The 125415-nt window shown below is 39.5% G+C and overlaps 6 protein-coding genes across 7 annotated transcripts in view; 3 read left to right on the plus strand and 3 right to left on the minus strand.

Moving 5' to 3' along the window:
- Positions 1 to 5807, plus strand: part of crabp2a (cellular retinoic acid binding protein 2, a) — a 7158-nt gene extending 1351 nt beyond the window's left edge. Inside the window, exons 2-5 of one of the 2 annotated variants that reach the window (XM_079836431.1) lie at positions 2474 to 2652; positions 2969 to 3085; positions 3194 to 3751; positions 5614 to 5807. In XM_079836431.1, the coding sequence (XP_079692557.1) occupies positions 2474 to 2652; positions 2969 to 3085; positions 3194 to 3244 (347 nt within the window). In that variant the 3' untranslated portion in view covers positions 3245 to 3751; positions 5614 to 5807. Of the gene's footprint in view, positions 1 to 2473; positions 2653 to 2968; positions 3086 to 3193; positions 3796 to 5613 lie in introns of both variants that reach the window. The other variant, XM_079836432.1, reaches the window with a different exon arrangement.
- Positions 5808 to 21388: 15581 nt separating this feature from the next.
- itga10 (integrin, alpha 10) lies at positions 21389 to 79489 on the plus strand. Its single transcript, XM_079836944.1, has 31 exons — positions 21389 to 21748; positions 22056 to 22295; positions 33652 to 33763; positions 33985 to 34094; positions 34194 to 34282; positions 38759 to 38873; positions 38968 to 39095; positions 48217 to 48365; positions 55023 to 55173; positions 60803 to 60968; positions 65250 to 65323; positions 65425 to 65569; positions 65701 to 65849; positions 66650 to 66793; positions 67117 to 67320; positions 68001 to 68131; positions 68309 to 68475; positions 68616 to 68758; positions 68947 to 69057; positions 69197 to 69282; positions 69498 to 69639; positions 70674 to 70766; positions 70865 to 70941; positions 71324 to 71413; positions 72222 to 72306; positions 72389 to 72502; positions 72591 to 72698; positions 73980 to 74093; positions 74252 to 74347; positions 78153 to 78266; positions 78419 to 79489. Exons 2-31 carry the CDS (start codon positions 22244 to 22246, stop codon positions 78473 to 78475), a joined length of 3516 nt encoding a protein of 1171 aa, XP_079693070.1. The 5' UTR covers positions 21389 to 21748; positions 22056 to 22243; the 3' UTR covers positions 78476 to 79489.
- Positions 79349 to 90972, minus strand: polr3c (polymerase (RNA) III (DNA directed) polypeptide C). Its single transcript, XM_079836945.1, has 15 exons — positions 90842 to 90972; positions 87533 to 87679; positions 87158 to 87422; positions 86093 to 86296; positions 85066 to 85148; positions 84873 to 84974; positions 84590 to 84682; positions 84406 to 84486; positions 84263 to 84314; positions 83633 to 83693; positions 83408 to 83558; positions 80279 to 80380; positions 80150 to 80199; positions 79911 to 80060; positions 79349 to 79807 (listed from the first exon to the last, which is right to left on the minus strand). The coding sequence occupies exons 2-15, from the start codon at positions 87677 to 87679 to the stop codon at positions 79726 to 79728; spliced, it is 1623 nt and encodes a 540-aa protein (XP_079693071.1). The 5' UTR covers positions 90842 to 90972; the 3' UTR covers positions 79349 to 79725.
- A 466-nt stretch (positions 90973 to 91438) lies between these two features.
- On the plus strand, positions 91439 to 105887 carry rnf115a (ring finger protein 115a). The gene is made up of 9 exons (XM_079837331.1): positions 91439 to 91576; positions 92607 to 92665; positions 95976 to 96030; positions 96169 to 96452; positions 98863 to 98931; positions 99207 to 99279; positions 101460 to 101553; positions 101808 to 101923; positions 104856 to 105887. Exons 1-9 carry the CDS (start codon positions 91448 to 91450, stop codon positions 104973 to 104975), a joined length of 999 nt encoding a protein of 332 aa, XP_079693457.1. The 5' UTR covers positions 91439 to 91447; the 3' UTR covers positions 104976 to 105887.
- On the minus strand, positions 105799 to 113427 carry gba1 (glucosylceramidase beta 1). The gene is made up of 10 exons (XM_079837330.1): positions 113105 to 113427; positions 112815 to 113009; positions 111581 to 111727; positions 111358 to 111491; positions 109341 to 109513; positions 109000 to 109237; positions 108700 to 108924; positions 106866 to 107029; positions 106380 to 106496; positions 105799 to 106277 (listed from the first exon to the last, which is right to left on the minus strand). The coding sequence occupies exons 1-10, from the start codon at positions 113154 to 113156 to the stop codon at positions 106172 to 106174; spliced, it is 1551 nt and encodes a 516-aa protein (XP_079693456.1). The 5' UTR covers positions 113157 to 113427; the 3' UTR covers positions 105799 to 106171.
- Positions 113428 to 113613: 186 nt separating this feature from the next.
- Positions 113614 to 121667, minus strand: dap3 (death associated protein 3). Its single transcript, XM_079838052.1, has 13 exons — positions 121506 to 121667; positions 121159 to 121200; positions 120922 to 121047; positions 119767 to 119868; positions 119539 to 119647; positions 119354 to 119446; positions 119145 to 119275; positions 116237 to 116317; positions 115899 to 116072; positions 115725 to 115784; positions 114931 to 115020; positions 114556 to 114673; positions 113614 to 113783 (listed from the first exon to the last, which is right to left on the minus strand). Exons 2-13 carry the CDS (start codon positions 121195 to 121197, stop codon positions 113698 to 113700), a joined length of 1209 nt encoding a protein of 402 aa, XP_079694178.1. The 5' UTR covers positions 121198 to 121200; positions 121506 to 121667; the 3' UTR covers positions 113614 to 113697.
- Between the last annotated feature and the right edge of the window lie 3748 nt (positions 121668 to 125415).

The raw sequence follows: 125415 nt of genomic DNA on the forward strand, positions 1-125415 counted from the left end.
TTTTAATGTTTTTCACTGACACACAAGCACATTCATATAACGCTTAAATTTACACGCACTAAAATTCTCTTCCCCACACAAATATTCCTGGGCACAGCTGGGCCCGACCTGTCGCCACACCCTGTCGTCCACATCTCCTGTCCTCATCTCCATCCCTCTATTCTGAAATGCTTCCTTTGACCTTTAACCTATGACACTGACCCTGACCGTCTGACTGCTCGGTTAGTTATGGGGTTTGAAACAGGGCTTGAAATCAGTCTACTCAGGTTTAGATTATGTTTTCTTGTGTTTATCACACAAATTGTATGTGTGTGTGTGTGTGTGTGTGTGTGTGTGTGTGTGTGTGTGTGTGTGTGTGTGTGTGTGTGTGTGTGTGTGTGTGTGTGTGTGTGTGTGTGTGTGTGTGTGTGTGTGTGTGTGCGAATGGATTATGCTAAAAGTCATTGGAGTAATTGACTATTTGTCTCCGCGTCTCTGCCTGAATGTGTGTCTGAATTTTGGCCTCCCTCTTGTCTGCCTTCATGTGTATATATTTACCCTTGGTGACAGGTGGGAATGTGTGTGAGGTGAGTAGTGTGAAATTCTACTCGATGCACAGAGGCGCGCGCACACACACGTACACAGAGACTGGCCTCTTTATATCTAGCTGTCTTTTTCCACACTTGAATACCCTTTTCTATGTCTCTGTTGTCGTTCTTGCTCCTTTTTCTTCTCTTGTCAGTAATCTTGCCCTCCCTCAACTGTGCCATGTTTTTTTTCATTGTTGCCTCTGCCCTTACCTACTTCCACACTGCGCTCTATCCATTTCCTGTCAGGAAGGTTTAATAGATTACAGCATCCCCTGTGGCTGGTTGAATAACTTCCCCCTCTCAATGCGTTCACCCACCTACACACACACACACACACACACACACACACACACACACACACACACACACACACACACACACACACACACACACACACACACACACACACACACACACACACACACACACACGTTTCATTCACTATCTTTGTGGGGACTCTCCATAGACGTAATGGTTTTTATACTGTACAAACTGTATATTCTATCCTCTTACACTAAACCTACCCATCACACAAAACTTTCTGCATTTTTACATTTTCAAAAAAACGAATTCTGTATGATTCATAAGCTTGTTTCCTCATGGGGACCTCAATTTAGTCCCCATGAGTCAGTGTGCATTCAGGATGAAGTCCCCACCCAGGATAGAAAAACATGAACACACACACATGGCAAGACTCCATTTGAAACTCAGTATTTAAACTGTAAAGGCTTTGTCTATAAAGGCTGGTTCATATAGAGTGAACATTCTCAAACAAAACTTAACAAACAATTGTTTTTTGTTTTGTTTTAAACTATCAATCTGATACTGGAGGAATAAGCTAATTAATTATACTCTTATTAAACCATCTTATATCTTAGTTATAGTTTCTTTAAAGGGATAGTTCACCCAAAAATGAATATTCTATCATCATTTACTCACCCTCAAGTTGTTCCAAACCTGTATTAATGTCTTTCTTCTGCTGAACACACACACACACACAAAAATATATTTGGAAGAATATGGGTAAACAAATAGTTGATGGGCCCCATTGACTTCCATAGTATGGACAAAAAATCAATGGGGCCTATCAACTGTTTGGTTACAGACATTCTTCAAAATATCTTTTTTTGTGTGTGTGTTCAGCAGAAGAAAGACTTTCATACAGGTTTGGAACAACTTGAGGGTGAGTAAAAATCATTTTTGGGTGAACTGTCCCTTTAATATTGGCTGTACCAATAAATGTTACCTTTTGGTAAGTTTTTTAAGAATAGAACCCAACAAAAATTTTTTTTGCCAAATTAATTGTATTGTTGGCATGATATTTATCAATCAAACGCATTCTCAAGTGATAAATATGCAGGAAAAACAACTATGAATATTTAATTATAACGAAAATATTATTAATAATAATAATAATATTATTATTAAATAAATAGTATACATATTAATATAAATTATATGTTTTTTATTGTAATCTGACAATTATTGCGTTATTTCGTCGGTTCTGGATATTGGTGACTAATTAAATTGGTATATTAATGTAACATTTGAATATTTATTATATTTGTTGTGATTACAGAATATCAGGCAATCTCTAGCGTGTGTTAACATCATTGAAAGACAATGTACTGATAGCATGTGTGCACTACCATGCTTTTTATGTCCTTTTTTTTTTGTGCGCTTCAGCTTGTCAAATTGCTTTCCCACTAAGCGGGATTATATCAGGTGATGTCATCAGACATTGTCGGCAAAGAGCGCAGATGTGTGGAGCACAGCCAGTCTTACAGTAATAAACCTCACTCTAAAAAACTCTATAAATGAAGAATTTCCCATAAGTTGCATGGTCGCCAGAGTACTCACTGTTCTTCGAGAGGCTGTCCTGATGGGCATGTGTGTTTTGTCAGGTGTGAACGTGATGCTGCGTAAGATTGCGGTCGCAGCAGCGTCCAAACCATCCGTGGAGATTACGCAGGATGGAGAGACACTATCAATCAAGACCTCCACCTCTGTGAGGACCACCCATGTCACCTTCACAGTTGGACAGGAGTTTAATGAGGCCACTGTGGATGGACGTCCCTGCACGGTAGATACACACCCATATAAAAACACTTCAAACGCCATCCTACATTTGTCAATTTTTCTTTCCCAAAACATTCAAAAGAGCACGATGAAATGTCAGTGTTTGTAATGTGATGTGGACTCAATCACACCCTCCGACCTCCGTCTCAGAGGAGCTATCAAACTGGATACACACCCTTTCCTGCAGCCTCCATCTCTGGAACTCACATTCTCATGGGCGCTGATCTCACTCTTTCTGTCTCTCTTTTACAGTCACACAGTAAAACAGACCAAAGAAAAGACTCTGCCTTTACATATTTGTCTGTCTCGGTTTCTCTCAGAGCTTTCCTCGCTGGGAAACAGACAGCAAGATTAGCTGTGAACAGACTTTGCAGAAGGGCGAGGGTCCAAAAACCTCATGGACCAGGGAGATAACCAATGACGGCGAACTGATTCTGGTAAGATTCATTCCTGTTCTCGTGTGTTATCCTTATGAATCTTACATACACATTTGTCTTTGATCATATTTTTTTTTTTCATATCACTTTGTCCTGCTTTTTTTGCAGACCATGACCGCAGACGATGTGGTGTGCACAAGAGTTTATATCAGAGAGTGAAAGTATGAGGAAAAAGGAAGAAGATCCATCTAGATCACTCTCTTTCCTCGTTAACCACATTGACTGTGATTTTATATCATCCATTTCCTTTCTTCCTCATCTCTTCTTTTAATGCTTTTTTGTTGACAGTGTATTTGAATAATGCATTACAGAGCCATGCAAATTATTCATGTGAGGTTCCAGAAATCCAAGCAAAGATTTGTTTTAACTGGGCCCTGATTGGTCATTTAACAAATACATCATTTGGGCTCAAAAGCACTTTTGAGAGTTGGTCTCCACATTGATGAAGACCTAGAAAACTAAAGCTTGGAAATCAGCCTTTGGTAAGACAGTCCGTTATCACCACTGTAAAAATCTCAGAAAAGGTGCAGTCACATTTATCGTAGATCGCAGAACTTTCACAGCGTTAACCAACAGAAAGGTGTGAAAGTCGCTACACTAATGACAATAGACAATGGACTTTTTTTCCTGCAAAATTTCGTGAATGTAACCGCACCTTAAGAATACGTCAATGTACAATATGCCTTCGGAACATGTAGTTTAGTCCATCAGTTTTTTTATTTTCACAGTTGACCCTTTGCTAAGCTCAGTCTTAAAATGTTACTGACCAATCTTACCTTAGCAACTGTTGCAGTCCTCCATTTTCTCAGACAGGCTTTTGCTCTCTAAAGGCCAGTTCACACCAAGGATGATAACTAAAGAATTAAAGAATAGCAGAGTTCACACCACACACAGTTATAACGATAACGGCACAGATAAACGATATCGTTGGAATCACCTTGACAGCCAATCAGAATCCATCCTGCTGTAACGAGCTCGAGCATTTAAAGAGACAGGCATGAACACGTGTGGACGCTAATAGTTATCTTTAGTTATCGTTCTTGGTGGGAACGGGCCTTAAAAGGATAGTTCACTCAAAAATGAAAATTAGCCCATAATTTACTCACCCTCAAATCATCCTAGGTGTATATGTATATGAGTTATATTACATAAATCCAGGCTAATCCAAGCATTAGGATTGGATTTATAGTTGCTCTGTTTTTGAAGTCCATAAAAAGTGCATCTGCCCATCAAATAATGTGCTCCACGCGGCTCTGGGGTGTTAATAAAGGCCTTCTGAAGCGAATCGATGCGTTTGTGTAAGAAAAATATCCATATTTAAAACTTTATAAAGTAAACTTTCGGCCGACCGCCTTCCCTGTTCAATATATGGAAAAATTGTTGAAAGTCCCCCTGCCGATCGAAAGACTAACGCGACCAGGTACGCTCAACATGACGTCACGTACGCATCTTGAGTTTCACTTTCAACATTCAACACTTTTCCACAGAAGGTGGTCAGCCGAAAGTTTACTTGATAAAGTTTTAAATATGGATATTTTTCTTACACAAACGCATCGATTCGCTTCAGAAGGCCTTTATTAACACCCCGGAGCCGCGTGGAGCACGTTATTTGACAGACAGATGCACTTTTTATGGACTTCAAAAACAGAGCAACTATAAATCCAATTCTAATGCTTGGATTAGCCTGGACTTTTGTAATGTAACTCCGATTTTATTCGTCTGAAAGAAGAATGTCATATACACCTAGGATGACTTGAGGGTGAGTAAATTATGGGCTAATTTTCATTTTTGGGTGAACTATCCCTTTAAAGGTGCACTGTGTAAATTTGAGCGTCATCTAGTGGTGAGGTTGCGAAATGCAACCGCTCACTACTCCCTTTCGAAGCACATAGAGAAGCTACGGTGGCCAACACAGGACAATGATGTCATCTGAGACAGCAGAGAGTGACTAGCGCTCTGTAGAGAAGTTTGTCCATTTAGGGCTACTGTAGAAACATGATGGCGCAAAATGGTGACTTCACTGTTAGGGGACCCGCGGTGTATGTAGATAGAAACGGCTCATTCTAAGGTAATAAAAACATAACGGTTCATTATGTAAGGTCTTTATACACCACTGAAAACATAATAATGTGTATTATATTGCATTTCTGTCAATAGATCATCATAAATACTACACACTGCACCTTTAACTCTATGCGGAATCTGTGTATTTGGATAGCTTTTAAATACGTTGTTATGGTTTAATTCAGTTCATTGGGAGAAGTGTTTGCCTTCATTCTGAATTGCTGTTGCCAAAGTTCAAACATTACAGCATAATTTAACAATTTGTTAAAAGAAAAATGGCTGATTAAATGCTTTTCAACTTCAATTCATTCCAGCTCATGTAGGGACAATATCCCCTCAATATTTTAACTTTTTATGAGCACATTTTTGCCGTTCATGGAAATCTCGAATTCATTCCTATGTGACGTTCTGTAAATCTTGTCTGAATCCGCAACAGTTCCAAAGTGGGCCGGAGCTAAGCAAAGGGTCAATTGTGATTAGAAACCCCTGAATCTCCAATCAGGCTTCTCTTTTCAGCTTTAATTTTTGTATATATTTTAATAAAACCTGAATCTGAAGTTTCATCCAAACTCTCTTTTTATTATGTTTTCTTTATATAAACAATATCAGCCATCTTTACTTATTTCTATGCATGGACAATAAAGGTTACTGCCAAGAGTATGTGTTTTTCTGTCATTCAGTGGCATTTATCCACACAGAAGCTGGTGGTTCCATGATGTCAATGCAACGAATGTCATTTTTTTTTCTTTCAAAATAAGAAGAAATTAAAGAAATCACCTTGACCTTTATAACAAACCCACGCTCTTTCTCACTCTCTTTTCTCACTCAGACATACTAGTGGGTTCACATCTTTTTTTAGTATTCATGCCAGCTGGCTGTAACTAGAATAACTTGTCTGTCCCTCTCCACCCCTCCGTCTCTCCCTGATTTTTCCATCTCAGTGTTTCTTTCTCATCACTATCACTCTGTCTCTGGTTCCTGTCTTTCAGCTCTCCGTTTTGCCAGACCCTACACTTTTAATTCACTAGTCCCTGTTCAAATGAATGGAATGTAAATGTATGGTAATGTAAAAATGGATGGAAAACACCCACAAAAGATCAAAGAAATGTCCCCAGTAATCTGATCTTCCACTCAAAACATTAACATTTCCATTGCCATGTCAAAAGCATACAGATGAGTCAACCGAGGGTCATTTATTGGACACTAAATTAGCCAATGGGATAAATCTGTAAAATAAAATAGATCCAGGCAAAGAAGCCATTCTGAGCAGGAAATGCCAGTCGGATTACAAGGTGAAGATGATTAACGGCAGATGTGCTTAACAAGGAGCAGGATAATAAGAAGGAAATGGAAACTCAGGGCCAAATCATTAAATGAGTACCAACATACACCCATATATACTGTACATACATCTATAATGCACAGAAAACCCATCTAGGACAGTTAAGAACAGAAAAATAGAGATTAATACACATAATCAAGTGTATCCACACTTACAAAGAAAAACAAAGGTAGGAATGGAGGTGATGGTGGAATGTGGAGAGGTTTAGGGGTGATGCCTGCAGCTGTACTTGGTTACTGTGTGACCCCAATAAAACCAACCCCTCTCTACCTCCTGCCCCTATAAAAGACCCCAAATAACTGGCTCTCCTTCCTCCTTTATTACCCCCTGGGGCAGTAAAAGGCAGCTGTCTTTCTCCCCTCGAAAACCACCCGCACATTTGCACATATATGAAACCAAACATGCACATTCTTTAGAACCTTCACATGTGCCATCAAACACTTTGGCCACTGTGAGCACAGACCATAAAACCGCACACATACACACACTCACACACTCACACATGCGAGTGCCCACAATGGGCCCTAATGTGCCAGAAACACTTGCATATTTGGTCATTAACTTCAAAGAAAAACAAGCGGATAGTCTAACAACTCATAAATACACACGCACACACACACACACACACACACACACACACACACACACACACACACACACACACACACACACACACACACACACACACACACACACACACACACATATGCTGATTTTGCCCAGCTATGCGCAGGGCAGGTAAATCTGGAATGACAATCACCTCCCAACATCTATTCTGTTTGCTCTGAATTTGGCTGGCAGGCAATTTGATAAGCAACCACACACACACACACTTGAGCACAAAGTCACTGTTGCAATTACAAACGTGAAAATGACATCCAACATAACTCAATAGTGAAGTGATTAATTTCAAAGACATCCAAGGGCAGACTTCCAATTCTAGACTCTGGATGCATCTTTTTTTTTTACTTTCAAAATTACAACATTCAGCAAGTTCTCGAGACATTTCACAATTTTCATATTTTGCAAGTACAGTCAGAAACACAGCAGTAACCTCTAGTCCAGTAGTCAGGGCACTGACTACTGGACTAGACTTTTCTCACCTGGGCTGGGCTTATTTTTTGTGTTTTGTTTATTATAACGAAAAAGTAAAATTTTTGTGCAAATCTTTTGTGTGCAAATATTTCTTTGGCCTCACCAAAATTGAAATAATAAGCCTCAGGCTGATGTAAAAATGCAAATTCACGCATGTACAGTAAAGGGCTTAGCTCAACCAAACCTTTCAGCTGCTGCCGTTCTGGATACTGGAAGAATAGGACACAGGAGAAAAAAGTTTAACACTTACTTCACCGATAAAAACTAAAAATCTAAAGTCATTTTTGCTTTTGGTTTAACTGGATCATCGAAGGTTAGCAGCAAGACATTGGTCAATAAAGGTAGATTAAATTCATAAAATATTTGTTTTATTTAATATTTAATTATTGGAGGTTTGCATAGTATTCTGATTTTGCATTTCACTGATTTTATTGATTTTGAGGAGTACCGAATATTGTGCAAGTGAGATGAATAAATGCTCACATTTAGTCTGGAACGACAATAAAATGATTGCACACAACGCCTTTGCACTTGCTCTCGATTTTTCTCAACATGGGGACCAGAGAGCTGTCAGTCAAATAAATGTGAAAAAGAAAATCAGATATTTTGTTGTAAATTTGAAAAGTAATGTGTTACTTGAAAAAGTAATCTGATTACGTAAGTTAATTGTAAGTTAATGCGTTACCCCCAACACTGAGCATTGGTGATAGTGACATTGTACAAGGAGGATGTAGTGAAGTCACCATCAGTGCGTAGTGAGCCAGTGTCCTTACCTTGCCTGAATTAGTGTTCACAACATACTTGATTAACAACCTAGGTAGGAGCCGAATGAGATGCACCATATGAAAAGCTATAAAATAAAATAAAAAAGTTAAATGTCAAAAATAAATATTTTGTGTGTGTGTGTGTTTTTTAACATTTACAACTGTGGTGTCATTTCCACCAAACTGAACAATTTTGAAATATTTTGAATACTTTGCTAAGCTTAATTTTCATCAGCCATTAGTTCAGTCTTGACTCTAGAGTCTCACATGATCATTCGTAAATCATTCTAATATGTAGATCTGGTGTTCAAGAAACATTCTAATAATCTTGTTCAAATCAGGGTTGATTTTAAAAAGAACAGTAGCTATTTGAAATAGTCTTTACTTTAAAAGTCTTTACTGTCACTTTAATCAATGTATTGATTAATGTATTTATCCTTGCTGAATAAAAGCATTAGTTTTTTTAACCCTCTGCTGCTCTTCGGTCATTCCTGACCGGAAAATGTTCTGTTTTGAATTTTTTTAAATCACAGCTTCATCGGAATGATGTGAAACTTGGTGACTTTTCTAGCATTAAGTATGTAAACACACAAAAAAATTGAGGTCATGATTCGAGCATGCTAATTGGTCGTAAAAAAAAAGTAACGTTCATTGTCTTCGGTCATAAATGACCGACCATAGGAAATGAATGGGAAATCGTCAAAAACACAAAAATTCTCTGAATATTTGTGTGTACAATCTACAAATCGGCCACAATGCAGAAAAAAAGTACACAGCAGTAAAGGGGAGACACTGTAAAACATCAGTTTGATAGACACATCCACTCACACACACACACACACACACATGCACACTTATACACACACACCTATGAAAAACTTAACCTATGAACCACATTTGGAATTTTTAAAAATCACAGCTTCATCAGAATGATATGAGACTTGGTGAATTCTCTAGCATTATGTAAACACACAAAAAAATTGAAGCCAAAAAAATACTCCCACTTGTGCTCTTCGGTCAAAAATGACCACGTTAGGAAATTAATGGGAAATCTGCAAAAACACAAATTCACAGAAAAAAATCTATATTTCTAACAAAAAACTTTTTTATAAATATTCTTTGAGATTTTTTAAATATATATTCAAATCCATCAAAAAACAAAAATCATTAAATGTGTTCAAAAGAGAACTAGGGAATTCTCAAACCTCTCCATAGAGACCTCTAGTGGTTACACACATGGTTGCATGATTTCTTAAATAATTCCAAAAGAGGGGCTAATCTGCCTTCAAAAAAAAAAATATATTTTGAAGGCCTAGTCTCTATTTTATCCTGAAATACTGCAATAATAAAAACAAAATTACAAAAAAAAAAAAAGAAATGTATAATTTTTAATGGCAAAAATAGACCATAATTATTGCATAAATATAAAAAAAATACCATCAAATCATCTCAAAATACAAAATTAAAAAGAAAAAATATTATTGAAGAAAAATAAATTGCATTGGTTTTACTGGGGTGGAGGAAGTTAAATTTTAGGTGTCCAGGGAAGACAACCAATGCAACCCCTAAACGAAGAGCACCAGAGGGTTAAAACAATAATAAATACATAAAAACTTACTGATTCCAAACTCAAACAGTATTAAGCCTATATATATTTTCATAGAAAAATCCCATAAGCAACAGCGATGTTGTTAGTAACCACTCTTTAAAACTAATTTCTCATATATTTTAATGGAAGAATGTGAGGGGAAAAAATGTGTGTGTGGCATAGACAAACCATGGGATGTGAGCTTGTGATACTCAATCTATGAACTGGCTGTCATACAATGTCAGATCTTAATCTCAGTTGCTGAAAGATAACAGATATATCAGATCCATGTTAAATCTGACAGCACTGTGTGATTTGGATCAGCTTTATGCATGTAAATAAAATGGACAGAGAGTTGATAATATGTTGTGCCCTACAGCAAAGACTGCACAGGACATTGTGAAAGATTTATGATCTGTGTGTGTGTATGGTTGTTTGCTGGCAAAAACAATTTGTCAAGGACACTGAGCGGCAACAGAGAGGGAAACTGAAGCGGAGGGTGTGTGTGCAGAAACTGTGTGGGCACAGAGTTTTCCAAGTATGACATGTACAAGCGTGTGTGTGTTAAACAGTTAACAGTGAGAAACAGCCCACAGACAACACACTCAAAAAGGCCCTGTGGGCATAATGCAAAGCATTATGGGTCAAACCAACTACTGTCACCTTACAGCTGATTGGTGGATCACATGCAGCTGGCCCTGATCCATGAACCTTGAGGGCAGTCTGTGAGATAATTATGTACACTCACACACACACACACACACACACACACACACACACACACACACACACACACACACACACACACACACACACACACACACACACACACACACACACACACACACACACACACACACACACACATGACAAATATGTTTTTCACACCCATCACTCCACGCATTTGCGTGCACACTACCAAAGAGGCAATTCATACACAACTACGCTTGGGGATTTACTTCCAGCAGAAAAAGACAAACAGTCTGAAACATTTCTCACAGTGGTGCTGACTCAAAGTGAGCTGGCGGTGAAGATTCCAAGATTCCAGACGTGCGGAAAGAGTGAGTCCCGCACTGAGGTGTGGAGAGCAGAATCACACGGAAACAGTCACATCTCATGGACAGGCTTATAGGTCAACTGTCAGTTAAAAGGAATATTCTGGGTTGAAGTTTAGTTCAATCGACAGCATTTCTGGCATAATGTTGATGTTGAAGCTTCACATTTCTGCATTTAAATCCTAATATAAACCTAACTTTTAAATGAAGTAAAATAATTGAAAGTGAGGGGAAACTCACATTACGAAATAAATGTTTTTCTCCAAAACACGTTGGAAGTATCTCTGAAGTATATTCCCATTAATATTTGCATTTTTTAGCACACCAGTAACTAGGAACATGAAATTGTCTAGCTATGACATCTTGTTTCACAGGAGTATAAATATAAGGAAACACAAAGGCCAAATTCCCTTAATATTACATCAGAATTAGTAAAACCACAGAATATAGTTCTGATGTGCAGCAAAAGATTGTTGAGCTTCACAAAATAGAAAGTGAATGTAAGAAAATAGCTAAAGCATTGAAAATCCCCATTTCCACCATCAGGACAATAATTAAGAAGTTCCAATCAACTAAAGATGTTATAAATCTGCCTGGAATAGGACGTGTGTCTATATTGTCCTAATGCACGGTGAGGAGGAGAGTTTCAGTGGCCAAAGATTCTCCAAGGATCACAGATGGAGAATTGCAGAGATTTGTGGGGTCAGAAAGCCTTAAAAAAAAAAAAAAAAAAATCAAACTTCATCACCACATGTTGTGTGGGAGAGATTCAAGATAAATCCTCCTCGCTCATCCCAAAACAAATTTCAGCATTTTCAGTTGTCAGACACAACTGTAAATTAAAACGGGACCTGGTTCTGTGGTCAGATGAAACTGTAAAAACAACTTTTTAGCAGCAAACACACCATAGGGGTTTGGTGCAAACAGGGATAAAAAGTACCCTAAGTCCACGTTTAAAAATACAGCTGGATCTTTAATGTTGTGGGCCTGTGTTTTTGCTGGAGGTCCTGGACATCTTGTTCAGATACATGGTTTCATGGATTCTAGCAAATACCAACAGAAATAAAAACCTGACGGCTTCTGCTAGAAATCTTATAATGGGCCGTCGTTGAATCTTTCCTCAGGACAACGATCCAAAACAAACATCAAAATCAACACACAAATGTGTCACTGAACACAAAATGAACCTTCTGCCATGGTCGTCCCAGTCCGCTGACCTGAACCCTAAAGAAAATGAGTGGTGAACTGAAGAGAAGAAGCACCAACATGGATCTGGGGATCTGAAGGATCTGGAGAGATTCTGTACGGAGGAAGGGTCTCTGATCTCTTGTCAGGTGTTCTCCAAACTCATCAGGCATTATAGAACAAGACTCAGAGCTGTTATCTTGGGAAAAGGAGGTTGCAAAAACTATTTAATAAATGGGTGCCAATAACTATGGCCGACGTGTTTTGGAGAAAAGCATTTATTTTATAATGTGATTTACCCCCCACTTCCAATTCTTTTACTTCAATGAGAGGTTGGGTTTTTGCTAATTTTTTGAATGATCGATCAAAAGGAAAAACAATGCAGATTAATTTTTACAGCCATCTAAGATCATATTTACTAGGGGTGCCAACACTTTTGGCCATGACTGTATATATCCCTATTCACTTCCATTGCAAGTGTCTCACTGATAACCTCTTTTGTATTGCTTTTTAAAGAAACACATAGATAAGTCAAAATTACTTTTCATATAATCAACATTATGCTGCAAATGCTGTCGACTGCTTAAGTTGTATTGAACCCAAAATATTTATTTAGTCCTCTGGCTCGTATGGATATAAAGAGATTGGGGACATGTGCGTCAGTTTTGGCAAAGTGTCCCTTTTGCAAAAGAATTTAAAGAGAGCATACTCCGAAAATAGGATCAGATCCCTTGCAGTATTTGCAGCGAGAATAACGTATAAGGAAAATTACAGATGCCCGAAAGGGTAGATGACATCAGCAGACATTACCAACTGATCACAGCATTGACCCCAGTGACTCACTGTGGTTTTTATAGGGTAAGATATCATTACATGGAGCTTGACGCATGAAGGGGGAGAGTGCAGGCAATAATAAGGTGACATTTAGGCAACGTTCACACACTCAGCATTTGATTGACACCAATTTTGAATTTAACGAAAAAAGTTTTGTTCTCGCAATGGAAACACGACATGATTCTCAAACTAAGTTGAGGCACAGGGACGCGAGCCAATAAAGTTGTGCAGGTACGACTTCACTTTGGAAACGAGTTTTAGCACTTTCAGTTCCATCGTCCCAAGGTCAATGGTTTTTTAATAGGCTTTTGGCTAAATGGCTGAAATAAGGTCTGTGGTGAATACAAGCCTAAGACACTTTCACGCTTTATATTCTACGACAAAATACATCAGTATTGCCCCACTTGTGATTTTTTGAAGCTTGTCTTGAAAAAGGCAGTTGCCAACAAGTGGCAGGTATAAGCTCAGTCCGCTTTTACAGCCTTGTTATGCTTATAATCGTGCTTTTATAAACTATTCTAACTCAAATGGTCCAGGAAAATGTTTTTAGATAAAAACTGAAAGAGTTGTCAGAAGCTTAGTGGTGGTGATGTTGAAGTTGAGCGACTGTGGTGTAGTCCGTTTATAGACTACTTTTAAATTCATAAAAGTTGTGTTCGTCTGTGAAAATGATCTAGATGGACAAAATGTATCATAAACTTTTTTTGGTCACAGAGCTTGTTTTTTGCGATAATCCAAAAGCCTATGGAAAAATACTATTGGGTTTTTGTCAAGGGAACCAGTGTGATGCTAACTGCTGGTTGGCCTACAAAGTGCACCACATACCTAGACTGGGTAAACCCATCCTGATCTGCCGGCGATTTGATTTCGCCCTGCAACTCAGTCTGGAAACCTGTACATTTATTTCTACTGCTTCTGTTACACTTTTGCGGGAACCAATCACAGACTGGCTTAAAGAAGCGATGGATCGCCGTTGCCCGTTGATCACACCTCTTGTGGTCTGATTGGTTGAAGGACTATCCAATTGTGTACAGAGTCATTTAATTTATGCTCGTATATCACGCCTCTTGTGCAGTAGAAAATACATAGCAGACTCCCCAGACCAATGTTCAATCTTAAATTGAGCTTGGTCTGGATAGCCAGACAACCATATACCTGCACCACTCTTAACAGACAGTGGCGTTTATAGAGTGCAACAGTGCCCGTCCTGTTTATCAGCAGCGCTGGTTCCGTAAGTATTTTTTTCCCCATAATTTTTTCCCAAAGGGATTTTAAAATAGTCTTCAAAAGCCAAGCCAATTAGCTACTAGGTTAATCACAACACTACAGACTTCAGACAAAAAGACAAAGGTACAAGACAAGCATTGCAAACAGCATTATCGTATGAATATGTTGAATATGTATAAAACACAATATTTTAAGTTTATTGCAAAATATGCATAAATATACAAACATTTCAGTATTTTGAGAGCGTAATGAGATCGGTTCACAGTGCTTCATGAGAGTGGGCGGGACTAAAGAGCTATTTTGGAGTGTGTTGCTTCTTTCGACTCTGTGATTGGTGTATTTTTCTGGACAGCATCATGGGTAATGTAGTTTTCACCAGGAATTCCGCTGTTAAACTGTTAATGGTTCAGGCTGATGGCTTCAGCAGAAGCAAATATCATGGATTAACAATCCCATAACTCACAGTAGGTCTGTTTTTAAAGGTTTATAAGTTATCATTCAAAATCTATAATCCTTATGGGGAAAAGGAATGGAGTTCCCTTTCAGTCGGTCACGTTGGACGTACGTTGGACGTACCGACGAATTGGGATCACTTCTGGGAGCCCTATCAGCTTCGAGCTATATAGAACCGGCCAATGAACAATTGGCGTGCGAGATTTGCATCTCGCGCTCCGCTCCGCACCGCGGGTATAAACAGGAAGCGAGAGCGAATGCACGCTGTCATTCACTTCGGAGCCCGAACGGCGTATGAAGAGGACTCTCATCAATGAGTTTAAAGCTGCTATCAGCAACAATTATTATAGAAGACCGGAGATCGGGGAGAACGCGTGTTGGAGAGACGGCACATGTCAGCGGGATCGCGGTGCTCACTGCTGCTCTATTAAGAGAAAAACTGCTGTTTTTTGTTGGTTCAGTGAGGGCGTTTTTCCAGTTCTGACTACAGGCACGGGCTGCACTAAACCCTGTGCGCTGTCGCGTTTCCCCCTGAGTGCTTCAGCACAGAGAGCGTTTCCTCTAAAAGAGTACACGGGTGATGCTGCGTCTTTTTCAAGATGTCATTCCACCCATTCGTTTCTGGATGCGGTCGTTCCCTGGCGCCTACTGACGGTCACAATCGCTGTCTCACGTGTTTGGGCAAACAGCACGCTGAGGTGGCGTTTGTGGATAGTTCATGTTCCCACTGTGGGAACATAACTATCTCGGAACTAAGATCGAGACTCACCTACCTTCGGGAAGGCGGAGTCCCCTTACCCATCCCACAATCTAGTTCTATTCCTAACCAGAATAGACCTACTTCTTCGGATGGCCAGGGTGATCTGAGGATTACGTTTAGGGCACACCCGCCGAGTCAACCTCCACAGGCCCCTATTCCCTCTCAAGTTCCGCAGCCCGTAGAGCTTCCGAGAGAACCCGCTGGCCCCTCCCACGGGAGGCCGGCGGTGACTTTTGGGGCTCCAGCAGACGAGCAGATGTCGATCGCTGCATCGGAGGGGGAGTTTCAGTCCTCGGAGGATGAAGGTTCGGCTGTACTGCCACCCTCTGGGAGAGTGGCAACGGCCGTATCGGACCCCGAGATGGCTGCTATGCTTTCCCGGGCCGCAGAACCGGACTTGGTTCCCGGAACTAGTGCTCATCGCAACAGCACCTCCATGGCCCATTCCTCTGAGGAAGGACCTCCTGACTCAGAGACGGGGCACCCTATGACACCCGCGTCCGGACCTATGGAAACTCCATGTTTGGTCCCTGGACGGGATGCGGAGGTTCTAGGTTGCCTACCGCAAGCGGTAGTCGACACCATCGCTTCCGCTAGAGCCCCCTCTACGAGGCGCCTCTATGAGTTGAAGTGGAACCTGTTCGTCGATTGGTGCTCTTCTCGCCGAGAAGACCCCCGAAGATGTTCGATCAGGTCCGTGCTTTCCTTTCTACAAGAAGGGTTGGAGCGAAGGCTGTCTCCCTCCACCCTCAAAGTCTATGTTGCCGCTATCGCCGCTAATCATGATCTAGTAGATGAAAAATCTTTAGGTAAGCACGATCTGATCGTCAGGTTCCTGAGAGGAACGAGGAGACTAAATCCACCTCGCCCTCCCTCTATACCCTCTTGGGACTTGTCTCTGGTGCTAACCGCACTGCAGAGGGCGCCCTTTGAGCCTTAGCAGTCAGCAGAGTTAAAGATCTTGTCTTTAAAGACAATACTCCTGACTGCGTTGGCCTCCATCAAGAGGGTCGGGGACCTGCAGGCATTTTTGGTCGACGAATCGTGCCTGGAATTCGGGCCCGGTAACTCTCATGTGATCATGAGACCCCGGCCTGGATATGTGCCCAAGGTTCCCTCTACTCCCTTCCGGGACCAAGTGGTGAGCCTGCAAGCACTGCCTTCAGAGGAGGCAGACCCAGCCCTAGCTTTTCTCTGTCCCGTCCGTGCTCTCCGGACTTACGTGGATAGAATGCAAAGCTTCAGGACCTCAGAGCAGCTCTTCGTCTGTTACGGAGGACAGCAGAAGGGAAAGGCTATCTCCAAGCATAGGATGGCCCACTGGATAGTGGATGCCATCGTCTTGGCGTATGAATCCCAAGACGTGCCCTGCCCGCTCGGGTTAAGAGCCCACTCCACTAGGGGTGTTGCTTCTTCCTGGGCGCTGGCTCGTGGTGCCTCGCTGACAGATATTCCCAGAGCTGCGGGCTGGGCAACACCTAACACGTTCGCTAGATTCTATAGCCTCCGTGTAGAGCCGGTATCTTCCTGTGTGCTCACTTCCCATAGTCAGTAACACCGAAGTGCCCGTTCTTGTGTCGGCTTGCTGCGCCATTCCCCTCCATATGGACCGGATGCTAACAGCTCCAGTTGAGTTCCCCAGAGTGGCGAACCCTGTTGAGTCCTTCGTTACCCTCGGCAGTCGGATGTGGCGGAGCGTCTGACGCCAGGTCTAACACTTGTATGCATTGGTGGAACGGGTGTTAGGCTGGGTTCCATATGTTGTGACCCCCACGGCGGTCCCATGTGCGTATTCTTCCACGGTACAGCTCCCTACGGCGAGCCCTTGTCTTTCCCGTCTCAGGAAGGTGTTGTCCTCGCCTCTAATTGGCCGGGGCCACCCCTGGGACTTCCGTATGTTGTGCTGCCCACGGCCAGCCCATACGTCTATTCTCCACATGGTAACTCCCTCTGGGCATGATGTGGCTTCCGCAGCAGCCTTCGTCGGCACGCTTTCCCAGCGTTATCCAATAAAGGTCTGCTGAAAGGGTCTTGCGGAACAGCAGCTTTTTGACTCTCCCTGCGTTAATTTCCCTGCCCGCTAACAGACAGGGTCTGAGGGGCTCATCGCTGGGCGCTGGAAGTGGTAGTAACTATGGCGTTTTCCAAAGGGATCCCAATTCGTCGGTACGTCCGACGTACGTTGAACGTGACCGACTGAAAGGGAACGTCTCGGTTACGTATGGTAACCCTCGTTCCCTGAAGGAGGGAACGGAGACGTACGTCCCGTCGCCACAGTTGCTGTACCATCACTGCATGGCCGAGTCACTAAGTTCGGCTCCTCAGTGAAAAACAGCGTGCATTCGCTCTCGCTTCCTGTTTATACCCACGGTGCGGGGCGGAGCGCGAGATGCAAATCTCGCACGCCAATTGTTCATTGGCCAGAAGTGATCCCAATTCGTCGGTACGTCCGACGTACGTCTCCCTTCCCTCCTTCAGGGAACGAGGGTTACCATACGTATGTTATGTTACATATATAAAATGTTTTTACCTCCTGGAATCCAACTGTTGTACTCTATACCATTTGAGTCATGCGTAAACTACAAAAACTGACATGAACAACAATAAAATGTGTCACACTTGAAAACACGCAACACACACAAAGCTAGTTGTCAATTAAGGTTGTGTTCAAACAGCAGGGGTTCGCCGTAAATATGGTTGCGAGTCCTACAAATTCAAACTGTACGTGAACTTAAAGTCGGCATGAAAATTAAGTTGCAGTAGCGTTCCCTACATGTTCCAAGTGAAACGGCTTCTCAAACAAGAAAAAAATGTTCGGCGGTAATTGATTGGATCATTGGATTGTTGTAGTTTCCTTTTGCTGTGATCTCATGTAATTGACTGGTTGTCCCACCCTCACACCGAAAAACACATCATCAAAGAAGAGAAGAGATTGCAGGACGGAGGGGAAGTATTTTGAATAAAGCTTATGAGGGAACATGAATTAAATGAAAAATAATAGCACTGATAGTTCATAATAAATACTGCAATATTACATTAAATAAACATAAATGGTCAATTTTGATTTCATGGTGACTTTAATTGTATTAAGCACAGAAATATAGGACTGACAACTGTATTCTGCTGATGCTTGATCATGGCTTTTTTTCTATATCTTTTTTCCTCACATGCACACCCATCCATCATCACTCACATACTGTACTGAATGGAGTCCCAGGTTTCATGCAATGCTGTATTGTACCATATCTGTGGGAAGCCACATTGCTAGTAACAGCAGGCATCTGGCGGGGTCAGGTGACTGCTGAGTTTTGATTAGTTCAGACTGAGAACTGAGGCAGAAGACAAGAAACGGTCAAAATATGTTCCTTATAGAGTATGTTTTGGCCTCAATGCTCCCTCTTTAATGGTAAGAGTGTGTACTTGGAGATGGTGAACACCCTGTTTAGTTTTTTTTATTACATAAGTGTGAGTCAGAAGGCAAATCCTGCTAGTCCAGTTAATAACATTTGATTTGAATTGTAGCTTTTGCATGTACATGACTAGTGTTTGTGGGTATCTGTGTCCATGGTGGTGCGGTGACATCACTTTTGTTTTAAGACCAGATTCCTTTCCCCAAAATGTGACAGTATTACAAATATAAATTTTGAATGCAATTAGCCTATCTTTTCTCCCCAAATATAGGAATTTCACATTAATTACAAGCTGTTTGCATGAACGCTTCTCTCTCTCTCTCTCTCTCTCTCTCTCTCTCTCTCTCTCTCTCTCTCTCTCTCTCTGTGTGTGTGTGTGTGTGTGTGTGGGTGTGTGAGTGAGTGAGAGGATAATAACAGGGGAACATTTAACTCCCACATAACTGTAACCTGTGTGTCATTTTTTAACGTGACAGATTATCACACCCCCACAGGTGAATTACATAATTATCTGCGGTTACAAATATTTAGATTTGATGTGAAACTTAACACCCTTGGTAACGCTCCATGCAAAAAGTAGACAAACAACAATGTTGATAATCAAAAAAGACTGAAGAAGTAAATCACCTGTGGGCTCAGAATGAAAACTAGTAGCGAAATAGCACCATCTTGAGGATTCTTGCTGAAAATGTTAGAAGAAACCAAATGGTTTCAAATGTGTTACTCTTTCGCCATCTGCTGGATGAATATTGCAGGTGCATGACTGGAATTCTATTCATAGGCCTTAAAGGGATAGTTCACCCAGAAATGAAAATGACCCCATGATTTACTCACTCACAAGTGTATATGGCATTCTTCTTTCAGATAAATACAATCGTTGTTGTAAAATGTCCTGGCTCTTCCAAGCTTTATAATGGCTGTAAATAGCAGCCCAAAAATTGAAGCCCAAAAAAGTGTATGCATCCATTATAAAGGTAATCCACACTCCGGGGGGTTATTAAAGGCCTTCTGAAGCGAAGCGATTGCATTTGTGTAAGAAAAATATCCATATTTAACATGTTATAAAGTAAATTTCTGGTGGACCACCTTCCGTATTCAACTTACAAAAAAAAAAAAAAAAACGTAATGACGTCGGACGTAGAGTAAGCATTTTGAACTTCGTGAGGCGTTACACTTTCATCGTAAGTTGAATACGGAAGGCAGTCTACCGGAAGCTAGTTATTTTACTTTATAAAGTTTTAAATATGGATCTTTTTCTTACAAAAACCTATCGATTCACTTCAGAAGGCCTTTATTAACCCCATGCGCCATATGGATTTTTTAATGGCTGGATGCACATTCACTGGCCATTCACTGCCATTATAAAGCTTAGATTAGCCAGGACATTTTTTAACATAACTCCGATTGTATTCGTCTGATAGAAGAATGTCATATACACAGGATGGCCTGAGGATGAATAAATTATGGGGTAATTTTCATTTTTGGGTGAACTATCCCTTTAAGGCCATAAGGTAACAGGCAAAAAAAGCTAATAATAATGTTGTTTACCATTTTTGGCATGAAATAAACATTCAAGTTGTTAGTCAATAACTGCACCTGAAGTGTTTCTGTTTACAAAGCAGACAACATTGTCAGTGAATAGCCTAAAGTTGAAATATGACACATGAAGTGTGAAGAAAAAAAAGAAAAAACAAGTTTTCAAAAAGGTCAGATTTTGCTGTGCATTTATTTTTCAATTAAGCTTTAATTTTGTCTAGATATGCAAAACATTTTGAAAATATTGTGCATGTTTAGGAGGCATAAAATGAAATTGTAAATTTTTTTAAATGTGGTAAAACAGTGCGATGGAAATTTGGTGATGGAGAGGAGCGAACAGGCAAAGTTAATAACCCTGGATAACAGGAAAACAGAAATAAGATACAATTGTTGTGTTTTCCATCATATCTCCTACTCAGGCAAAGCTAAATGAGTTTTCTGGGTTGTGGTGAACCCAGACATGACCCAAGGCACAACAATGTTTTGACAAAGTCTTAACATAACAGAGTTGATAATATCTGTGGCATGACTGTGGCCAAAGAAAAAAATCAACCAAATCTTGCTTTTTTAAATAGAAGGGTAAGTCTGTTTTTCATGCCTCTGATGCTCTTTTAATGCGTATTGATGCGTTGGATAAGAAAATTTATGACAACATAATTCTGTCATAAAAACAAAGGTTTATCTAAAGGGAAATGCAAACTAATTGGTCTTAACCAGAATTTACATGGAGTTGGCAAATCCATAATATATTTGTTATTCGATTCACTCCGGTTGGAAACTAATACTATTTTCTTTTCCCCTCAAATCATTCCAACAAAACCACACCAGCTTCACGTACGGTGAGTAAAATAAAGTTATACAGTGTGTGTGTGTGTGTGTGTGTGTGTGTTTGAGAGAGAGAGAGAGAGAGAGAGAGAGAGAGAGAGAGAGAGAGAGAGAGAGAGAGAGAGAGGATTGTGGGCCAGGCTCAAAAAAAGGGTCCAGTTGACTGAGGGAGACTTGCTGCAGAATCAAGGCGCTCTTTCATTTTTCTAGTAGGCTATATTTTAGTTACACGGTCGAAGGGAAGCAGCTACGAAGGCAAAAAATAAATTTCACCTCAGGAAAATAATATTTATGATAATTTCCATATTTCATATGTAAAGGATAAAGGCTTCTCTAACAACATTGTGAGAAAATACCTGGATATAATATTTTTGTCAGTTGTTTTTGTGAATGTATTTATTTTGGGAACCGCTCGTTTGCCAGAGCTGGACTTAACTCAAGCGCGCGCTTTTTTACCGTCAGCAGGTGTTGGAGCCGCGCAAACCTGGATTTTGAATAATCGTTGTTTATGTGGGGAACAAGACGGTAAGTTAACCTACGTTTTTAATATGTCAGTTTATAAAGTTGTTATTACCATTAAACGTCGTCTTTAACCAAAAAGCCTGTCGTGACTTACCCAAGTTGTTCCAAACAGTCTTATTTTCTTAAGTGGGACACACAAGGAGAATTTGTGAATTTTATGTCCCCGAAGTTTGCTATTTATTTATCATTTATAATTATTAGAAACTTATGAGCGAAATGGTCAAACATGTATTTTTTAATACTTGTTTGAGCCAAAGAGTAAAAAGTTGCGACAAGGCCAGAATACTACAGTAATGTCTTTCATGCGCAGGGAATGTGAGAGCGGCGCGTGTGCTACAGTACTGCACTATGAGCGCGTGAGTTATGCCACTGGAGAGGAAGCACATCTCCACCTGAGAGAACACGCGCTGCTTACGTGCGCGCGCTGTATTTACAATCCCCGCTGACCATTCCAAATTGAAGAAAGGAGAAAAAGAGACCGATTCACATAACTGGCAAATGGAGATCCACAAGTACCTGCTATTTTTAAAGATCACCGTTCTTCTCAAAGGTGAGTTTAACCATCCTGGGCACGTGTTTATTTGCATTGATTTGTGCTGTATAGGCCTACTCTGTGTACTCTCAGTCACGTGATGTTCATTGTCAAATAATTTAGGCTATTAAATCATTTAAAACCAGTAAATAATGCTTTAAGTTAAAGCATTTGAAGCTGCCATGTGTAAGATCCCTGCACTTACAAGACAGGACTTATCTTGTAACCCAAGCTGTTGACTGTGACTCCAAGGACGTTATTTGTTCAGCTAAAGTCTTACTAAAACAAAGGTTCTACCACAGATTAATGTTATATAGAGTATTTATTAAATTAAAGTGTAAAGCATGAACATGCTTTATCAAATCACAACAGCATCACTTTGCTTGCATTATAGAGTTATATTCTCTATTAACCGATTTCATCAAGACATCAAAAGATCAAACTATGGAGGTTATGAGGTAGACTTTTGTTTAAATTCACTGAAAGAAACTAAGATTTTAGATAAAGTAGCCTACTTAGCATGGCACAATTAGGTCACATATCTGGACAAATTACTGTAAACGCTACAACTGCTTTATGGACCACAACAGATGCAGTTGAAGTATTTCCAGACTGTAGTTAAATGTAATGCTACCACTAGCCGTATTGTGTGCATGACATGTTTATATACATGTTGTTACCTAGACTGCATACTGTAGGTGTTGGTGTCTGTTTTTGTGCATATATGCTGCTGTGGCTGCTGCTGATAGATTCTGCAGATGCTCAGTGATGCTCTTGTGTTTAGCTATGTTCTTCTGTGCTTTAGATAGAGAACACAGGTGTGGACTCTGGGAATTCCACCCCCCTTTTACCCCCTCTATTTCTCCCTGCATTTCTCACTCTCAACCCACACACACATACCCTCTTTTGGAGAGTTGATTGAGACATTACATGAAAAATACGGACAACAAGGCAGAAAACAGTTGACAAGATATCCACTGAATTTTTTTTTTCTGTTTGGAAAGAAGTATGAAAAAGCAGTGTATATCCTTACACTGAAAGTGAGTATGAATGTTTGTCTGCATGGACATTTCATTGACCCAAAAACAGCTGACAGAAACGAGAGAGGAGAGAGAAAAGAGACTAGGAATAACTAAACTGCACAACTTCACCGTTTAAATGAACGTGGATAAAATAGTTTTCCCATTTCAGTGGGTTTCTTAGTAACATGTTCTCTTTCAGTAATGTGTCCCATATGTGTTCACATATTACTCATACTGGCATGGCTGAACTGTACATTTGCATTTCTAATAAGACCCATTCAATGTGACAGTGGTGGGTGAGAATGCCTATTTTTGTGTGTAAGGAGTGAGAGAATATAGGCTGCTTTTCCAGACTATTCACCACCAAGCTACATAAATGTTTACAGTTGTCATGACAGGGCCCTGGAGGCATGGACCAAGAAAACCCACAGAGCTGTGACAGAGGACCAAAGATACTTTAGATCTCTTTCATACACAGAAACAAACATTAAAGAGTGAGAGAAAAACAAGTGAGAATGAGAAGCGGGGAGTGTTTGCAGAGTGTTTTTGTATGAAGATACTTTTGAAGAGATAAATGACCCCCAAAAGTCACTTTTGGACACTTAAGTCGCACGTAAACATGTCTGAATATCATTGGATCTGATGCTTATGCTATCTGATGCTAAGTCAGTTCACCTCAAGTTCACACAAGTGTCCTGCAGAGTAAACCACAGGTGTAGTTCATCACATTAACTGTGGACATGTTCAACTAACACAGTGGTTCTCAACCTTTGACTTGAAGGCTGCCCACTGTCCAACACAATATTTTAAGACCCAGTATTCTAAGATATTTCCTATGCTATTTCTGCTGCAATTACGACACTGCTGCTTGTTTTCTATCTGTCACTTCGACGTGGTGTTGATGACTCACACTAGGGGTCATACTTGGAAGCCCCAATCACCTCTTTTTGAGAAAAGGCCAAAGAGAACTGGCTAAAGGGGGGTGGTGTGCATCCACTCATTCAGATTTGTTCTTCGGAGCAAAGTGTCACAAGCTCATGCCATTCACTTCGATTGACAGATTCGGCACAGTTCAGCAGTCTTTCTCCATTCCTCACACAGATATTTCCATGTATTTCCATCTGCGTGTTTCTGAGTGCAGTTGTTATATCTCTTGTCCTCGGACAGCCATGATCTCGGTCTCACGTGTTTGGGTCACACCTATGATGAGACAGCGTTCATGGATGTTTCATGTCCTCACTGCGAGAACATGACCATGGCAATGTTGGTTTTGACTGTCTTTTCTAGTAAAAGGAGTGACCTCAGCTGCCCCTTGTCCCGCTCTGTCTTCAATGCACAATGCTGCGGCAGCTAGGGCGAACTGAGGGTAACAATGGGAGCATTTCTGCTGGATAAATCCCCATGGAGCTCCTATTCCTCATCTTGAATTTTGTGCTCGCTGGAGTTCCCAGATGAGTTTGACGTTGCGTCACATAGTGCACCGTATTTCTCATTCGGGGCTCCAGATGAGGATTAATTATTAATTTTAGCATTGTGGGGTAGGCTGATGCCTTCCGATGCTGAGGACTCCCACCTTCGGGTGTGGTAACTCTGTGTTCGCAGTTGGATGATTAGTATCTAAACATGGAAGGTGACATATAGTCGCTCCCGGCCCCAGTGCCTTTCTTCCCAAAAGTGCACGAAGAGCTGGCGAAGGTTCCTCAGGTGGAGCATGGGATTACGGTGCATTTACACCCGTCCAGGGCCAATACATTTACTTAATCTCTGATGCTGGACAGGCTGCATCTACCTTGCATTCCATGGCCATCCTGCAGGTCAATCAGGCCAAGGCAGTTAAGGATCTGCATGAGGGGACGATTGCTTTCTTGATGCCCCCATTTCGCAGGGTAGCCTACGGGGACACTTCGATCAAGGACTTTGCCTAGCAGTTCTCATCAGTAAAGAAGCAGACGAAGGCCATTTAACACATCAGCCTGCGGCTGCCACGCCTGCTCTGCCACAGACCGAGCCTACAGCCTGCCGCTTATCCAGCTCTTGGAAACTTGAATTTCTACGGGCAGGGGATTCCCTAGAACAAGTGTCCAGGTGTGTTATTGTCACAACAGACTGGCTGGGGGGCAGTGTGCAACGGGCAAACAGCATTGGGCTCCTGGATAGGATCTCGACTACAGTGGCACATCAACGGCCTGGATTTGCTAGCAATATTGCTGGTCCTGCTGAGGTTTCGACCGTTGTTCCAAGGAAATTTTACGCTCACGACGCATCACAAATCTCCTCCTCTCAGCCATGACTGAAGTCGCTGCGGGCCACTCTCATCCCAGTCGAACTCACTGCTGTCCCCCTACAATTTGAAGGGGTATGTGGCTGCCACGGCAAATCGCAATGAAGTGGATGGTAAGTCTTTAGGGAAGCACGACCTGATCATCAGGATCCTCAGAGGTGCCAGGAGGTTACATTATCCTAGGCCACGCCTTATCCCCCATTGAGACCTCTCTGTAGTCTTGCTGGACTTACAGAGAGCTCTCCTGACCTCGCTCACCTCCATCAAGTATGGTCGGGGCACTGCAGGATTTCTCTGTCAGCAAAACGTGCTTTGATTTCATTCCGGCATCCTGAGATCCCGGCTGGGCTACATGCCCAAAGTTCCCACTACCCCTTTTAGGGACCAAATGATAAGTCACTTTGACCACGTCAAAGTGACTGACAGATAGGGAACATCTCAGTTACTATTGTAATCTCCGTTCCCAGTCCTCCTGTCACAGCGCTGAACTGCCCGCTGAAATGGCTGGGACACTGTCTTGGCTCCTCAGCACAAACTTAAATAAGTGGATACATGCCACCTCCTTTTATACCCGTATGTCCGGGGGAGTGGCACATGCAAATTCCACTTGCCAATTCTCATTAGTCTATTCAAAAAGTATCAGAGGTGATTGAGGCTCCTAAGTATGACAACCTAGTGTCAGTCATCACACAACACAACATCTCGTTGCCTCCATCAGGGAATGGCTGTTACAGTAGTATCTGAGACTTTCTTATTTTTATTAACAAAAGATGGGAGTGTTTATACAAGCATTTTGTGATTGCAGAAATAGCAAGATGCTGATTCAGTATGTTGCATATATCTGTGGCCTCTTTGAAGGTTTACTGGAGCTCCCCAATACCCCAATGAAAAGAATCTGAAAAGAAAAAGAATAGTGACTAGTGAGCATAACTACAACAGCGGAAAAAGTGCAAAACAGGGATAAGGAGAAATACGAGCACAAGAGAATTGTGGGAAGGCAAGCTTAAGGTTAAGTTTTGTGAACATTTGGGTTGAAAAAAAAAAGAATGTTTTACAGAGCGTGTCCCATTTCTTCTTTGATCCATATGGATCCCCCTCCATGTTCTTGTTCCACTGGAAAGAGAGAGAGGATGAGAGACTGAAAGAGAGAAATGCAGGCACCCTATTTGAGGTCTGTGGGGTTTGGTTCTCTGCCTGCCCCCTTTCTGAAAGCCTCCCCCTCTACTTTTTGGGTAAACAATCCTAAGAAATCCACAAGCACAACTTCACCCATAGTGAATGAGACCTCAGTGTACGTGTGGGTTAAAACCGTATCACACAAAACAGAAAAGTCCCCTCAGATATTGGTATTATGCTCGGAGTGTGATTGACTGGTAATCTTTGTTTCACACATCTGTTTTGGTCAATCGGGTTGTTTTGAATTACATTTACCATGAGTTACAAATCCACCGGTGAACTTTCCCTTCAGCCTCCCTCTCTCTCTCTCAGTCATATAAAAGCCAGGTCTGTATGTCATAACAGGGAACCACTATGTTCAGTAGTTATTGCAACCGACGCCCTTCCCTCTTTTCCCTTCTCTCTTTTTCTTTGGCCTTTTCCTGTCTGTCTCTCCATCCATCCAGTTCATTCATCAACTGTAGCTGTTCTTTAATGCTCTTACTCTCCAGCATCTTTGTCACTTGAGATGTCAATATGAATCTTTCTTGAGCTTTATTTGTACATATATTTATCAACTTTGCATTTTGGCCTCAGCAAAGATAATTCTTTACAGTTTTTCTCCATTGGTTTGGCTAATTTCTTGAAACAGAAATTACATTCTGAAAATTGAAAGATCATTTGGCAAAACAGTCTTACAGTTCAGCACAACACTATAGCTCACTTGCAAAAGCTAATATTTCTCCCAAAACTGTTCACTCATGCTTCAGAACTAAATTCCTTTCCCATATAAATAGTCAGTGCCACGAAAATGGCAAAGATCCTTCTCAATTGCTTTGGCTCATTTCTTGAAACAGACCGCACATTCTCAGCACTCTTGGTGCTTTTGCCAAAATAACGTGGATGGTTCGGCACAACACCATGGTTCACCATGGTTCACCTGCAAACGCTCATACCCCTCTCAAAACAGTTCACTCATGTGTCAAAACTAAATTTCCTTCTCATTTAAACAGTCAGTGCCCCCAAAATGCTTCGTCCCTTTGGCATTGTGTAAACACTGCAAGTCAAAATGTTTAGATGTTTTGTCACTATGGCAGAGGACCACTGAAATATCCCTCATGTCCACCTTTCAGTCTTAGCCCAGTTCTTCATTTTTGTCTAGCTAACAGAATACAATTGTGTATAAAACTGAAAAAAATAAATAGGATTTTAGGGTAAGAGTAGCCTCCAAGGTTTGACATCACACATTGCACTCATACTGCCAAGGAAATTGTAACCATTATCATTCACACACATAAAGTAACTTCCATACATCAGAGTAAAAAGAAAATGTATACAGCATAATTTACTGTAATATAACACACAAACAAAAAAACAATGAAAATTACCGTCCCCACCCTCCTGGCCATCCACACGCTGCTATTCTCAATCTTACTGTAAACACTTGTAATATTGTAAAAATTTCTACTTTTCTAATTATATAATCTGGGTTGGATTTTTTTCAGAGATATTGTTAGAGTAAAGTATATGAATATATTGACCAAACAGTATACACAAGACCAGTACTGCATATTGATGAAAATATTTACAGTTTTTCTCAGTCGCTTTGGTACATTTCTCGAATTATCCTCGACATTTGCAAAACAGTAACACCGCATTCACACGGGGCGTCGGCGTCAACGCTGCTCGTTTACTTTGAATGGGTGACGTCATGTGTTGACGAACTGAATTGTGGGTTCCGTGGCGTCGCTTCACTCGCGTTGCAAGCGGCAAAAGTTGAAGATTTCTCAAGACTATACAATGCGGCGTAAGTATATTTCTCAAAACAATTCGTACAAATAGCAAAACACCATGGATTACCTGCAAAAGCCAGTCTCTTGCTCAAAATCCTTAGTTCATCTCTCAAAAGTAAATATCTGTGTCAATGAACATGTCAGTGCCATCAGAATGACAAGTCCTTGTGTCATTGTGTATGAATAAGACAGTCAAATTGCTTAGTCATGTTGTCAATATAACTCTACTCTGGAGGGATGTTCTGATGTAAATATGGCTAAAATTTTGATGACAATTACTGTAAATTGTAGGTTACACCTTAGTGGATGTGGGAGTTTGAATGCAAGAGACTGGACAAGATTCACATTTATGCTTTTACTGTTTGTACTGTAATTACAACAGCACTGCATAGCACAAAGAGAAAAAAGAAAAGAAAAACAAAAGTAGAAATGTGAACGTCTAATGGAAGTGTTTAGAAATATGCTTGACATTTTATTTCAACTTGTTCAACCATTTTGCATGTAAAGACTTATGCTATGAACTAATGCCTAAATGTTGTGGGGGGTAAGACTATTCAACAGAGACCCATTATAATACATTTTGATCAACATGACATAAGCAACTGATAATGTAGGAAACAGCAGAGAATTGTACATAATCATTTGCATGGATGTACACAAGCATTTGCAACTTGTTCAAAGAAATGAGAAACTGCTTTTTTGATGTGCACAAGTGACACAATGATGTGAAGACTGAACAGGTAGCTTTGAGAATTGCAATTCTGATCTGAGAAATGTACCAAAGCGACTGAGAAAAACTGTATTTCTCTCCACATTTGTAAAATCATTCGATTCATTCATGCATTTTCAAAGGTTTGTTTTTTATATCTGCTGAGGTTGGGCTGAAGTCTCTGTCCAGCCTCTCTCAATGTCAAGTCTCAATCTCAAATCTCAAATGCCACCTCCTACTCCAGGTCTACCTCTTCCCCTTCCCCTCTCTTCCCATCTCTACCCTTCTCATCCTCCCTTCCCCTCTCATCCCCTCTCTACCCCTCTTCCTCCACGGGCTCCCCCTCTCATCCTCACTCTTCCTCTTCCTCAAGCAGGCAGTTGCCCTTGTTCATTTACTTGGCCAGGTGCCTCCATGTTCAGAAATTGTACTGGTCCTGCATGGTCAAGCTCTTTACATATTTGTTTGGCAGCATTCACAGTCATGGACAGCACCTGTCAGGTAACTAAACATACCGTTTGATTGGTCATCTGAGATGTGTGAAAGTCCTCCTTCATTAGTCAAGTTCTAGTTTCACCTGACTGTCAATTGCTTTAATAAATGTATCAAATTTTCCAAGGGATTCATATATGGTATTCATGGTATTATGTTCTTGACTAATTTTGACAATTGAACAGACTATTGTGCATGTGATGACTTATACAATGAAATGACGCTGATACGTTTTGGAGCGAACGACCATTAGACTGAGAATCAAACAATCAGTTTAGATCAACAAGATCTATTCACTTGGAAATTGTGCTAAATGTAGGCTACATGTACTTAATCATTTGCAAAGCTGTACTGAGACATTGAGAGATGTACTTAGACATTTGCAATTTGATGAAATTACTGAGAAATGCTATTCTGTTGTGAACAATTGCCAAGTGGTTTGGAGATTTATCCATGTTGTTTTGAGAATGTAATTTCTGTTTCAAGAAATGAGCCAAACCAATGGAGAAAAACTGTAATTTATTTAAGATTTGTGTGTAGAAATTTGAAAAAAGGAAGTGAAAGAACTTCACAAAGCAGTCTAAAACCCTTACAATTTACAATATACTATACATGTCATTCTAGTAGAAACTATGGTTACCATGGTAAAGTTTTGTATTAGATTTAGAAGTGTGCTATAATGAGGAATGTTGTAATATAAAATTATATTATGACCAGAATGGTGAATGTGATTTCACCAAGTAGAACATGTACCTGGATCAACAACTTTAATGATCCTGCACTACATAACAATCAACCAATCAGATTTGAGGGATTGGTTTACCGTTAATGTTAAGTTTGAAGGGGTGGTAAAACACATTCTTTCGAAGGCTTGATTGCGTTTGTGGGGTGCACTGTAACGTGTTCATGCTTCGTTTGAAAAAAATTGCATTATTTTTCATATATTTTACATATATTCTACACTGCTCTGTCCCTCCTTGTATAAACGGTCTGATGGTTTCCGGGTTGTATGAAGCCAGTCCCTCAAAAATATGCAGTGGGCTCAGATTGGTTAGCTGGCCCAGTGTGTTGTGATTCGCTAACCGCCTAGTGCAGGTTTGTCGGAAACGTCACGCCCCTTACCTTTACCGGTAGACTGTGCTTTGGGTAGTATTAGAAACAATGGCGTCTATAAAACCATACCAATTTGAGCCTGAATCAGACCCAGAACATTTTATTGAAGATGATCGAGCAGAACCTGTTCCACCTGTTCAGTCCTCAAGAGTAAAGACTGCAGATCTATAGTGATCGCTACTGAATGGCACTGTTACTTTTGTATTTTTAGAACGATTATAGCCAAATATCTGTCGCAAGAACTATTTACCCAAAACGAACACTAAACATTGGCTTTACTAGTAGCCAAATCAAACACAGAACCATGTTTAGCATGCCCGTAGATAAACAATACATAAAAGCTCTAATCAAAGAATAATTTATCTTATTCTTGTCTGTGTTTGTCGGATAACGTTAAGTATGAATGAGCATTTAACAAACTGGTTTGCAGAGCCAAACAGCGTTGTCATCTGTGTACTTCCTTACTACAACGTACAATTAACAATATGAACTATTACAGGAAAACACATCGACGAAAAATAAATCATACTTACAGGTTGTGGCCCGTAAACAGCTTCTGTTTTTAAATCCATCTTTCAGGACAAGCCGTTGTGCGGATCCTGCATTGAACTCGCGAAGATTGTGGAAGCTTTCCTCCTTGAAATGTGCAGTGGGAACCGCACGCGCCCGTTGTGCATTCATACTGGCATTGTTTGTCTCGCTCAGCTGAACCGCGGCTCGTGTATTGCAAATACAGACGAATATTGTCCATTATGTCACATTTCCCGGTCTTCTCCTCCGACCCCTGTCTGTCTCGTACTTTGATTTATGATGGGCAGCATATATCTGCTGCAAATGCGACCTGTTCCCCTCTGTATCATACACACATGCATATAACATGTTGTATGTTAAACGCACTGCAACGCACCCCCGTCCCTAGGAAGGCTGAACAAAGTGGTCCTGCAATCCGGATGAAAATAAGTCGTCGGCATTGCGGCAATGACACTCCAGCCTACTAACTATACCACAACAACTTCCCCACAGCGATACAAAATAGCCTCGCCCTCCCTTATTTAATATTCTCGGAGGAGGGGTTTATGTAAATATCGGGGCTGGTGATGTCAGCAACCCTGGAGGAATGTCTAGTAGTCCCTACTGGCCGTTTGCTGTAGTCCTTAGAAATTGATTTCTTTAAAAGCAAATATCTCCCTTTGCTTTAAGCTTTGAACGCTGTAACTTTGCAGATGTTATTTATGCTCAAACAGCAACATTACACGCTAGCTAAAGTTAGAAAAGTGAAATCGTGGTTTAACACCCCTTTAAGATTACAACACGGGTTAGGGGCTTCTGCACCATTCTTATTCACCTATCATATCCTACTGATTTTAGCAATAACGAATAACTTATGTACTGTACTAGTAGTTTGCTAATGAAATACTTTAAAGCTAGCCATTTTTGTAGTTTATGAAAGTACACTTTGAAGTATACAACTAGTAAAAGAACAGAGCCTTTGCTTTTAAACACCAACAACAAAATTCTACGCAGTCTGTTTTTATCAAAAAGCTGAGAAAATCACGTTTTTATCAAAGACTACGTCTGGATGGGATTCAGAACTGTGATCAAAACATAGATGGAGTAGACCGTGCCCATCAACATCCCCAAAGCTTCACACTCCTATACTTTATCCTGGGGCGACATTACATTCGGTAACGTGATTTGATTAATATGCCGTTTAATGTTTGATCATCATGTTATTTTACATGTGCAGCAATGCTTCTATTGCTTGTTTCTGCTACTTCTTCGCATGTGTTTTGATCTGGAGATTCTGTACTTTTTCAGAAGTTGCATAATAGCGCAACTCTGTCGTCATTATGTTAAGGCCGCCCACCGACTCTATACACAATGTGATTGGCCTAACCAGAGTTTGGTTTTTCCAGCTCGCAAGCCAACGGAGAGTTGCTAGACGCCCTGGCTGCAAATTATATTTGCTGCCACTAGGGTGTGTCTACATTTCTAGGCTCCACTACTACCAGTGGACTACACAAAAATTCACATAGATTCACAAATAGAATTAGAAACATATCTGTTTTCTTTATAAATCAATATTTTCAAACTGTGTAAGTTTATAAGACAGTAAGATCTATGTAAAACTATGTATTTAATAGGCTACTCAATCAAAAGAGTAAAGAGACAAGACAAGTATACTTAGAATACTTAATTATACTTTTAAGTATATCTGGATAAAAAGAGTACAAGTATAGGCCAAATATACATTTCTGCCAGTAAAAGTCAGGTATACTTATGTGTAATTTTAAGTATATTTCTGAGAAGTACATAAAAGTTAGACTGAAGGTATACTTTCTTATTTTAAAAGAAGAATACTAATAGCACACTTGAATACACTTTTTTGTAATGATTTCTTATAGATTTTTATTTCAAATAAATGCTGTTCCTCTTAACTTTCTATTCATCAAAGAATCCTAAAAAAAACAACAGTGTTTGTAGTGTATTTTCTGTTCCCATTGTTTCTGGTGTTTCTTTCCTGTATTTAGTTTCTGTTTTCCCTTGTTTCCATAGTTGCCCTTGTCATAGTGATTGATTACTCTCACCTGTGCCTTGTTAGCCTCTTGTTTTCCTGTGTATACATAGTGTTTTGGTTATCTTATATTTACTACTGCATGTATACTTTTACTATGTAGTCCATCTATTTATCGAATGCATAATCTTTTAGGAGTGAAGATGACTATATAGATTATATAATATTTACTACTATATAGCGTACTATACTATATATTCTACTAGTAAAACTCAATCTTGCTCTCTCTTTTAGGGTTGTGTGAGTGTTTCAATATTGATGTGAAAAGACCACGGATCTTCAGTGGCCCTGAAGATGCTCTGTTCGGCTTCTCTGTGCTACAGCACGAGGACAATGGAGAAAAATCGTGAGTACTTTTCTGCATTTTTTTAGTTTTTAACTCACATTTAGAGGTTCTTGATGATAAAGTACTAGGTTCCATTATACAGTATTAAAATACCATCAGGCGATCACAAACTATAACAAAACAAGCGTATACATGCATAATGTTCTGCTGCTCTTTTAAGGTCTCCTTTGTAACGGTTATTTTGACATTGTATTCTGATTGACTCATTGTTTTATGAACAGAATTCTGGTTGGTGCTCCATGGGATGGACCACAAAATAACAGGAAGGGAGATATTTACAAGTGCATTGTGGGAGATGAGATAAATTCCAATTGCTCAAAAGTTAACCTAGGTATTGGTTTAACTCTCTGGCTATCAGAATTTACTTCAATAGCAGTGTTGTGCGTTGAGTACTAGTTTACAACATGTTTTTGTGTTATTCTGTGTATAGGTGAAAATGCATTTCAGAACGTGTCTCGAAATCTTAAAAACTCTCATTTGGGGATGACGCTGACCCCTGCTGCTTCAGATCGCTTCCTGGTGAGATTATATTTGAAACTCTGTAGACGTTATTTAAAGTACAAAAACATCTCATGTTTGAGCACTGACATCACATGTTTATGTTTTTATATATATGTGAGTAGGCATGAGTGTGTACATATTTGTGGTATGGTTATGTAGAATGAGTGGTTCTAAAATCCCCTTCTCTGTCTCACTCAGCCACCACCATCTGCTATGACCACCATATCTGTGCATGTGACCACCTGCAAAACAGTGACCACTATTAAATGACACATTATAGAGTCAGTTTTGTCTATATATGGGTCTTCTTAAAGAGACAATTCACACAAAAAATTTAAATTCGGTCATCATTTACTCACCCTCGTTTCATTCCAAACCATACGACTTTCTTTTTTTCTGTGGTGTGCATTAGAAATTTAGCTAAATGTATTCAGTTGCCGAGTTCCATGCATTTACAAAGAATTGGGGCTGGAGCTTTTAATCTTCAGAAAAACATAGCGTGATAAAAGTATTATAAAAGTGTCCATACAACTTCTGTGCTATAATACATGTCTTCTGAAGCCAGGATTAAAGATTTTTCGTGAGAAATTTATGTCAATACTCACTGATAATCTTCTCCTCTATTATTTGTTAAAGGGATAGTTCACCCAAAAATGAAAACTGTCATCTTTTACTCACCCTCATGTCATTCCAAACCCATAACACTTCCGTTAATCTTTCGAAAGGCACAAATTAAGATATTTTTAATATTCTTTAATAATTTTTTCATCCATTTATTGAAAGTCCATGTGACCAAAAACTTAAACAAAAAGTGCCAAAAAAAAGAAATTTTACAAGTAATCGAAATGAATTGAGGGGTTTAATCCAAAACTTCTGGAGACACCCAAGTGCTTTATATGATGAACAGATTTAATTTGATTAAAGGTTGGGTAAGTGGTATTTCAGAACTGCTTTAGAAAAGTGTCTCGTGCCGAGTACCAAAACAAACTTATAGCCAATCAGCAGTAAGGGGCGTGTCTACTAATGACGAGGAGAAGAGAGCGCTCATTGCACGTTATTATTCAAAAGACACGACACAAGACATTTGCCGAGCAACGACAGAAAGAGAGAGATGGCAGATAAAAAACAAATGTGGAAGGTGTCTGTGGAATAAAAGAAGGCTTACGGTTAGGCAAGAAGTAGGACCGTGTAAATATCGGATCAGCTTTCCAGCGCCGGAGAGAGCCGAGGTTGCTTTATTTCTTCTCGATAGACGAGTAACATTGATTTTGTTTTGTTTCGCAGAACTAATATATGCTGGCTTTTGCTTGAATATGCTCATGTGTCATGTTTGCTTGCTTGTCCATTTGCCATTGTGTCGTTCACTTCAGCTATGATAATTACCCATTCATTTCCATGCCGTTTAAGCCTGGGGCGTCTAAACCTTCTCCACTGTCTGTTTCAAGCGTCGGCTCCCAAAGTCTGTCCAAATCAAAATAGAGGCGTGTTTGTTTTGGTGATTTGAAATCAATATCGGTTACCAGAAAGCAGAAAGCCAGAAAGCCCACCTTTAAATTACTTGATTCATACGGATTACTTTAGTTTTACAATGTTTCTTTGGTAACACTTTAGAATAATGGTCTTTAGTTAACATTAGTTAATGTATTAACTAACATGAACTAACCATGAGCATTACATTTGTTACTGTATTTGTTCATCTTTGTTAACGTTAGTTAATATAAATACAGCTGTTCATGGTTTGTTCATGTTAGTTCAGTGCATTAACTAATGTTAACAAGATTTTAATAAAGTATTAGTAATGTTGAAATTTACATTAACAAAGATAAATAAATGATTTATAAGTGCAGTTCATTATTAGTTCATGTTAACTAATGTAGTTAACTAATGTTAACTAATGACCATTATTCTAAAGTGTTAGCGTTTCTTTTTGTACTTTTTGATGCATGAAAGTTTTGTTGTGAATGGACTTTCAGTGGAGGGACAGAAATCTCAAGTTTCATTAAAATATTTAAAACATTTTTGTTTTTCAAAGTTGAACAAAATTCATATAGGTTTGGAATGACATGAGTGTGAGTGACAGATTTTTTTTTCTTTTTTGGTGAACTTTTAACTGCTGCAGTTGGATCATTGTTTAAGTGAGTTGAACAGGAGAATCACATCAATTTGTAAACGTATCATTCAACTTTCATTGAAAAAGATCCAGCTCAAAACAATGATTTATTCACAAACTGGACACTCTTCTCTCATCAATGTGCTTGGGAGAAGTTGGAGGTCAAGACGATGTAATATGAATAATATTTATCTATTTCATTTCTCTTATAAAGCTATCATATGCCCTTAAAAAAACGTGAAATATAGTAGACAAGTCTTATGGAAATACCAAGTCCTGATTTGCATAGAAAGTAAAGAAAGTCGTACAAGTTTGGAACAATGTAGTAGATGATGTCAAGTTTCATTTTTGAATTAACTATTAATTTAAAAGCCATAGTAGGATGAATCGATAGATAGATAGATAGATAGATAGATAGATAGATAGATAGATAGATAGATAGATAGATAGATAGATAGATAGATAGATAGATAGATAGATAGATAGATAGAAAAACAAGCTAAAACCTCACCTGACCTAAAACCCGACCAGAACAGCTAGTCTTCTTCTTAATATATTCATGGTTTCAGCCTCTAAAATTCTTTTACCCGCACACACGCTCTCTCTTGCACATACACAAGTCTTTTTGTGTTGGGCAGAACGCAGTGAACCAGATCAGTCCAGTTCTGGAGCCGCTCCGCTGTGGCTTTGGTGGAATTGCTGGGTGGCTTTCGCCAGTAGTCAGACTTTTTATGAGAACGAGCAAATGTTTTGGCGGGGGAAGTCAGGGTATGTGTGTTCAAACAAAAATATGTTTTGTGTGTGTGTTTGTGTGACAGAGGGTTAAACGGAGAGCAAGTGAACACAGCTTTTGGGATGGAGTCACACATAGTTCACCATGGTGTATGCCAACTAAAACTAAAAACGCTCACTGTAATGAGCCCCACATTGCACATTCAGATATCACTAACCAAAGCATCTATTTGAATGTACCTGTTTGAGGATTTGTGAGTCTGTGTTTGTTCCTTTGGTCAGTGCTATAACCGGATAAGAATGTGACTCAAACTCTTTGTAATGACAGGCCGTGGAAAAGCCATAGCACCTCTCACCCTCATTGCCACTTCAGTTCTGTCTCTCACACTCATTCTGTCCTTTTTCCTTTCCCTTTCTCCATCCTCCCATCCCTCTGTTACAGGCCTTCATTATAACCGGGCGGGGAATCGCAGAACTTTTACCCCCCTTAACCACTTCTTCCAAACACGTCTTTCTTTTGTCTCATTCTCCCTCGTTCAACTTTTGGTATGTTTTCTTTCTCTCAATTCTTTCCCCCGCCAATCCTCACAATGGTTTTTCAGGCACATAAATGGTACGCTTTGAAGATGTACTATTTTTATGTGTTTTTTTGCCCTTCTCCCCTCAATTCCCACCAAGTACGTTTAAATTGCTTCATTGCTGGAGCAGCCGCCAACTCTGTTAAAGCATTTATGACAATAACCCACGTTTATCAACAATTCTCTGTTCATATTGTTCCCTCTTTTCTTAGTCTTATTCTTTCTCTCCGTCTAACCCAATTTAGTGATTATTTCCCAAAGGAAAGAATATTTACAAATCAGATCTTTTAAAAATCTTTTTTTCCTAGGCAGCAGTGAAATTAATTAAAGAGCAAATGGAGACTTTTGCTTAAGTCTTCTGCTTTTCAGATGTTTCTCCAGAGAAGAGAAGACCAAATAATTCAGACTCAGATAAAGACCCAAAGTTTCAAAAGAGATCTCAACAATATATGAACTCTGGTCAGATCTTTACAATTTGAATATGAACTTAAATATTTCTCATCAAATGATTCCGAAAACATACACTTAAAAATTCATTTTATATAGCTCCATATTTTAAAATAATAATAATATGTGAAAATTGTTTGTATTGTTTCTAATCTCCGATAAGGAGTTTTTGAAGATTCATTTGAGAAAAAATTCTGAGATCTCATTGATACTACCGTTCAAAAGTTTGGGGTTTAAATGTTTTTGATAGAAGTCTCTTATGCTCTTCAAGGCTGTCCCTTCTTCTTTGCTTCTCTCTTTCCTTCTGTTTCTCTCTCCTACTTTCCCTGGTTCACTTCACTTCTGTAGATTTTATTGGTCTGACCAGCACACAGCCATTAAAATCCATTAAAACATCCATTAAAACAGAGGAAATTTGTCAGAAAAAGGCACAAATACCAAACTTAACATTTACACAAAGAATTTAACATGCAGTACTAACAAAATCCCTCATTTGTTCACATGTTCTGCGAGCTATTGCTCTTAATATGTCTGCAGTGCACCCAGAGTGTTTAAAATTTCATATAAAGGTGGTACTACAGATGCTGGATGACTTGTTCAAAGAGACCTTTTCTGTATCATATTTAGGCCTGCGCTCCACTGTGGTCCCAGGAATGTGGTACATCTCTGTTCAGCACAGGAATCTGTGCGTCTGTCACCAATAAAATGGAGCCCAAGGACATCATTGCACCCACTGCCCAGAGTGAGATAAACATCCTCTGTCCATCTGACCTGCACAATTTAATGAAACAACCAGTATTTAACTGAACTTCTTTTGTGTGTGTGTATTTTCACAGGATGCACCACTTACATGGACATAGTGATTGTTTTAGATGGTTCTAATAGTATCTACCCCTGGTCTGAGGTGCAGAACTTCCTTAGCAACATTCTCAGCAAGTTCCACATAAGCCCTGAGCAAATGCAGGTATGTTTTTTAACAAATTGGTTACACTTTATTTTAAGGTGACATAGTTACATTGTACTTCCTCAAATAAGTACACTGTTAAAAAAATCAGGTCTCCAATTTAAAATTTCCAAGTGACCTATCACATCAATTTTTTTTAGTTGCATCAATTCACAGAAATAAAATTTGGCCAACTGAAAAATGTAGATATGATCGGTCGCTTGAAGATTTTCAATTGGAGACCTGATTTTTTTTTACAGTATACTGAGAAATATTAATTAGCTACATGTACTTACTATAGAGTTGCATTTAGTGTTAGGGTTTGGTTTAGGGTTAGTTACTTGTAATGATGCATCGTTTACTGTTATTATATAGTAAGTACATGTAACGTGTAACTACATCACCTCAAAATAAAGTGTTACCAGCTAATTATGGAGTTCCTGTTTATTTAGTATTTTAATGTGTGGGTTTTGAGGATTTTTTTTGTGATAAAAATATGTTCTTTCCAGATTTTACTGTTTTTATGCCTCTAAATAATGTTTCCTCTTTTTGATTTAATCATCACTTGGCATATGTTCGGAAGAAGATCTGAGCTTGAGATAACATCAGTTTTGATTGAGTAATAACTTAATGTGACAGTTTAACATACTCGGCAATCAAAAAATTTGATTTTTAATACTTTCAAGAATATGTAGCCAAAAGAAGGCCTCCCATGGAAACATCAGGGAATTTCAAATGTGTGTTTTCCAGGCATGGAAAATATTTGACAATTAGTAAAATCTTATGTGAAAAAATATCTGTAATTAAAATAACACAGTCATTACAAATGGAAAAATCTGGTCTGGAAAAGTAACGGAAAAATCATGGAAGTTCATTGGTCAGAACATATGCATATGCATAAGCATAGCAAAGTGAGTGACCTAAACCTCTACTTCAAAACGATGTGCATTTAGGTAACAGAGACCTGGCTGAGGTTTTGAACTGATGTGTAGAACTGACCTTTAACCTTAAATCCTGTCATCAGCAGCTAACACAGATCTAGTTTTGATGCTTTGAGACGGTATATGAGCAACTGTGAGTAACAGAACTGCAAGTCAGCCTTCAGAGAGAACTGAGCCCAAACAGAAACAGGGGAAAATAGATGACAATGTTAATGTGAATAGACAGAAGTTGTGGTTTCCAGAGAAAAAAGACAGAAGGGACAGAGTTAGAAATGTATGAATGTATACTAGAGGCTGTGTGTGAAACCAGAAAGTAATAAAGAGAAGATGAACTAGCATGAATAGATGGATGGATTGAGAGAGAGATGGATAGATGAATGACTGTATCTATGTTCTTAGCCTGCATTTTTCTTTATGTGAGATATTTAAGGCGGTAGGCAGGCTAAGGGCAATACGAGGTAAAAGGAAATTCCTCTGGTTTGTGGCGCATATCTTGCTCCGGCAGATTTGGGCCTTCATGTTGGTGGGGTGGAGCGCATAGTGGAGATGCCAATCTCATCTACATCTCATTGTAGACTAGAGTTATCCACTCTGCTGCTGTGTTACTTACAGCAAATGACCTCAAACATCTACTAGCCTTCTTTTTTTTTGTACTTATAATGGCAGGGAGCCCAAATATGATGATCTTTTATAAGGGACCCTCTTCCTAAAACATTAAGGCATTTACACCAATCAGGCATAACATTATGACAGGTGAAGTGAATAACACTTTATCTCTTCTTATTTCTTCATCACGACACCTGTTTGTGGGTGGGATATATTAGGCAGCAAGTGAACTCAAAGTTGTTGTGTTAGAAGCAGGAAAAATGGGCAAGCATAAGGAGAGCGAGTTTGACATGGGCTAAATTGTGATGGCTAGACGACTGGGTCAGGGAATCTCCAAAATTGCAGCTCTTGTGGGGTGTTCCTGGTCTGCAGTGGTCAGTATCCATCAAAAGTGGTCCAAGGAAGGAACAGTGGTGAACTGGCAACAGGGTCATGGGCGGCCAAGGCTCATTGATTCACATGGGGAGTGAAGGCTGGCCCATGTGGTCCGATCAAACAGACGAGCTACTGTGCTCAAAGTGCTCAAAAAGTTAAAGAGCACCTATCATGGAATTTTGAAATGTACCTTTCATGTAGTGTGTAACATAGATCTAAGTGAACAAAAACATCCTGCAAAGTTTGAAATATGACGTATATATAGTTATTTTCTTTCAAAAGTAAGAGTCGACTCTGAGTCATTTTTAAGAATTGTTAGAAGACCGAAGCTTTTTCTCTGACTAGATGACGTCAACTTGTCAAGTTATATGAATACGATACGCCCACTTATTGCGCTCCAAGACGCCAGTGAAAACTAGAAAACATCATGGCGACGAGACGCTGTGTTCTGAAGTTCGAAGTTTATTAGTCTTCAAATGTCTCTATTTGCATGTTTCGCGATCTCAGGAAGCTTTTATTATTGACTTCTATTATGGCACATGGTATCTTCTTCGTCTGTCTGTACCATATATGGACTACATGTGCACAGAGCGCCCTCCGGCTGCCAGTATGAATTGAAAACAACACATAAGAGACTCAGTCGCTCATGATTAGGCTATATCTGCACATTTTGAGGAAGTATTGAATAAAAAATACTCCTGTTTAGAAATTTGACACAGACATATGAGAATCTATCAATATGTCTCCTCATCTGCACACTTTTGAACTAAAAGCCCTGAGGGATGTTGATTTGTCGCGAGTCTTCGTGAGGAGAATAGAGGAGTTTTTTTATGAATGAGATCAGCTGAGGCTCATATTACAATCAAACGGTACCGACCCGGTTTTCATATTCATAACTCCTGACACATATTAACAAATTACTGTCACTATAAAACTTTGATGGGCGTTCCTTTTCCGAAAATATCTGCACAGACTATACCAATCACAACTGACTGGGTCATCGGACCAATCACCGCAGATTAGCGTCACGTAAAGGCGGGGTTTGAAAAGTGAATCACTAAAGGAATCATTTGAGAATCGCTGTCAAACCAGGTAAAAATAAATGCATATTATAAGAAAACTAAAGTCTTTTTTGTCATTGCATGCATGCAAAACTGTTGTTGGGGACTTCTAAAACAATATTTGGAACATTTTAAATGCCATAATAGGTGCTCTTTAATGCTGGTTTGGATAGATAGGTGTCAGAATATACAGTTCATCGCAGTTTGTTGCATGTGCCTGGGGAACACATAACACCAGGATGCACTATGGGAAGAAGGTAAGCCGACGGAGGCAGTGTGATGCTTTGGGCAATGTTTCCTTTCATGGAAACGGTCTACCCTGGTGGCTGTGGCCTCTTCCAGCAGGATAATGCGCCCTGCCATAAAACGTCTAAGGTTACGTATGTAACCTCTGTTCCCTGAGAACAGGGAACGAGCGCTGCGTCTAGCTGACGCTATGGGGAACGCCCTCGGCGTGACTGGTGTCTGAAGCTACTATCGAATCACGGCAAAGTCTTTGACCGACGTCAGCCCATGACGTCATCAACGTGCGACCCGGAAGTATAAAAGGGCGCCGTGCCAACACATACACATCTTCTCGTCTGAAGGGACTGTATGGCAGATAGGCCCTGAAGCATGGCAACGCGACGCAGCGCTCGTTCCCTGTTCTCAGGGAACAGAGGTTACATACGTAACCTTAGACGTTCCCTTTTGAAAGGGAACTCTCGCTGCGTCTAGCTGACGCTATGGGGAACGATATACCAACGCCGCCATGCTGAGGGGAGTGTCTGCCCATTGGCAGTGACAACTGTCAACTCAAGTAATTCATAGAAAAACCTGAGCGACTCCCCCTCAGGTCCTGGGCTGACAGTGACAGCACTCCCTACGGTCATAGCCCAAGCTATACAACTAAACGGAACCCTAACGCACTGCGTGGAGTTCCATCCAGACAGCTCCAAGGCCCGGGACCACTACTTCCAATGAAGGGGTCCCTTCAAGGGAATGTGGCTAGGGGACCCGAAGGAACCCCAGCCAGTCACTACTCGGGAAAAAGTTCTCCCGAGTGCCACCAGGGAGGCCTGACCTGGTGCCCTAAGTGTTATGGACACTTCGGTTTAGCCAACCCTGTCTGTTCAAAACAGAGCCTCTGGATGGGGCCCAAAGGGCGTCCAAGCTAAGGGACTGAAACACAGGCAGTCTTACTTAGCCCGGAACTCAGAGACGGGTTATCCAAGAGAGCAACACTCAGTGTAGTGCTTTTCAACCCTTGCTATCGAGGGGAGTCTGCCTGCTCAAATCAAGGATCTACCAGGTGCTTGTGTTTCAAAGCAGTAGGGAGGCCGAAAGGGCCTAATGACTGATCTAACAGGGAGGCCTCATGAGAGGCCTACGACCGTCTGACCAGGCTCAGGCGGCTGAGCACTCATAGACGACCCTCATTGAGGGGAGCAGCTGAGCCTGCCTGGCGAGTAACCTCCAGCTATAGGCCCAACTACCACAAGTTCTCACAGAGAACTGGTAATCAAAGTGCCTAGCTCAGGAACTTCAACTTCAAGGAGGCCCTGTGGGCCTACTACTTGATAGCGGGTATTCCAGGGAGGCCTATAGAGGCCTACTACCTAACCGCAAGCCATGCTGGAAACCCAAGCATCCAGGCTCGGGACTCCGTCCTCAGGGAGGCCTTAGTGAGGCCTACTACCTGACAGCAATACCGCCTGCTGAGGTTACCCTTGTTTTCTCAAGGAGGCCTAATGGAGGCCTACTACTTGACAGTCAAGCTACGCAGGCTAGTCGGGCATCCTGTTTAAGGAACCCGTCCTCAAGGGAGGCCTATTAAGGCCTACTACCTGATAACCAGCCTTTAGGGAGGCCTAGAGAGGCCTACTACCTGATTGCAATACGTGCTAAATGACTGGGTCCCAGGAACACCTTAGGGAGGCCTGATGGGGCCTACTACCTCGTTCGAGTGACCACCATCTGGGACTCGACAGTCAAGCTACGCAGGCTTTTCGAGCATCCTGATTAAGGAACTCGCCCTCAAGGGAGGCCTATTAAGGCCTACTACCTGATAAGCAGCCTTTAGGGAGGCCTGGAGAGGCCTGCTACCTGTTTGCAATGCGTGCTAACTGTTTCAGATGACTGGACCCCAGGAACACCTTAGGGAGGCCTGATGAGGCCTACTACCTTGTTCGAGTCAGGGAGGCCTATTAAGGCCTAGAATTAACAGCAGGCTTTCAGGGAGGCCTGATGAGGCCTACAACCTGCCTCTGAGAGCGACCACAATCTGGGAACTCACCCTCAGGAAAGCCTAGTAAGGTCTTAGAGTTAACAGCAGGCCTTTCAGGGAGGCCTGATGAGGCCTACAACCTGCTTCTGGTAGTGATCACAACCTGAGAGCTCACCCTCAAGGAGGCCTAGTAAGGCCTTACACCTACCAGCGGGCCTTCGGGGAGGCCTGATGAGGCCTACAACCTGATAGCCTCCAGGCTAGCTGTCCTGATGCGCACATCGGTACATACCTCCAGTGAGGCCTTGTTTGAGGCCTTCCAACTGATAATGCGCCTTGTTCAAGAGGCCTACTGAGGCCTACAATTGACAGCCGACCTTCAGGAGAGCGTATTACCCCTATTTAACCTGATAGCCAGCTAGGCTAGTAGTACCTTGATGCTTAAGCATTGTCACCTGCCTTACTAGAGGCCTGATAAGGCCTACCACTGTCACCGTTTACTCTTGAGAACGGTGCAATCCTTCCTGCTAACTGGGACAGCCATATTGAAAAATGTGGGTTGTAGTAATATTAGACCCTACGGCTCGTTTTCATGGAGGCCTGCTGAGGCCTAACACATGATAGCTACCCATTACTATGGTGACCCGTTCCAGGGAGGCTTGTAGAAGCCTACAAGCTGTACGAGTTTCGCAAAAAACGAGAAATAACTGCCAGACAAACAAACTGACTGCTATTAAAACCAACGACTCTCAATGAGAGGAGGCCTCCGATCTAAGTACAACAAAAAAGGTGACGGTGCCTCAGCAACGCGCCTCCTTCATCCACATACCAACTGACGCCGTAGCGCTCAGTCGTAACAGAGACAAACTAATCCAACCTGCAGTGGCTTAGGGAACCGAAGACACATAGTAACCCTAGGCGGTAGACAAACACTACATTCTAACAGAAAAGTGTGCTACCGCCTAGTAATCCGCAAACATTTCAAAGAAAAGAGCGGCGGCCTAAACACTACTCTCAAAATGAGAGGAGGCCCATCTTCTGATAACCATAAGCGGTGGCCTATCTGGCGCCATCTTGACCAACCAGGGAAAGCCAACACACGCTCACAAACATAGCCCAGATAATGGTGCTGTGTTAAAGCCTAACTAAGCAGGGGAATAGACAGTTCTCTCTGATGAATACCCAACTCTATACAGGAACCTAGGGTCTGTAAGAAATACATATTTTTAGTATAACACACAAAAATGACCACTCTCACCTGCGGCATGCTGAGCGAAGACTCATTGTGCGGTTCTCACCACCATGTTCTACCGCCCTTGAATGCCTGAAAGGGGCGTTCTCACTGAGCAAGTCCGGGCGGGCCACCAGAACATAGTTCTACTCACCATAGGCCCGCCTCAGGCCTGATGTAAGAAGCGCCTGGGTAAAAGTCATTAAAAAGGAAAAAGGAGAGGGCTATGATGTAATCGCCCTCAAGGGAAGTGATCCATCACCAACGCCTTCGTTGAGAACGTTTGTCCTGGATCACCTCCCTTACATCCTTTTTCCAGCGGGAATCCCATCTCCTCTGTACCCTGCTCCTCCAAGGAGGGGGGGGCACGAGAGGAGACGCTAGCACTCTGGTCCTGCCTACGGTCCTCAGACCGTGAAGGACCAGGTCCCGCCTGCCTGGGTGGGGGCGCGGATCTCAGCGGTATGCATGTTTTATTCTTAAATGCAGCTGAGCGCGCCTTCGCCTCCCTGAACTTTCCAACCACCGCCTACACGGAGGTGCCGAAAAGTTCAGTAGGCGAAACCGGCGAATCGAAGAGAAAACCCCTTTTCTCTCTCCCCGATATAAGCCAGGCCCAACCACAGATGCCTCTCCGTAACCACCATAGCCGCCATAGAGCGGCCGATAGCAGCAGCAGTCTGCTTGGTGGCCCGGAGAGACAGATCTGTGGTGCGGCGCAGCTCAGCAACCGCCTCAGGGGACAGCCCGGCCCCCTGGTCGAGATCCTCCAGCAGGTCCGCCTGGTACGCCTGAAACACCGCCATGGTGTGAAAAGCAGCACCAGCCTGACCCGCTGCCGTGTATGCCCCTGCCATTAAAGCACATCGTGATTTAGAAAGGCAGAGTTTGAGCTCTTCAGTGTTGATGCCCACGAAACGCGAGAAAAGTTCGCAAACTTTCCTCGCCAGTCGGTAGCCTCAACACATATCCATATTCCCCTATCCCCTCGACATCAGCGAAGTTAAAACGCTGATGTTGATGAACATTGGGTAGAATATGGATTCTTCCATGCCCTCTCGATCTCTGTAAGAAGATCAAGAAGGAATGGAAGGCTCATCTGAGCTGATGGTTTATGGCCAAGGAGAAATCGATCGTGCAATCTACCACGAGCGATCTCTCCTCTATCGCGCCAACATGGCAGCAGCAGCCTGCCCGTAGCACGTTCCATAACATTCATCAGCTCAGCATACACGGTCAAGGTGGCTGAGAGGATTCATAACACTCTCACCAGCCATCCCTAAGAGCACTTGCTGTTTAGTCTCGTTAGCCGCCAGATCGTCGCGACGATCGGCGAGCTGCATCTGAGAACCCATGATGTATGCCAACGCTCAGCCTCAGCTTGAGCGGGACAGCATCATCCAGTCCCAGATGCCAAACTTTCTTCCCTCAGGAAAAAAGCCAGACTAGAGTGGAGCGATCTCAGATTGAAAACCGCTCACACTCACACACAAACAACTTCAAATGAACTTGACTGTGCATGCTCTTGATCCCAGGCAGTAAATACACACTCGTGTGTATTAATAATTGAATTTGTTTTACCTTAACTCATATAGCAGTTCAAACAGACAGTCCCTGAAGACGAGAAAGATGTGTATGTGTTGGCACGGCGCCCTTTTATACTTCCGGGTCGCACGTTGATGACGTCATGGGCTGACGTCGGTCAAAGACTTTGCCGTGATTCGATAGTAGCTTCAGACACCAGTCACGCCGAGGGCGTTCCCCATAGCGTCAGCTAGACGCAGCGAGAGTTCCCTTTCGAAAGGGAACACAAATGGTTCAGGAATGGTCATACGAGTTTAAGGTGTTGACTTGGCATCTCAATCCAATCGAGCATCTATGGGATGTGCTGAACAAACAAACAAGGCCGATCCATGGATGCCCCACCTCGATACTTACTTGGACTTAAAGGCTCTGCTGCTAACATCTTGGTGCCAGATACCACAACACACCTTCAGGGGTCTAGTGTAGTCCTCAATGTTTGGCAGCAAAAGGGGGACCAACACAATATTTGGAAGGTGGTCATAACATTATGCCTGATCGATCGGATATACACCGATATCATATACACTCTGTACAAAAGCTGTCACTGGGATGGTACCTTTTAAAATGTTCTAATATGTACCATTTAGGTTCTAATATGTAAATATTCTTTCCATTGGGGCGAATGAAGCCTGGTTTCACGTAGATAGCACAGAGTGGATCATATGTGCGAGTTGGTGCAGACCAGAAAACATATCGGACGATTTGTATTATGCACAGAATGCTTTATTTTAAAGCAATATAGAAAAGTTTAGGAGGAGAAATGTTTAGACAGACTCTGTATTAGAAACAGCACTGACGAGTAAAAGAGGTACCATGGACCAACATAAATTACACACTTTATGTTCACTGTTTTGCTTTAGTAACAGTTCTAAAAGGAGAAAAAAAAGAGACAATCTAAAAGGATGTTTATCAAGCTCACAATCTTTATCAAGCGACAATCTTTATCAAGCTCAATGGCTCTGGCTGAGCTGTGATTTAAACAAAAAAAAAAGCTGTTCAATATGTCCCGCCATGTCTTCCTTTTTCAGTGGAAACGTCAACACATTGAATAATGCTGTGCGTTTAAAGGCACTTCAGTGAGCCTTGAACATCAGAAATGACACATAGCAACTTTATTGTTTGTGACTATGGTGTGTAGGTTGGTGTCCTGCAGTATGGGGAGATCTCAGTACACGAGTGGTCTCTCAGGGACTATCAGACAACACAGGATGTGGTTGAAGCCGCCAAGAACATCAGTCGTCAGGAGGGACGGGAGACCCGCACTGCGCACGCCATCCAAATGGCCTGGTATGGCGACTCACTGTTCATTCAAAACAAATGTAGCACAGCCCCCTCTCACTCCTTTTTGAAAGGTATCGCCTTATGTACATTCTGCCCTTTCCCTGATCCCCACCACATCCAGAGATAATGTAAAGTGTGTAGCATAGTTGAGCCTGTCTGGTCAATAGTGCCTTTGTTTTTATGTTTATGCTTTTGAAGGTGCCTCCTCAAAACTGTAATTCCATTCTTTCCCTAGAGACTTGCATACGTGAGCAAAGAGTTGTTTAAAGAGGGTCATATTCATTCTCTCTGTTCCATTCACACTTCTTCCATTCCGGTAATTTCTGCTTCTGTCATTTTTCTTTATTGGCATCCCAATGCCAAATCCCTCCAGCACACACGTATATAACCACACAGGACACTAACCATAGCTGGCACTTGCTGACCACAAAAGCAAAAGTTTAAATTTTCAGTGACTGCTGGAGAGAAACTCTACTGTCTGAAAAATGAGATTTGAACAATCTAGTCTAATTAAAGTCAAGTTATGCATTTTAATAGGACCAAATCATGGAAAACATAATTGCTTTTAGAAGAGCCAAATGCAACACCAGTACTAAATCTACAGCGTGAAGCAGTCTGATTTCGGGAACAAATCACTCGTATGAATTGTTTCTTTTTAGTGAATCGAAAAACAAACAGCGTGACCAGTGTGATTCCCGCATCAATCACTCTTATTTGATGGCTCTTTTTAGTGAATCGAAAACAAGGAATCACTCTTATTAGATGGCTCTTTTTAGTGAATCGAAAACAAACAGCGCGACCAGTGTGATTCCCGAATGAATCACTCTTATTAGATGACTCTTTTTAGTGAATCGACAACAAACAGCACGACCAGTGTGATTCCCGAATGAATCACTCTTATTAGATGGCTCTTTTTAGTGACTCGACAACAAACAGCGTGACCAGTGTGATTCCCGAATGAATCACTCTTATTTGATGGCTCTTTTTAGTGAATCGAAAACAATGAATCCCTCTTATTAGATGGCTATTTTTAGTGAATCGACATCAAACAGCGCGACCAGTGTGATTCCCGAATCAATCACTTTCATTTGATGGCTCTTGTTAGTGAATCGAAAACAATGAATCACTCTTATATGATGGCTCTTTTTAGTGAATCGAAAACAAACAGCGTGACCAGTGTGATTCCCGAATGAATCACTCTCATTTGATGGCTCTTTTTATTGAATCGAAAACAATGAATCACTCTTATTAGATGGCTCTTTTTAGTGAATCGACAACAAACAGCACGACCAGTGTGATTCCCGAATGAATCATTCTTATTAGATGGCTCTTTTTAGTGAATCGACAACAAACAGCGCAACCAGTGTGATTCCCGAATGAATCACTCTTATTAGATGGCTCTTTTTAGTGAATCGAAAACAAACAGCGTGACCAATGTAGTCTAGTCTCATGTAGTCACTATTGTAGCTTTTATTGGCCAAGCACCGCCCAAGAGGACATTTGACTGACATGTAACGCAACCAATTACAGTTTGTTTTGTTCCGTGTCATGTTTAGAGGCGTGAAAATGTAAAGTCGATGTCCCAATAACAGACTGGTGTGCATCTAATAAATTATTTATTCAAGAAAGTTGTGCAATTTACTGCAACAATGGAACCGTGAACTTTACATACTTTTGAAATTCCAGCGTTTAGTTGATGCTGGTAAGCGCTCATTGTCACGGTCACGTTCTTCTTCTTCTTCCACGAGGGGGTTTGGTGTCACCTGTCACGGTGTTTGTTTCCAGATGGACCGTTCATCGCGTCTCCAGGACATCCTGTAGAATTCAACAGATGAAAACTTGGAAAAGTGTTTCCAGTAAAAGGGATAGTTCACACAAAAATTAAATGTATCCCATGGTTTACTCACCCTAAAGCCACCCTAGGTGTATATGGCTTTCTTCTTTCAGACAAACACAATCAGAGTTATATTAAAAAATATCCTGGCTCTTCCAAGCTTTATAATGGTAGTGAATAGTAAATGAGACTTTGAAGGTCAAAAAAGTGCATCTATCCATTCTAAAAGTAAGGCCTTCTGAAGCTAAGCGATTAGTTTTTTTGTAAGAAAAATATCCATATTTAAATCTTTATTTCCTAAAATAATTAGCTTTCGTCAGATGACCGTGCAGAAGAAGAGTAATCTGTGACCTGATACATGATGCGTTGACGAACGCGGAAGCGCAGAGGATTGAGCAAAACAAAACACCGGTCACAAATTAGAAGTCTAAAACGAGAAATTTCTAAGAGAAATGTCGGAAGATTTTGATATAAGAGGAGCTGAGTTTGTTGCCCAGCCCTATTTGCTTGAACCGCGAGAGGCGTCAAAGCTTACGCTACTCCTACATCCTACGTCATACATCGTGTCAAGGGTTACATGTTTGGCGCAAGTCGACATCCGGTCATTTTAGGCTATAAAGATTTAAATATGGATATTTTTCTCACACAAATGCATCGCTTCGCTTCAGAAGGACTTTATTACCTCTGTGGAGTACTTTTATAATGAATGGATGCACTTTTTTGATATATCATTTACCATTCACTGCAATTATAAAGCTAGGAAGAGCTAGGGCATTTTTTAATATAACTCCGACTTGAGGGTGAGTAAATTATGGGATAATTTTCAGCTTTGGGTGAACTATCCCTTTAAGTGTACCATATGCATCAGACGTTCAGCCAACGGTCTGTGGGCATGACATCTGAGGCTGAGATGAAGTGTTGTCTGATTCCTGAAAGAATCACTGTTTTGAGGCGGTTCTTTTTAGTGAATCAAAAACAAACAGCGTGACCAGTGTGATTCCCGAATGAATCACTCTTATTAGATGGTTCTTTTTAGTGAATCGAAAACAAACAGCGTGGCCAGTGTAGTCTGATTCTCGAAAACAAATTACTTTTGTGAGCCATTTCTTTTTAGTGAATCAAACACTCGTGGCTTACGATGTGTGGTTGGTTAGCAATGAAAATGATTCAACAAAAATGTTCAGGAATATAGTCAAAAATCTCTGTCAGTGCTAAACACAATCCTTCATTTTGTCTTCTCCACAGAAGTTGAAGGGTTTCATGGACCTTTTTCATTTATAGCAGGTCCTTCATCTCTCTTACTGTGTGAGGGTTTGTTTATGTGTTTGCGGTGTGTGTCTTTGTTTCTACACATTAAATACTCATTTAAGACTTTCCATTCTCCAGAAGGCCCACGTTAGACAGACACACTCTCTCACGGTAGTTGAAGTGATAGCAGTTGTTGGGTGAGGTGAGGAAGGTTGTCATAACATTCAGGTTTGCTGATGCAGCGAGAGGAGAGAGCTGGCTCAGCAGAGCCGCAGGTGTGGTCACCATCCAGTAGACTTAGCTTTGCCTTCGCCCGTGCAGCTGTTCAAACACACATGACCATGTTCATACATTCACACACACAGACACAAACGTGAGAGAATTCAAATATAGTAATTAATTTAAACACACAGTAAAATGAAAAAGAGTGTGAGTTTAAAACCACATACGTCCAGATTTAGCACTCAATAAAAGCACAGCAGCCTTTAAATAACACCAGCCCTGGCAATTTAGACTTATTTGCTCAAATCACTTTCCCTGCAACTTTTTTTTTCTTTCTTTCTTTCTTTCTTTCTTTCTTTCTTTCTTTCTTTCTTTCTTTCTTTCTTTCTTTCTTTCTTTCTTTCTTTCTTTCTTTCTTTCTTTCTTTCTTTCTTTCTTTCTTTCTTTCTTTCTTTCTTTCTTTCTTTCTTACTTACTTACTTACTTTCTTGCTTTCTTGCTTTCTTGCTTTTTTCTTTCTTTCTTGAAAAAGAAATACAATTTGGTATACTTTTAAAATGAGTATATTACTCATACTATATATGTGAACTCAACTATGTAATACTGTATGTAATTTTATTCAGACACTTAATTGCATGTTATTTACAATTAAATAAAAATGTATTACAGTTTAAATTTGAAATAAATGCAATTAGTTGAACTGTATTTTAACCCACTTAAGTACGTCTTATATGTAATTTCATAATTATTGACTTTGAATTATTGTTAAAGTGTACTGAAAATTGAATGTACTGACAAGTATTTCTGGTAAAATCTACTTTAATGTAATTTCTATTGAAACTTGTACATCATGTATTTAAATATATTTTGTAATGATGAGGTTGCAATTTAGTACATATCAAATATATTAACTTTAATTGAAATATTGAATAACACTACATTTAAAATAATCAAGTACTTATATGTCTTTTACTATCTTAGTTGAAACGTCAAAATACACTATATTGCCTAAAGTATTGGGACACCCCTCCAAATCATTGCATTTTAGATGTTCCAATCACTTCCATGGTCACAGGTGTATAAAATCAAGCACTTAGGCATGCAGACTGCTTCTACAAATATTTGTGAAAGAATGGGTCGCTCTCAGGAGCTCAGTGAATTCAAGCGTGGTACTGTGATAGGTTGCCACCTGTGCAATAAGTCCATTCGTGAAACTTCCACGGTCTCCCACGGTCAACTGAGAGTGGTATTATAACAGTGGAAGCAATTGGGAACAACAGCAACTCAGCCACGAATCACAGAGCGGGGTCAGCGAATGCTTCATGGAATGGGTTTCCATGGCCGAGCAGCTGCATCCAAGCCTTACATCACCTAGTGCAAAGCAAAGCTTCGGATGCAGTGGTGTAAAGCACGCCACCACTGGACTCTAGAGCAGTGGAGACGTGTTCTCCGGAGTGACGAATCGCGCTTCTCTGTCTGGCAATCCGATGGACGAGTCTGGGTTTGGTGTTTGCCAGGAGAACTGTACTTGCCTGACTGCATTGTGCCAAGTGTAAAGTTTGGTGGAGGGGGGATTGTTTTTCAGGGGTTGGGCTTGGCCCCTTAGTTCCAGTGAAAGGAACTCTTAATGCTTCAGCATACCAAGACATTTTGTACAATTTCATGCTCCCAACTTTGTGGGAACAGTTTGGGGATGGCCCCTTCCTGTTCCAAAATGACTGCTCACCAGTGCACAAAGCAAGGTCCATAAAGACATGGATGTGCCAGTTTGGTGTGGAGGAACTTGACTGGCCTACACAGAGTCTTTGGGGTGAATTAGAGCGGAGACTGCGAGCCAGGCCTTCTTGTCCAACATCAGTGCCTGACGCTTCTAGAATAACGGTCAAAAATTTCCCATAAACACACTCCCAAAACATTGTGGGAAGCCTTCCCAGTAGAGTTGAAGCTGTTATCGCTGCAAAGGTATTGATCCATATTAAACCCTACGGATTAAGAATGGGATGTCATTAAAGTTTATGTGCATGTACAGTAAAGGCAGATGTCCCAAAACGTTTGGCAATATGGTGTAAGTGCACTACCATATTGAACAAAGTATTATTGAAGCATAATGATTTAAAATGAACTTTGTAATTAAAAGTTTTATTTTAAAGTACATAAGCGTTTTAAGAAAAATAGTCATGAAAGTGTACTCTCTGTAAATACACTTAAACCTTTTATTTAATTAATATGATTTTATCTGATTCAAATCTGATTCAATTAAGCGCACTCATTTTCTTGCTTGCTTTCTTTCTAAATCTATAAAATCCCAGTCTGAAACATCTGTGTAACAAATTTTTCTTATTATCAGGACCTTTTTCAAGATGTCTGTCCCTCATCACATCTTGTATAAATATCTTCACGAAACAAACATTTTTCTCCACCATTAAAACCTTCCCTCTATTTTTCACATACCACATCAAAACAGCCCCTTGCTCTTTTGTCAGTTCTCCTTTTGTATCTTTTTGTGGAAAATCAGAGAGCCATTTTGTTTTCACTATTGTTTCCTTCTTTATTACATCTACCATTCCTCTCCTCTCCTCTCCTCTCCTCCTCTCTCTCCTCTCATCTCCTCTCCTCTCTTCTTCTCTCCTCTCTCCTCTCCTCGATGTAATTAGGTGGAAGGCTGCTGGTTGTTTTTAAACTCTGCACTCTTGCGGGTAGCCACATAGTTATATTTAGCTAGAGTCTGGACGACCGCCTGAAAATCACTAAGTTGACTAACGCTGGTTATACCACGGAACTTACATCTTGAAAAATGCAGGTCACCCTCCCACAAGCAGCACAGAAACCTGCTGCATGTATCGGCTTGCCTGTTAGTTTGTGTTTGTGTGAATCTTAATAAGAAATATGGACAATTTTCAGATAAACGTCTTTAATTGGCAAGTATTATACATTTGGAAGCCGCACATAAAATGCGTGTAACATTTTGTTATATAATAAAATATTAAACCATATGGCTTTTATTTGACTTAAATATAGAACAAAGAAACTATTCACTTTTGGGCCACTGTACTGTACATGACTCTAACTTTATTAAATAAAATATGCAGTAAAAACCGAAATCATTTTAATTTGCTGATTTGCTGCTCAATTAACATTTCTTCTTATTATTGGTGATAATAAGATGCGCTGTCTTATTTTTTTATGAAAACTGATTTTTTTTTAGAAAAGTAGAAAAGTAAAGAAAGCATTCATTTGAAATATGTTTTTTTAATAACATTTCATACAATTTCTTTACTGTTACTTTTGATCATTGCTGAAATTTCTTTATAACCATGTCACTGACTCAAATGATTGTGTTGAACTGTTCTCACGTCTAGCACGGAGGCCTTCAGTCCAGACAGAGGTGCAAGGGAAGGGGCCACTAAAGTGATGATAGTCGTGACAGATGGAGAGTCGCACGATGAGGAAGACCTTCCTGAGGTCCTGATGGAATGTGAGAAACGTAACATCACCAGATATGCCATCGCTGTGAGTACAAATTCACATTCATACCATAATTAAACCTGACCCCTGATGTAGACTGGAAAAACCTACAACCCCTCCTAAAAAAACAGCGAGCTGCAGAGTGTATGCCTGAATATCAGATCTCCACTTAAACTGACCATAATTGGCACTGCTCTATTTTCAGTGTCTCTGCTCAGCTCCACCCGGTTCTCTCACTCTCTCTGTGCTTGAATGATAAAGCTGTCTTCCCTCATTCTTTATACAATCATAACCACATTATTACTGCTCAGAAATAGACTTAAGCGGGGTTCCTCGCCATCAGAGGAATGAACCACACCCTAAAAACCTCTCTACACTGACACCATGCCCCTCTGGGTGGGTCAGTGGGCGGTGCACTCCTTTACTGCCTCCCTAAACCACAACAGCACAAGAAAAAAAAGACAAAGTGAAGCTGCCTCCACCAGAGCCTGGGGTGTCAGTGTAGCCAAAATAGCTCCCTCCATTTAGTAGACCTGTATATTAAAAAACACAAATACATTCTAGCATGAGGAGGGTGTTTCCGAAAATGCTTTTTATTTTTCATATTTTACTTTTTATATTGAAAGTATGGTAAATATTGGTCAAATGTACCAACAATCACATAAAAATAAAAAATAAAACACTTTTTGCCATCCCATAAGAATAACCTTTAGCCCATCTGAATTATGTAACAATTAGGCTATCCATCTCATAGTGAAAACCATGTAGCCTACCAAAATTTGTAGAAGTAAAATCTTATTGTAGTTTTGAAATCTGGGTACCATCTTACATTTTAAAATCACGTACGTTGGAAGTTTGCGAGGCACGCAAATATCACACGGCTCTTAGACGGTAAGCTTTTCTTTGACTGTTTGCATTTTTGAGACGAAAAAAACATTTTCGTCTTTTTGTATTTTTTTGAAGTCTTTTTGCTCTCGCAATCTTCTAACATTACACTCTGACCCACCGTATTTCTTGGCACACTTGTTTTACGTGTATTTGGCGGCACCTATTGTTGCGGGTGTTTTATTTACATGTAAAGTATACATAGACCCTGAATATAAGATAAACCCGTTTTTTTCTTATATTCGGAATAATACGGTATATTTGTTTTATTATAATGCACATTTGACCGTAAAGAAGCCAAAAGCTGATATAATAAAAACTAGTCATGTACATTTTCTGAAGAAAATGTGAAGAAAATGTGAGTGGTGCTTGCCGTGGCAAAACTCTGCACTAGGTAGTTAGTGTCTTTTGGGGGATTGCTAGAAAGCTAGCTCCCAACTCTGTCAATGTTCTGATCAGTGGGCCTAGGCCCACCCAGATTTACAGCTTGCCCAGCCTGTCAGATCCATGGAAATACATAATTTTTTAATAATACAATTTTCTTAATGTTTAACGATTCTTCAATAATTGTTTTAAATGTGATTTTGCTTTGTCATGCATTAGAACTCTATCCTAATATTACTTAGGGCTACCAACTCTCACACATTCAACGTGACTCACGCTCTCAATTTTTTTTTTCATGCAGTGACAGCAGACAAGACAGAGCAGGTCACTTTTGATATGAAACAAAGTCTCAACTTTCAAATTATGTCAACTTCATTATGAAATACAAACAATAAATGTGCTTTTTGCGCTTTTTTAGTGTGTCGTGACAGATAGCTGTAGCGTCCGATCATCTTTTCCTCGTTTACTACTAGTTACAGCACCAAATAAACATGAATGAAAATCAGAAGGTATGTTGAAAGAGACAGTGCAACTTACTGAAATGAATCATGTAATCGCCCAGTCAATTGCGGAAAGACGTCAACAAAACGGCTTGTAAACAATATGTCAGATGGTACATATTACATATACAGGCAGATAGCAAAGTTGAACTATTGGTTTAAAGAGGATATGGAATCATGCAAGAAATCAGCCATATTACAAAGTTGTTATGGGTAGATTTTTAGTCTGGCAAGACTTATTTATGCTGCTGTACGGTTGCTGGGGTGTGTAATAGGGTGCTGTAAGTGATTGTTAAGGCATAGCTACAAAGTTTAAATGTCACTATTTATTGGCTGCTTGCAAAGCTTAGTCAAATGAGCCTACCCTCAAGACTCTACAACATTCTGATGTGAGTGATAAGCATGTGAGATAGTTATGCTTTGCTTTGCAAACACCACTAATAACATCTACAACACCTATTTTATATAGAGCTAAGGGCTAGGACTGGGGTGGACATATTCACATTCATATTCGGTGTAGCTGCCTGTCTAACCAATAGAGGATGGGTTATTTTAAACTTTCAAACTTGAAAGCAGTCTTTATTTTACTATTCCTGTTTGGTGCCACTAGTGGTGCAGAAATTACACACTTTAAAATAGTCTGACAGTGGAACTGAGTTTGAACTCCTTAACAGATATTGGTTTCCTTTCATCAGGCTGTTCGTGGTTGCAGTCATGTCTTGTAATGTCTGCCAAAGTTTTTTTTTGTTGCTACAATCAGAGGTTAGCCCAACAGAACAGATTTTTCACAGGAGGAAAGCTGATAGTTTGGTCTAACTCACGGAGGATTCATGGAGAGCTCTTGCATATTTTAATTGTGATATTTTTAATAAGACCATGGTAACCACATGTAAAACCATCCGTGGCTCCTCATTACCATGACTAGATGTGGCTATAGTTTCTATAAAACAATTACATTTGTTATAAAAAAAGAGTAGTCTAGACATTGAGAATGTATAAATATGCCAATAAATATGTTGTTCAGTGTTATTTTATTGTTTATTGCATATACTATCATAGTACGCCTCTTAATATTTTGAATTAGCTTTTATATTTATATTTTTTTCAGTTTTCATTTTAGTTTAAATTTGAGTCATTTTATGTGCTTTTGTAATTTTTATTAGTTTTTTTATTTCTATTTAGCTATTTTTTTTATTTCAGTTTTAGTCATTTTACACTTAAACTTATTTTATTTCAGTTAGTTGCCAAATTTCATTCTTTTAGTATTTAATTTATTTTATAAATTAATTTTTAATAGTTTTAGTTAACAACACTGATTCTGTTATTCTTATAATGAATTCTTATTCGCTCATATTCCCCCATATTCTCCGCTCATATTAATTAACAAAAAACAACAACAATTCTATTATAATATAATAATATTTAGTAAGCCTTGTAACATTGTCCATTTGACAGTGCAGATAGTTGAGTAGTGCTGTTTTGCTTTTTGTTTTCACCATAGGCCGCAGACATTGACAGCACATAATCGAAAAGAATGGTGCAATTTTAATGTTTCCACAGTACAATCTCTAACAAAATGTAATATAAAGCCATTGGATGTACAGTGCAGCTAAACCACTTGAAAGATTCCAAAGAATTCAAATACAAAATGAATGTCAGACTGTCTCAAAGTCATTTACTTTTCAATTTTAAATACCCCTGAATGATTTGACATTTCTACTGTACTTTCACTCATTGGAACGGAGGACAGCATGTAAACCTGCTCCTGAATGAGCCCATGTTTTCCTCTCTTACACAAACAGTGCCAGAATGGTGTCCGCATTTGCAGAGTCATCTGGGTAATATGCCTCTCCGCATCTCCTCAAGGGAACTGTGGAATAAAATTATGACAGCTGGTTTTAATACATCGCCAGCCAAAGCATAGCTTTCATGTTTTGATGTGTTTTATGTTCTCCCTTTCCCCTTTCTCGTTCTCTTCCCCTTGCACAGAACTAAGGAACGGATGGAAAAGTAAAGCACTCGTGGGAGAGTAGAGAAACAACCTCACTGTATTGGTCGTGTGGCGCAGCCAGGATATGTTTTAGACATTACAGGATAGAGATGCTGGGAATGTGAGCATGGTGGGTGGGGAAGTGGGTGGAAGTTCAGAACAAGATACTAGGAGTTTGCAACTATTACCACTGCAAAATAAAGCAGATAAATAGGTTTGATTGCTGAATGATTGCTTATTCATTCAAATGTCGTTAACCAATTACTAGTTGGGATTGGGAAGATGCTTGGAATGTTTCCACCAGTTGCTGTCTGATCGTTTTCGAGAGCAGGAACATGCCCCAGCCTCAGATGAGACCCAAATAAGAAATCCTCAGATCTCTGTCCAGGGTGCTGAGCCATCATCTCTTGATAGCATGAATACTCCTCATTCCCAAGGGGTCGAGGGTTGGCTGGGTAGCATGGACCAATTAGTCCTTTGCTGGTAGATGCTGTAAAAGCACCGATTTGTGAGCAAAAAGCATCCTTCTCTTTTAACGGCCATTTAAAAGTAGCTGTGTATTCTGAGGAAAAAAATGTTAAGATTTATTTTTGAGCCTTTTGCGTTTATTGAGATGGGGCAGTATAGAGAATTGACAGGAAGCATAGACCACAAGTCAGGACTCCAATCAATAATGTAGTAAATGTGGGGGATTATTGTGAGGGCTCTTAAAACTGTGTAAACTGTACACTGTGAGAGATAAAGTCAAATTATATAATATAATATAAGCCACAGTTGTGAGATAAAATCACACTGAGATATAGTTACTCTGTGAGATTTAAAGTCACACTAATTGTGAAGTATAAAGTCACACTGAGACATATAAAGTCACACTCTGAGATATAGGCTACATTTACACTGTAGGTCCTGATGCTCAATTCCGATTTGTTGATTATATCCAATTTTTTCGACGTCCAGCTTACATCTTCTTTTAAAAGTGACCCATATCTGATAGCTGCATTTACAATTGGCAAAACAACCCAAGAAAGACGAACTGACCTGGAAAAGCTCAGGCCGAAAAAGAAGTAAAAACAGCGTGATTTGCAATAGATGCAGATTAAATTATAATACAAGCTTTTTCTTTCCGCACCATCTTTAAAGGTCAGCAAAACTTTGGGTTGAGCCTTGAAAAGAGTCATGTGATCACGGTTCATGTCCACCTGAGTTGACGTCATTCGCCACTGTCTCGCTTTGACAGGGGAAAATCCGATCTGTCCTCTGATATGGCAGATGTTTGTGGGTTATATCCAATCTGTGCCACATGGGAGGAAAAAATCGGAATTGAGTCACTTGAACCATGTAAAGTAAATATGGCCATAAAGTCACTCTCTGAGATATAAACTCGTACTGTGAGAAAAAATCATATTGTGAAATTATCCTTTTTTATCCCAATAGTTCCAGACCTTGTTCATAAATTTGAAAGATGATGACCAATACATGACTGGACAAAAATCTGATTTCTCATATTGATTAGCTGGAGTTTATCAAGTTAGCAGATCCAACCAATTGTCTTGTTGGGAAAGATATAGGTACATGTCAGTGGAGAGTGAACTCATGATCTGGCACCAATGGTCATTAGTGGTGTGCTGCCAGTGGGTGTGAGTGATATTCTCTCTGTTTCCTCTGCGTAGGTGTTTTGTTTCTAGGATGAGTCTCCTCTGAGTCCTGTATCCCTTCATTAATCGATCTATCAGATCATCTGCTTTCGCCCTAATAGTGTGGAGGAGGTGTTGGCTCTGCGGATGAGAAAATCTCTGTTGTTATTCCTCTCCCTCTGCTGTGTGACTTTTCTCAAACATGACTCATGGGCAAAAGCCTGAGGAATGAACATTTCAGATTAATTTTCAACAAACATGTATCTCTCTCTCTTCCACAGGTATTAGGTCACTACATCCGCAGACAGCAGGATCCAGAGACTTTTATCAATGAGATAAAGGACATTGCCAGTGACCCCGATGAGAAATACTTCTTCAATGTGACGGATGAAGCTGCTCTAAATGACATTGTAGATGCTTTGGGAGATCGCATTTTTAGTCTAGAGGGTAAGAAGGACATTCATTTTCAATGACCATAAAAAAACTGATTCTCTTCCCTTGAAGAGCAATAGTGGTTCTTTGACCTAAAAAATAACAGAAAATTCATATTTCCTTTTTTATTGAGGATGTTGATGTTGTTTTTTTTCAACATATTTGGACACGTTAATCACACTAAAAAATCACTACAAATAGGGAAAAATACGGGACAAGATGTCTTCATAAAAATAATTCCCTTAAGAACAGCGTGTGACGCTTGTGCCACCTTGATTCTGAGAAATGCCAGGCAGGAAGGATGGAAGGGAGGAGATGAATGACCTTAAAGTTGGCACAGCTGTGCATACACAGGACTCATAGGTTAGATGAACAGGAAGAAATATGATTAGCCAAGGCTGTGCACTAACTGGAATTCACATTGCATGTGTCCTATATTATAGCCAATGCCATCTTGTATTGATCATGTTTAACTTGGTAACCTTTAGCTATGCTTTAGACATTTTTCCATATTTCAGTATGTTCCAGTTCAGCAGATTTCTGCACAATTATGTTTTTTCTGTAATGTATTAAAAAAAATGTCTCAGTAACACTTTAGTATGGGGAACACATATTCACTATTAACTATGACTTTTGCCTCAATAAACTCCTACTTTATTGCTTATTAATAGTAAGGTAGTTTTTGTAGCATTTACATTTAGGTATTGAGCAGGACTAAGGGATGTAGGATAAGGTCATGCAGAATAAGGCATTAACATGTGCTTTATAAGTACTAATAAACAGCTAATATCCTAGTAATATGCATTCTAATAAGCAACTAGTTAATAGTATGAATTGAACCCAGAAATTAAGGGTTACCAAAGTATCTTATACCAAGCTGCATTTATTTAATGAAAAATTCAGTAAAACTGAAGTAATGTGAAATTTAAAATAATTGGTTTCTGTTTTACTATAATTTCAAATGTAATTTTGTAACGAACTGCTCCGAGACAGAGGTTGAGAATCCAAATGCAGCTTTATTTGTAAGGGTAATCCACACTCATAGTCAACAAACAGGCAAGGGGTCATAACATGTAATCAGTCCAATAAGGCAAACAAGGCAAGAGAGACAGGCAAACGGGTAATCCACGGAACAGGCAAGAAATCCAAAACCAAGACAAGAAACCAGGGAAAACGCTCAGAAATGCAGTAATACAATAAACAAGACTTGGCCATGACTGACAGAATGAACAGGCTTATATAGGGTGAGCTAACTAGGAAATGGGGTGCAGGTGGATGTAATCAATGGGTATTGAAGAGTCCGGGCAAAGGATTATGGGTGATGTAGTCCTTGATGGAGTGACAGTCTGGAGTGGAGTGCCCTCAGGTGGTTCTCATGGGCACTCACACAGGACGAATTGTGACATAGCCCCCCTCCTAAGGAGTGGCTTCCAGACACTCCTATAATAATAATCCCGGAGGGAGGTGGAGCGGAGGCGGACATGGGGGTGGGATGGAGGGCCAGGCCCATGGAGCGGAAGAGGGCCTGGAGACCGAGCAGAAGACCAGGAAGGAGCAGGCTGAACAGATGACCAGGGTGGCGCAGGCCAGACAGATGACCAGGGTGGTGCAGGCGGGACAGATGACCAGGCTGGCGTAGGCAGAGCAGGCAGCCAGGGTGGAGCAGACGACCACCACAGCAGCACAGACGAGGTTGAAGACCCCCATGGCGGAGCAGACGACCACCACAGCAGTGTAGACGAGGTTGAAGACCCCCATGGTGGAGCAGACGACCACCACAGCAGTGCAGATGAGGTTGGAGACCCCCACGGCGGAGCAGAAGACCACCACAGCAGCGCAGGCGGTCTTGAAGACCCCCACGGCGGAGCAGACGACCACCACAGCAGTGTAGACGAGGTTGAAGACCCCCATGGTGGAGCAGACGACCACCACAGCAGTGCAGATGAGGTTGAAGACCCCCACGGCGGAGCAGAAGACCACCACAGCAGTGCAGGTGAGGTTGAAGACCCCCACAACGGTGCAGGCTGAGCAGGTGGCCCGGTTAGAGTCCTCTTTGGACTCTTGACAGGAGGCGGAGCCCTCTCTGGACTCGTGACAGGAGGCGGAGCCCTCTCTGGACTCGTGACAGGAGGCGGAGCCCACTCGGGACACGGGCCGGAGCCCTCTCTGGACTCGGCACACGGGCCGGAGCCCTCTCTGGACTCGGGACACGGGCCGGAGCCCTCTCTGGACTCGGGACACGGGCCGGAGCCCTCTCTGGACTCGGGACACGGGCCGGAGCCCTCTCTGGACTCGGGACACGGGCCGGAGCCCTCTCTGGACTCGGGACACGGGCCGGAGCCCTCTCTGGACTCGGGGCACGGGCCGGAGCCCTCTCTGGACTCGGGGCACGGGCCGGAGCCCTCTCTGGACTCGGGGCACGGGCCGGAGCCCTCTCTGGACTCGGGGCACGGGCCGGAGCCCTCTCTGGACTCGGGGCACGGGCCGGAGCCCTCTCTGGACTCGGGGCACGGGCCGGAGCCCTCTCTGGACTCGGGGCACGGGCCGGAGCCCTCTCTGGACTCGGGGCACGGGCCGGAGCCCTCTCTGGACTCGGGGCACGGTCCGGAGCCCTCTCTGGACTCGGGGCACGGGCCGGAGCCCTCTCTGGACTCGGGGCACGGGCCGGAGCCCTCTCTGGACTCGGGGCACGGGCCGGAGCCCTCTCTGGACTCGGGGCACGGGCCGGAGCCCTCTCTGGACTCGGGGCACGGGCCGGAGCCCTCTCTGGACTCGGGGCACGGGCCGGAGCCCTCTCTGGACGCTGGTAAGTGGCCGGAGCAGCCATCTCTGGACGCTGGTCAGTGGCCGGAGCCATCTCTGGACGCTGGTCAGTGGCCGGAGCCATCTCTAGACGCTGGTCAGTGGCCGGAGCCATCTCTAGACGCTGGTCAGTGGCTGGAGCCATCTCTAGACGCTGGTCAGTGGCTGGAGCCATCTCTAGACGCTGGTCAGTGGCGGGAGCCATCTCTAGACGCTGGTCAGTGGCGGGAGCCATCTCTAGACGCTGGTCAGTGGCGGGAGCCATCTCTAGACGTTGACTGGAGATGAAGAAGAAACCCTGATGCAAGAAACCCTGGACATGGACAGGAGATGTCGCTGGACCCTGGATATGGACAGGAGATGTCGCTGGACCCTGGACGGCAGCCATGACAGGACGAGACTCTGGAATGGCGGCCATTTTGCATGAAGACAAATGCATAGCAGATGCAGTGGGTATGTCACTATCCTCCTCCATGATACCCACTTTAAAAGCAGAACCGCTCAGTTGCAATGCAATGTCAATATACGTCTTTAGAGACCAATTAGGATCATGCAAAGGCATGATTGAACTGAGCGGCTCAGATAGTCCTCCTCTGAAAAATATCATGAGACATACCTCGTCCATTGAAGTCAAATGTGCCAGCTCAACGAAGTCCTCTACATAGTCCTCGATAGGACGATCTCCTTGACGGAGACACAAGATTTTTGCTGCTGGATTCATGGTGGCCAAGTCTTCTGTAACGAACTGCTCCGAGACAGAGGTTGAGAATCCAAATGCAGCTTTATTTGTAAGGGTAATCCACACTCGTAGTCAACAAACAGGCAAGGGGTCATAACATGTAATCAGTCCAATAAGGCAAACAAGGCAAGAGAGACAGGCAAACGGGAAATCCACGGAACAGGCAAGAAATCCAAAACCAAGACAAGAAACCAGGGAAAACGCTCAGAAATGCAGTAATACAATAAACAAGACTTGGCCATGACTGACAGAATGAACAGGCTTATATAGGGTGAGCTAACTAGGAAATGGGGTGCAGGTGGATGTAATCAATGGGTGTTGAAGAGTCCGGGCAAAGGATTATGGGTGATGTAGTCCTTGATGGAGTGACAGTCTGGAGTGGAGTGCCCTCAGGTGGTTCTCATGGGCACTCACACAGGACGAATTGTGACAAATTTATTCTTGTGATAAAAAAGCCTGCCAGATTTCAGTGTCACATGATCCTTCAGAAATCATTATAATATCCTGATTTGCTGCTCAAAAGACATTTCTGATTATTATCAATGTTGAAAACAGTTTTGGTGCTTAATATTTTTGTGGAAAGTGATACATTTTTTCATGATTCTTCGATGAATTGAAAGTTAAAAAGAGCAACATTTATTTGAAAGAAATCTTTTGTAAAATGATAAATGTCTTTACTGTCACTTTTGATCAATTGAATCCTTCCTATTAATTTACAGTGTGTAATTCAATGATAATGTGTTGTGCTGTTACAGGGACCCTGGGATACAATGAAAGTGCCTTTTTCATGGAAATGTCTCAGATTGGTTTTTCGACACACATTTTGGATGTGAGTCTCAATGAACTTTTCCATTATTTTCCTATTTGAAATTACAAACTGAGTATAGAACATTTAATCATGCTATTATGTGATATTATTTTGGACTGTAGGATGGCATATTGTTTGGAACGGTGGGAGCATATGACTGGGAGGGAGGCGTCCTGAAGGTGAGCAAAGATGGGCAGATTATGCCCTCACGAGAGGCCTTCGAGAAAGAGTTCCCACTGGAGCTGAAGAACCATGCAGCCTACCTAGGTAAAGTTTCACTTCATAAAACCAACCACCAAATAACAATTCCTCCACGTTTTTTCCCCTTAACATAACATATACAGCTATTTATTCATATTTAGTGATGGTCAGATTCTCTGTGTGTAAATCTGATGCAGGTTACACAGTGTCATCGGTGGTCGTAGGTGATTGGAGGAGGTTGTATGTTGCTGGTGCGCCCAGATTCAACCACAAAGGAAAGGTCATCTTGTTTGACCTCACCCCTGAAGGCGATGTCATAATCACACAGGCCTTAAATGGAGAACAGGTGGAAATCTCTCCTTCATCGCTATATTTATTGACACCCTTCACACACACACACGGTCTCTGGTACAGCGCAGATGAGATCTCCATCAAAACCCTTGCATGAATTCCATTTCTTTGAGTTTTGCAATATCCTTCTTTTCTTAGTTGATCTTTTATTGCTTTTCCTCTCTCTGTCCTTCTTCTTTTACACATTCCTGCTCTCTCACAATTAATGAGTTTATTTTTATATTAAACAAAAGCAAACGGGTTTCATTTTCTCAGGGCACTCCTAAAATCAAAGTGATTCTCAGAACAAAATCCAGAGGCAGGGCTCCCACAGTCATGGGAAACCTGGATAAATCAGGGGATTTTTAAATTGGGGTTTCTAGGCCTGGAAAATTCACAGAAAGGAATCAAATCTTACACATTTGTATAATAAATGTACATTTGTTTAAAATATTCCATCAGCTAGATATTGCTTTTGTTTAGAGCATATATACTGTATATAGAATAGAAAGTTCAAAAGAACAACATTTGAAATATTTTGTAACATTATAAAGTTTTTGCGGATATCATTGAATGCATCCTTGCTGAATAAAATGATTAAATTATTATTTTTTTTAAATGCACTCACCCCAAACTTTTGAACAGTGTATATATTTCAATATATAATTTATCAATTATTGGCCATAACATCAAAATAATGATTGTTTTATCATATCCCCCGGAATTTTTATATCAGTGCATCCATCCCTAATGAAAATACATTCAAGAAGTGTGGGAATCTTCAGATAGCCTAACATCTTTTCTCTTTCTGTCCAGATTGGCTCATATTTTGGCAGTGAGGTGTGCGTGGTGGATGTGGATCAGGACGGAATAACAGATATCCTTCTCATAGCTGCTCCTATGTTCCTGGGAGCAGGAAACAAAGAAACAGGCAAAGTCTATATCTACTGTCTGGATGGGGTGAGAACCACAGTGGCAGTGCTGTTTGTGTAAATGTGAATGTGAGAGACATACAGAGAGATTCAGAACCAAGGGTATTGGCATGATGACTACAAAACATGGCGAAGAACAGGAAATAACATAAGTCCACACAAGACCAGGGGAACACAGGCCGGGATCATGACAGATATTCACCAGGGCAAATCCCCTTTGATGCTAAAATTTTTTTTCCTCTTTTTAGTATTAAACTTATACCATTTCAGTTATAAATGTATACATATTATAAATAAATCCTGCTCCCCACTATCTCTCACTCTGTCTCTAAATCTGCCTCTCTCTACCAGGATGGTTTTGCACCAAACGGTACGCTACATTCTCAGAAGAAGGCACAGGATGCACGCTTTGGCTATGCTATGGCTGTAGCCGCTGATTTAAACCATGATGGATACGCTGACCTGCTGGTGGGAGCTCCGCTAGAGGACGACCACCAGGGAGCTCTTTACATTTACCACGGTGACGAATACTACATCATACCACAGTACAAACAAGTAAATATACCGCTATTTCATGTGTACAGCCAAATAAGGCAATCTGGAATAATTATTTATTTACCTAAATAAACAATAACGTTTTAAGATGTAAAAGTTTTTTTAATTTTTTTATATTCTATTAAAAAATATTAGACTTGATTTTTCATTTGAACTCTGCACTAAAATTGTTCTGATAAGCATTTAATTATTCAAATTGTGAGAATGTACACCACCATTCAAAAGTTTGGGGTTGTAAGATTTTTTTGTGATTTATTTGTAAAGATTTATATTAGAGTATAAGAAATATTATTATTACTGTTTTCAGTTGAATTTTCAGCAGTCATTACTCCAGTCTACAGTGTCACATGGTTCTTTAGAAATCATTCTAAAATGCTGATTTGCTGTTCAGAAAACATTTCTTATTGGTCACATTTTACAACAAGGTTTCATTATATTAGTTAACATGAACTAATAATGAACTGCAATTCTACAGCATTTATTAATAATATAAATGTCTTTACTGTCACTTCTGATCAATTTAATGCATCCTTGCCAGAAAAAAAAATCTTACTGACCAATTTTTTTGAATGCTAGTGTAAAAATAGTGACCACTTTTATTAGTGGTCTTAGACTTTTAGACCCCATATTACCTTTAATTTCTACTTCACACACTAATAACTCGCTCTTTCTCTCTGTAGCGTATAGCAGGCTCCTCTCTCTCTGCAGGGCTGCAGTATTTTGGCCGTAGCTTGAGTGCTCTGCTGGATCTGGATGGGGATGAGTTACTGGATCTTGCTGTGGGAGCACAGGGCACTGCCGTCCTGCTGAAGTACTCTATGCCTCATTACAATCTTGTGTTTTTATGCATCATCTAAATGCTGCCATCATACAAGTCAACAATTCGTCACATTAAATTGTGTGTCAAACAGTAGTAAAGTCAGGTCTGAACCGTGGTTATGAACCGTGACAACTTGCTCGCCTCCTGACCTCTGTCTGTACTCTACAGGTCACGCAGTATAGTACAGATCAACGTCAGCATGTCCTTCCAGCCACACTCCATAAATGTGATCCAGAAGAACTGCCACAGGGCTGGCCGAGACTCCGCATGCCTTAACGCCACGGTTTGCTTCCTGGCCCTGTCTCGCTCTCCTGGCTCTGATGGCACATATTTTGGTAAAGTGTCATGTAACCAGAAACACTCTTTTTACATTTTACTTCTTCATTGCTGTACTAAATTCCGCTTATGTACGGCAGCTCTATTAATAGCAACTCTGATATGCTTCCTAAAGTACCACATCTGCTTATTTATATAGATATGCAGATGGGGGCCGTGTTGGATGACAGAAAGATCTCGGCTCGTGCTCTATTCGACAACAACTCCCAGCGGCAGACCCTTATGGGCGTCGGTGTTCGTGTGGAGCAGACCATGTGCTACACGCTACCATTTCATGTCTTTGTAAGTCCAAATGTCTTTCAAAATTCGATGAAGCAAAGGATAATGTACAATTAGCCGGTCGATATCATAAAAAAGGGTGTTGTTTTGCCCTAATGGCTGCATTATCCTTCTCATTACATGACTATTTACTGATTTTTTACAAGGAAAATTGTTCTTCGCTCTCTTTCACACTTACTTTGTACATCTAGGATACAGCTGATTACATCCGACCAATCAGCTTCACTTTGCGCTTCAAAATCAATGACACAGACAGCGGCCCGGTACTGGATGAAGGCTGGCCAACAACAGTCAAGAAGTCTGTGAGTGCTATTCAATAGCACTATTGAAAACGGGAATATAAAGGAATGTTGCATGTACAGGGTGGATGAAGGTTTTTCCCATCACACAGCTGTTTTTTTCAACAGAATTTTTTGATCTCTCTCTTTTTTTTGCCTTTAGATTCCATTTTTCAAAGACTGCGGGGAGGATGATGTATGTGTAACTGATCTGGTTTTACAGGCCCGTATGGACATTTCCGGAACAAGGTGAATAAGCACAACTAAAGTCATGGGATTCACAACTACTGTGACTGACTATACATTTGAACATACTGTCAGAACTACTTAGTTCAATCCATTGAATGCAATAGTAATATTTATAATAAAAAGTTTAGAGTAACTGACTACTAAACCTGAACCAGTGGATGAAATAGCATGGGTTGTGCATGTAACTTCAATGTTGCTCTTATCTGTTCTTGTAGGCAACAACCGTATGTTTTACGCAGTCCTCGGCGTCGGCTTGGAGTAGAAGTGCAGCTACAAAATCGACTGGAAAATGCTTATAACACTAGTCTCACTCTTCATTACTCCAGAAACCTTCATTTCAGCAGCCTGACTATACGGGTAACAACACAATCTCTCCCTATTAAAACATAAAAGCATATTAGGACAATTATTTATCATTTACTATTAAAGATCATAATTATGTATACAAAATATACATTAATGTTCAATAGTTTAGGATCAGAAATTCGTTTTTTAAAGAAATTAATACTTTTATTCAGCAAGGATGCATTAAATTGATCAAAAGTGACAATAAAGACATTTGAAAGAATCTTGAAAAAAAATGGATCACGGTTTCTACAAAAATATTAAGCTGCACAACTGTTTTCGACACTGATAATAAATGTTTCTTGAGCAGCAAATTAGTATATTAGAATGATTTCTGAAGGATCATGTGACACTGAAGACTGGAGTAATGATGCTGAAAATGCACACTGCAAAAAATTATTTTCTTACTTAGTATTTGTCTTGTTTTCAGTCCAAATATCTAAAAAAATCTTACATTAAGAAGCATTTACTAGACAAGCAAAAGTTTTTGTCTTGTTTTGGGGGAAAATAACTCAAAATTAAGGGAGTTTTTGCTTAAAATAAGCAAAATAATCTGCCAATGGGGTAAGCAAAATAATCTTAATTCAAACAAAATTATTTTGCTTATTTTAAGCAAAAACTCCCTTAATTTTGAGTTATTTTCCCCCAAAACAAGACAAAAATGTTTGCTTGTCTAGTAAATGGTTCTTAATGTAAGATTTTTTAGATATTTGGATTGAAAACAAGACAAAAATACTAAGTAAGAAAAGCATTTTTTGCAGTGCAGCTTTGCATCACAGGAATAAATTACATTTAAAAATATATTCAAATGGAAAACAGTCATTTAAAATTGTAAAATATAATGTGTAATATTACTGTTTTTACTGTATTTCTGATTAAATAGTTGCAGCCTTGGTGAGCATAAGATAATTATTTAAAAAACATTAAAAAAATAACTAGCCCAAACTTTTGAATGGTAGTTATTTAAACAAAATATTATTTATACAAAAGTACAGTATATTCCACTGTCTCATAAACTTCATGTTTGTCTTATTGTCTCTCTGTAGGAAGGCGCGCAGTTTAAGATTGAATGCACGGCTCTAAGCTCAAACAGTCTCTCCTGTAATGTCAGTTACCCAGTGTTCCGCTCTCACTCGAAGGTAAGGCTCCGGAAAAAGAAAGGTTTGTCGCCATGATTCATTAAAAGCCATTTTGGTTCATTGACCAGTGATTCTCCCAAATGACTTGTTTTTCTCAGGTGAACTTCATATTGGATTTTGAGTTCAGTTGTACGTCTCTCATCAGTAAGGTCCAGATGAAGCTTGTTGCTTCCAGGTACACACACAACTTTAAATCATTAGCAAACGGTGTTATCCAGGGATGTCATGCACATGCTTGGTGCCCTAGAAAAAATACCAAATAAAAACAAAACATGTTGATTGGAGAATTAGCCCTGTGGGCAGCACTCTGACATATGTACAAGTTAAGTTTACAATTCAAGGACAGTCAGTAATCACCATGCATTTTAGCTAGAACAAGTGTGCAACTTAATTATCTGACATTTTTGGCACAAAAAAAGGCATGACACTTCTGTGCCATTCTGCGCACACTGCACCAATATCTGTAACATTTGAAAATACACATTCAAAGATGTAAATAAAGGGATCTGTTGATATGTTAAAATGTATACTGAATGTGTATCTGTGTGTTACGACAGTGACAGTGTGGAGAATGAAGGCACATTGTCGGACAACAGTGTTCAGTTACAGAGTATTGTACAGTATGAGCCTGATCTCTTCATCACAAGGTTAGTTACTTAATGTACTGATCCAGTACACATCTCTGAATGCCTGCCTTTCTTAATCGCATAATAATAATAATATAATAATAATAATAATAATAATAATAATAATAATAATAATAATATTAGTGACCATTAAGAAAGGCAGTCAGAGATGATGATGATTATTATTATTATTATTATAAAAAATGAATAATATAAATTAAAATATTATACATAATTTGAATAACAAATGTATGTATTATTATTATTATCGTTATTTTCATTAATATAATAATTATAATAATACTTCTAATACCACAAAAACTATTACTACTACTACTAATAGTAATGTATATATTATTATATTTATTAATATGTAAATATTACTATTTTTATCAGTATTATTACTATTATATAATTCGAACAAAAAGTTAGTATTAGCATTATTTTATTTTTATAATAATGAAAATACTACTACTACAATAACAACAATTACTAGTAAATGATATAAAATAATATTAAATGCTATTATTATTATTATTATTATAACAAAAATTATTGTTGGTATTAGTATTATCTTAATTATTATTTTTGTTAAATTATAATTATTATAAAAAAGTATTGTTATTTTTATGTTATTTTTACCACTACAACTACTACTACTATTACTTCTACTAATAATATAATAATATTTATATAATTATTATTATGTTTTTCCTTTATATCTTTCCCAACATCACCTTTTACACCTAATTACAACCTCAAAACTGTATGCATGTCCAGTGTACAATATCCATATGTGGTGGTCTTATTTCGGTTCAATTCACTACAGTGACTCTAACCTGAACCGCTATGAGGTCCATCCGACCAGGACAGTGTCAGAGGGGACAGGACCTGAGTTCTTCACACAATTCAGGGTGGGTGAAATTAAACCTGATTGGCTCATCGGTCTCTGTTCAAAATCAAATAAGAAAGAAAGAGTATGTTTTTTGTTATCAGGTGCAGAATCTGGGCTGTTACGCCGTCAGTAATCTGGAGCTGACCGTCAATTTGCCCTCCATGGCTTCAGGAGACAGAGTTTTCGCGACTGTGGTTGATGCATTCTCTCATAATGTTAGTATCTCACTACAAGGCTTTCTGTAATTCTTACGCACCTTTGTGTTCTTGTAAAGTTGATGTTTTTGTCTGCATTTATTTGTAGGCTTCAGGTGTGAACTGCAGTATAGTCAGTGATCTTTCAAAGTTGAAGTCCAGTCAGAGAGATGTACGTCCACTTCACCCAGAAGACATGAAGAAAACTGAACTATTGGTGAGAATACAGACACTATGTTCAGTCACAGTATGGTTATGAAAGAGATTGAAAACCGAATAAGTGAATTTAACTCCATTAAGTTTTTAAGGCTTACAACCGAGCGAGTTCAGTTGATTTGTGCGGAACAGACTTACAACTTGATATCTCTGCTGTCAAATCGCTTATGTTAGAGTTGTTATAGTATCTTTTTATTAGACACATAAAATATATTTGTAGAATAGCCTGGGCATTATGGTACCAGGAAAGTTCAGTAGGACGCTGTATACAGTATGTCTTATCTCAGCAACAGTTCACAGTGGAGAAATACACACCAGTTACTGAATGGAACAATCATTAATCAAGCTGCTATTCTGTTTACATGTGATGTATACTTTCTTGGTATATGGGATTAAATATGTTCTTTTTAGACTAGTTGGCAGCACGCCACCATCAAAAAGATGTCAGAAGATTTGATAATTAATTGTGGCCAGCGAATGGGATGAGCTAAGCCCTTGGAAAATGCCCAAAAATACACTTATTATGTAATGGGTTGTAAACAGATTGTAAGAAACTGTATAAGAAAGTCAAATGATCAGCTGACATCTTGACTTTGTTGACTGGACCGTTAAAGTCTAAGTCTTGATTTCTTGCTAAGTGGGAAAGACTTAATTATTCCATAGTCAACCTCTTTTTGTCTGGTCGGAAAGTGAGACAAAACTCCTGTTAAAGAGTTAGCTCACCCAAAAATGAAAATTCTGTCATCATATACTGATGTCGTTCCAAACCCTTAAGACTTTCGTTCATCAACGCACACATCAGTTGCGGTAAACGGATGCTCAAGCATGTTCGCTTGGCGTGTGTGAACCAATGAGATTTATTTTCATGTGTTACGCAACACGTTTGAGCTTCCGCGAGAGGTTTGTTCTCGCGCATGAAGCAGGTTCGGTTGAGCTTCTGTTTATGTTCGCTGATCAATGTTTATATGTGAATAAAAGCCCAAATTAAATCTGTTCATCATATAAAGTGATCGTGTCTTTTCAGAAAATGTGGACTAATCCGCTCAGTTCATATGGATTAGTTTTACGATCTCTTTATGAACTAAATGTAGAGATAGAAAGCTCTCAGATTTAATCAAAAAGATCTTAATTTGTGTTCCGAAGATGGATGAAAGTCTTGCGGTGAGTAAATAATGACCTTGAACCATGACCTTGGGTGAACTTTAAGTGTATAGGTGGAGGAGAAAGAAAATAAAAACATGCATGAAATGTTTCCAGAAAATAATTTTGTATTCATTTTTAGAATTGCACTTCCTCGTGGTGTGTAGAGGTGGTGTGTCACGTCCAGCAGCTACTGAAGGGAGAGACAGCCTTGATCCGCATCACCAGGAGAATACACGACAACTTCTTCAGACAGGTGACATCTCTCACACTTACGGTATTCACACACACACTCTTTAGTACGTGCCGGCAGATGGTTGCAGAGGTCAATAGAAAGACAAAACACACAAAATATGCACTAGGATCTGTTTGTGTTTCAGTCTCTAACCTCTAACTCCTGTGTGCTCCTGGCAGGCCAAGTTTAAAGCAGTGACGATTGTGGGCTCTTACCAGCTGTCTGCTCGCGAGTCCAATCTGATTACAATGGGAAATGCTGCCCTCTTGAGGGAGGTGAGAGAACTGACGGGACATAAACTCAAGCCATTCATTGAAAAAAAGTGTTGGATTTACATGATTTAATCAAGTACATCTGTCCCGCATGAATCAATTAAGTTAAACAAACATAATTAATATAACGGAATAAGTCATTATTAAGTGACCCAATAAAATACCAAAGTGATTTTAAATGGCTCCCTGACAGGATTAAGTCAATCAATATCATATATTTTTATGTCCTATATTATGTCCTAATGTCCTATAGACTGAATTTTAAGGCTGCGTCCGAAAGCTTAAAGGCCTTTGCACACTGAGTCCGAAATTTTCGCATGCGTTTTTTCGTATTCGTGATCCGAAAAATTCGTCACGCACAGAGACCTTGCACACTGAGTCTGATGCGTATTAATGAATGCGTTACGGAAAAAAACGCAAAACAACACAAAATGCCGTCTTCCACCTCCTTATCAAGGAGCTGCGGATTATCCAGACCGATTCAAAGTTGAATGTCAGTAGCTCCGTTTGATGCTTTGCTAGCGATACTGGAGCCACATATTAAAAAGACCACCAATTACCAATCCTGAACAGAGACTGGCCGTATGTCTAGGATCCGCGCACACACACACACACATACACACACACACGCGGTTTACATGGAGTTGGTGTGCTATAATTATAGCTGTGATATCGTAGTATTTTTTATACAATAATATTTGTATATTTAATTGTAGGTATCTGAGGAGCACTGGTGATTCATTCACCACCATTGCCAGCAGTTTTAGGTTGGGCATCAGCACTGTAGATGGGAAAACGGATGCGAAAAACGCAGAAAATCAAACCTGTTCCGATTTTTTTTTTGACGGACGAAAGTTTCGTAGGCAGTGTGCAAGCGTGATTGACATAACGTGAGGTCAAATTAATTTTTTGACGTGCGAAAATTTCGCATGCGAATTTCGGACTCAGTGTGTAAAGGCCTTAAAAATGCTGTCTTCGGAGGATACCGAGGTAGGAAGGCAATCAATGCACGTCCGAATCCAATGTTAGCTTCACTTCCTGTTCTCGTCACCTGAGATACCTTTGTAGTGAACTTTTATCTTCTAAAGTGTAGGAAACTCAGAAGTGAAGACCAGGAGACTTTGGGATCGCGTTCAAACAGAAGTTATTCTTTTAATGAGAACTCTCTGTGCGTAGCTGCAGGTCGTCCGAAAACAGTCTAACTTAACAGTACAAAACAATGCAATTTATCTACATTTCAGGGGGAGGGATTATACAGCAGGGGAGGAGACATTCAAACAAAGGAATGCATATGTTGTGTAGGTAAAGGACACACCTTTGACATAACGGTGTGACCCGTCCTAATTCAATCAGCATAACAGTGTCATTCAAATGCATAGATGCTAATCCAATCACTCAGGCAGTATTGCTCTAAACTTGTCATGGTAAATAGTCAGCAAGTGCATAAAGACAAAAGACTTAATGTCTCAAACACTTACACGGCCTGACGTAATCTCCTTAGAATTTCCTCAAGTTTACTTCAAAATGTAAAACACAAATATAGATAATGTTTTCAGTTATATTCTATTACATTGGAACCTAGATATAACAATGTATACATTTGTAATCTTACACTTTCATAGATGTATCCTTCGCTACCTTTGATATCCCACAATCCTATGCGTTCCATTCTGTGACAGTTGAGCTAAAAAATAAAGATGGCGTCTGAAAGTTGCGGTTGGTGGTCAGTTTGTGGTTAAATGTAAGTTTTTCACTACTGGTCATTTCGTGCAAGAAAATGCTATTGTACTACTTGCCTAGTTCTCCACAAAGCTCGCTCTTTTTTTTTGCTGTAGATCCTTAAACCGTTACACTGCCTCAGAAGTCTGTCCAGAATCAGTCATGTGAGATACTTTTGCACACAAAGGCTGCCTTCAAAGTCAGCTTCTTAAGTTAAACGAACGCAGCCATAAGATTGTACTACTTTGCTTACAAACTATTGGCTAGCAATAGCACAAATTAGCACACGAAGGGCCCTATCTTGCACCCAGCGCAAATGACTTTGTACACCGACGCGCGCTTTTCCCTCCACAGAAGCATGTCGCTAAACTAGTGAATGAACTTGCGCTACCTGGGCGGTTCAGCGCAAAAAAGGAGGCGTGTTCCGGCGCAAACAATCCCTGGTGCTATTTTGCTGTTCCATTAAACAATTGCGCCACTGACCAGAAAAAACCTAGTCTAAAGTCAGTGGCGCGTTGCGCGTTGTTCATTATGCTATTTTAAGGGCGCATGCTTGACCATAATGTATAGCGTGCACAACGCGCATACACTTTGCTCATGTAATCTACACAGATGCAACAGTTATTTTTGCAAATCATAAATTGTTACACTAAAAAAATATTAACACATGAGATGACGGAAATCATTGTGGTGTGCCACGAAGATGTGAAAAAATAGGCATAAATCTAGCTTACAAATGATTCAGGCTAATTGTAATAATTAAGGATAAGACCTGTTTGCCCAATAGTGGCAAGACATATATGTATATAAGGACATCTGACAAATTGGTTTGTCCGTCAAGAACCAGGAAAAAAAATCGACTGAAAAACTGAAAAAACTGAAAGACTGAAAAAAAAAAGACTGTGAAATCACCTTTACCATAATGTACAACATTACAACTTCACTTCTCTGTCTTTCACTGCTCTTACAAGCACATCAGTCTCCTCGGCTGTGAACCGCTCCTGGCGTGCGCCTGGTAAATATGCCATAATAATAGCAATCCATAATGGAACTTGCGCACCTGCTTTTAAAGGGAATGTTGGATGACGCTCTGATTGGTTTATTCACGTTACGCCCAAACCATACCTATGAATAATGAAGCTACTTCAGACCAACCCATTTTAGATTTGCGCCGGGCGCAAGAGCCATTTATCCCGCCGGGAAAATAGCAACAGCGCCGAGACCCGCCCACAAAGTTACTTGCGCTTCGCGGTTTGACATTTGCGTTTCAGATCGTTAAAATAGGGCCCTAAGTCTTAAGTATTAATCATTACTTGAGCAAAGCAGAACTGGCATTTGTTGTCCACAGCCTAAGCAAATGCTCCACTCATCTCCGCAATGGTACACACCCCAATCACAACACAATTGAACATAAAACACTTATCTTGCTCAAAAACACATAAAATAACACTTTGTTTCAACATTTTACTCTCCCTATTAAGTCCCAAGATAAGCATGCTGGGAACCAGTTTCAGAAAAATCTGCACAATTTTTGAGTACTTGATTGTTTCACATTCGCCCCAGGTTAAGTTAAACTAGTAGATTGCACATTTTAGAGAATTACATTAATCAAAAGCAAAGAAATCAAGTTTAGAAGAGAAACAATGTTGTTGCATAGATCACAAGTAATATGATTGAGTAAATTGGACAATACATGTTTTCCTGTTTTTGCAGTTACGTATAGAGGTCCAAAAGTGTGAGAACACTCGTGAAATGTTTCCGTTTTATCCCCCCCCCCATCACAAATTATATTGCAAGCATGACTAGAGTGAAAATTTGAGTGAAAAAATTCACAATTACAAATTTACTTATTTGTTCAGTGACCTAGACATTTTTTATTTTATTTTTTTGATAAATACTAAAGCCTTACATTTCGAATGTAAGATTTTAAACTTTTAGAAACCCATTGTACATAAAATCATGTTTACTAATGTAATTTCTACCATGTTATGTTTTTTCATTAAATAGCAGAAAAAAATGAACCCTTACCTAAAACTCCACTTACATGCACCTGTAAACTCACTCGCTGTCTCTGTATCTGTGTGTATAGACAGTTTTGGAAGTGCTGAAGGGGCGTTCGATCCCAATTTCTCTCTGGATTCTGATTGGCAGCATCATTGGAGGACTGCTGCTTCTTGCACTCTTAGTATTCGTTCTTTGGAAGGTACGGAACACAACAACTTTAAACAAGCAGGCGCACAGCAGAGTGGTTACATCCGCAGTGAATTAGTACTTAAAACACTGAAAAAACCCTTTATATATATTAAATACTAGCACTCTGCAGTCTTAACCAATGTGTTGAATGTTTCTTCACAGTTGGGGTTTTTTACAAGAAAACAGAGGAAGGACGAGGATGAGAACGATGACAACTGACACTGCAGCACAGATTGAACAGAGTTTCCTTTACAACAAGGAAATATGCCATTACTTCCCCTTTGAGACATGACACTTCTGCTCCAGGACCACAAACGATCCATTATCAGGTCCAGGTGGAACCTAGACTTGTTTTTGTGTGCTTATTTTGGGAGGAAATTTGCAGAATGGATTTAAACCTGGTAAAATATTATAGACGGAGCTGAGAGCACTACACAAATGTGCCAAAATAATACATAAACACGCATAAGGGGCGCAGGATGCGTAAATTTGGAGAACGACGGGTGTATCAGTTCTTGCGGTTGAGTCGAGTTTATTATTCACTTGCTCTGCCGGGTCATAGGGTCTCACACCTAACATTTTATTTGGATTCTGTTGAGGCAATTAAACACATGAATCCCAGCATATCGTAAAAGAGAAGAAAAAAGGTTATCTGGGAGATTCTCTGGCTTCACAGCATTGCATTGATGAACCGGAAAACAAGCAAATGCACTATTTGTAAAAAATAATGAAATGTGTATTTAAGTTGAAAACATGGTATAATATCAAGGTCACTGTGATTTTGCCAAGACAGACATATTCCTGGATCAACATATTTTGTTGATCCTGGAACTAAATTTCTGTATGAAAATTGTGTCCTAATCCTACCCTACCCATAAGTTATCCCAAAAATCAGAGGAAAATGATGTATTGTGTGATGTGCAGTGAATAACACTGATGCAGAAGCACCTAACTTTGGTTTTAAGGCTAAACTTGACATAAACTGTAAACTTGTCCCTCAAATCTTACTGGTTGATTGGAATGTTGTTCCCGGATCAACAAAGATATTGATCCAGGAACATGTACTTGGTGAAATCACGTTCACCACAATTTAAATCAATCAGTTTATTTAATTTGTTTCCTTAACAGAAATCACAATGTTTCAGTCGCCATGGTCAATGCACAGGTTTGAAAATTGTTTTTTCATTTTTTTGACAAATTATTAAATAAAAATTATAAATTGTAAACCATTATAAAAAGAATTCCAACTTTATTTTTTCCCCTTGAAAACAAATAAAATAGCATTCACAGCTCCGCAAAACACTCATACTGTTAAATACAAATCAGTCCTCTTTGCAAATGAAACGTCTGTTTGAAAATAGCATCTCAAAATAGCTCCATCTACTCTTTTTTTATCCTACCCTTCTTTATTTCACACAAACGTAGACATGTATGTCTTCTTGAACTAGCTTACAGTTGTATAATAACTCTCAGCGAGAGGCCTGTGTAGAGTTAATGTAGGATTCCAGAAGAAATATGGTCTCATCCACCTGGTTTTCGCTGGAATCCAACCTGCCGCCATGAGCACAGAGAGAAGAAATGAGATTAATGATTGGCTGAACGTGAATCACGTGACTCTGATCCATGTACAGAGAGTAATTGGTTTGTGTAGTACTTGTTAATGTGGTGTCGCAGGGACTCGAGCTGCTGTCTTTCAGGGGCTGTGATCATCTCCTCCACCTCCGTCAGCTGCTCTGTCTCCGCCCCTGTTGCCTGCAAGGATGCCAGGATGGCCTCAATTCGCTGAGACTTTTCCAAAAGTCGCCTGTCAAAAACAGTGAACAGATTAATGGCATAATCAAAGACTACTACGTAGATGAAATGTTTTGTATTGTCAAAAAAGGAGGGACTTGCTTGTTCTCTTTGGTCTCATAGAGCCGCCTCTCGATCAGGTTTCCAACTGTCTGTATGGTGTCCACACACAAATATATATCAAGACATTATGAAAAGCATTAAAAAAGGATGCTCATGTGAGTTCTGTACCTTGTAGCAGTGTTGCAGCAGCAGTCTGGCGGTGGGCAGCTGAGTAACGGTGTACAGGTAGAAGGTGCGAGAAGGGGCGTGGTCTGGTGTTTTTGGAATTTCCTTCACATGCAATACACAAAGAGTGATATGAAGCCTGATCATGATCCCGTTTACACTTGGTACTAACATTTATCTCAGATGGTCCAATCACAAGTGGACAGTGCTCAATAGAGCTGTAATCAGTTTCCAAAATGTTTTGTTATCACTCAAAATACTTTCGGGGGTAGTCAGAAAAACATGACTAAATTGTATTGTAGTGTAAATCCAAATCCGTCATGAGGCATCCCAGACAGCAGTGACGCACCGCCTACTCACCTGTCAATCATCCACTGAGCTAAAATATATATTTTTTAATTAAAAGTATATTTGTGAGCAAATGTCCATTTTCCTGCTACATACTATGTAAACAAAGATTTTATTTGTCTAAAAGAATGCACCTAGGGTGACTTTAGGGTGAGTAAATCATGGGCTAATTTTAATTTTTGGGTGAACTAACCCTATAAAGGACTGTTTTTGTACAACTAAAGTAACTGGAAGCTGCTGACAATGGAAGCCTTGCACATTGAAGGTGAAAATGGTCGCATCCGCTCTTCTGTTGGTCGTTAAATACGTCTGTCATCAAATAAACTTTTGACATGAGATCACAGCAACCACAACGATCCAATCAATTCCCAGTGAACAAAATCAAGTCCTGTCCTATATTTTTTTATGTTTGAGAAGCCACTTCACTCAGGCCCTGTTTACACCTGGTATTAAGATGCGTTTAGGTCGATCAGATCACAAGCTTGTCCACTTTACCACTTCCAGAGGTAGTTGAAAACACATTCGACTGGATTGCTTTCGCAGTGTTAAGGATTTTAAGGAAACGAAAGCTGATACTCTTCTTATTAGAGCTGTGCGATATTGAAGAAAAATGCGATATGCAATACCTTGTTAAATAATGCGATATTCGATATGCGATACGATATTGATTGAAGTGTGTAAAATCTATTTAAATTATGTTTAAAAAATGATTTAAAAACTGAGAATGATACTATTTATGTGTTTCACATCCTTTCTGGGAAAAGAAAGCATCGCTACAACTTCTGAAAGTGACCAGCAGTGTTTTAGCAAACATTTATGTCACAAATCTGACAATATAATTTTAACATCAATGTAAACAAACAAAACATGTAATGCCAATATTTAAATACCAAAACTCTTTGACTTGGTAATATATAGTTATATCAACCTTTGTGCGCACGTTTCGGTGTGTGTGTCAGACAGCAGACAGCGCGAGACTGCAAGGAGTTGTTTTTCGCAAGTTATTGCATTTAATAACTCATTTTAACGTCAAGCAAGTCACAAAAGTAACAGTCGTGTGCCCAGTCTATTCTCGGCTATACGCATCGACCTAAAACGTACACTTTTCACAATGTTGAAGTAGCCTGTTAAAATCATTCAGATATTGCGTGCCATTGCGATATAGTGATATGTACATTTGCGATATTTCGATATATTGTGCAGCCCTACTCCTTATGTAAACATTTTAAACTTCATATGTAAATTGCACAAGCTTATTTCGTCCATTAGATTAAAAGATCTGAAAAAGTACATACATTTACCTGTCCATAGACTCGAAGAAGAAATCAGGACAGAAGTGGTTGAAAGTGGACAAAAGAGACAGATTCAAATACTAGGTATAAACAAGTATGTGTCTACCTCGTCTACTTTTGATCCGATCGAACAAAACGCATCTTAAAGGGTTAGTTCACCCAAAAATGAAAATGATGTCATTAATTACTTACCCTCATGTCGTTCGACACCCGTAAGACCTCCGTTCATCTTCGGAACACAAATGAAGATATTTTAGTTGAAATCCGATCACTCAGAAAGGCCTCCATTGGCACAATGCACTGTTCACTCTCAAGACCCATAAAAGGTACTAAAGACGTCGTTACAAAGTCCATCTCATTACAGTGGTTCTACAATAACTTTATAAAATGACGAGAATAGTTTTTGTGCGCAAAAAAACCCTAAATTAATAATAATTATAATAATAATTTATTACATTTATATAGCGCTTTTCTAGGCAATCGCTCAAAGCGCTTTTACATAGAAGGGGGAATCTCCTCAACCACCACCGATGTGCAGCATCCACCTGGATGATGCGACGGCAGCCATATTGCGCCAGTACGCCCACCACACACCAGCTGGTTGGTGGAGAGGAGACTGAGGGATGATACCAATCGTATATATATATATATATGGGGATGATTAGGAGGCCAATGGGCAAATTTGGCCAGGATGCCGGGGTTTCACCCCTACTCTTTATCGAAGGACATCCTGGGATTTTTAATGACCACAGAGAGTCAGGACCTCGGTTTAACGTCTCATCCGAAAGACGGTGCTTGTTACAGTATAGTGTGCCCATCACGTTATGAATCAGTGAGTCGATTCAGCAGTTTGGCGGTTTGACACGCGATCCGAATCATGATTCGACTCGCTGATTCATAACGCTTTGAAGCTTCATGATGCATTATTTTGAAATTGGTCATCACTATAAGTCGTTATTTAGGTTTTTTTGGCACACAAAAACTATTCTCGTCGCTTTATAAAGTTATTGTAAAACCACTGTAGTGTGATGGACTTTGTAACGACGTCTTTAGTACCTTTTATGGGTCTTGAGAGTGTACCGTGCATTGTGCCAATGGAGGCCTTTCTGAGCGATCGGATTTCAACTAAAATATCTTCCTTTGTGTTCCGAAGATGAACAGAGGTCTTACGGGTGTCGAACGACATGAGGGTAAGTAATTAATGACAGAATTTTCATTTTTGGCTGAACTAACCCTTTAATACCAGGTGTAAACAGGGCCTCGGATATAATCACAATAGGGAAGAAAATACTATCGCAACTCCCATTTAATGCTGACTTTAATATCAGGTGTAAACTGGGTCAGAAGGACAAGCAGACATTGAACAAGAACAATGATACTGAATTATATATATATATATATATATATATATATATATATATATATATATATATATATATATATATATATATATATATATACCGTATATAAACAATACATATGAGTATGTTACCTGTAGCTGGACCAGGTTCTCAGACAGGAGAGTGTACAGCATGTCTTTGGCTTCTTTGGCTGGAATCATGGCAAAATCCTCCACCTGCTTCTGTTCCAGGTGCCGTTTCCGTAGTAACAGACGAAAGATGCGAGCCGAACGGGAACCAAACCTGATGTAAAGCAAAGAATCTTAGAACAAAACCAAAAGACGTTTTCAGCAAGCTAAAACACTGACTCTACTAACCTCTCTTGGACCACAGACTCCAGGGTTGCTCTGGCCAGGTTAGCCAGTGCACGGTGTAGATCTGACCACAGGGTTAAGGGTCAACCAATCCATTGCAAGTTTTCAACTATTTTGTAAGAAGATTATTAGAAATATACCATTCAAAAGTTTAGGGTTGGTAAGATTTTTTTTTTTTTAATGTCTCCGATGCTCACCAAAGCTGCATTTATTTGATAAAAATACAGTAAAACAGTAATATTTTGAAATATTATTTCAATTTAGAATAACGTATCTGTCAAATGATCATTCAGAAATCATTCTGATTCCGATTTGGTGCACAAGAAGCATTTCTTATTATTATCAATGTTGAAAACATCACATTTTTTGCAGAAACTGATACATTGCTTTCAGGATTCCTTGATGAATAGAAAGTAAAAGACAACAGCATTTATTTGAAATGGTAATCTTTACAATATAAATGTATTTTGATCAAGTTAATATGTCCTTGGTGAATAAAAATATGAATTTCTTACTGACCCCAAACTTTTAAATGGTAGTGTAAATAATAAATAAATAAATTATAATAAAATGATTTGCAGTTAGACATGGAACGTTTCCTTTCGTCTTTCGGGTGGTGTTTTAAAGGGATACTGACGACATACATTCCTCCTCCGCTGTCACCTGTCTTCCCCACAAATTCCATCTAGGAGGTAAAGCAAAGATAATTAAGTAATTTAATCTTTGGATAAATAGCAAATATAAAGGAGTGTGTATTCGTGTATGCATTGCTTTACCGGATCGTCAACCAGGAGAGAGAGGTATTGGTCTAATATTGGCCTGGCGATGTTGTAATTGGATGGAAGAGCTCGGAAAATCTGATGGAAAACAATAAGGCTTTGATCACACCTGAACACTTATCTGATTTGGTTTTCTCAGTAAGTGCCGCACAAAACAAAAACATGCATGTTTATCCATTACCTCGTTTGCTGAAAGAGCTTGTGTGAAAGCAGCGTTAGCCGTCGTTGTAACTTCACTCATCCGTAACATGGTTCGAACTATCTCACTGCTAGTCTACAGGGGAGAGAGAGAAATTTAGCCAATAAAGACCTACATTCTACCAACGTATTATTTCCCTCGAGGAGAAAGTCTAAATGTGAGAATCCAGAACATTCTGTTTCAGATTCACCAGTGAAAGAATATTCAGTCCACAGCCTAATTATATCTCACAGCACATCTTAGATGATGTGATGTTTATAGTCACCTGATCAAGTTTACAGGAAACAGCATTAATGATGGCCTGATCCCTGAAGTGCAAGTGAAAGCGTTCAAAATTCACCTGCCAGAAGATCCCTTCATCACCACTCTAGAGAAAGAGAGTTTGAAACAGATGTACTAGACATGAAAAACCCAACTAAAGAAAATGTGTGATGTCGTCATCATCTCGATCGTAATACTTCATTGTTGTCTGTTTTGGCTTTCTTTGCTGCACGCTGGTCAGCTTCACCATCCTCACTTGAGCGTCTGCGTTTTCCTTTACCTGGATGAACACAATTCAGCCGCTTAAGTTTTAGTCTCAATGTGTTTGAATATTTCTAGCTGAGAAAATAACACTAAATAACAAAAACATTTGCTCATTGTATTTTCCAATAAGCGGCAGCGCGGTGCGCAAGTGAACGCAATAATCTCAGTCAAAGAATAACCATGAATCAACATCTGAAGGTATGTTGAAGGATACATTACAACTTACTGAAACGTATCATATATCGTGTAATCGCTCAATCAGTGTTTCAACGGCGGAAAGATGTAAATAAAACATCTTGTGAACAATGTCACATAGAATAAAATTTACCTCAGGCATGTTTTCAGTCCAATGATCCAGTAAGCAAATTCATTCAAATTTATGTCAAATTAATATTTCCACACTAATTAAGGATTATGTTTTGATTTGTGAAGTGTATGTTGCTGTGTTTAGTAATTCTGAATGGATCCATGTACTGTAGTAGGTATATGCAGTCCGGTCAGGGCAGTTGGTTTCGTTTTTTTTAAGGCATCTCCATGTGGTCCTGTATGATATCGCAACTTGACTTGTCCAAAATGTAAACAAGCTCTTTGCTGTTGCACTGTGCAGACTATACACTGTGAATTCTGAAAAGTTTTTTATATAATGTTTTTTTTTGTCATGGGTGGTTTGGTGTGCATGAATTTGAATTGGACTCCTTATATCATTTGGTTATTTGGTGTCCTTTTGGAGTCTCCAAGTGTCCTTATTTGGAAAGACATCTAAATTTACCTCGAGAAAAGCTTGCAGAAAATAGTTTTGTGAGAATTCGAAAGGGGGCCAAACACAGTATTAGTATGGTGTTCCTAATAATCCTTTAGGTGAGTGTATATGGATTAGCTAAAATTTGACTGGCATTGTATACACCATATGGGTTGACCACTAAAAACTGTGTGATTAGTGTTTTGACAGAAGTAACTGACCAGTAAGATTGATATAGGGTACTCTGTAGCAATCTGGGTGGCTCTCTGGTTCAGAGGGCTGTGCTACAGCTGGAGGAGGAATGTCAACCGCTCCTGAGTTTGATGATCCAACTGAGGCCATGGGAGGACAGCGCTGAAGAAAATGAGTCTCCACCAACTGGGAAAATGCAGAGACAACCTCACTGTAGTCCATACTTTGACCCTCTGGTACAAAAAAAAAAAGTTTAAATAGGTAAGTTTCAAATGGAAATCAAGACACAAGAAGGTGGGCTGAGCATGAAACATGTTTCAGATGCAATTTTAATGAACCCTTTTACTATTTGTCTGGTCCATTCTACAAGATCCAAACTCAGACCCTTTGAAGTGGCCAAAAAATGTTTTGAATGTATTTTTGGTTTTTATCTACTTTTCAAGTGTCATTTTCATGAGACCCAGCCAATTTAAATATTATTATGATATAGTATTAATGATAATGATTATTAAAGTTCCCCTGTAGTCAATAATGTTATCCCTTAAAACTCATCTTTGATCACCAAAATTATAAATTTAAACGTTTTTTTCCCCTGTTTTTTTCCACTTCATGCCTTAAAATAGCTTGATTGTAACTCTACACCCTTGCTTCATTTAGTGTACGTGGATCCATGAATATGCAAATGATCCCCGCCTCCTCTCACTCACACCAGTTCAAAAATCTACTCTGTCAACTTTACTGTAGTAAATGCTGCACAATGCAATGGTATCGCTCTTTACACTGTCGGACACATAATGGTAATTAATATGATTAGCCTTTTGCCTGACTACATTATCAAGCAGCTAATAATGTGCTGCTAATGTTACGCAAACCATGTTCCCATTCGCCATCTCAGTCCCAGTCTAAAAATCAGCATCCTTAGAAACGCTTGGAACAACTTAGAACGTCAGTGAGGAAAGGCATATAGTAGTTTTTTTTCATATCAGCAGAAAAATATACCAGTGTTAACCTGGCTTCTCTTGAGATTCCCCTGCTTCACAGAGCATAGTAACTGATATGCTTAATCCCGCCCACACGTCTGCTTGTGTTCTTACCTGGCATATTGTGAGTCAGCCTGTCTGCTACAGTCTTGACTGTGCTGCTCATAGTCATCTGGCCTCTCTGCAGTATCTCCTCAACAATGAGCTCGCCTGTGTCCCCATAAAGACTCTTGGCAGTGTAGATGTAGCGTGGATAACGAAGCATGTGTATGATGCGCTCACAGCTGATGCGATATTCCACAGGTCCCGCTGGACCACGACGCCCAGGACCAAATGTACACATTCCATGCTGCACCAGTACACACAGAGATTTCTTGACCTAGCAGGAGGAGTGTGTGTTAAAGAGAAAAGAGCCAGACAGAGAGAATCCAGAACCAGATAGTGAAGAATGGTATGTGATAACAGAGACACCTAAGTAGAAGATATTACCAGGTCAAGAGCAAGTTTGGTCTCGTGGGCAAGAGCTCGCAAGTTCAGAACACCACTGCGGATGAGATGAGTGCCCACTTTCTCCACCACATCTCCAAAGTGCTCCTGCAGTAGCAGCCCACACAAACGCACCTCTTCTGTTGTCATCTTCAGGAAAGAGAGAAACAGCCAAATCACTAAACACAGCTGATGAAATAATAGCCCCTTTCACACATAGTCTTAACTGGTAAATTACTGGTAACAGATCCTGTGTGAACAGGACCTTTTCAAAAAAGGAACAAATCATCAGCATTGTGGCTCTGCAGTTGTATACTATTACGCGCGCCTCATGTTTTTAAGAGCTCTGTTTGATCATCTGTTATGTCTGTTACTCAGACGTCAAAAAGATGTTGTCAAGTTGAACAGATAGTGAAACTTAAGCGCTTCTCCTCATGCGGGAGGATGAGGACAATGGCGCAACGTTTAAAAATAATTTCCGATGACTGACATCACATAATTAATTTACCGGTATTTTATTGCTGATGTGTGAACGGTCTCTTACTGGTAAAAAGCCAGAATGCCGTTGCTTGTGTGAACAGCATAATTGCGTATTTACCGGTAAAGTCATTCAGGTAATTTTACGGTAATTTACCGGTATTGCTGTGTGAAATGGGCTAATGTGTGTACTGTTATGATGTATGGCTTTATAAACATTTGACAGACTGATCTCATGAAATGGCGTATGTAAGACACGCCAATTCATATGCCATTTTGGCGTGCTATCAAGACGCATAATCGCTTTTTAGCGTGTTTATCAACGCCGTTTCATTCTATCCCCCTACACTGCCCCTACCCCTAAACCTACCCATCACACACACACACACACTCACTGCCCCTAAACCTACCCATCACAAGAAACATTCTGCATTTTAACATTTTCAAAAAAACAATTTAGTTTGTTTAGGGTTTACATTCACGCGGAATCACACGGCGTAGACATAAACGCAGAATCACACGCCGTAGACATACACGCGGAGATGATGGTTCGTTTCGGCGTACACATACATGCGGAATCACACGGCGTAGACATACACGCGGATAGCTCAAAATGCGTACAGATAACACGCCATTTGGCTTTAGAAAGTGGCGTGTATGTTTACGCAAAGTCATGATGTCATGTTGCATTTGAACCAGAATTTTGCTGGACTTGACAATAGTGTAGAACTGTATTTTTAGTGGTAGCATATCATCGCAGTTGGTTAGAAACCTTGGCCAAAACAGCTGAATATTTTACAATAAATTAAAAATATATTGTTTTTTATAAATATAAACAGACTATAAGTTCAAGTTTTATATTTTACAGCGTTAAATCCCGCCAAAAATGTATTTGATCAGATCATTTAATGTAACACCTGCCGTTCTGCAGTACCGGTACCCGCTAAATCTGATACCCATGTCGGTTGCTTTAAAACGTTCCTGTGAGTTAGGGATGTGACGGTGAGGAAATTTTCCCACCGGTTAATTGATGTGTGACAACACCGGTAATACCGGTATCACCGGCGGAGGCTTTTAAATCTAAAGTAACATGCACACGACCGCTCTGAACTGAAAACGCGCCGGTGCGCACACACCGTGAATGACAGCTCGTCTGTAAATGCGCGCTCTGTGAGGCCATGGGTGCGTCTCAATCAGTTCCCTAGTTCAGTAGGGCACTGATCAAGCATTGATCAGTCTATGATTGAGATGCACGCCATGAATGAATAACAGTTCGTCCCCTTGTTTATACTCGACGCGCCCACACGAGCGCGAGGGTGCGCGCGGCAAAAAAATGCACGGAGGCTCGCACTGCGGAGCAAGGCGAAAGTAAACAATGCGCGCTCTGTGCGGCCGTGCACATTTTACTTTCAGTTTTGAATTAGCGCCAATTCGGCTGCAGGTTGCTTGAATTGTGGGTTCATTGGCCTATTATTTTTAATGAAAAACACAACAACAAAACAAATGACAAACTCCCTTAAATAGGCGCTTTTACGTTTCGCTTTGAAACCAAATCTTCCGCTATCATCAGTCAGCTCCTCACTCTTAAATCTGATGAATGACTCCTGCCGCTGCCGAGACTCACGGTCGGATCCTGCTTTATTAAGCAGATACGTTCAGTTTTTATTTGTATTGTCTGTTCTCTAACTGAACTAAATTATTTTATTACTATAAAAAAATCAAAGACGGTGGGCGGTGCCACGGTGGGCAAGTGATGTACCGGTGTTGAGTGTGGACACCGGTAACACCGGCAACACCGACTATCGTAGCAAGCCTACTGTGAGTGTTTGTATAAGCGCTCTGTGAAGAGTGTCAAAGGTTTCTATTTACGCGTTTTTGCAGCGTTGAGCTTTATAGCCAATACCAGACATATCTGTTGATCGTGTGAACGCAATGGCCAATCAGATGCATTTAAATTAGAATCCACTCAAAACACTGCTGGTTTTGTTCAGCATGAGTTGTGCATGATCGCAAATCCTTTCATTTCAATAAGGGATTCCTTGCACAGCAACATAGATAGCTTCATTGATTATAACGGAAGTTTTCGCAGCTTTTGCTGGCTTTTTGTATATAATATATATGTTTCATTCTTATAACAACACATTGTAAGTTTCTGGATTGACAACCATATTTAGGATAAATGCGTGATTGATTGGACAATGATAGCAATGGACGGAACAAATCAAACTGATTCAGTATGTCAAATGATCTGTACATTAAGTCTTGAAGTGTAAATGCAAAATGATAGACCTGCCACCTTTTTATTATATGTTAACAATGTGTTACTTTGTGGTTCATTTTATAACTAACTTCAAATCAGTCATTCAGTGCCTGAATAATAACACACATACCTTGGTTTAAACCAAAATACTATACTACAGCTACTACTACTATATAATCCTAAAAGATAAACATGATATATTCTTGCAACATATAAATTATTTTAAACATTTTTACAGGTATGTACATATATACCACAAACACATTAACATTTAGTCAGGAACAGTAGTCTGACCATAAGTGGACATTAATGTAGTAGACATGTCAAGTAGACTTCATGTTGTATGCATGCTGTAGCTAAAAGCGGCATACTGAAAGCAATAAAAGAGCATCCAATTAACAACATAGAGGAATAATCATATTTATGTTGATGAGTGAGACGCATTACGCATTACACAAACTAAGACAAGATTAAGTTAGTTGCTGAATGGCCTTTGTACAATTCATTTAAAAAAATATCGTAGCCTAATAATGCACAAAAAACACAATCATGCACATACACAAAAATGAACCTACCTCAACAAAGTATGTAGCTGGACGTTTTTAAAGTTGAGATGAGTTTATTCTCACATGTGTTGTTCAGGCGGTGTGTAGTGATCAGCACTGACGGATTTCCGTGGTATGATCATGTGGTGCTCTGCTCAAGTGATTAGTGAACAAATCGTTACTATGAACCGATTCTTTTTAATGATTCAGAAGAACCGAAAGTGAATCACTCGACTGTAAAAGTTTATTTTGAAAGTAAAACAGTTAGATGAATGATATTTTGGAAACGTTAACACAATACAGCAGTGTTTAAAAATATTTATTTCGCTAGAAAAGGATACATATTGAGACACTGTTGTGTAGGAAACGGTACACTTTTGTTTCATCAAGTATATTATGGATTGTTTAATTTAATTTGCAATATTAATTACTGAACATTAATCACTCTCTTTATTTTACGTTTACTTAAGTTTACATTGTTTCTGAAATAAAGCCCTGCCTGGGGCACATTTCACTGCCTCCGTAAGGATGTTTAATAGTTCATCTAAACGAACAGCGGGAGTGAATCGACTCGGTAAATGAATCAGACTTCCGAATGCTCATGTCAGAGCGCCTCCCTCTGCAGTGGGCGGACCGATGGCTAGCGCTGCTGCTGCTGTTTGGGACACAGACAGTCTCACGGAAAACATGGCGGAGGCTGCGGCGGTCCCTCCGCATCGCTTCTTCTGTCACTGTTGTAAAGGTGAAGTGAGCCCCAAACTGCCGGTGAGTCCGCGTCGTCTGTAACGCACAGTCGGTTCATCGTAGCCGGTTTCTGTAGTTCCGTTGTCTGTCTCGTAGGTTTCGCTGTTGTGCTAAAGTTAGCATGTTAGCAGTGTATCAACCTGATGTAGGCGAAGGGCCTGCTATGGCTTGTCGTTTGTATATAAACTCTAAAAATAAATCTATTGATCGATGACCAGTATTACTAAACGTAAGACTGTGGCTCGCGCACGTACTAAATGCGTAAACTAACGTGTTTTGTCTCTAGCACAAATGCTACACCCATGTCTTGTCTTTTTGTTACAGCTTTCGTTTAAATAGTGACTCTTTAAGACATATTAGACTTTACTAAGTGTTTCATTCAGGCTGTTACTGTTTCGAAATGTTAACAATATGTTTTTAAAAGTGCTGAAAACACTGAACTCTTGTCAAAAGCGAAACCGGATTATTAAATGTTTCTGTTTCTATTTTACTTGTTTGTAATGTGACAGATCATAGATCTGTCAATGACCGTCTAATTTCAGCACTTGTTGGTCAGTGTGTCAGTAAGTCAATCCATCATGAGCTGTCCCGATGAGGATGAGTTGTGTGTAATCCCTTGTTTACTCCCTATTTCACTTAGTAAACGTCTTACTGTACTCAGAAGATGAATCATAACTGGTTACTGGTTCATGCTTGATGTATAAAGTGCGAATGAGCCTGATAAGTGTCCTTAGTTGTACTACATGTCAAGATAAGCAGCCATTGTCATTCTTTTGTTGGAGACCCACAGGATGACCTGTTCAAATCAGAGAAAAAATAGGGAAGCAGCCTCTTGAACCAGCCAGCAATTGTTATGACACACATTAAAGGGAGTGTCTCTCCTCATATAGGGCTATTTGTTTTAAAATTCAAATGAATGTGTGTTGTAGTAGTTCTATGCAAATGTGTGTCTCTTCACAAAACCACATCTATCTGTTTGTTTGTTTACAGTGTTGAGGTCAACACTGTGATTTTTTTTCTGTATTCTGATTGTGGTTTTGGTTGCGTTTAGGAGTATATCTGTCCCAGATGTGACTCCGGCTTCATCGAGGAGGTTACAGAAGATTCCAGGTGAGCTCAATGGCTGCACTTCCTCATTCGTTGTCTCCTATGGCATGTTGTAACTCCTGCACTTCTAGATTACCACGGCGGCTCTTTCAGTGCCCTATGTTGTATGTAAATGAGTAGATTTGTATCATCTGATTCATAGCACCACCAAATGGGCTGTCAAAATAGGTTCCTATGATGTTATTTTCATTCATAGTTTGTGTCACTATTCTGCCAGAGGAACATCAATGATATGAGTAAACTGCATTTAATTCCAGCTCAATTGGAATTTATTGGGGAAAGGGTTTAAATCAGTGGTTCTCAATCCTGGTTTTAGATTACTGCAGCACTGCACAGAGTGGATCTCCTTTTTAACACAATTTATTTGTATGATTAGGTCTTTAGTAGGCCTGTGCTGTGTCTGAAATATGTACTTTTTACAGAATGGAATGCACTAAATATCAGGACTTCTCTGCCATTGATTGAAATTCTTTGGAATAGTATTAAGACATTGCTGGATATATCACATATCTCATGTTTTGTTGAAATTATACATATACTTTTTTTGTGTAAAAGTCATGTGGTGCAACTGATGTGCAGGGAAAAAAGATAAAACAGGAAATAATATCATAGACCCTCATGACTGTGTGTCAAGGTCAAAAAATCTCTTAAAATATCAGATAATTTGATCATTTTATGTATGTAATAAGTAAGGGATAATCCACAGCTAGCTGTGCAATTCAACTATTTTAATGCACCCTGCTAGCCGTTGGATTATCCAGTTTATATCGTGATCATTTGACAGCATTGACAACTTAAAGCTGTTATGGATGTTTACACTGCAATTTTTGACCAAAAAGGTAAAATGACAGTTATTTTCATCAGTTACGGCTCGTTAGATCTAGCTATGGCAGTTCTGTAAGATTACATTTATTTGAATGAATTATATGCCATTTATTTGAATTATCGCAAGAGATTTGTGAATTATCTGGATCAGTGCAGCGTCCCTCTCAACTAACAATGAAGCTGTGGGTTTAATTACTTCAAAAACAGCTGTGTTACCCCTTCATTGCTGAGAAATGTAATAGTGATTCAGTTTTATTTATTATTGTAATACGGGGCTGTTGAATGCTTGAATCTGATAGGTTGATGAACTTTCAGGGAAACGCACAGCTAAAGTAGTTCCAGGCAGGTCTTCACTGCATTACAGTTCCATATTACTTCGCTAAATGATTTCAGTTATTTGCAGACAACAGCAAAAGTACCAAAACCCACAATGACACTCACCAAGCAAATAAATATAGTAATCAATAGGATAAAAACAACAAATTATTTCCATATTTTTTGCCACAAAATTATGTTTTATGCTTTTTTTCCCTCTCTGTCTTCAACTCAAACGCACACACACAGTTGTCAGCACTGCTCGGACGATTTTATCAGTAAAATAGTTTAACAACTTAAAAGCTACTTCTCACTAGCGAGGTAATAACGGCACTGTTCTTGAGTAGATAAACTGACAGTATAGACGCAGCTGCCGAACACTGCTGCGAGATGCAGACTGAGGTAATACACATGCTTAATCTCTCTCTCTCTCTCTCTCTCACACACACTGCATTAATAACTGCATTAGGCCCCGATCACACAGAACGTGTTTTTGCAGCGAGAGGCGCCTCTTTTGAATAATTTCTGATGGCAGAGAGTGTTATGTGCGCTGCGTATGCGCCCCGGGCACCTCGCGTTTTAGAAGGAGCTCTCTGAGCGCATGAAATTGAAAAAAAAATCAACTCGGAGCGGAAAAGCGCCCGACGTCATCTCATTTTTTTTCTATTGTCCAATCGAATGAATGGAGAGGCGGGTCTTCTGTTGTGGCGACTGTTACCTTGATTAGACTGACAGGACAGCTGATTCGGGGGTTTCCTAGCAACATAAGAAAAACATAGCGCACTGCTTTTTTCTAAATGAAAAAACGTCAACCAAAAAAGGCAGTGCGGTGCGCCTCGCGTTTTCGAACCTGAAAAACGAGTTCTGTGTGATCTAAGTCTGCTATCAGTGGCTGAAGCCTCCGTTACTAGCTCTAAATTGACGTTTTGGAATTAGCAACGGAGGCTTGGGATGAGATGCATAAAAAATTATTCCTCCGCTTCGCGTCGTGGCCACATTACATCAAATCTGTGGGGTATCTGTGTAGTATCTGTGCTCCTGAATGTTTCTATGTGTGCGTAGCGCGATCTCTGTGTGTGTGTGCTTAAATGAAAACCGCACATTAATATAGAACAGTGATTAAAATGAGTGAAATGGTTTTAATGCACACCTTCCAGCCAATCAGAATCAAGTATTCAGACAGAACATGGTATAAGTAAAAATATTTCTGATTTAATAATTAATGATGTTATTATCTTAAAATAATAATAAAAATAATGTGTGTGCAGTTACATGTGTTCAAGATGTAAAGAAATTTTGTTTTTACTTTTATCTTAACGTAAATTGTAAAAGTTTTTTCGGAACCATCATGAATACATTATTTCTCTTCAAAAACTTGGAACATGAGTTTTTAACTTGATCTATAAAATGTATTTAATTACATTTGATTATATAGATTATTTATTTTTATGTCTTTATTTTGGACACTCTTATTTGCCATTGACCTATTTTCACTCGAAAAGAGTCTCTCAACTCACAGCTCTCTCTTCAATTTATTATTTTTCAAATCTGATCTGTGGCATTGGTTGAACACAGTCAGATGATGCAGAAGGTCATTTGGGTATTGTTCATGTTTCACATTTTATATACTGCTTTTTGTATAGTATATAGTAGGGATGTGCTAGTGAGCTTTCGAAGGCAGCATAAATGCCTGTTATATTCCACAGTCCTGTTTGTGTAGTTCAGCTGTTGAATATAAATGGTATCTGATGCAGCAATATTAAAAAACTAAATAAACGAATTCATCTTCAAGTGTTTTTAAGATCTCGTCTCCATTCTAGCACACAATAAACATTATTTAATATTTGCTTGGTTACTAGTTAGTTATAACTAAAGCTCACATGAAAATAGATTTTTCCTTAGGAGGTGCCTTCATACTAAAATGCTTCTGTCATTGGCTGTCTGGGAATTGTGGAATAGAAAGGCAGTTGTCTTAGCTTTCTGATGCAGCCCTCAAGTGGGTGAGACATCCAAAATGTGCATTTCGGGATTGAGAAGCACTGGTTTAGATCGATGTCACAGTGAGCGAGACAATCAGCTGTACTGCAATTTATGTTGCCAAGTTCCATGAAACAGCAATATGGTCCCTGGCTATGTCCCAGGACTGACATGAATGTGATTGTTTACTCCTCAGTCTTCTGGACAGTAGTTCAAATAGCCTTGATGACACGGCTTCACAGTTTGCTGAGGTATGTGGACCCCTTCCTTCCACAACATCTTCCCTGTCTGAGATACAGATTGTGTAGCTATTGATAAGGAGTTTATGTAATGAGGAACATTGTACTGCTCATTCAGAATTATCTCTTTCACCCCCCTTTTTTCTGTAGCTATGGCAGCTGTTGTTCGTGGAGAGGCCGTTCAGTATGGATCTAGAAAGTCCTGACTCTGAGCGGGTCCCGGGAGGGGGCAGTGGATCTGGGAGTCTCGGAGCCGGACCGTTCGGCGGTTCTGTGCCAGGTGGACTTAGTGGGCTTAGCGGGCCCCTGGGTGGCCCTCTAAGTGGAGCAGAGCACTGGGGTCCTGGTCGTCCTCCACGCCTGTATGGCGGCACTCAGAGGAGGTACCGATCCAGAGGAAGCAGTCGACCGGATCGCTCTCCCGCCGTTGAGGGGTACATTTAAATATCTCAGTTTTTCAATTGGTCGTGTTCTGTATCCCAAATCTGTGGATTTGTTTTCATTCTCTTTTATTTTTCCTGAGGTTGCATTTTCATCTATCATAGATTCTCTTTCGCATTTTAACTAAAATCTGCGTTGAAGACCTATTCACACCAAATGCCTGAACAGCACAAATAGTTGGCATGCTTAATAAAGACTAAATGGTCTCTGATACAGTGGATAGTGCTGATCTACAAATGCACATTCAGCTGACAGTCAGATAGCAAACATAGCAGAATAAACAAGCTGTTATGATGCATTTTGAGGAATTTAGAATCATTTTGTTTGCAAGTACAATGCATAAATCTACCTCTGTCTAGTGTGTGTGTGTGTGTGTGTGTGTGTGTGTGTGTGTGTGTGTGTGTGTGTGTGTGTGTGTGTGTGTGTGTGTGTGTGTGCGTGCGTGTGTATATATATGTATATTATACACATACATGCATACATACACCGATCAGGCATAACATCATGACAGGTGAAGTGAATAACACTGATTATCTCTTCATCACGGTACCTGTTAGTGGGTGGGGTATATTAGTCAGAAAGCATTTTGTCATTTTTAAACATTTTGTCATCAAAGTTGATGTGTTAGAAGCAGGAAAAATGGGCAAGTGTAAGGATTTGAGCGAGTTTGACAAGGGATAAATTGTGATGGCTAGACGACTGGATCAGAGCATCTCCAAAACTGCAGCTCTTGTGGGGTGTTCCTGGTCTGCAGTGGTCTGTATCCATCAAAAGTGGTCTAAGGAAGGAACGGTGGTGAACTGTGGTGGACAGGGTCATGGACAGCCAAGGCTCATTGATGCACGTGGGGAGCGAAGACTGGCCCGTGTGGTCCAATCAAACAGATGAGCAAGTGTAGCTCAAATTGCTCAAGAAGTTAATGCTGGTTCTGATAGAAAGGTGTCAGAATACACAGTGCATCGCAGTTTGTTGTGTATGGGGCTGCATAGCCGCAGACCAGTCAGCGAGCCCCTGTCCACCACCAAAAGCACCAACATTGTGCACGTGAGCTTCAGAACTGGACCACAGAGCAAAGGAAGAAGGTGGCCTTGTCTGATGAATCACATTTTCTTTTACATCACATGGATGGCCGGCTGCATGTGTGTTGCTTACCTGGGGAACACATGGCACCAGGATGCACTATGGGAAGCACTATGTTGGAGGCAGTGTGATGCTTTGGGCAATGTTCTGATGTTCTGCTGGGAAACCTTGGGTCCTGCCATTCATGTGGATGTTACTTTGACACGTACCACCTACCTAAGCATTGTTGACATGTAGACCATGTACACTCTTTCATGGAAACGGTATTCCCTGGTGGCTGTGGCCTCTTTCAGCAGGATCATGCGGCCTGCCACAAAGCAAAAATGGTTCAGGATTGGTTTGAGGAGCACAACAACGAGTTTGAGGTGTTGACTTGGCCTCCAAATTCCCCAGATCTCAATCCAATCGAGCATCTGTGGGAAGTGCTGAACAAACCAGTCCTATCCATGGAGGCCCTACCTCGCAACTTACAGGACTTAAAGGATCTGCTGCTGACATCTTGGTGCGAGATACCACAGCACACCTTCAGGGGTCTAGTGGAGTCCATGCCTCGACGGGTCAGGCCTGTTTTGGCAGCAAAAGGGGACCAACACAATAATAGTCATAATGTTATGCCTGATTGAGAGTATCGGATCTAAAATATACACACTTGTATTACAATGTTTTCTTCTATCTACATGCACGCACACACACACACACGCGCGCAGCTGCATTTTTTAGTGCCATGATGGTGATAATATATTTAATGCTATGATAATCACACAAACTAATCAGCAACATGAAGAAAAAACACTAGTTAAAACAAAATAAATTGCATATAATAATAATAATAATAATAATAATGTATAAACATTTGTTGATATCTTTTAATATTGATAGTTGGTGTGAATAGGCCATTTGATAGTTATTTCTAAATTTTCTTTTTTTTATTGATTTCTTCAATAACAAATGAATTTAAACTGACAAACTGGATATAGGCATAATGATTAGCCAAAAAAAAAAGGTGATAGACTAATATCATGAGGTATACCATAATATTACAATTGGTCAAAGCTTGTTTTGAATGGTTTATGTCCCAGCTTAGAAATCTGAGTGAGACTCTTCTTCTCAAGGACAATGTTTAAAACTTTGTTCCATAAAATATGTAGTGCCTCTACATGTAGTGCTATTTTTAAATTAGTTACTGCCAATATTTACGTGTACTGTATGAGTCAGTTTACTGGTTAAAACGTGAAATGTCAATAAAAAAAATAAGGAAGTTGGCTGAATTCCCCAGTACCAATATTAATCAGTTCCTCACTGATGTCTCCACTCTCCTTCTAGAATAGTACAGCAGTTTCTCGCAGGCCTTTTCGCCAATTCAGGAGTACCAGGCTCTCCTCCGCTGACATGGTAAAGAAAACATTTTCATTCAATATTAATGTAACTGTAATTTACTGTCAGTATTAAATATGCTTAAGCCGGTCGTCTTGGTGTGTGTGTGTGTATATATATATATATATTTTTTTTTTATTCACTTGTGTATATATAAGTAAATTAGCTTTTAAAGTGGAAGTGTGTAATTTTTTGTTGTTACAATGTTTTCTCCAATCTCAGTTCAAATATGGTAAAGCCGGTAATCTTGATGTTTGTGTGTGTGTGTGTGTGTGTGTGTGTGTGTGTGTTAGGACGGGCATGCTGCACTCAAACCCCGGGGACTACGCCTGGGGACAGGGGGGTCTGGATGCAGTCATCACACAGGTAGTTGAGCAGGATGATGCGTGTGCTAGGGGTTGAACAACTTAATTAATTAAGCTGACGACGTAATTAATTAACGAACGTGGGTTTTCTTTTGCAACCCCTATGGCATATGACACAGCGCTGCCCACAAGTTTATTGCTCCTACATTGCAGCTTTTTTATCAGTTCTTTTGTCTTTGGGTCGTTATGTTCTGCTCGTTCTGAATCAGATACTTATGAAGTAGCACAATAAAGATTACATCTATATGAATGCATTAGTGAGAGAGCGCGTTTGCGTGTGAATTAATTCTACCTGCCAGCGTCTCTCTACTAATACTGAAGCTGTGAGTTTTAGTTATCAAGAAATCCAATCCAACGCTCTCCATTGACTTTGCATTGCGGGAGGCTGCCTCATTGTCATTTCGGACTTAAAACAAAAAAACAGAACAATGTCTTAAAGCTGATATGTGACAAGGTGTACAGCAAACAAGCTAAAAAACACAGAAATAAGTTTTTATAAGGTGTCGACCCAAAAAAACGAGCGTTTAAGAAGATAAAAGTGGATACAGGCAATACGAAGTGAAGCTTCAGCAGGAAGAATGGGTAAATGTAAAAACCCATGGGTAAAAAGGCTGTCTCAATGGCCTGAATCCACTTTTTTGTCCTTAAACGCTCGTTTTTGGGGTCAACAGCTTATAAAAACGTCTGGGTTTTTGCTTCTGGGTTTTGTTTAGCTTGTTTACAGTACACTTTGTCACATATCAGCTTTTATACATTGTTCAGTTTTTTGTTATAAGTCCGAAATGACACGGAGGCAGCCTCCCGCAATGCAAAGTCAATGGAGACGTTTTGATTGTTTTCCCCCCCGGTGGGCGTGGTCTTCAGATTATGACGCGTGTCGCTCTGTCTCTATAGTTGCTCCACAACAGATCAAGTCCAGACCGAACTTCCCGACCTCAAATGTTGTGGGCGGGGCTAAGTTCGGCTGGCATCCCGGCTAGTGCGAGCTATGTGTGTGCGTTACAATGCAGCACCGCATTAGTTTAGAACGGTGGTTAATTTGCCTGTACAATAAGCTGTTTAAAACGTGCATTCTCCCGATCAATTTTGAGCATCCAGATGGCATAATCAAACATGTCTTGTGGAGGGCTCTCAAAGTATGCATTTATTTGTCATTTTAAAGGGGGGGTGAAACACTCATTTTCAGTCAATCTCATGTCAATCTTGAGTACCTATAGAGTAGTATTGCATCTTTCATATCTCCGAAAAGTCTTTAGTTTTATTATATTTATAAAAGAAAGATACGCTGTACTGAGTCTTTCTGAAAAAAGCAGAGCGGCTGGGGGGGGGGCGTATCGTTCGGGCGGAGCTAAAGAATGACGAGCGCGCGCAGCTATTGCGTTGAGCTATGCATGTTTACATAGAAAAACAATGGAATCAATAGCTAACAACACAAAGACATTTGAAGCAGTTTTACTCACCGCCTGCTACCAACACACGACAGTGAACCTTAATCGCTGAGACTTCTCCATCTTTCAGCATTAGGCGAGCTACAAATGCGTTGAACTGTACCTTGTTTATAAACCATCGTCGCCGAAATTCAGGGAACAAACAAACACTTGCACAACTCCGTTGCTGCTCCAGAAAAACATGATTGTCTTGCCATGACAACCAAAAACACACATCTTTGGTGACATTGTTGATTTCGGGAAGTCCTGTGACTGCAGCGCAGCCGGCTTCCCTAAAGCGTTTGCTCTCTTGCTCTAGTCTCGCGCGTGCGCGCCCTTCCGGGAGAAGAGCTCGTACGGCCCGTACAAGGACATTCCGCCCCATTTGACGCCACATATACCCATACTCGGAAAAAACTTTCCGAAACTTATGAGAAACCGGAAGGAGTATTTTTGGCACAGAAATACTCCATCAAATGTCCAACTTTTTTTTCCAAAACTTTGTCCATGTTTAGGATGGGAATCCAAGTCTTTAACAGTGTAAAAAGCCCCCCCCCCCCTTAACTGTTGGAAACGGAGCGTGTGTGTCAGGAAATGGTTTATCCTGTTGCGCCCTCTGTAGGCCAACGACTAGTCAACGTCAAGCTTAAAGCGTCATGGCAGAGTCATAGTTGATTAGTCTAGTTGCATGTTACCTGATCCTACTGTTACTCTGTGCAAACAAGCTGATCATTTCTGTGTTTCTCTCACTCAGTTACTGGGTCAGTTTGAGAACACTGGTCCTCCTCCTGCTGAGAAAGAGAAAATTTCCTCCCTCCCCACTGTTAACATCTCTCAGGAACACACTGGTTAGTCTCTCTTCTCTCTTCCCTTTTCTTTGAAAGTCATTTTTCTCTTCTGGTCTGTGAGGAACACTGTGACGTTTTAGTTATGATTTAAAGCTCACAGACTCAGTAGGGGTCATTGACCTACCAGTATGGGCCTTGTGTGGTGATGAATTATAATTCCTATTTAAGGCAACACTCGTCTACCAAAATCTCATTATTCTCACCCCCTGCATGTGGTCTCTCTCTCTTTCTCTCCTTCTCATTGTCTCTTCTAGACTGCAATATGGAGTGCCCTGTATGTAAGGAAGACTATACGATTGGTGAGCCGGTCCGGCAGCTGCCCTGTAACCACATCTTCCATAGTGACTGCATTGTGCCCTGGCTTGAACTGGTGAGAGAAACAATAGAGAGGAAGGAATGGGACAAAGGGGAGAGAATGAGGAAAAGACATAGGAAAAAGTTCAGGAAAATATTTAGATATGACAATCTTTTGAAGTAGGAAAGAAAACGATGCGGTGATGGAAAAATTCCTAGATACCTAGTAAGCACAGAGATTTCTGGAAAGCATTGTATTTGTGTACAAGAATCTGATAAATAGAATGAAAAGAGGTGTCACGCTTCAAAATTATAAATGTAAAAACATCTGAAACATTTTAGTAGTGTTGTATTAAAGGGATAGCTCACCCAAAAATGAAAATTCTGTCATTGTTCCAAACCAGTAGGAGATTCTTTCTTCTGCTGAACACAAAAGAAGATCTTTTAAAGAATGTTGCTATCCAGACAGTTGACGGTAGCCATTGACTTCCATAGTTTTTTTCCCCCTTACTTTGGAAGTCAATGGCTGCAGTCAGCTGTCTGGTTTCCAACATTCTTTAAAATATCTTCTTTTGTGTTCAACATGAGGATGAGTTAAAAAATATATATTTTTGAGTGACCTATCCCTTTAAGAGACTAGTCTCAAGACCATTGTTTGAAGGTATCGGTCTTGTCTACGGTCTCGAATGTATTTGTCCTCAGTCTTGTCTCAGTCTAAGAGGACTCAGGGTTTTATTTCAAGACCACAACTGCAGGGATATTGCTATATTGCTAAATTGCTGATTTATTTCTTAACATCACTAATGTGATTGGATGTAAAACGTACGGCTTTAAATGCTGTTAATAACTTAAATATAATTTGATTTCTTTTGTTAATGAAGTGCCAATCAGAAATGAATGGAGAATTGTCAAAATGTCACAAATTCAAGATATACATTATAACTTATAAATTATTTTATAATTTTTTTTAGCTGTTTTCACAAAAATTAGCACGATTGTAAACGTGATGTTTGTTTGATACAAACATTCAATATTGGTATTGATATAATTGGTAACGGCTTTATATAGTATATTATTATTTGAATTATGTTAATTGATTAAATATAAGACATTTATCTGGCAGTCTTGGTCTTGATCTTGTCTTGGTTTCAACACACACTAGTCTTGGTCTCGGTTTAGGTGGTCTTGACCACGACACTACATTTTAGTGCAGATGAGCAAAGTCTTTTTTTCAAACACATTTTATTGATATCTCTGCGATATCTATGTATTTTTCAGGGAACTAAAGTCATCAAAACTATGAAATACCACAAATGGAAGTAACAATGTGATGACCAAGAAATGTTTTGTGCTGATTGTTTGGCTAGACCAGGGGTTTTTAATGCCATGTTCCCCAAAAATAGGATGATCCTTTTCCTTAAAGCCAGCTATATATTTTCCAAATGTATTTATACAATGTTCACTACTGTTCACAAGTTTGGGGGTTAGGAAGACTTTAAAAAATTTTTTTGATAGGTTGAATTTATTTGATCAAAAATACAGTAATATTGCGAAATAATTCTTTCTTATTTTTTTTTAAATTTATTTCTGATGCAAAACTGAATTTTCAGCATCACTACTCCAGGCGTCAGTGTCACATGATCCTTCAGAAATTATTCTAATATGATTATTTGATACTCAAGAAACATTTCCATTGTGCTACTTAATATTTTTGTGGGAACTGGGATACCTTTTCTTAGGATTCTTTAAATATGGTTGGTCAAAAGAACAGCGTTTATTTGAAATAGTAAAGATTTCATTTATAATGCGTAAAAATAAGTAAGTAAAGACATTTATTTAATGTGTCCTTGTGAAGTAAAAGTATTCTATTTATTTATTTATTTATTTTTCAAAAAAAGGCATTTAACTCAAATTTTTGAATGATCGTTAAATAATTGGCTCTGTTGTCATTGTTCTAAAGCCAATACAAATAAAAGGGATAGTTCACCCAAAAATGAAAATTTACCTCATGATTTACTCGCCCTCAAGCCATGGTGTATATGACATTCTTCTTTCAGACGAATACAATCGGAGTTATATTAAAAAATGTCCTGACTCTTCCAAGCTTTATAATGGCAGTGAATGGCTGTTTCTGTTTTAAAGTCCATAAAAGTGTCCATAAAATCTATCCATCATAAAAGATATCCACACGGCTCCAGGGGGTTAATAAAGCCTTCTGAAGCGATGCATTTGTGTAAGAAAAATATCCATATTTAAAATTGCGTGCAACAGTTAGCGGAAGTTAGATATTACAGTTTGTAAAGTTTTAAATTAATATAAGATATTTTTCTCACACAAACGCTTCACTTCAGAAGGCCTTTACTAACCCCCTGGAGCCGTGTGGATATCTTTTATGATGGTTAGATGCACTTTTATGGACTTCAAAACAGAAACAGCCATTGACTGCCATTATAAAGCTTGGAAGAGCCAGGACATTTTTTAATACAACTCCGATTGTATTGGTCTGAAAGAAGAATGTCATATACACCTGGGATGACTTGGGTGGAGGACTAGGGTGAGTAAATGATGGCGTAATTTTAATTTTTGGCTGAACTATCCCTTTAAGTACCTATTATCTGGGAAATATTTTCTTTTGCATCAAGTTGACTGGTGGTGTACGTGTGTTCCTAATGCAAATGTTGTTCGAAGAGGTAGAGAGAAAAATGATGCTAATGTTAAGTTGCTGTATCCAAAATGTAAGTCATTGCATGTATCCTTTATGGATAATACAATCCCATAATGCATTGTTATGAATTCATGGATACCAAGATAGTGGACAGTATTGTGGGTTAAAAGTAATTATATTTTTTTCAGGACTGGAAAGTGTATTTTTTGTTGTTGTGCTTTTTACATCCAATCTAACTTCACTCTGTTGGAATAAAGTTTTTAGTCACTTGTGAGGTTCAAACTGTATTTTCAGTATCACAAATAGACCCTGACGTACCCTTCTCTCTTCTTCCTCCCTGAAGCACGACACGTGTCCTGTGTGCAGGAAGAGCCTGAATGGGGATGAAAGCGGCACTCAGTCCTCATCAGAGCCTTCCTCCCTAAACACTGATCCTCGCACACCGGAGAGATGGTCCTTCTGAAACACACACTCACACACACGTCCGCCCGTCTCACCCGAGCTCTCTGTCTTAACCCAAGCTTGTTTGTCTCTTTCCTTTTTTTCGTCTATACTTTGTGTTCATCCCATCATGCTGGTATATTTTTACTATGGTTTGTTTACCTCTTTTCTCTAGCAGTCTTTATTTGTGTCTATCCCAATGTATCTATATCTTTCCCATATTTTCAGACATCTTTTGATTCCTTCCAGTTTTCTGCACAGCATCTCCTCTAGTTTATCCATTCTTATTCCTACCCCGGGTGAACAAACAAACAGTGTAGGATGAGGGTAGGGTCGGGCACATATTGTTGCTTTAGCAGCACAACTCCCAACCCACATTTAGATCGTACAGTGTTTGGTTTCCCAGAGACGAGCTGTACTCCCCAGATAGCGCCTCTTACCGTTCAATGTGAATTCTCGTTGGGATGGGGTGGCGTGTCTTTGCGGTTTATAAATGTCGCTTTACGTCCCCAGGCCTTTTGTTGTTCTTGCATTCTTTTTTTTTTCTTCCTCCACTTGTCCAGGGGATCATGAAGTTTTGTCTCTCCCCTCCATCTCTGGTGTGTATATATCACAAACCCATCGATGTCATTCAGTTTAATTTAGTTCTTTTCACTCTCATTTCTATTACAGTTTTTTCTAATGTAAATAATTTTAGTTGGAAAACTCATTTAAGGAAGACAAAAAACATTGATGATGAAAATGACAATGAATCGCTAAATATTAAAGTATATAAATATATATTATATGATGTGTATGACCATGATGTATTAATAAAAAAACGGAATAAAAACCAGGAAACATGTTGATCTTGCTATGACGACAAAAGCATCATATTCATATTGATTTACTTACATGTGTATTCTCAGAAGAAATGGCTTTGAATAGTTGCATTTGAGATTTTTAATTCATAATATCTTACAGTGCAAGACATTTTGTACATCAAGTTTTTTTCCAGGGACGTTAACATATTGTTTTAAATCATGACCCAGTCACATCATGTTTTTTATTGCCTCTAAAACGTACAAATCACTATTGACTTTATTGAAATGATTTCTTTGTAATCGTGGTTGCTGCAGTCATTTGAAATGTTACAGGTCTTAAAGCATGACTGAAATGATTCAAGTTAATCAATAAGGTGCATATGTGGGTTATTGACCCAGTGTTTAGTACAGTTGGTCAGCTTCTGCTCCACAGTAGTGTGAGGATGGAGTGAGGTGAGGCCGTTCCAGGCAAAAAGCCCAGCGTTTGATCCCAAACTTCAAACCGCACCTCCTCTTCAGACCTGCAGTTTCAGAAACATTTCATATCAAACTGAATTCATGTAATAATGACTGCTACGCAACAACACCAGATGAGTGTAAATGATAACATCCCAGTCTTTTACCTGTTGAGAATGATGAACACTACTGAGGTATCAGGTCTGATATAGGCAGATATTTCCAGGCTGGTGTGTTGACTGAAGGACACGCCCACTCTCTGTGACCCCTCCCACAAGAACTTGCTGTCAGTTTTAAAAGCACAAAAACAAACTTAGAAGTTGAGACCCAGTTCAGCATATAAATGCTGGAATATTTGGATTATATTATTCAGATTTATAAAATATTGGTTAGTTTTACACAACCCACGTATGATACAAAATTGTTTGCCATTAAATTACAGCATTGGCCACATTTAATAGCGAAATTTAAACTTTAAGGTGATGATACACAGGGCAACTTTTTTTCTGGATACTTAAAATCAGTCGTGGGCCCTATGTCCTACCTGGTAATACGGCAATACTGCTCAAAAAGTTGCCCCGTGTAATCATCACCTTTAGATGGCATTTTTGTGCAAAAGTTCTAAAGTTAACGGTGCCTTAAATGAGTCTAACCTGAAGTGGGCCATGCTGTAGAAGGTGGGCTGCTTGTAGAAGATATCCTTTCTTGGGTCCACAATAATGGGGCTGTCCACAAAGTTCTTAACCCAATTTGGCCCTCCATCCTGATTGAGGGCCAAGTTCCAGTCTGTCCAGCCTGCCACATAGTTATTCATGTCCTAAATAAAGAGAAAGTTACATTGTAATAATTTTTTTTAATAATTACATTTAAAAATATTATATTGTAGCCACTTTGTATGTAAGTGGCAGTGCAGCCTCAACACAAAATTTTGCCCGAAATATTTTTAAATATTTTTATAATCCTTTTTGGAAAAAAAGATGGGGCGAGAAAAGGCTTAAAGGATTAGTTCACTTCAAAAATGTACTCGCCCCATCTCATCCAAGATGTTCATGTCTTTCTTCAATCAAAAAGAAATTACGTTTTTTGAGGAAAACATTCCAGGATTTTTCTCCATATATTGGTTTTCAATGGCAAATCAATGCAGTTTCAAAGGGCTTCGAAGGGCTCTGCACTATCCCAGCTGAGGAATAGGGTCTTATCTAGCGAAACGATCAGTCATTTACCAAAAAAAAATTTAATATATATTTTTTAACTTCAAATGCGCGTCTTTGGGGTTGTGATTCTTCTCAACGCATGACGTACCGGCCAAGTGCCGAAAAACTCATGTTCTCCTCCAACTTAAAAATTGTCCAACATCGTTGCTTTACCTTTATTTTTGTAAAGGCCGTTTGATTTAACCTTTGCACGTTCGTTTTAACACAAGGTCCGTACTTCCACCTACGTCACGGCCGTGACCTTTCCGACGTGATGACGTCATGCGTCGTGAAGAATCACAACATCGAAGTCACGCATATGAGGTTAAAAAGAATATACATTTTAATTTTTATAGGAACTGACCAATGGTTTTGCTAGATAAGACCCTATTCCTCAGCTGGGATCGTGCAGAGCCCTTTGAAGCTCTTCGAAGCACTTTGAAACTGCATTGATTTGGACCTTCAACCATTGGTTGCCATTGACATCCATTTTATGAAGAAAAATCTGGGAATGTTATCCTCAAAAACTTAATTTCCTTTCGACTGAAGAAAGGCATGAACATCTTGGATGAGATGGGGGTGAGTAAATTATCATGACATTTTCATTTTGAAGTGAACATCCTTTAAATATAATATTAAATAATGACATTACATATACTCTACAGGTAAGCCTTTACTAAATAATAATAAAAATAATATATACAGTCAAACCAAAATTTTTCAGACACCTTCAACATTTTCTCACATTATCACAGTTTATTCGTAATAGTTTCGAAAATAGTAATAAAATATGACAGGAACTCAGAGTTTAACTGTGAACAATTTCATGTTGATCATGTCAGATAACTTTGATAGAAAGGTATGTAATGGATTACAATCGACCAATCAGCTGTCAGCTGTTAAATTTAAGTACAGGATTAGATAATACCAATTTAGGTCAACCAATGACCAAGAAATGCTTCCTTCTGTTCAGTCTGTGGTAGCAATTCAAGAAAAAACACTTAAGCAAAATATGGTCAAGTTAAAGTGTCTGAATAATTTTGGTCCCAAATTTGTATCAATTTTACTGGTAGTCCACTGTATGAAGAATTTTTGGGTATACTATGTCACAGCTTACTTAATTTTGCTATCCTCGCTTAAATAAATGAACTATAGTGTCTTGCACCCACTAGTGATAAATTATATATGGTGTCTGAATAATTTTTGGTTTGACTGTATTTAATCTGTAACCAGGTCAATCAAGGTTATGATATAGTATATAATCATTTTTATCTACATTGATTTTTCGAAGTACCTGTATGATGTCATGTGCATAGTCCTCTGCTCTGTCCCAGCTGCCCAGACGCACACCATGATCCCCCGGTTTCCACCCAGAACACGCCTCGGTTGCAAACAGGAAGTACTCTGGGTAGAGGTGGTGTGTGGTTGACAGGGTGATGTCAGGCGGTGCAAGACTGTCCAGGTACCAGTGAACACCAATGCCGTGGACATAACGTGCTGCTTGTACGTCACTCAGAACCTACAACAGGGAAAGAGAGGTGGACTCTTAATAACCTCTTCCCATTCCTCTATTTGTCCACCCATCCTCACCTACCACTTTGGCCCAGTGTGGAAGCAGAACTCGGTTGTCATCGAGGATCATAAGGCGGGTCTTGGGAAAGGATGAGGAATGGAGTGCTGGACCCAAATCCAGGGCAATCCAGTCACGCTGTGTCTCCGGAGTAAAACCCAAAGCCTGAAAACTGTAATTTGTAATTTGGCCTGCAGTGGGCTCGTTCCCTGATGTCAACCCCCAGAATGAAAGATTATATTTCCCATACTCCTCTAGAAATCTGAATAGGACACGTAAAAGCCATCATTAAAAGGATGAAAATTACTATTATGAAAAAACAAAGATATTTGTATTTAAATGCAGTATTAGGTTTCTTCATGCACCTAATGTAGTACTGAGCCCAGGTCTTATGCTCTTTGCCTCCTGGCTTGCCTTTGAGGGAGCCCTTCCCAATCAGTGCACCATTGGTCTTCAGCCAGGCGGGGGCGCTCCAGGCACTGCCAAACAGATTGAGAGGCTGAGCAGAGAGAGCCTGTGCCCGCTGCAGCAGGGGAATCTGGGGAGGAAAGATGACTGTGGTGTTGTGATTACAGGGGTGCATATGTATCGTATACAGTAATATAATATTTTTTTTAACAATATGCAAGCAGACATTATTGAGTCAGTCACTCACTTTGCAAAATCGCACATTGAGAATCCATTTACTACGTGATATAGCCTATTAGAATGCATTAAGAATGGCAACAAAAAGAGTTCAATAAAAAGAACCGCTACACATCTCCAAGCAACAAACAGTGGTGTACATTGCTGAATGAATCTGCGTTTTTGAATGAATTTGCATGAGTGAATGATTCAATAATCACTCATAAAGCACTTGCTTCGAATGATTTAATGACTCGCTCATTAAGACAGGGACTACTGGTTTAGGGTACTTCTACACGACAACAACGATGTACTATAAATAGAAAAGGTTTTCCTTGGTGTTTTTCGCATACAGACAGCAATGTTGTCAAAACACTCCCTGTTCACATGGCTCTTCCTGTTCAACACTTATCCGTTTTGGCCATTCATTTATACAACAACAACGTTTTGGGGGCATGAAAATAGAAACTTTTGAAAACTTTCAAAGGACAAGTTTTAACAAAAAAAAATTATTATATAGTCATCGTCTCTGTGTAAACCACAAAAATGGAAATTTGTAAAAATGGTGATGTCATGTGCATGTGTATTATGTGTTCAGTCTATATAGGCGCGTAGTGTTTCTTTACAAAGTGATATCGCCATCTACTGGCCTGGCAGAATACAGAGTTTTTAGTTTTTTGGGATCCTCGTGAATGGGGATCATTTTCACAACTTTGACGTCTGTACTCTGTATGCAAAAAAAACGTAAAGGAAAAAACGTTTTTAGTACATCATTGTCATGTAAACATTACTTTAGTTTCATATTTTAAAATAAAGTTGTTGTTTTTTTAACACTAGTCTTATTCTGATTAAAATTATTGTAAATGTAAGAATTTACCAAAAGCTGACATATATTAAATAATTTTAGAAATAAAGGACTTGTCGCCATTTACTGGCGGTTATAGTTTCATATAAAAAAATATCAATAAATGTTTTTATCATTTAATATATCAATATTAAAACACAAATGCCTTATTGGCAGAGGCTATTTCCACTAACTCCGCCCACTGATGTTTGGTTGGGCTCGATAAAATACGGAAGACGCTGGATTGTTAACGGTAGCAATAGTGTAGGGGCAAGGCGCGTGGTAGAAAGTTTTGACGCAAATCGACTTTTGCCGAACTCTCCCTTTTCCCTTCTCATATCAGATCGAAAAGGCTTTTTTTTTATTTGTATAAAAATGAAGAAAATATTTGACAAGTGGAAATAAAGTGTCTATCAATTAGGGTTAGGTTAGGGGTAGGAGTAGGGAGGGCATTATTGTCTCAACAATAATTTTAATGAATATAATCATTTACACTGTTTTTTTTTTGCATACTCTTTAATGTACAACACTGAAGTGCAAATAGTATCTACCACTATTTTTAAGTATAAATAGTATCTAACTCCTATTTACACTTATTGCAAATAAAATACTGCTATTTTTATATAGTGTACACTGTACATAGAATCTATCACTATTTTCACTTAGCAGCTGCCAATTTTAGAAATAAATTGCTCTTATAGGCTATAGGTGAAAATGCCCTAGAAAATTATGTGAACTAACCACAACATAGAATATGAAAAGTTTTGTGAGTCGGCTGTCCACGGCAGGCTTTAACCAGCCATGGTAGCAGGCCAGCACAAAACAAAAAAACTCCACAAATGTCGAGTTATAGCTTTTTGTCAAAATCGCACACCCCAAATTTGTGATGGTGTGTTTCTGTTTGTGTATGATACCTTCATGTGAATATCCTCTTCGGCCAGGGTGAAGTTCTGGAGATCGTAGTCCCCTGGAGTGTCCGCATACGTATAGAGGCGAGTTGAAAAATCACAACTGGCCACTGGCACTCTCACGAAACGGTACTCTATACCTGTGACAGACAGGGATGTGCACCATTCAGAACTGAGAATGCTGAACCCATTTTCATCCTCTGTCCCTCTCAGTCTCTGTCACTCTCACCATCTGGGGAGAAGTACTGTCTGAGCAGCTGGTCCTGAGCTCCAGAGGACAGAGACAGAATATTCATGGCTGCCGCATCTGTCATGGCTCCCCCAAATCCTTTAATGAGCTGGTACTTCTGACTGGGATTCAAAGTGATTCTGAGAGCTGAGATTCAGAAGAGAAGAAAGAGAGGGATTCAGCATTTGACCTAATATTAAATATATTTCATTTTTAATTTAAAACTTCTTTCTCTACCTGACTTTTGCCTTATTCCTTAAAGTCACTATGAAATCAAAATGGACTATTCTTATTTTTATGGAATATTGCAGTATTTATTATGATTCATCCGTGCACATCATTCATTTTAATTTTATGTGCCCTTGTAATCTTCAATCAGTGCACCTTTAATGTATTTCTTTTCCCCAAAAAATGAAAATACTGTTATCATATAATCTCATGTCATTCGAAACCCATAAGACTTATGTTCATCTTCAAGACACAAAATTCTCATTTTTTATGTCCATCCACCGAAAGTCCAAGCAACCAAAATTTTCATCCACATATAAACAATGAATGCAAATACGCATTGAAAAAAAAATCTTCATTTGTGTCCCGAAGATGAACGGAAGACGTGTTTGGAATGACATGATTGTACTAAATGATGACAAAATTTAAATTTTGGGGTAAAATAACTTGAAGGCCTAACACATATAGAAATCTTAGTTTCACACTCAAGTTGGCATGAAACGAAAGCTGCGATGGTCGTTTCTTAAAGGGTTATTCACTCAAAAATGAAAATTCTGCCATTAATTACTCATCCTCATGTCGTTAGGGGAGTTGGAAAATGAGCCTATTTTCAAAAAAAGTGGAGTGTTCCTTTAATGGTTTGGAACGACATGAGGGTGAGTAATTAATGACAGAATTTTCATTTTTGGGTGAATTAACCCTTTCACTATTGTGATGTATATCCGAATAAGAAATTTTTTTAGGCCGGGACTTGATTTTGTCCATGGGGAATTGATTGGATGGTCATGGTTTGCCATTGCTGTGAACTCGAGTGACAGGTTGCCCCACCCTCACACCAGTCATCAGAAAATAGATATCATAGAAAAGGGGTATTTTTAAGTTATTTTGATTAATGATTATAAAGGCATGTGAATAAAAATATGGCAAAGAAGAAATAATTTATAGTAAGTGCTGCAATACTTAGAATCATCCATTTTGATTCCATGGCTACATTTAGAGCACTCACCTGCACCTGTGCTGTTTTTCTGGAACTGTCCCTGACTCCTCATGAGTCTGCTGCCAGTTTTACTGCTGACATATGACAAGAACTGACCGGGATCTGGCAACCCAATCCGGCCCACCGAGTCGCAGAATGTCGCATTGCACACACACACAACCGAACCATGACCGAAATTCAGTGCTTGACAGTCCTTACTGTCAGCTGGACCGAGAGACACAAACAAGCAGACACATAAAATGAAAACAACAGTAGTTTAACATTCCATATAACAGTTTATATTTAGATAATAAACACACCTCTTGCTATGATTACTCCAGTAAGTAGAATGAAAAGGGCTGTTTCTCTCATTCTGTCGATGAGATGCTGCGGAGATTCGTTAACGTAACATGTAAACAACGCTTATTCAAATAATTAAACGTGCTCTCGCGACTTATTCCTTTTTAGCAGACAGCCCCCTCTGTGTATATAGTTTGTCCGAGGCCTAAAAACGGAAACATTAATATTACTGTCCTTAAATTTTGTTTAAAGGAACACTTTCTCGTACTGTTTCTGAGTTGTAAACAGTCAATCACGCAGCATGCAACAGAGTTCCGGGTGAGGCTGCGGTCACATGACCACCTCATTCATCACGTGACTTCAAACAACAATGTTTTAGGTGAATCATTTCTAAAGTTGTATCTATCTATCTATCTATCTATCTATCTATCTATCTATCTATCTATCTATCTATCTATCTATCTATCTATCTATCTATCTATCTATCTATCTATCTATCTATAAAGAAAAGGCTGTAAATGTTTTTCAAGGTTTTTATTAAGAAAAATTCTACATGCTTATTAGTTTATTGAATTCACATGATTTACAGATGCAAGAGAAACACAAATGTGCATTACAAGAAGGCACACAATCGTTCCAGGATGGATGGATTTTTGTTGCTGAGAAAGATGAGCTCTTTCTTTCCTTCTTCAGATAGACCTGTTGGTAAACGATAAGAGATACTGAAAATGGGTATCTTGTAACATACATAATAGGCTATTCTGACTTCATGTCAGAATGATCCTAATTTACTAGCGTAACAGAAATAAACATGACTTTTTTGTACTGTGGATATAAAATAGCTATAAAGCTTGTCAGAAAATACAACTAATTTAGAGCAGAGGTTTTTAATATTTTAGATGCCATGGACCCTCAAATATGATCATCCCCCATGCTAAGATTTAAAAAGCTATATACGTGTGAAAAATTCGATGTCTAAAATATTTGGAAAATATTAGTTTCTATGTAGTTATTTAAAAAAATTTCTACTCAAAGTACTGTACTGCTATAGTACTGTTTTTAATTTAATCACTCATTTATTAATGAATTTTAAATCTACTTTTCGTTAATCTATTTTTTTTTCTCTAAACATTTCCATGGACCCCTAGCACTTCCCCAAAACTAATTCACGATTTAGACAACAGATGGAATGCATAAACAAAACCAATTACACACCAAATGTACATTGTTTGCTGTTCACTATGTAGCATTAATACTAAACACGCATCCTACTTTGTCAGAAAGTGAAAAAGAGAGCATGAAAAGTGACATTGCCTATCGCTTTCATTTTATTCAGTCCAAAAATCACTTGAATGCACATTCAATCATAATCATGACTTGTAAATAGGAACTTTTATTTTATATGACCACATTATTCTGTTTACACAGTGCTGCCAGTTGCCATTTGCTCACACAAATAACACAAACTTACTGTGCGGATGCTGCAGCCAGTTACGGTCTAAATAGTACAGATAACAGCTCTCAAACTCCTTCTCATTGTAGTTGGGCACAGAAACTGGCACAAAAGGTTCCATATTATCAAACCCCTCCTGAAAGACAGACATAGAGGCATGTATATAATGAGGGAAATCAAGAGAAAGAATGAGAGAAATACATAATCCCTTTTAACAAATCTAGACAATACATGCAACGGACCATGTCAGGGGCCCCTAAAGTTTTGCAAATGCTTCAAAGTCTATTGTTGAAGTACAAAGCAAAAAACAAAGCTCTGTTAACTTAGGGCATTTACTCTGCAGTTTAATGAAAAGGGCATAATGTGGTTCTTTTGTGTGTGAGAGATGCTGACCTCTCCTAGTAACTCATTGGGAAGGTAAGCAGACCGTGGCTTGAACAGGGACCCGGTCTGAGACAGCGCTGTCAAAATGGCACCTCCGCTCTATAACAGAGAGCAATATATAAAGTGAGAGAAAAGGCCCGTTCACAACTAAGAAGATAACTATAGCAATAATGATAAAAATATTGTTCTAATAATCGTTCTAAAAGTTCACAGCGCAACTATTTACATTTACATTTAGTCATTTAGCAGACACTTTTATCCAAAGCGACTTACAAATGAGAGCAATAGAAGCAACTACAACAGTCAGAGGCTACAGTATGCAAGTGCTGTAACAAGTCTCAGTTAATCTAACACAGAACACACAGGATTTTTTTTTATTTTTTTTTTTTTAAATAAATTAGACAGACAGAAAAATGAATAGAATGTTAAGTGCTATTCTTGATTGGTCAGGTGCTGCTGGAAGAGATGCGTCTTTAGATGTTTTTTGAAAATGGCTACATTTTCTATAACTATAACGATAATGACACAAAACAATATAGTTGGAATCACTTTCAGGATTTTTTATTTTATTTTATTTTTCACAGCTGATGAACAATAAAATCTTTGACAGCCAATCAGAATCCATCCAGCTTTATGAGCTCAAGCATTTAAAACAGCAAACTTACTTAGGAATAAGCAGAACGATATTGTGCGCCGGTGTGGACGTTAATATAGTTATCGTTCTTGGTGTGAACAGGCCTTAAATTGAGAGTAAACAAGAGAGTTCAAGCTGTATTATAATATTAAGTGAGAGGTTTTTTTACCCAATCGTTTTTCATCATCTTCCTCAGATTATGAATCAGAGTCAGTTCCTCTGGCTCACACTGCATTAAAATGAATGAAACTAATTAGTTAATAACATTAAAATAATTATGTAATAATGTTATTTAAACATTTATGAATTAATCTTTTATTCTGGCTGATTTATGCCAACGTACCATAGTCTTGTCTTCCTTTTTTAGAGATGTTTTTCCCCACAGAGCATTTACTCCATCCACAGCCACAGCCAGTTTAAAGGCCCCCTCGCCATCTGTGGCGCCCCCTGCTTGCAGCCTCAGCTCTCGCATGACTGCACCCACCACATCACTGCTGCTCTTCATGCGATTCACACCCTGTTCAAATTCAAATCAAATTATAAATAAAGTAATGAACATGAAATAATTAATGCATATACAAGATTAAAATAAAAGGTGACAAAACTACAAAAAAAAGAGTTTATGATACTGTCAATTTAAGTAGTAATGGGGAATTTTTGATGATGATGAAGAAGACTCACCTGATCAACAAGCTCCCCTAACGGCTGCCCCTCCTCAGTACTTTCTCTCTTTGTCCACACATATCGCCGTGTCGTCTTTATCTGTCAATTGATCAGATTGACATCAGAGCAGCTCAGAAAAAGATAAAAATATTTAACCAAAATAATAAATACGTGATAAATAACATCACCCCACATACACAAGGAGGGAGATAAAGTATATATTATGACATTTTCGGTTACACTTTTTTTTAAGGTGACATAGATACATTGTACTTACTCAAATAAGTACTAAGTAATATTAATTAACTACATGTACTTACATTTAGGTTTAGTTACTTGTAATTGTGCATAATTTACTGTTATTACTATATAGGGCAGCACGCTTAATCGAAGTTGAACCGCACAGTATTTGGCAAAGGCTGCAAATTTTTTTTTTTATGTGCAGTTTGTCAGTGAAGCATGACTCAGCGATCAGTAGTAGGGCGCTCTCATGCAGAAACTCCAAATATGCCCCGCAGAAGTACGATAACGCATGTCGTTCCAGGAAATCCCTATGGGCATCATACTAGCTGAATAAACAGAAGATTGAAACACTTTGATTAAACATGACTAATAAACACACGACTACGACAATATATTGTTTCTTCAAGCCTTCCCTAGTATTTTCAAGATAACGTATATTTATACTTAAATGTTAATTGACATAGCCTTTATCGCTGTATTGAATAATAGTATGAAATAATATGTTGTGAGACTTATTCTGTGTAAGAAGCCACATCATGCTCAACTGTCTTTATGAAGTGATTTTGGAGTAAAAACATTGTAACAAGATTTGACTTGTTACTTTAGCTGTTTTATATGCAGATTGTCTTCCTGACACTAGGGGGAATATGGTGCCTATTGTTTGTATATTAGCGGGGTAATGATAAAAGAAGAGGTGGTTTGGTCATAGACAGTAAAAGAAATGGACACAGCGACCCCATAGACTTCAACACAGAAAAGTGAAGTCAATTAGCAGCACTCACTTCCTGATGGCTGAGCGTACTGCGCAGCCTCAAACTGAGCTTGATAACGTAGATGTGACGTGAACAACCTGTCTGACAGTTGTAAGTCATCTAGTAGTTGTGCAAAGTGAAATCTGAATCACCAAATCTTGCAGAGACGGAGAGCTTGAGCAGGAGCGACTTTTGGTAAGTATTCTGATTAATTATTTTGTCATTTTGCATAGTATTTATTTATAATAATATTATATATAAAATAAAGGGTTACCAAATTTTCTACAATTTCTACTTTAATCATATATTTTTTTGTTAGCAATAAATATAATTTGTTTCCATGGGCCAGACAGGAGGTGAGTAGTGGTTATCTATAGGGTTGGGCATCGAGAACCGGTTCCAACTTGGAACCGTTTAAAAAATAACGATGCCATTGGAATCGTTTAGAAATTTTGTTTTCGATTCCGATCATCGGTTCCAAACGCGCAAGTTTTCGGAAGTGCTTGGCGCGCCCGTTTGTTCTGTTGCAGCCATGGAGCACGGTAAGCGGCGCTCAAAAGTGTGGCTTTATTTCACTTAAAAAAAAAAAAAAGCCTGGGTCGGCCCAGTGCAACACAAATGACAAACTTATTTCTTGCACGGGAGGATGTACTACAAATATGTGGTGTATAAATTAACGAGTGTAGCGTGTTTGAAATGCTGCGCAGGTCTGTCCTCCTCAGGCAACCCTGCGCTAACCAACGCTATTAAAGGGATAGTTCACCCTGAAATGAAAATAAAGCCTTCTTTTTCTTACTCGGATGTTGTCCCAGTGCCCTATGTCCTATGACATTTAAAATACTGTTACTGCACGCGCTCCTTCCTATTATGGCAGTGAATGGCGATCAGCTAAAACATTACAAAAAATAAACAAATGTATCACGCAACTATACAGGGAGACGCGCGCCATATGGAAAGTGTTCAGGGGCACACTATAGGTTTTGCGAGAACGAACCCGTATTATTCAGTCAAAACACTGAGCTCGGCCGTTATTCTGAGCGCACTCCTCTGTGTACACTATGAGCCGTCAGCAGCCGCCGGAGCTCATGCCTACTATAATAACTCGCACTGTTGTCATTGCAAACAGGATAAGCACACACACACACACACACACACACACACACACACACACACACACACACACATAACCATTTTGAGAAATCAAGCTCAATAGAAAAAAAACGCGATTCTCGTCTTTTCTATAACGTATATGATAAGAAATAATACTAATAATATAACCTCCTTAAGTGAATATTGTGTACCGGTTGTCATGACAATATTGCACGAGGCTACTGCGGCTTGGAGTGCGCACACACAGGAACACGCGCATTTGAACAACAGCTGGGTGAGTAAAAGATGGCTTTATTTTCATTTCAGGGTGAACTAACATTATCCCACCTCGTCATAATCAGGTAAGTGATTGTAGTGTAATAACAAAGCCCTTGACCAAATTGCGAATTGTGGTGAACAACAACGTTACTGAAATTATTTTTCCCCCTCGTAGATAAATGTAGCTATAGGCAAATTGCCCACGCTAGTAGCAGTCCTAATATGACTGCTGTTAATGCTATTGTTAAACCGGGACTCATGTGAAACTCCATTCACCTTTGCAGCAAAGCAAGTGAAAATGCCAGCGGAGAAAGTCCCAAAACTAAAACTCATTATTGAATCAAAATGCAATTTTCCTCTGTGAAATGAGCCTGTGACATGTTGTGACTCCACCCCTCAAAGAATCGGAATCGAGAATCGAAAAGAACCGTAATCGAAACTAAGAATCGGAATCGGAATCAGAATCGTTCAAATCAAAACGATGCCCAACCCTAGTTATCTACTCACCTACTTTCATACCCATAAACTCACTACCCATAAACCCTAATAAACACATCGAGTACCTTGGATAAAAAGCGTTCATTGGTGATTTTGAAGTTCTTCAGCCATTGGGAAGCCTGGATCGGCTGGTCAAAGCGTGAGGGGCGGGAAGAAGAGGGTAGCAGCTCTTTACAGTTCTTGACCCACAGATGAGCTAGAGAAAGCACATCATAACATCTTCAAACTTCATCTCATCTTGCATTTGGTTTGAATGTGGGTCAGTGCAGCTCACCATCAGGTATGTGCAGGATCAGCCAGCCCTGGGTGTAGCAGTAATGAAGGGCGTGACATAAAGACAGGGTCTTTCCAGAGCCAGTATCTCCATCTAGAGCACATTGTCAAGGAATGTGTGAAATATTAAATGTGGAATATGCACAAAGTAAAACAGCTCACTGGGAGTTTTCTGTTTGAGGATACAGAGTATATGACGCAGAGGGGGCTTGCTGTATTCAGCTCTTTTAAGATATGAGATAAGCTCCAGCGCCGGCTGCCTCACCATCACGCAGCCTTCATTAAACGTCTTAACCTGAAACAAGAGTACAAACATGCATTAGTCCTCCAGGCAACATCAACCACAAAAAGTATGCCATTTATCTATAAATCTATACTACAGTGCTCCGCACACACATAGTACTGTTCTCAAACCTGCAACTGGAAACGTGGAGGCAGTCCATGGGGGAAGAGTTTTTGGATGTGAGCTGGGGGAATTGTGTAGTACTGCCCAGTATGTCTTTCCAAATGGCATGCCTGAGATAAAAAAAAAGAGGACTGGTGAGGAGGATGGATTGTCACAACATTAAGAGCTTTGAGCTATCCATAACAGATTTTCCATGCTGTATATACGGGCAGTTCACTAAGAAAATATTGAATAACAGGTCAAATTCAAAGCAAAACAGTATGATAAGATGCTCAGAACATTTAAGCAATTCCTTTTTATTTTGTCCCAAATTCTGTGTTAGTAATGACATGTAACAATAATAATTAAATGTTTTTTTTCATAGATTCTGTGTTAATTTTTCTGGATTATGTTTTGGGATTTAATACACATATATTATCAAAAACAGTGGTAAAGAAATGAATGCATAAAGCATTAACAATTTAATTCATCTTTTAAAATGTAAACAAATTAAATTTGAATGATTTCTTTTCTTCCTTTAATTCTTTTTGGCAAACAAAGTGCAGCAGAGGTTTACTGTTTGAAAAAAACATGGATGAAAAATGTGTGATATGTTTTAATTTGCCTAGACTGGATGCGAATGCCGTCAACAAAAGCAAATAGAACCCATTATAAATCACTGACGGCGTCTACATTGGATACAAAATACAACTGCACATTCAGTTTCTTTAATACTCCACGCACACAAGTCTGTCCATAACAGGAAGTGTTGGATCTGACAGAAGCTGCATCACAACAGAAGAAAAAGATTTCATAATGCTTTGTCTGTAATTGACGGTTTTATATGGATGTTAGCCAATCATAACAGTGACCGTTTATTATATAAGTCTTAAAGGAGCGCTCCTTAAAAAAAAAAGCCCCTTTACTGTATGTATATATATATATATATATATATATATATATATATATATAGAGAGAGAGAGAGAGAGAGAGAGAGAGAGAGAGAGAGAGAGAGAGAGAGAGAGAGAGAGAGAGAGAGAGAGAGAGAGTATTTTTTTCTCCTCTGAGCAAAAAACTAATATAAGTGAACCACAAGGAACATTAACATAAAAAATCCATGTCATAACATGACACTTTAAATGTCTATGTCTTGATTAATATCTACATAAGTTTTTAGGACTTACTGGATCCTGCTCTGAAGTTCTGAAGACTGACAGTGGATTTTGCTCAGCTGAGGATGTTTCTACGACAACCGCCTCCAGCTGCTGGCCACTTCCTTGGATGTGGAGATGTCTTAATTTCTGTGTGACCTGATAATAACATTTATTTTTTATGAGTGATCTGTCCTGTCAAATGTTCTTGACTTAAATATATTTTATAGATAAATATAAAATATCATATGAAATGTTAATGACACTTACTGTAGGACGCAATCGCGCGGATAGTTTGTGCAGATTCATATTCTAAAACAAAAGCAAAACAATTTGTAAATTTAACCAGAGATGTTCTGTTCATGTAATCAGGTTGTCAAACTTTGCTCACATTAAAACTGTTAAGCTGATGATTTATGCAAGCGTCTACTTGTGGTCATTATATATTTTTAGAAAATAAATTAAATTAATTCCTATAATGTTATTCTCAGAGAGTCTCGTGGATCTTCATGTCTTTCACCTTGCCAGAGATATGCTGGCTGAAAGCATGAAAGTGCATGCATGAGGTGTGATGCGGCTAAACCATGCACAAAAAACGGAATAAGACAATAACTTACCCCTAGAAAAAAACTCGCCAGATGCTAAGAAAACAACTTGTCACGTAAGGGTTACATATAAAGCGATAGCCACGTATTACTGATTGCTGCGAACGGTCGAACTGTCACGGGCCACGGGCTATGGAGGTCGCCATCACTGTTTCAACAGACGTCGGAAGTTACGTCATTACGCAACTGACGAAGACGTATGAGGTCAAGAGGTCAAGGTTTGGCTGGTAAGCATCAGAAATGAATTATGTGAATTAAATTCATACGCAATACGATTACCATGACCCGCTAGCCTCTGCTGGTTAATAAGTACCATTATGCTTAATTTTTCTTCACTGACGGCCATTCTGACGAAATAAATCGTTTTGCATTTTATATCCAATGGGTTGATTTAAAGTAATATATTTAACTTTTTTACTTTTGCCTTTAATGTGCGTCATTTCCAATATAGATTGAAATACATTTGTTTGTTAATTTGTGCTTTAGTGGGCAAGTTTAGTGAGACTTTTTATATTGTTACGTCAGTAGGTGGCGACAATTGACTGTCTTTTTGTTCATCATTATGAATGAGTCATCATTAATTGATTATCATAATGAATTGTTCACCATTAATTCAACTGATTCGTTCAAAACACTAATTAATTTAGGAACAAAACACGGAGACCAGCAACGTGTCGTCGTTTGTATTTCATTTCTTAGCAAATATGGGCAGCCTCAAATGTAGGCTACGACAGGTAAACAACTTCCATTGAAATTGTACCATCATGAGTTCAGTTAATTTTCAGAAACCAATGCACTTGGCAATATCGTAGGTAGGCCTAGTACGTTATCAAAACAATAGTTTTCGAGTAAAACGTATAATGACGTGCAGTGATCAAGTCTCATTATTGCTAATGTTTCTACTCCATTGATTTTCAAAAAATATGTTTGTGGAGTTTTTCACTGTCTGTGACACAAATTAAACTTAAAGAGTTGTCCTTTAAAATTGCTTACTGAATAGGTTATAGCATGTGTAAGCAATACTACTTGCTTTCATTTAAATATAGAATAATTGCTGTTTTTGTAATTCTGAAAGTGTAACCATTGTAGGTATTTTTTGAATGTCTCTGTTCTTCTCTCTTTTGGCTTGAGATGTCACAATTTCTGAGTTTTAAATCTATCAAAAGTTTTACTTCACTCAACATTTCAAACAGAAAAGTGTTTCTCTGTTTTTGTTATTGGGATATATATATATATATATATATATATATATATATATATATATATATATATATATATATATATATATATATATATATATATATATATATATATATATATATATATATATATTCATATATATATTCATATATATATTCATATATATATTCATATATATATATATTCATATATATATTCATATATATATATATTCATATATATATATATTCATATATATATATATTCATATATATATATATTCATATATATATATATTCATATATATATATTCATATATATATATTCATATATATATATTCATCAGAGCAAGTGGAGTGATTTAAAATCCAAATTTTCTCATTTCCAAACATCCATTGAAATATACTTTGAATCTACAAAATTTTCAAATAACAAAATAGCCCTAAAAACTAAAAAGGCCCTTTATTTAAATTGTTTGTTAAATGTATGAATAACCTAGGCTACTTAATTGTTGGAATTCAATAAAAGAAATAAATAAAGAAAGAAAGAAAGAAAGAAAGAAAGAAAGAAAGAAAAAAAGAAAGAAAGAAAGAAGGACTTCCACTGAGATAAATTAACTACTCACCCTCATGTCATTCCAAACCCGTAAGACTTTCGCTCATCTTCGGAAGACAAATGAAGATCTTTTTGATCATATCTGAGAGATTTCTGTCCCTCCATAGACAGCTACGCAACTGACAATTTGACTTTCCAAAAAGTTCATAAATAGATTGTAAAACTAATCCATATGAATTGAGTGGATTAGTCCAAAATTTTCTGATAAGACACAATTGCTTATATGATGAACAGATTGAATGTAGGCTTTTATTCACATATAAACATTCATCAACTCACACATCAGTTGTGGTAAACAGAAGCTCAAGCATGCTTGACTGACATGCAAGAACCAATGAGGTTCATTCTCATCTTTTATGCAGCACATTTGGGCTTCCGCAAGAACCAGTGAGGTTTGTTCTCACGCATCAAGCAGGTTCGGGTTGAGCTTCTGTTTATGTTCGCTGATCAATGCGAATAAAAGTCTAAATTCAATCTGTTAAGATTTCATCATAAAGATCTTCATTTGTGCTCCAAAGATGAACGTCTTACGGGTTTGGAACAAGTGAGTAATTAATGACAGAATTTTCATTTTTGGGTGAACTATCCCTTTAACAGATGGCATTATCCAAGTATTGTAGACTCCAAAAGAAACTGGAATAGATTATATAATTCATGGTTGTGGTCTAAATATAGTTATTAGAGGGTTAGCTCACCAAAAAATGAAAATGCTTTCTTTATTTACTTTACTTTCTTTATTTACTACTTACTATTTTACTCATGTTGTTCCAAACCCACAAGACTTTTGTTCATCTTCGAAACACAAATAAATATATATTTTTTTAATGAAATCTGAGAGATTTCTGCTTCCAATGACAGCCTATGCAACTACCACTTTCAGGTTGTAAAGATGTGACCCAAGTGATTTAACCCAAGGCCGTAACCATGTCTTGAACTTTGGGGGGGACCAATATTTTTATTTTTATAAAGCATAAAGAAACAGAACAGTGAACGAAAATCTAGGTCTAATTCATTTTGGGACTATTTGCAAATAATATTTGCATTCATTTGCGTCAAATATATCATTAGTCTCGAGATTCTTCCCGTTAGTGAATAAATACATAAATCCGCTGATAATATTTGAATTCCTTTGTGCTCTGGTGGTAGCGTTTTTGTAAACCGTGTCGAAGGTTACAGGTTTTAATCTGCCCTCATATAGTTTTTTTTCTTTATTAAAATCAAAGATGTTCGATGATTGTATATTAAAGGGTTAGTTCACCCAAAAATGAAAATTCTGTCATTAATTACTTACCCTCATGTCGTTCGACACCCGTAAGACCTCCGTTCGTCTTCGGAACACAAATGAAGATATTTTAGTTGAAATCTGATGGCTCTGAAAGGCCTCTATTGGCACATTGCATGGTTCACTCTCAAGACCCTTAAAAGGTACTAAAGACGTCGTTACAAAGTCCATCTCACTACAGTGGTTCTACAATAACTTTATGAATCGGCGAGAATAGTTTTTGTGTGCAAAAAAACCCTAAATAACGACTTATATAGTGATGACGATTTCAAAACACGGCTTATGAATCAGTGATAAAGTTATTTTAGAACCACTGTAATGAGATGGACTTTGTAACGACGTCTTTAGTACCTTTTAAGGGTCTTGAGAGTGAACCGTGCATTGTGCCAATGGAGGCCTTTCAGAGCCATCAGATTTCAACTAAAATATCTTCATTTGTGTTCCGAAGACGAACAGAGGTCTTACGGGTGTCGAACGACATGAGGGTAAGTAATTAATGACAGAATTTTCATTTTTGGGTGAACTAACCCTTTAAGAGCATGGACACGTTTGTGTACATTTTGTTTTGTGATTTCACCGGAAAGAATAGAGTCCCCGCAATGGCATTAAGCGATAGATTGACGCGCTTGTCTGTGTGAAGACTGTGAAAGAGACAAAAGTGAATGTAAACTTTGATTTGATTGGCACTCTCAATCATTTGGACATTGACGAGCGCCGTTAGACCTGAGGCAGACCAGACTAAAAAAAATGTAACTTTTAAACCTTCTTGTCATCCTAACATACAGACCGCTGCGAAATGAAGCGCAGCAGAGCAGTACAAGAATTTCAAACATTGGGGGGGGACAA

This window comes from Gobio gobio (assembly GCF_949357685.1).
Source record: "Gobio gobio genome assembly, chromosome: 15".
NCBI lineage: Eukaryota > Metazoa > Chordata > Actinopteri > Cypriniformes > Gobionidae > Gobio > Gobio gobio.

What these genes read in the sequence shown, in the direction of transcription:
- itga10 (XM_079836944.1), top strand. Translation starts at nt 22,244, where the DNA reads ATGGAGATCCACAAGTACCTGCTATTTTTAAAGATCACCGTTCTTCTC. An exon ending in TTTCGACACACATTTTGGAT is followed by an intron (nt 65,324 to 65,424) that starts GTGAGTCTCAAT and finishes TTTGGACTGTAG; the next exon opens with GATGGCATATTGTTTGGAAC. An exon ending in GAACCATGCAGCCTACCTAG is followed by an intron (nt 65,570 to 65,700) that starts GTAAAGTTTCAC and finishes AATCTGATGCAG; the next exon opens with GTTACACAGTGTCATCGGTG.
- polr3c (XM_079836945.1), bottom strand. Translation starts at nt 87,679, where the DNA reads ATGACAACAGAAGAGGTGCGTTTGTGTGGGCTGCTACTGCAGGAGCAC. An exon ending in CCAAACTTGCTCTTGACCTG is followed by an intron (nt 87,423 to 87,532) that starts GTAATATCTTCT and finishes TCCTCCTGCTAG; the next exon opens with GTCAAGAAATCTCTGTGTGT. An exon ending in AGAACCTGGTCCAGCTACAG is followed by an intron (nt 80,381 to 83,407) that starts GTAACATACTCA and finishes TTGCATGTGAAG; the next exon opens with GAAATTCCAAAAACACCAGA.
- gba1 (XM_079837330.1), bottom strand. Translation starts at nt 113,156, where the DNA reads ATGAGAGAAACAGCCCTTTTCATTCTACTTACTGGAGTAATCATAGCA. An exon ending in TGGAGTAATCATAGCAAGAG is followed by an intron (nt 113,010 to 113,104) that starts GTGTGTTTATTA and finishes CTCTCGGTCCAG; the next exon opens with CTGACAGTAAGGACTGTCAA. An exon ending in ACAGTACTTCTCCCCAGATG is followed by an intron (nt 111,492 to 111,580) that starts GTGAGAGTGACA and finishes TGTCTGTCACAG; the next exon opens with GTATAGAGTACCGTTTCGTG.
- dap3 (XM_079838052.1), bottom strand. Translation starts at nt 121,197, where the DNA reads ATGAATCTGCACAAACTATCCGCGCGATTGCGTCCTACA. An exon ending in TAGGGGAGCTTGTTGATCAG is followed by an intron (nt 116,073 to 116,236) that starts GTGAGTCTTCTT and finishes GAATTTGAACAG; the next exon opens with GGTGTGAATCGCATGAAGAG. An exon ending in CTGGCTGCAGCATCCGCACA is followed by an intron (nt 113,784 to 114,555) that starts GTAAGTTTGTGT and finishes GTTTACCAACAG; the next exon opens with GTCTATCTGAAGAAGGAAAG.
- rnf115a (XM_079837331.1), top strand. Translation starts at nt 91,448, where the DNA reads ATGGCTAGCGCTGCTGCTGCTGTTTGGGACACAGACAGTCTCACGGAA. An exon ending in AAGTGAGCCCCAAACTGCCG is followed by an intron (nt 91,577 to 92,606) that starts GTGAGTCCGCGT and finishes GGTTGCGTTTAG; the next exon opens with GAGTATATCTGTCCCAGATG. An exon ending in CGCTCTCCCGCCGTTGAGGG is followed by an intron (nt 96,453 to 98,862) that starts GTACATTTAAAT and finishes CTCTCCTTCTAG; the next exon opens with AATAGTACAGCAGTTTCTCG.